General features: G+C 42.6%; 1 long non-coding RNA gene across 2 annotated transcripts; it reads left to right on the top strand.

Moving 5' to 3' along the window:
- Positions 1-42,467: 42,467 nt before the first annotated feature.
- On the top strand, positions 42,468-90,576 carry LOC137636586 (uncharacterized). 2 transcript variants are annotated; one of them, XR_011043159.1, is made up of 6 exons: positions 42,468-42,592; positions 51,757-51,857; positions 83,563-83,774; positions 86,461-86,675; positions 87,173-87,299; positions 89,602-90,576. It is a non-coding gene; the product is annotated as an uncharacterized lncRNA (long non-coding RNA). The 2 variants fall into 2 exon arrangements; XR_011043160.1 differs by lacking the exon at positions 83,563-83,774.
- The last annotated feature ends 31,924 nt before the right edge of the window (positions 90,577-122,500 follow it).

Here is a 122,500-nt window from a genome sequence, read left to right on the forward strand (position 1 = left end):
GATCAGAATATTACAGAATTAATGTAGATAGCTACAAAGGCTTCCAATTAAAATGAACTTCTCATTTATTTCTAAGGGGAAAATGTCTTAGAACAGACTGTCAAATGAAAGATTATCTCATTGGGAGCTTCCTACTATAATTTTCAAACGAATCTAGATTTGAATTCTTAAAATATAAATGGTTACAAAACTATACTCTTTCCTAAACGTTGCCTTCCTGATATTTTACAATATGAAAACTCTCAAGCTAAGATCCGTTGTTTACTGAAGCTGATTTCAAATACATTTGGTCCAAGGAGAGATTTTAAAAAGACTGTCTATGAGAGTTTACAGTATGTAAAAGGACAATACTAAATGCAGACTTGAATTATCCAAGTTTGTAAAATGCCATGTCAACTTGTGTAGTCTTTGCCTTCAAAGTCTAGATACGGCACAAGAATAAAATTCCTCGTAAAATGTTATTTTCATTAGTAAAATAAATTTTTGAATATACTTACCCGATAATCATGTAGCTGTCAACTCCGTTGCCCGACAGAATTCTACGGGAGGGATACGCCAGCTATCACTATACTAGAAGGGGGTGTTACTCACAAGCGCCACCTGTGGCCAGGTACTACAGTACTTGTTGTTGACAGCCACCTCTCACTTTTTTCCTCGGTCCCACTGGTTCTCTATGGGGAGGAAGGGGTGGTCAATTAAATCATGATTATCGGGTAAGTATATTCAAAAATTTATTTTACTAATGAAAATAACATTTTTCAATATTAAACTTACCCGATAATCATGTAGCTGATTCACACCCAGGGGGGTGGGTGAAAAACCAGTGTACAAGACTAAAGGATAGCTAAGTATCCCCGTATTTCATATAATCAGTTATCCACAATAACAATGAAATAATAAGTACCTGGTAAGGAAGTCGACTTGAACCGTTACTCTGCCTTTAATAAGATCGTCTTCCTTACTGAGCGCAGCGTTCCTCTTGGAAGGCTGAATCAACTCAAAGGTGCTAAAGTATCAAGGGCTGCAACCCATACTAAAGGACCTCATCACAATCCTTTAACCTCGGCGCTTCTCAAGAAAGAATTGACCACACCCGCCAAATCAACAAGGATGTGGAAGGCTTCTTAGCCGACCGTACAACCCATAAAAAGTATTCAAGAGAAAGGTTAAAAGGTTATGGGATTATGGGAATGTAGTGGCTGAGCCCTCGCCTACTACTGCATTCGTTGCTACGAATGGTCCCAGGGTGTAGCAGTACTCGTAAAGAGACTGGACATCTTTGAGATAGAATGATGCGAACACTGACTTGCTTCTCCAATAGGTTGCATCCATAACACTCTGCAGAGAATGGCTCTGTTTGAAGGCCACAGAAGTAGCCACAGCTCCCACTTCATGTGTCCTTACCCTTCAGCAAAGCAAGGTCTTCTTCCTTCAGATGAGAATGTGTTTCTCTAATCAGAAGCCTGAATAGTCAGAAACTGAGTTCTTAGAACTTGGAAAAAGAAGGTTTCTTGATAGCACACTATAAGGCTTCTGATTGTCCTCGTAAAGGTTAAGACCTTTTTAGATAGTACCTAAGAGCTCTAACTGGGCAAAGTACTCTCCAGTTCATTCTCCACCAAGTTGGACAGGCTTGGGATCTCGAACGACTTAGGCCAAGGACGTGAAGGAAGCTCGTTTAGCAAAAACCGAGCTGCAAGGAACATGTAGCCGTTTCAGATGTGAAAACAATGATCCTGCTGAAGGCGTGGATCTCACTTACTCTTTTAGCTGTTGTCAAGCACACGAGGAAAAGAGTTTTTAATGTGAGGTCCTAAAAAGAGGCTGATTGGAGAGGTTCAAATCTTGATGACATAAGGAACCCTTAGGACCACGTCTAGATTCCAGCCTGGAGTGGACAACCGACGTTCCTTTGAGGTCTCAAAAGACCTAGGGAGGTCCTGTAGATCTTTGTTGGTGGAAAGATCCAAGCCTCTGTGGCGGAAAAACCGCTGCCAACATACTTCTGTAACCCTTGATCGTAGGAGCTGAAAGGGATCTTACTTTCCTTAGATATAACAGGAAGTCAGCAATCTGGGTTACAGTGGTACTGGTTGAGGAAACTGCATTGGTCTTGTACCAGCTACGGAAGACTTCCCCTTGAGACTGATAGATTCCGAGAGTGGATGTTCTCCTTGCTTTGGCAATCGCTCTGGCTGCCTCCTTCGAAAAGCCCCTAGCTCTTGAGAGTCTTTCGAAAGTCTGAAGGCAGTCAGACGAAGAGCGTGGAGTATTGGGTGTACCTTCTTTACGTGAGGTAGACGTAGAAGGTTCACTCCTAGAGGAAGAGTCCTGGGAATGTCGACCAGCCATTGCAGTACCTCTAAGAACCATTCTCTCGCGGGCCAGAGCGGAGCCACACCAACGTCAGCCGTGTCCCTTGCGAGAGGAGAACTTCTGAAGTACCCTGTTGACAATCTTGAACGGCGGGAATGCATACAGGTCGAGATGGAACCAATCCAGCAGAAAAGCATCCACGTGAACTGCTGCTGGGTCTGGAAATCGGAGAATAATACAATAGGAGTCTCTAGGTTATCGAGGTAGCGAACAGATCTATGGTTGGCTGACCCCACAGGGCCCAAAGTCTGCTGCAAACATTCTTGTGAGGGGTCCACTCTGTGGGGATGACCTGACCCTTCCGGCTGAGGTGATCTGCCATGACATTCATACTGCCCTGAATGAACCTCGTTACCAGCGTGAGCTTTCGATCTTTAGACCAGATGAGGAGGTCCCTTGCGATCTAGAACAACTTCACGAAAGAGTCCCTCCCTGCTTGAAGATGTAAGCCAGGGCTGTGGTGTTGTCAGAGTCCACCTCCACCACTTTGTTAAGCTGGAGGGACTTGAAGTTTATCAAGGCCAAAAGAACCGCCAACAACTCCTGCAATTGATGTGAAGTGTCCTTTGCTCCTGATTCCATGTTCTCGATCATTCCTGTCCGTCCAAAGTCGCACCCCAGCCCGTGTCTGATGTGTCCGAGAGGAGACGGCGGTCGGGTTTCTGAACAGCCAAAGGTAGACTTCCTTGAGAAGAAAGCTGTTCTTACACCACGCGAGAGAAGACCTCCTCTCTTCGGAAACAGGAACTGAGACCGTCTCTAGCGTCATGTCCTTTATCCAGTGAGCAGCTAGATGATACTGAAGGGGGGGAGGAGGATTCTCCCTAACACGATGAACAGGGCCAGCGATGAAAGTGTCCCTGTTAGACTCATCCACTACCTGACTGAGCATCGGTTCCTTCTCAGCATGCTCTGGATGCATTCTAGGGCTTGGAAGATCCTTGGGGCCGACGGAAAAGCCCGAAAAGCTCGACTCTGAAGATCCATACCCAGGGAGACAATGGTCTGGGATGGGATGAGCTGAGACTCCTCAAAATTGACCAGGAGGCCCAGTTCCTTGGTCAAATCCATAGTCCATCTGAGAATCTCCAGACAGCGACGACTTGTGGGAGCTCTTAAAAGCCAGTCGTCTGACGGAGCCGGACACAAGATCATGGTACTGCTGCACAGTCTGTGAACTGTCAACCATGGGGAAGCGAGGAAGTACAGTGACAACCCGAAGCTATCTAGACTGTCTGGGTCGTACAGACAACTCCTTATCGGGTTGCTGAGGTTGCCGCACTGCGTCACAACAAGTCACTTCTGCTGGTTGTTGAACGTCTTCCCAGTGACACACTGACTCCGTAAACAAAAAATCCTTTAACAAGGACTAAGCTTGGACTGCATGTCTTGCAACACAGCTCAAGGTCTAAGGGAGCAGGTGTGGTAACAGACGGGGTTAGTGACTGAAGTGGAACCATTACCTTCCCTGGAAGCATGTTATGCTTAAATAAAAGTCCATAGGAGGCTACGCAGCTAAAGGCTCCTCTCCAAATGACAGAGTCCTCAAGGGAATATCAGAAGGAGGGAGAAAAGCACTTTCTCATCTACAGGGACCATATCCGAGAAAAGTTAAGTTCTCTCAGTGAGGGTTTCAATGGTGCAAAAGCAGCAGACTAGAAGGCAACGTTATGAAACTGCTTGACAGTCTAGTGAGTTGGCAACAACCAAAGATGTATGACTGAGAAGCATGCGGTAAGGTATGCAGAGCATGATGTATGCAGAGCATGCTGTATGCAGAGCATGCTGTATGTAGAGCATGTTGTATGCAGAGCATGCTGTATGCAGAGCATGTTGTATGCAGAGCATGCTGAATGGAGAGCATGCTGTATGCAGAGCATGTTGTATGCAGAGCATGCTGTATGCAGAGCATGCTGTATGTAGAGCATGTTGTATGCAGAGCATGCTGAATGCAGAGCATGCTGTATGCAGAGCATGTTGTATGCAGAGCATGCTGTATGCAGAGCATGCTGTATGCAGAGCATGCTGTATGTAGAGCATGCTGTAAGGTAAGCAGAGCGTGTTGCATGGCGTTTAACATTTCTCAGAAATTCCATGACCAGTGCTAGAGTGCTTCATGCATGCTTGCATGGGGTTTTAATATCAACATAATATTTACCTTACATTCATAACTCATGATTCATTTTTGTTTTGAAGATATTTTTGCCATATTTTGCGATATTGTTAAAAATATATTGCAAGGAATACATATATATTTTTATATAAGTAAGACAAATAACCTCCATTATCATAATGTTTGTGTAGGCATACATGTATATGATTACAAATGCAAGTTATGAAAGTAATGAGGTGTTATTATTGTCATTTGTAATTTCTCAAGTTGAGGAGAAAGTGGCAGATGCATGCGTTGAGTTGGCTGACTCATAGCATGAGGTTGCTGCCTCAAGAGTTGCGCTTGCTGTAAGGGTTGCGGATGCGCAGTAGCAGGTTCCTGAGGAACGAGTTAAGGTTCCTGAGGTGTGAGCTGCGAGAGTTGATGTAGCGGCTGCGCAGAACGCAGTTCTTGTCTCGCGAGTTGAGGTTCCTGAGGAGCTAGCCTAAGCTGCAGCGAGTGCTGAGGTGGCTGCCTCATTGATGGAAGAGGTAGTCGTACCTCAAGAGATGTTGCCTCTCTGGTGGAACCGCAAGCGGAAGCGGAGGAAGTAAGGCATAAGATTCCTGCTCCCATTGCTGAGGTTGCCTTAAGGAAGGCGGAGGTTGCTGCACACCGCTGGTAACTGGCAACTCAGTACGCGGTAAGGTATCCTGAGGAACCTCAACATCGTACGCCTGGCAGACTGGACTGCGGTGAGGCGGAGCGATCGCAGGAGGAGGTGTAACCTTCTCAGCCTGACACTCACGCATTAAGACCGCAAGCTGTGACTGCATGGACTGCAGCAAAGTCATCTTGGGGTCGGCAGACGCTAAGGTCTGCTGAGGCAAAGCCTTAACAGAAGATGAGGTCTGTTACGGCATCACCTTACCTCTCTTAGGAGGTGTGCAGTCACCTGATGACTGCGGAGAGTCAGAGCTAACCCAATGACTGCATCCGGGTTGTAGAACTCTAACTTCGTACGTCTGGCATAGGTCTGGACTTTACGTTTAAGAGGTCTTGAGACCTGAGACCAGCGTTTTCTCCCCGAAATTTCTTCTGCAGACGAGCAAAATAAGGGCTCAATCGTCTGCGGGTGGGAGTGACGGTCTCTGTAAGACACGCCCGCAACCACCGAGGATACTTCTGTGCGCCGATCAAGGCCTGCCGAATCCTTTTGCCCTTCGACATTGCTTCTCCCCTGGGCTTGGGAGCTTGCAAGAGGTCCCGGACTGGGAGGACGACTGGCACGCACAGAAGTACCCTCACGCACAACACTGACACTTTGCGCTAATCACTTATCACTTTTGATTTTCTGTTTGCACTTATTTCACTGAACTCGAAACTTTAAGTGGTTTGTACCTGAAACACGCAATTCTATCCTTTCTCAAAAGTTAGTAATTGCGAAAACAGAATTACAATGTAACAGAAAAATCTAATGAAAGATAAATAATTCAGTGGCTGGAAAGAGACTAAACACTAGATCAAATAAACTACGTTTAAATTCTCTAGAAACGTTTACCTTCTTCCCCTAAAGAGACTAGGGAGAAGAGCAAAAACGATAACAACGTTACTCGCTTGAACGAAACGTTTATCCTCCTCTTTCTCCCTCCGTCTCTATCTCTCTCTCTCTCTCTCTCTCTTGACTTAGAACCTGAGAGAAGAGCCCAATCATATATATCGTTAAAACATATTATTGTTAAAGGAAAATATTTCTCAGAATGAAAAGTTCCTTTATTAGAATTAAAACCATTAAGTTAAGAAAGAATGAACAAAACGCTAGACACGGTTACTCTTACTGCAACGTGACACCGTGAAAATTCTCTCTCTATCGTAACGATAGAACGCAAGTTGAACGTTCTGAACGTCAACAACTGCAGAGACAAAAACAAAACGTTAGTTCAACTTTGAAAACAGTACGAGACTATCAAAGAAATTCTTTCAAAAACATTAAAATAGCATAATATGTTAACAGGTAAAACCGAAATGACGGGCTCAATGTTAATTAACTTCGGTACCAAGAAAAGACCGCCTACTATTAGGAAAGGTCGAATATAAACAAATATAAAAATTAATTTTAATAAGTTTATAATAAAAGGAAGTTAATCGAAGAGGCCTATAAAAGGCGGAGAGATATAAAATAAATCTATAACAAAATTAAGAAAGAGAGTCTATACTCTCTTAGACACCAACACTTCCGTCTAAGGGAAGGGTCGGCCATTTAAAGGTGAAAGAGAGTTCATACTCTCTTCGTCACCATAATAATTAAATTAATTCCAAAAGCTAGCTAAGCTAACATAGAAGTTTCCAGTATAGCGAATAGCTGCAAATTTTAGAGAAATACTTCACCAAACCGTGAACAATACTCCAAAATCATAAGCGTATCCAAGAACGTCTTGCCGGAAGCACGACAGAGGAAAAAGTGAGGTGGCGTCAACAACAAGTACTGTAGTACCTGGCCACAGGTGGCGCTTGTGAGTACACCCCCTTCTAGTATAGTGATAGCTGGCGTATCCCTCCCGTAGAATTCTGTCGGGCAACGGAGTTGACAGCTACATGATTATCGGGTAAGTTTAATATTGAAAAATGTTATTTTTATAATAAAATAAATATTTTAATATACTTACCCGGTGATTATATAAGCTGCAACTCTGTTGCTCGACAGAAAACTCTACGTTAAAAATCCGCCAGCGATCGCTATACAGGTAGGGGGTGTACATCAACAGCGCCATCTGTCGGGCAGGTACTCAGTACTCAATGTAAACACAGAACTCAATTTTCTCCTCGGTCCACTGGGTCTCTATTGGGGAGGAAGGGAGGGTCCTTTAATATATAATCACCGGGTAAGTATATTCAAAAATTTATTTTATTATAAAAATAACATTTTTCAATATTAAACTTAGCCGGTGATTATATAAGCTGATTCACACCCAGGGGGGTGGGTAGAGACCAGCAATAATTGTTTACATTATTATGAGCTAAGGATTTTTTATTTCATTTTAGCAGTTATTCAAAATAACAAACATAAAATAAATAAGTACCTGGTAAGGAAGTCGACTTGAACAATTACTCTGCCTTTTTAAGTACGTCTTCCTTACTGAGCCTCGCGATCCTCTTAGGATGCTGAGCGACTCCTAGGAGCTGAAGTATCAAGGGTTGCAACCCATACTAAAGGACCTCATCAAAACCTCTAATCTAGGCGCTTCTCAAGAAAAGAATTTGACCACCCGCCAAATCAACCAGGATGCGAAAGGCTTCTTAGCCTTCCGGACAACCCAAAAAACAACAATAAAAAACATTTCAAGAGAAAGATTAAAAAGGTTATGGAATTAGGGGAATGTAGTGGTTGAGCCCTCACCCACTACTGCACTCGCTGCTACGAATGGTCCCAGGGTGTACAGTTCTCGTAAAGAGACTGGACATCTTTAAGATAAAAAGACGCGAACACTGACTTGCTTCTCCAATAGGTTGCGTCCATTATACTCTGCAGAGATCTATTTTGTTTAAAGGCCACTGAAGTTGCGACAGCTCTAACTTCATGTGTCCTTACCTTCAGCAAAGCATGGTCTTCCTCATTCAGATGGGAATGAGCTTCTCGTATCAACAGTCTGATATAATAAGAAACTGCATTCTTTGACATAGGTAAAGAAGGTTTCTTAATAGCACACCATAAAGCTTCTGACTGTCCTCGTAAAGGTTTAGTTCGTCTTAAATAGAACTTAAGAGCTCTAACAGGGCATAAGACTCTTTCTAGTTCATTTCCAACCAAATTAGAAAGGCTTGGAATATCGAACGATTTCGGCCAAGGACGAGAAGGTAGTTCGTTTTTGGCTAGAAAACCAAGCTGTAAAGAACATGTAGCCGTTTCAGATGAAAATCCGATGTTCCTGCTGAAGGCGTGTATCTCACTGACTCTTTTAGCTGTTGCTAAGCATACTAGGAAAAGAGTCTTTAAAGTGAGATCTTTAAAGGAGGCTGATTGTAGTGGCTCGAACCTTTCTGACATAAGGAATCTTAGTACCACGTCTAAATTCCAACCTGGTGTGGCCAAACGACGCTCCTTCGAGGTCTCAAAAGACTTAAGGAGGTCCTGTAGATCTTTGTTGTTAGAAAGATCTAAGCCTCTGTGACGGAAGACTGCTGCCAACATGCTTCTGTAACCTTTGATCGTGGGAGCTGAAAGAGATCTTTCCTTCCTCAGGTATAATAGGAAGTCAGATATTTGGGTTACAGAGGTACTGGTTGAGGATACTGATACCGACTTGCACCAGCTTCGGAAGACTTCCCACTTCGACTGGTAGACTCTAAGAGTGGATGTCCTCCTTGCTCTAGCAATCGCCCTGGCTACCTCCTTCGAAAAGCCTCTAGCTCTCGAGAGTCTTTCGATAGTCTGAAGGCAGTCAGACGAAGAGCGTGGAGGCTTGGGTGTACCTTCTTTACGTGTGCCTGACGTAGAAGGTCCACTCTTAGAGGAAGAGTTCTGGGAACGTCCACCAGCCATTGAAGTACCTCGGTGAACCATTCTCTCGCGGGCCAGAGGGGAGCAACTAACGTCAACCTTGTCCCTTCGTGAGAGGCGAACTTCTGCAGTACCTTGTTGACAATCTTGAACGGGGGGAATGCATAAAGGTCTAGATGGGACCAATCCAGTAGAAAAGCATCTATATGAACTGCTGCTGGGTCCGGGATTGGCGAGCAATAATTTGGGAGCCTCTTGGTCATCGAGGTTGCAAAGAGATCTATGGTAGGTTGGCCCCATGTGGCCCATAGTCTCTTGCACACATTCTTGTGTAGGGTCCATTCTGTTGGGATGATTTGACCCTTCCGACTGAGGCAGTCCGCCATGACATTCATGTTGCCTTGAATGAACCTCGTTACTAGAGACAGGTTTAGATCTCTTGACCAGGTGAGGAGGTCCCTTGCGATCTCGTACAACGTCATAGAATGGGTCCCTCCTTGCTTGGAGATGTACGCCAAGGCCGTGGTGTTGTCTGAGTTCACCTCCACCACCTTGCCTAGCAGGAGGGACTTGAAGCTTTTCAAGGCCAGATGAACTGCCAGTAGCTCCTTGCAGTTGATATGTAACGCTCTTTGATTCGAGTTCCAAGTTCCCGAGCATTCCCGACCGTCTAATGTCGCACCCCAGCCCGTGTCCGATGCGTCCGAGAAGAGAACGTGGTTGGGGGTCTGAACAGCCAGGGGCAGACCCTCTCTGAGGTAGATGTTGTCCTTCCACCAAGTCAGTGATGACTTCATCTTCTCGGAAATGGGGATCGAGACCGCTTCTAGCGTCTTGTCCTTTCTCCAGTGAACAGCTAGGTGAAATTGAAGGGGACGGAGGTGCAGTCTCCCTAACGCAATGAACTGGTCCAGGGATGAAAGCGTCCCTATCAGACTCATCCACTGTCTGACTGAACATCGGTCCTTCTTTAGCATGTTCTGGATGCATCCTTGGGCTTGACTTGTTCTGGGGGCCGACGGAAAAGCCCGAAAAGCTTGACTGTGAATCTCCATCCCTAAGTACACTATAGTTTGGGATGGGACCAGTTGGGACTTTTCCATATTGACCAGGAGACCCAATTCCTTGGTCAGATCTAGAGTCCACTTTAGATTCTCCAGACAGCGACGACTGGAAGAAGATCTTAGAAGCCAGTCGTCCAAATAGAGGGAGGCTCTGATGTCCGCTAAATGCAGGAATTTGGCAATATTCCTCATCAGTTTCGTAAAGACAAGAGGCGCCGTGCTTAGGCCAAAGCACAGGGCTTGAAATTGGTAGACAACCTTCCCGTAAACGAACCTTAGAAAAGGTTGGGAATCTGGGTGGATGGGGACGTGAAAGTAAGCGTCCTTTAGGTCTAAAGAGACCATCCAGTCTTCCTTCCTGACCGCTGCTAGCACAGACTTTGTCGTCTCCATGGCGAACGTCTGCTTTGTGACAAAGACATTCAGAGCACTGACGTCTAGCACCGGTCTCCACCCTCCTGTCTTCTTTACCACTAAGAAGAGACGGTTGTAGAAGCCCGGGGATTGATGGTCCCGGACTTTGACTACCGCTCCCTTTTCTAGTAAGAGAGACACCTCTTGCTTCAAAGCTAGTCTCTTGTCCTCCTCTCTGTACCTGGGAGAGAGGTCGATGGGAGACGTTGCTAGAGGGGGCTTGCGCATAAACGGGATCTTGTACCCTTCTCTGAGCAACTTCACAGATTGTGCATCTGCGCCCCTGTTCTCCCAGGACTGCCAGTAGTTCTTGAGTCTGGCTCCCACTGCTGTCTGAAGAAGGTGGCAGTCAGACTCTGCCTTTAAAGGACTTGGTACCTTTCTTCTTAATCCCACGTCTCCCTTCGGCACGAGCACCTCCTCTGCTGGAGGCTCTGCCACGAAATGGCGGAATAAATCTGGACGCTGGAGTGTCCATCCTGGGTCTAGACACGGTAGGCAAAGGGGTGGCTTTGCGGGCAGATGACGCAACCAGGTCATGCGTGTCTTTTTGAATCAAGGAGGCAGCAATCTCCTTGATCAACTCCTCTGGGAAAAGGCACTTTGAGAGAGGAGCAAACATAAGTTCCGATCTCTGACATTGTGTTACTCCAGCTGACAAGAAGGAGCAAAGGTTTTCCCGTTTCTTGAGGACCCCGGAAACGAACGAAGCCGCAAGCTCACTGGAACCGTCCCGTATGGCCTTGTCCATGCAGGACATAATGAGCATGGAAGTTTCCTTGTCAGAAGGGGAGGTCTTCCTGCTCAACGCTCCCAAACACCAATCCAAAAAGTTAAAAACCTCGAAGGCTCTGAACACTCCTTTCATCAGATGGTCTAAGTCTGAAGGAGTCCAACAAATCTTGGAGCGTCTCATGGCTAGCCTGCGGGGAGAGTCTACTAGACTTGAGAAGTCGCCCTGGGCAGAGGCAGGAACTCCCAAGCCGAGAACTTCTCCCGTGGCATACCAGACGCTCGATTTGGAAGCGAGTTTCGCAGGGGGAAACAAGAATGCTGTCTTCCCAAGGTGCTTTTTGGACTGCATCCAATCTCCCAACACTCTTAAAGCTCTCTTAGACGAGCGGGCGAGGACGAGCTTCGTAAAGGCAGGCGCGGATGACTGCGTGCCTAAAGCGAACTCAGATGGAGGAGAGCGTGGGGCTGCAGAAACAAACTGATCAGGATACATCTCCTTGAACAGTGCAAGAACTTTCCTAAAGTCCAAGGAGGGAGGCGTGGTCTTGGGTTCGTCGATGTCCGTATGCGGGTCGTCAAAGTGTACAGCGTCGTCATCATCAGAGAGTCCATCGTCTGAATACTGAGGAGGAAGCGGCAAAGGAGTAGGAATTGGCTGGTCAGCTGAGTCTGGCAGCACGGGTGCATGCGTGACTGCACTGGACGCAACGTCATGGAACTGTTGGCCAGTCTGTGAGCTGGCAACAACCATGGCAGCGCGGGGGCGCAAAGCGTCTACTCCTGACTGTCTAGTCTGCTGTGGGCGAGTAGCGGTAACCACACTGGGTTGCGGAGGTTGACGCACCGCGTCAAAACAAAACAACTTAGGTTGTTGTTGTAACTCGCGAACGTCAACGGAGGGTTCCGTGCGTCGCTGAACGTCAACATGCAGCTGGCAGGGTACACTGGGCATGGGTGGCGGGACTCTCACAGCTGGAGTGCGGGAGAAGGTAGCCTCAGCGTCCACTGGACGCACAACCGTGGTTGGTTGTAGGCTAACGGGTGGTGCAGCGTCAACCTTCTCCGCACGAAAGTCCTGCATTAATGACGTTAACTGCGTCTGCATGGTCTGCAGAAAAGACCACTTAGGGTCTACAGTAGCAGGTGCGGCAACAGACGGTGTTACTGCCTGTTGCGGTACCGCTTTGCCACTCTTAGGAGGTGTGCAGTCATCGGAAGACTGCAGCGAGTCCGAACTGACCCAGTGGCTACAACTGGGCCGTTGGACTTGCGCGGAAGGGACCAACTTGCGTTTAAGAGGCCGTGAGACCTTGGTCCATTGTTTCTTCCGAGAAACATCTTCCGCAGACGAGGAATAAATGGGCTCTCTCGTCTTCTTGTGGGTGGGGCGATCTTGGTAAGATACGTCCGAAACCACGGAGGGAACGTCTGTCCGCTGATTAAAGCCTGTCGAACCCTTTGGTCGTACGACATTGCTTCTCCCCTGGGCTTGGGAGCTTGCAAGAGGTCCCGGACTGGGAGGACGACAGGCACGAACAGACGCACCCTCAAGCGCAACACAAACACTTTCCACAACACTACCACTCACTTTGTCACTACCCACTGCACTCTTACCCTTCAACTCCTTGACGTCTGCCATGAGTTGGTTACGGTCACTCGCCAATGACTCGACTCTCTCACCCAGAGCCTGGATGGCACGCATCATATCTGCCATCGAAGGTTGTTGAGTGCTAGACGGGGGATCAGGAGCAACCACTACAGGGGAAGGAATAGGTTGTGGGGCATGAGGAGAGGAAATATCAACGGAGCGAGATGAACTTCTCCTGACTCTATCTCTCTCTAGCCTACGTGAATATTTTAGGAATTCAAGAAAATCGAATTCCGAAAGCCCAACGCATTCCTCACATCGATCTTCCAATTGACAGGTTTTATCCCGACAATTGGAACAAACGGTGTGCGGATCGATAGAGGCCTTCGGAAGACGCCTTGAACAGTCCCTAGCACTACACTTTCTGTATTTAGGGACTTGAGAAGGGTCAGCCATCTTGAATTAGTCAAAGGGGAATTCAAAATCTATCCAAGTCGTCAACAAATAATCCAAAAATCAATAAAAGAATGCAAGGATGTATTGAAGATAACCTCTGCAAAGCGAAAGCTAATAACTAGAAATGTGTACTTCACCAAAATCTGTGAAAACCAATCCAGTAAGCAACAGCGAATTTACTAGGTCTTGCCGGTGGCACGACAGAGAGAAAAATTTGTTCTTTGTTTACATGGAGTACTAAGTACCTGCTCGACAGATGGCGCTGTTGATGTACACCCCCTCCTGCATAGCGATCGCTGGCGTATTTTGACCGTAGAGTTTTTCTGTCGGGCAGCAGAGCTGCAGCTTATATAATCACCGGCTAAGTTTAATATTGAAAAATAGCCCAGTGAGGAAAGGGAATAAGTAAATAAATAAATGAAGAGAACAAATTAACAATAAATCATTCTAAAAAAAGTAACAACGTCAAAGCAGACATGTCATATATAAACTATTAACAACATCAAAAACAGATATGTCATATATATATAAACTATAAAAAGACTCATGTCCGCCTGGTCAACAAAAAAGCATTTGCTCCAACTTTGAACTTTTGAAGTTCTACTGATTCAACCACCCGATTAGTTTAGCAAGTAATAAAACTAATAATAATACACCATGAAGTAGAAGTTTTATGAACAAATATAGTGGGGGAAAAAACAGACTTAACTAATGTAGATTAATTGATTTGCCTAACCTAACTATAGCAAAGCATTTCTAAAACATTTAATCGCGTTAAAATTTACAAAAACGAGGCAGAAAATATCCTACAAGTTATAGAATGAACATTACTGTACAGTCGTCTAACAAATATGTTATTTTCATTAGTAAAATAAATTTTTTAATATACTTACCCGATGATCATATAGCTGTCAGCTCTGCTGCCCGACAGAAAAAACCTACGGGCGGAATACGCCAGCGATCGCTATACAGGTGGGGGTGTACATCAACAGCGCCATCTGTCGAGTAGGTACTCAAGTACTCTATGTCAACACAGAACCAATTTTCTCCTCGGTCCACTGGGTCTCTATTGGGGAGGAAGGGTGGGTCCTTTAATTTATGATCATCGGGTAAGTATATTCAAAAATTTATTTTACTAATGAAAATAACATTTTTCAATATTAAACTTACCCGATGATCATATAGCTGATTCACACCCAGGGGGGTGGGTAGAGACCAGCATATATGTTAACCTTAAGAGCTAAGTATTCCGTATTTCATTTTAGCAGTTATTCAAAATAACAAACATAAAATTAATAAGTACCTGGTAAGGAAGTCGACTTGAACAATTACTCTGCCTTTTTTAAGTACGTCTTCCTTACTGAGCCTCGCGATCCTCACAGGATGCTGAGCGACTCCTAGGAGCTGAAGTATGAAGGGCTGCAACCCCTACTAAAGGACCTCATCACCACCTCTAATCTAGGCGCTTCTCAAGAAAGAATTTGACCACCCGCCAAATCAACCAGGATGCGAAAGGCTTCTTAGCCTTCCGGACAACCCAAAAAACAACAATAAAAAGCATTTCAAGAGAAAGATTAAAAAAGGTTATGGGATTATGGGAATGTAGTGGCTGAGCCCTCACCCACTACTGCACTCGCTGCTACGAATGGTCCCAGGGTGTAGCAGTTCTCGTAAAGAGACTGGACATCTTTAAGGTAAAATGATGCGAACACTGACTTGCTTCTCCAATAGGTTGCATCCATTACACTCTGCAGAGATCTGTTTTGTTTGAAGGCCACTGAAGTTGCGACAGCTCTAACTTCATGTGTCCTTACCTTCAGCAAAGCATGGTCCTCCTCATTCAGATGGGAATGAGCTTCTCGAATTAAAAGCCTGATATAAGAAACTGCATTCTTCGACATTGGTAAAGAAGGTTTCTTAATGGCACACCATAAAGCTTCAGATTGTCCACGTAATGGCTTAGTCCGTTTCAAATAGTACTTAAGAGCTCTTACTGGGCATAGTACTCTTTCTAGTTCATTTCCAACCAAACTAGCAAGGCTTGGAATTTCGAACGATTTGGGCCAAGGACGAGAAGGAAGTTCGTTTTTGGCTAAAAAACCAAGCTGTAAGGAACATGTAGCCATTTCAGATGTAAATCCAATGTTCCTGCTGAAGGCGTGTATCTCACTGACTCTTTTAGCTGTTGCTAAGCAGACGAGGAAAAGAGTTTTCAAAGTGAGATCTTTAAAAGAGGCTGATTGAAGTGGCTCGAACCTTGCTGACATAAGGAATCTTAGTACCACGTCTAAGTTCCAACCTGGTGTGGCCAACCGACGCTCCTTCGTGGTCTCAAAAGACTTAAGGAGGTCCTGTAGATCTTTGTTGTTAGACAGATCTAAGCCTCTGTGACGGAAGACTGCTGCCAAAATGCTTCTGTAACCCTTGATCGTGGGGGCTGAAAGGGATCTTTCCTTCCTTAGGTATAACAGGAAGTCAGCTATCTGAGTTACAGAGGTACTGGTTGAGGATACTGAATTGGACTTGCACCAACTTCGGAAGACTTCCCACTTCGACTGGTAGACTTTGAGAGTGGATGTCCTCCTAGCTCTAGCAATCGCTCTGGCTGCCTCCTTCGAAAAGCCTCTAGCTCTCGAGAGTCTTTCGATAGTCTGAAGGCAGTCAGACGAAGAGCGTGGAGGCTTGGGTGTACCTTCTTTACATGCGGCTGACGCAGAAGGTCCACTCTTAGGGGAAGTGTTCTGGGAACGTCTACTAGCCATTGCAGTACCTCGGTGAACCATTCTCTCGCGGGCCAGAGGGGAGCAACCAACGTCAACCGTGTCCCTTCGTGAGAGGCGAACTTCTGCAGTACTCTGTTGACAATCTTGAACGGGGGGAACGCATAAAGGTCTAGATGGGACCAATCCAGAAGAAAGGCATCTATGTGAACTGCTGCTGGGTCCGGAATCAGTGAACAATAATTTGGGAGCCTCTTGGTCATCGAGGTTGCGAACAGATCTATGGTGGGTTGGCCCCACAATGCCCATAGTTTGTTGCATACATTCTTGTGAAGGGTCAACTCTGTTGGGATGATTTGACCCTTCCGGCTGAGGCGGTCTGCCATGACATTCATGTCGCCTTGAATGAACCTCGTTACAAGGGATATGTTTCGATCTCTTGACCAGGTGAGGAGGTCCCTTGCGATCTCGTACAACTTCATCGAATGAGTCCCTCCTTGCTTGGAGATGTACGCCAGTGCTGTGGTGTTGTCGGAGTTCACCTCCACCACCTTGCCTAGAAGGAGGGACTTGAAGCTTCTCAAGGCCAGATGAACTGCCAGTAGCTCCTTGCAGTTGATATGTAACTCGCTTTGAACCGCATTCCACGTGCCCGAGCATTCCCGACCGTCCAACGTCGCACCCCAGCCCGTGTCCGATGCGTCCGAGAAGAGAAGGTGGTCGGGGGTCTGAACAGCCAGTGGCAGACCCTCCCTGAGGAGAATGTTGTTCTTCCACCAAGTCAGTGACGACTTCATCTTCTCGGAACAGGAACTGAGACCGCTTCTAGCGTCTTGTCCTTTCTCCAGTGAGCAGTTAAGTGAAATTGAAGGGGGCGAAGGTGAAGTCTCCCTAACGCGATGAACTGGTCCAGTGATGAAAGCGTCCCTATCAGACACATCCACTGTCTGACAGAACACCGGTCCTTCTTTAGCATGGACTGGATGCATTCTTGGGATTGATTGATTCTGGGGGCCGACGGAAAAGCCCGAAAAGCTTGACTCTGAATCTCCATTCCTAGGTAAACTATAGTTTGGGATGGGACCAGTTGGGACTTTTCTATATTGACCAGGAGACCCAATTCCTTGGTCAGATCTAGAGTCCACTGTAGATTCTCCAGACAGCGACGACTTGACGCAGCTCTTAAAAGCCAGTCGTCCAAATAGAGGGAGGCTCTGATGTTTGCTAAATGCAGGAATTTGGCAATATTCCTCATCAGTTTGGTAAAAACTAGAGGTGCCGTGCTTAGGCCAAAGCACAGGGCTTGGAACTGGTAGACGACCTTCCCGAAAACGAACCTTAGAAAAGGTTGGGAATCTGGGTGGATGGGGACGTGAAAGTACGCGTCCTTTAGGTCTAACGAGACCATCCAGTCTTCCTTCCTGACCGATGCTAGAACCGACTTTGTCGTCTCCATGGTGAACGTCTGCTTTGTGACAAAGACATTCAGAGAACTGACGTCTAGCACCGGTCTCCACCCTCCTGTCTTCTTCGGCACTAAGAAGAGGCGGTTGTAGAAGCCCGGGGATTGATGGTCCCGGACTATGACTACCGCTCCCTTTTGTAGTAAGAGAGACACCTCTTGCTGTAAAGCTAGCCTCTTTTCCTCCTCTCTGTACCTGGGAGAGAGGTTGATGGGAGTTGTTGCTAGAGGGGGCTTGCGTAAGAATGGAATCTTGTACCCCTCTCTGAGTAACTTCACAGACTGGGCGTCTGCGCCCCTGTTCTCCCAGGCCTGCCAGTAGTTCTTGAGCCTGGCTCCCACTGCTGTCTGAAGAGGATGGCAGTCAGACTCTGCCTCTAGAGGACTTGGAACCCTTCTTCTTGCTCCCACGTTGACTTCCGGCACGAGCACCTCCTCTGCTGGAGGCTCTGCCACGAAAGGGCGGGATGAACCTTGAAGCTGGCGTGTCCATCCTAGGTCTAGGTACGGAGGGCAAAGGGGTGACTTTGCGTGCGGAAGACGCCACCAAGTCATGGGTGTCTTTCTGGATCAAGGAGGCAGCAATCTCCTTGATCAACTCTTCAGGGAAGAGACACTTAGAGAGTGGAGCAAACATCAGCTCCGACTTTTGACATGGGGTGACTCCAGCTGATAAGAAGGAGCAAAGGTGATCTCGCTTCTTGAGTACCCCAGACACGAAAGAAGCCGCAAGCTCACTAGAACCATACCGAATGGCTTTGTCCATGCAGGACATGATGAGCATGGAAGTTTCCTTATCCGAAGGGGAGGTCTTCCTGCTCAATGCTCCCAAACACCAGTCCAGGAAGTTAAAGACCTCGAAAGCGCGGAAAACTCCCTTCATAAGATGGTCCATGTCCGAAGGGGTCCAGCAAATCTTGGAGCGTCTCATAGCCAGCCTGCGGGGAGAGTCTACTAGACTTGAGAAGTCGCCCTGGGCAGAGGCAGGAACTCCCAAGCCGAGAACTTCTCCCGTGGCATACCAGACGCTAGATCTGGAAGCAAGCTTGACCGGGGGAAACATGAAGGATGTCTTTCCCAACTGCTTCTTAGACTGCAACCACTCTCCCAGTACCCTTAAAGCTCTCTTGGACGAGCGAGCGAGTACGAGCTTCGTAAAGGCAGGAGCTGCTGACTGCATGCCTAAAGCGAACTCAGAGGGAGGTGAGCGTGGTGCTGCAGACACAAACTGGTCTGGATACAAATCCTTAAAGAGCGCAAGCACTTTCCTAAAGTCTAAGGAGGGAGGCGTGGTCTTGGGTTCTTCGATGTCGGAGTGTTGGTCGTCAAGATGTGCAGCTTCGTCATCATCAGAGATACCATCGTCTGAATGTTGAGGAGGAAGAGGCAACGGAGTGGGCTGGACAGCTGAGTCCGGCAGCACGGGTGCATGCGTGGCTGCACTGGACCCAACATCATGCCACTGTTGGTCAGTCTGAGAACTGGCAACAACCAAAGCTGAGTGGGTGCGCAAAGAGTCTACACCCGACTGTGGAAGGATAGCGGAGACCACCGTGGGTTGCGGAGGCTGACGCACCGCGTCAAAACACGGCAGCCTAACTCCACCCTCCTGTTGTTGTGGTAGCTCACGCACGGCAACGGAGTGCTCCGTGCGTCTGTGGGAGTCAGCATGCGTCTGGCAGGGTCGACTGCGCATGGGTGGAGGAGCTCTCACAGCCGGAGTGTGGGAGCAGTCAGCCGCAGCATCTGCTGGGCGCACAACCGTGGCAGGTTGTAGGCAAACGGGTGCATCGTCAACCTTCTCCGCAGACGGAGTGTGGGAGTAGGCAGCCTCAGCGTGAGCTGGGCGCACAACCGTGGCAGGTTGTAGGCTAACGGGTGCAGCGTCAACCTTCTCCGCACGAAACTCCTGCATAACCGCAGCTAACTGAGTCTGCATAGACTGCAGTAAAGACCACTTAGGGTCTACAAAAGCGGCAACAGACGGAGCTACTGTCCGTTGTGACTGAGGGTCTAAAACAGCGGGAGCGGCAACAGACGGAGTTACTGCCTGTTGCGGTACCACCTTGCCTCTCTTGGGAGGTGTGCAGTCGTCGGATGACTGCAGCGAGTCCGAACTGACCCAGTGGCTACAACTGGGCCGTTGGACTAGCTCGGAAGGGACCTTACGTTTAAGAGGCCGTGAGACCTTGGTCCATCGTTTCTGTCTAGAAACCTCTTCCGCAGACGAGGAATAAATGGGCTCACTCGCCTTCTTGTGGGTGGGACGATCTCGGAAAGATACGTCCGAAACCACGGAGGGTACGTCTGTACGCTGATTAAAGCCTGTCGAACCCTTTGGTCGTACGACATTGCTTCTCCCCTGGGCTTGGGAGCTTGCAAGAGGTCCCGGACTGGGAGGACGACAGGCACGAACAGACGCACCCTCATGCGTAACACTGACACTTTTCACTGCACTGACACTCACTTCACTTCCCACTGCACTTTTACCTTTCAACTCTCTGACATCAGCCATGAGTTGATTGCAGTCATTAGCCAATGACTCGACTCTCTCACCTAGAGCCTGAATGGCACGCATCATATCCGCCATTGAAGGTTGATGAGAGCTAGCAGGGGGGTCGGGTGCAACCACTACAGGGGAAGGAATAGGTTGAGGGGCATGGGGAGAGGAAAAAACAATAGAGCGAGACGAACTCCTCCTGAGCCTATCCTTCCCTAGCCTACGTGCATATTTCAGGAATTCTTGAAACTCGAATTCCGAAAGCCCAGCGCATTCCTCACATCGATCTTCCAATTGACAGGCTTTACCCCTACAATTGGAACAAACGGTGTGCGGATCGATAGAGGCCTTGAACAGTCCCTAGCGCTACATTTCCTGTACTTGGGGACTTGAGAAGGGTCAGACATCTTGAATTAGTCAAAGGGGGGAATTCAAAATCTATCCAAGTCGTCAACAAATAATCCAAATCCAAAAAAAGAATGCAAGGAAGTATTGAAGATAACTTCTGCACAGCGATAGCTAATAACTAGAGATGAATACTTCACCAAATAACGTGAAATTCAATCCAGAAAACAAGAGCGTATTCAGTAGGTCTTGCCGGTGGCACGACAGAGAGAAAATTGGTTCTGTGTTGACATAGAGTACTTGAGTACCTACTCGACAGATGGCGCTGTTGATGTACACCCCCACCTGTATAGCGATCGCTGGCGTATTCCGCCCGTAGGTTTTTTCTGTCGGGCAGCAGAGCTGACAGCTATATGATCATCGGGTAAGTATATTCAAAAATTTATTTTACTAATGAAAATAACATATTTGTTAGACGACTGTACAGTAATGTTCATTCTATAACGTCAGCCGTGTCCCTTTGCGAGAGGAGAACTTCTGAAGTACCCTGTTGACAATCTTGAACGGCGGGAATGCATACAGGTCGAGATGGAACCAATCCAGCAGAAAAGCATCCACGTGAACTGCTGCTGGGTCTGGAATCGGAGAACAATACAACAGGAGTCTCTAGGTTATCGAGGTAGCGAACAGATCTATGGTTGGCTGACCCCACAGGGCCCAAAGTCTGCTGCAAACATTCTTGTGAAGGGTCCACTCTGTGGGGATGACCTGACCCTTCCGGCTGAGGTGATCTGCCATGACATTCATACCGCCCTGAATGAACCTCGTTACCAGCGTGAGCTTTCGATCTTTAGACCAGATGAGGAGGTCCCTTGCGATCTAGAACAACTTCACGAAAGAGTCCCTCCCTGCTTGAAGATGTAAGCCAGGGCTGTGGTGTTGTCAGAGTCCACCTCCACCACTTTGTTAAGCTGGAGGGACTTGAAGTTTATCAAGGCCAGAAGAACCGCCAACAACTCCTTGCAATTGATGTGAAGTGTCCTTTGTTCCTGATTCCATGTTCCCGAGCATTCCTGTCCGTCCAAAGTCGCACCCCAGCCCGTGTCTGATGCGTCCGAGAGGAGAAGGCGGTCGGGTTTCTGAACAGCCAAAGATAGACTTCCTTGCGAAGAAAGCTGTTCTTACACCACGCGAGAGAAGACCTCCTCTCTTCGGAAACAGGAACTGAGACCGTCTCTAGCGTCATGTCCTTTATCCAGTGAGCAGCTAGATGATACTGAAGGGGGGGAGGTGGAGTCTCCCTAACACGATGAACAGGGCCAGCGATGAAAGTGTCCCTGTTAGACTCATCCACTACCTGACTGAGCATCGGTTCCTTCTCAGCATGCTCTGGATGCATTCTAGGGCTTGGAAGATCCTTGGGGCCGACGGAAAAGCCCGAAAAGCTCGACTCTGAAGATCCATACCCAGGGAGACAATGGTCTGGGATGGGACGAGCTGAGACTCCTCAAAATTGACCAGGAGGCCCAGTTCCTTGGTCAGATCCATAGTCCATCTGAGAATCTCCAGACAGCGACGACTTGTGGGAGCTCTTAAAAGCCAGTCGTCTGACGGAGCCGGACACAAGATCATGGTACTGCTGCACAGTCTGTGAACTGTCAACCATGGGGAAGCGAGGAAGTACAGCGACAACCCGAAGCTGTCTAGACTGTCTGGGTCGTACAGACAACTCCTTATCGGGTTGCTGAGGTTGCCGCACTGCGTCACAACAAGTCACTTCTGCTGGTTGTTGAACGTCTTCCCAGTGACACACTGACTCCGTAAACAAAAAAAAAAATCCTCTAACAAGGACTAAGCTAGGACTGCATGTCTTGCAACACAGCTCAAGGTCTATGGGAGCAGGTGTGGTAACAGACGGGGTTAGCGACTGAAGTGGAACCATTACCTTCCCTGGGAGCATGTTATGCTTAAATAAAAGTCCATAGGAGGCTACGCAGCTAAAGGCTCCTCTCCAAATGACAGAGTCCTCAAGGGAATATCAGAAGGAGGGAGAAAAGCACTTTCTCATCTACAGGGACCATATCCGAGAAAAGCTAAGTTCTCTCAGTGAGGGTTTCACTGGTGCAAAAGCAGCAGACTAGAAGGCAACGTTATGAAACTGCTTGACAGTCTAGTGAGTTGGCAACAACCAAAGATGTGTGACTGAGAAGCATGCGGTAAGGTATGCAGAGCATGTTGTATGCAGAGCATGCTGTATGCAGAGCATGCTGTATGTAGAGCATGCTGTAAGGTAAGCAGAGCGTGTTGCATGGCGTGTAACATTTCTCAGAAATTCCATGACCAGTGCTAGAGTGAGTAATATCGCATTACCGTCCATTGAAAGTGCACGTGCCGAGGGAATTGATTTAGACTGTTTTGTTGATGAATTTGATAGCCTGCATGATAATCGTAGAATTAAGCTACACTAAATGTACTATAATCTACTTCACCTCAGGAAAGGGAAACTCGCCCTGTTGGCAACACTGCATTACTACATGCATGCTTGCATGGGGTTTAAAATCAACATAATATTACCTTACATTCATAACTCATGATTCATTTTTGTTTAGAAGATATTTTTGCCATATTTTGCGATTTGTTAAAAATATATTGCAAGGAATACATATATATTTTTATATAAGTAATACAAATAACCTCCATTATCATAATGTTTGTGTAGGCATACATGTATATGATTACAAATGCAAGTTATGAAAGTAATGAGGTGTTATTATTGTCATTTGTTATTCCCAAGTTGAATGGGAAGAAGCTCAAGTTGAGGAAAAAATGGCAGATGCATGCGTTGAGGTGGCTGACTCATAGCATGAGGTTGCTGCCTCAAGAGTTGCGCTTGCTGTAAGGATTGCGGATGCGCAGTAGCAGGTTCCTGAGGAACGAGTTAAGGTTCCTGAGGTGTGAGCTGCGAGAGTTGAGGTACTGCAGCGAGTACTGAGGTGGCTGCCTCATTGATGGAAGAGGTTGTCGTACCTCAAGAGATTGTTGCCTCGCTGGTGGAACCGCAAGCGGAAGCGGAGGAAGTAAGGCATAAGACTCCTGCTCCCATTGCTGAGGTTGCCTTAAGGAAGGTTAAGGTTGCTGCACAACGCTGGTAACTGGCAACTCAGAACGCGGTAAGGTAGCCTGAGGAACCTCAACTTCGTACGCCTGGCAGACTGGACTGCGGTGAGGTGGAGCTCTCGCAGGAGGAGGCGGAGGTTGCTGCACACCGCTGGTAACTGGCAACTCAGAACGCGGTAAGGTAGCCTGAGGAACCTCAACTTCGTACGCCTGGCAGACTGGACTGCGGAGAGGCGGAGCGTTCGCAGAAGGAGGTGTAACCTTCTCAGCCTGAAACTCACGCATTAAGACCGCAAGCTGCGACTGCATGGACTGCAGCAAAGTCGTCTTGGGATCAACAGACGATAAGGTCTGTTGAGGCAAAGCCTTAATAGAAGATGAGGTCTGTTGAGGCATCGCCTTACCTCTCTTAGGAGGTGTGCAGTCACCTGATGACTGAGGAGAGTCAGAGCTAACCCAATGACTGCATCCGGGTTGTTGAACTCTAACTTCGTACGTCTGGCATAGGTCTGGACTTTACGTTTAAGAGGTCTTGAGACCTGAGACCAGCGTTTTCTCCCCGAAATTTCCTCTGCAGACGAGCAAAATAAGGGCTCAATCGTCTGCGGGTGGGAGTGACGGTCTCTGTAAGACACGCCCACAACCACCGAGGATACTTCTGTGCGCCGATCAAGGCCTGCCGAACCCTTTTGCCCTTCGACATTGCTTCTCCCCTGGGCTTGGGAGCTTGCAAGAGGTCCCGGACTGGGAGGACGACTGGCACGCACAGAAGTACCCTCACGCACAACACTGACACACTTTGCGCTAATCACTTATCACTTTTGATTTTCTGTTTGCACTTATTTCACTGAACTCGAAACTTTAAGTGGTTTGTACCTGAAACACGCAATTCTATCCTTTCTCAAAAGTTAGTAATTGCGAAAACAGAATTACAATGTAACAGAAAAATCTAATGAAAGATAAATAATTCAGTGGCTGGAAAGAGACTAAACACTAGATCAAATAAACTACGTTTAAAATCTCTCACCGCATAAAGCTTGAGAACAAGAAAAAACTCTAGAAACGTTTACCTTCTTCCCCTAAAGAGACTAGGGAGAAGAGCAAAAACGATAACAACGTTACTCGCTTGAACGAAACGTTTATCCTCCTCTTTCTCCCTCCGTCTCTATCTCTCTCTCTCTCTCTCTCTCTTGACTTAGAACCTGAGAGAAGAGCCCAATCATATATATCGTTAAAACATATTATTGTTAAAGGAAAATATTTCCCAAAATGAAAAGTTCCTTTATTAGAATTAAAACCATTAAGTTAAGAAAGAATGAACAAAACGCTAGACACGGTTACTCTTACTGCAACGTGACACCGTGAAAATTCTCTCTCTATCGTAACGATAGAGCGCAAGTTGAACGTTCTGAACGTCAACAACTGCAGAGACAAAACAAAACGTTAGTTCAACTTTGAAAACAGTACGAGACTATCAAAGAAATTCTTTCAAAAACATTAAAATAGCATAATATGTTAACAGGTAAAACCGAAATGACGGGCTCAATGTTAATTAACTTCGGTACCAAGAAAAGACCGCCTACTATAAGGAAAGGTCGGATATAAACAAATATAAAAATTAATAAAAGGAAGTTAATCGAAGAGGCCTATAAAAGGCGGAGAGATATAAAATAAATCTATAACTTTTGTTATGCAAAATTAAGAAAGAGAGTCTATACTCTCTTAGACACCAACACTTCCGTCTAAGGGAAGGGTCGGCCATTTAAAGGTGAAAGAGAGTTCATACTCTCTTCGTCACCATAATTAATCAAATTAATTCCAAAAGTTAGCTAAGCTAATGATAAAACTTCCTGAATAGCGAAAGCTGAAATCTTAGAGCAATACTTCACCAAAAACCGTGAACAAGACTCCAAAATTATAAGCGTATCCATGAACGTCTTGCCGGAAGCACGACAGAGGAAAAATTGAAGTGGTGTCAACAAGAAGTACTGCAGTACCTGGCCACAGGTGGCGCTTGTGAGTACACCCCCCTCTTGTATAGCGATCGCTGGCGTATCCCTTCCGTAGAATTCTGTCGGGCAACGGAGTTGACAGCTACATGATTATCGGGTAAGTTTAATATTGAAAAATGACAAATTCGGAGATGATTTGTATTTTTCCCTATTACAATATTTGTGGGTTTTCTTTCAGCCGCAACTGGAGGTAGCCATTAGACTTTAGTTGCGTCGACCTAGAGCCCATGAGGTCAGGGGAATCAGTACTTCCCTGGCGTTCAAACGCAACTTTTCCGTGTTGCAGGTTCTCCAAATGGGTGTGTGGAAAAGACAAACCACATTCACAGCCCATTACCTCAAAGACGTGACCCACACGAGGCTCGATACGTTTACTATCGGTCCAGTGGTGGCTGCTCAACAAGGGGTTTTAGATACCTCAAGCTCCTTGATGGACAAGTAGCAAGTAGCAGTTAGTTTATAGCATTGGTTTCCCGGGTTAAGATTGGGATGACTGAGGAGAATATCTGGCTTTCCTTCCTTCATCTTCCCCTCTCTTGGGGTACAGCGTCATGGGTCCCTCTGCAAGCTGGCTTCAACCTCTTCCCTTCCCTTCCCTTGTGTAGCCTAGTTTAAGTCATAGAATTTTTATACTGTCCACATCCCCATTGCTTTGTGCGAGGGAGTGATATGATGCGTCTTGTTGTTTTTTCCTGTTTAAAACTCAAGATGTTCATACAAATACCAACCTCTTATTTTACTAAATTGTACATGCTGCGAATACACTCGCTTTTTATATTTCAGCGAGGTGTCAAAATTTTCCCTAGACCACAGTCATATACTGTACTAGGTAAAACCGGTTTAATGTCCATGACAGACCTACGACTTCCACCCACTTAAGAGTGAGTTATGCACCTAAATAATGGAAGGTTTGTTAGTATGGGAACAGATGACAAATTCGGAAATTAATTGTATTTTTCCCTAACTAACACAAACCAAAGTTATTTATATAAATTGGCCCACCATCACCTATCTTCCATAAGTCCTGCCTGCAATAAAAAGTGACGTCTCATAGATATGAGAGTATAAATAGAGGCGGCTGGGTACCCCTTAGCCACTCCCTGCCTAACCGGTTTTTATCTTTATGGTGTTCTAATTTGTTATTCTAAAACCTAAGAGCCCTATGACATCGGAATTCATCAAAATTAAGCTTATTACTCTAAAGTCAAATTAACTACAATATTGACCGGGTCAATAACCAAAATCCTATAGAACTGCATTTCACGAAGGGGTTCTTTCCAATATGCTAGTTAATAGGTATACAATAGGGTTAGGGAATGTTAGAGCGCCCCGCAGGAAGAAAGGGATTAAAACAAGGGTAAAATTATAGAATATGTCTTTTTATAGTTTATATATGACATATCTGTTTTGTGTTGTTACTGTTTTTAGAATGATTTATTGTTAATTTTTTCTGATCATTAATTTATTTCCTTATTTCCTTTCCTCACTGTGCTATCTTTTCCTATTGGAGCCCTTGGGCTTATAACATCTTGCTGTTCTAACTAAGGTTGTAGCTTGGCTAATAACAATAATAATAAAAGTTTTGTGAAAAATAAGACAATGTATTTTATGGTCTTTTGAATGGCTTTGATAATGATTTCTGGCAAAAAATCCAAGTTTTTCTGTAATGCTGGGTTGACCACCATAATTTTCTACCCTAACCTATCATTTATAACATGTTATTTTTATTACTAAAATAAATTTTTGAATATACTTACCCGATGATCATGTAGCTGTCAACTCTGTTGCCCGACAGAAATCTACGGTCGGGATACGCCAGCGATCGCTATACAGGTGGGGGTGTACACAACAGCGCCATCTGTGGTCAGGTACTCCAGTACTTCTTGTCAACAAGACCTCAATTTTCTCCTCGGTCCACTGGTTCTCTATGGGGAGGAAGGGCGGGTCATTTAAATCATGATCATCGGGTAAGTATATTCAAAAATTTATTTTAGTAATAAAAATAACATTTTTCAATATTAATCTTACCCGATGATCATGTAGCTGATTCACACCCAGGGTGGTGGGTGGAGACCAGTATACATGTTAACAAAGAAGCTAAGTATCCCGTATTTCATTTTTATTAGTTATTCAAAATAACAATAAAAAATAAATAAGTACCTGGTAAGGAAGTCGACTTGAACCATTACTCTGCCTTTAATAAGTACGTCTTCCTTACTGAGCGTAGCGGTCCTCTTAGGATGCTGAACGACTCTTAGGTGGCTGAAGTATAAAGGGCTGCAACCCATACTAAAGGACCTCATCACAACCTCTAACCTCGGCGCTTCTCAAGAAAGAATTGACCACCCGCCAAATCAACAAGGATGCGGAAGGCTTCTTAGCCGACCGTACAACCCATAAAAAGTATTCAAGAGAAAGGTTAAAAAGGTTATGGAATTATGGGAATGTAGTGGGTGAGCCCTCACCTACTACTGCACTCGCTGCTACGAATGGTCCCAGGGTGTAGCAGTTCTCGTAAAGAGACTGGACATCTTTGAGATAGAATGATGCGAACACTGACTTGCTTCTCCAATAGGTTGCATCCATAACACTCTGCAGAGAACGGTTCTGTTTGAAGGCCACTGAAGTAGCCACAGCTCTCACTTCATGTGTCCTTACCTTCAGCAAAGCAAGGTCTTCTTCCTTCAGATGAGAATGTGCTTCCCTAATCAGAAGCCTGATGTAGTAAGAAACTGAGTTCTTAGACATTGGAAGAGAAGGCTTCTTGATAGCACACCATAAGGCTTCTGATTGTCCTCGTAAAGGTTTTGACCTTTTTAGATAGTACCTAAGAGCTCTAACTGGGCAAAGTACTCTCTCCAGTTCGTTCCCCACCAAGTTGGACAGGCTTGGGATCTCGAACGACTTAGGCCAAGGACGTGAAGGAAGCTCGTTTTTAGCAAAAAACCGAGCTGCAAGGAACATGTAGCCGTTTCAGATGTGAAAACTATGTTCCTGCTGAAGGCGTGGATCTCACTTACTCTTTTACCTGTTGCCAAGCACACGAGGAAAAGAGTTTTTAATGTGAGGTCCTTAAAATAGGCTGATTGGAGAGGTTCAAATCTTGATGACATAAGGAACCTTAGGACCACGTCTAGATTCCAGCCTGGAGTGGACAACCGACGTTCCTTTGAGGTCTCAAAAGACCTAAGGAGGTCCTGTAGATCTTTGTTGGTGGAAAGATCCAAGCCTCTGTGGCGGAAAACCGCTGCCAACATACTTCTGTAACCCTTGATCGTAGGAGCTGAAAGGGATCTTACGTTCCTTAGATGTAACAGGAAGTCAGCAATCTGGGTTACAGTGGTACTGGTTGAGGAAACTGCATTGGCCTTGCACCAGCTTCGGAAGACTTCCCATTTAGACTGATAGACTCTGAGAGTGGATGTCCTCCTTGCTCTGGCAATTGCTCTGGCTGCCTCCTTCGAAAAGCCTCTAGCTCTTGAGAGTCTTTCGATAGTCTGAAGGCAGTCAGACGAAGAGCGTGGAGGTTTGGGTGTACCTTCTTTACGTGAGGTTGACGTAGAAGGTCCACTCTTAGAGGAAGAATCCTGGGAATGTCGACCAGCCATTGCAGTACCTCTGTGAACCATTCTCTCGCGGGCCAGAGGAGAGCAACCAACGTCAGCCGTGTCCCTTTGTGAGAGGCGAACTTCTGAAGTACCCTGTTGACAATCTTGAACAGCGGGAATGCATACAGGTCGAGATGGGACCAATCCAGCAGAAAAGCATCCACGTGAACTGCTGCTGGGTCTGGAATCGGAGAACAATACAACGGGAGCCTCTAGGTCATCGAGGAAGCGAACAGATCTATGGTTGGCTGACCCCACAGGGCCCAAAGTCTGCTGTAAACATTCTTGTGAAGGGTCCACTCTGTGGGGATGACCTGACCCTTCCGGCTGAGGCGATCTGCCATGACATTCATATCGCCCTGAATGAACCTCGTTCCCAGCGTGAGCTTTCGATCTTTTGACCAGATGAGGAGGTCCCTTGCGATCTAGAACAACTTCCTCGAATGAGTCCCTCCCTGCTTGGAGATGTAAGCCAAGGCTGTGGTGTTGTCGGAGTCCACCTCCACCACCTTGTTTAGCTGGAGGGACTTGATGTTTATCAAGGCCAGATGAACCGCCAACAACTCCTTGCAATTGATGTGAAGTGTCCTTTGCTCCTGATTCCATGTTCCCGAGCATTCCTGTCCGTCCAATGTCGCACCCCAGCCCGTGTCTGATGCGTCCGAGAAGAGACGGCGGTCGGGGTTCTGAACAGCCAAAGGTAGACCTTCCTTGAGAAGAAAGCTGTTCTTCCACCACGTTAGAGTAGACCTCATCTCTTCGGAAACAGGAACTGAGACCGTCTCTAGCGTCATGTCCTTTATCCAGTGAGCAGCTAGATGATACTGAAGGGGGCGGAGGTGGAGTCTCCCTAACTCGATGAACAGGGCCAGCGATGAAAGTGTCCCTGTTAGACTCATCCACTGCCTGACTGAGCATCGATTCCTTCTCAGCATGCTCTGGATGCATTCTAGGGCTTGGTTGATCCTTGGGGCCGACGGAAAAGCCCGAAAAAACTCGACTCTGAATCTCCATACCCAGGTAGACAAAGGTCTGGGATGGGACGAGCTGGGACTTCTCTAAATTGACCAGGAGGCCCAGTTCCTTGGTCAGATCCATAGTCCATCTGAGATTCTCCAGACAGCGACGACTTGTGGGAGCTCTTAAAAGCCAGTCGTCTGATGGAGCCGGACACAAGATCATGGTACTGCTGCACAGTCTGTGAACTGTCAACCATGGGGAAGCGAGGAAGTACAGCGACAACCCGAAACTGTCTAGACTGTCTGGGTAGTACAGACAACTCTTTATCGGGTTGCTGAGGTTGCCGCACCGCGTCACAACAAGTCACCTCTGCTGGTTGTTGAACGTCTTCCCAGTGACACACTGACTCCGTAAAAAGAAATCCTCTATCAAGGACTAAGCTTGGACTGCATGTCTTGCAACAAAGCTCAAGGTCTATGGGAGCAGGTGTGGCAACAGACGGGGTTAGCGACTGAAGCGGAACCATTTACCCTCCCTGGAAGCATGTTATGCTTAAATAAAAGTCCATAGGAGGCTAAGCAGCTTAAGGCTCCTCTCCAAATGACAGAGTCCTCAAGGGAATATCAGAAGGAGGGAGAACAGCACTTTCTCATCTACAGGAACCATATCCAAGAAAAGCTAAGTTCTCTCAGTGAGGGTAAGCCTCAACTCCTGCCTGACTAGTTTGCTGCTGGCGAGTGGCGGTAACCACAGTGTGTTGCGGAGTCTGACACACCGTGTCAAAACACGGCAGCTTGTGGTAGCTCCCGCACGGCAACGGAGTGCTCTGTGTGTGGGAGTCATCAAACATCTGGCAGGGTTGACTGTGCATGGGTGGAGGAGCTCTCACAACAAGAGTGTGAGAGCATGAAGCCATGCCGGGCGCACAACCGTAGGAGGTGTGGGAGGGGCTGCGGTGGGTTGAGGAGCATGCGGTATGGTATGCAGAGCATGCTGTAAGGTATGCAGAGCATGCTGTAAGGTATGCAGAGCATGCTGTAAGGTATGCAGAGCATGCTGTAAGGAATGCAGAGCATGCTGTAAGGTATGCAGAGCATGCTGTAAGGTATGCAGAGCATGCGGTATGGTATGCAGAGCATGAGGTAAGGCATGCGGCTCATGCTGCATGGTATGCGGCTCATGCTGCATGGCATGCGGCTCATGCTGCATGGGATGAGGCTCATGCTGCATGGAATGAGGCTCATGCTGCATGGAATGAGGCTCATGCTGCATGGGATGAGGCTCATGCTGCATGGTATGAGGCTCATGCTGCATGGAATGCGGCTCATGCTGCATGGTATGCGGAGCATGCTGTAAGGTCTGCAGAGCTGCATTGTCAACCTTCCAGCATGATACTCCTGTATGAAGGAGCAAGCTGAGACTGTAAAGTCTGCAGCATGGACCACTAGGGTCTATGAAAGACAACAACAAACGGAGCTACTGTCCGTTGTGACTGAGGGTCTAAAACAGCTGGTGCGGCAACAGACGGAGTTACTGCCTGTTGCGGTACCACCTAGCCTCTCTTAGGAGGTGTGCAGTTGTCGTACTGCAGCGAGTCCGAACTGACCCAGTGGCTACACCTAGGCCGTTGGACTTGCGCGGAAGGGACCGACTTGCACTTAAAAGCTGCAAGATTTGGTCCATGGTTTCTGCGAGAAACCTCTTCAGCAGACGAGGAATAAATGGGCTCTCTCGTCTTTGTGTGGGTGGGGTGATCACGTCGGCAACGTGTGTAGATACACCCGAAACCACAGAGGGAAACGTCAGTTCGTCGATCAAGGCCTGAGGAACCCATAAGTCCTTCGACATTACTTCTCCCCCGGGCTTGGGAGCTTGTAAGAGGTCCCAGACTAGGTGAACCACTGGCACGAACAGACGAACCCTCGAACGCAACACTGTAACTTTGCGCATATCACTTTATCACTTTTGATTTTCTGTTTGCACTTATTTCACTGAACTCGAAACTTTAAGTGGTTTGTACCTGAAACACGCAATCCTATCCTTCATTAAAAGGTAGTAATTGCGAAAACAGTATTACAATGTAACAGAAAAACATAATGAAAGATAAAGAATTCAGTGGCTGGAAAAGAGACTAAACACTAGATCAAATAAACTACGTTTAAAATCTCTCACCGCATAAAGCCTGGGAACAAGAATAAAACTCTAGAAACGTTTTACCTTCTTCCCCTCTATCGACTAGGGAGAAGAGCAAAAAACGAGAACAACGTTACCCGCTTGAACGAAACGTTTATCCTCCTCTCTCTCCCTCCGTCTCTATCTCTCTCTCTCTAGACTTAGAACCTGAGAGATGAGCCCAATTATATATATCGTTAACTGAAAGGTTTCCCAAATAAAAAGCTCCTTTATTAGAATTAAAACCATTTAAGCTAAGAAAGAATGAACGAAACGCTAGAATCGGTTTACTCTTATGCAACGTGAAACCGTGAATACTCTCTCTCTATCGTAACGATAGAGCACAAGTTGAACGTTCTGAACGTCAACAACTGCGGAGACTAAACAAAACGTTAGTTCAACTTTGAAAACAGTACGAGACTTATCAAAGAAATTCTTTCAAAAACATAAAATTAAAATAGCATAAATTCTTAACAGGAAAAACAATATGACGGGCTCAATGTTAATTAACTTCGGTTCCAAGTAAGGACCGCCTACTATTAGGAAAGGTCGCATATAAACAAACATAAAAATTAATTTTTATAAGTTTATAATAAATGGAAAGTTAATCGAAGAGGCCTATAAATGGCGGAGAGATATAAAATAAATCTATAACTTTGTTAAGCAAAATTACCAAAAACCTAAACACACTTTCGTCTAAGGGAAGGGTGGGTCATAAAAAGTGAAAGAGAGTCTATACTCTCTTCGACACCAACACTTCCGTCTAAGGGAAGGGTCGGCCATTTAAAAGTGAAAGAGAGTCCATACTCTCTTCGTCACCATAATTAAATCAAATTAATTCCAAAAGCTTGCTAAGCTAATGATAAAGCTTCCTGAATAGCGAAGGCTAAACTCTAGAGCAAATACATCACCAAATCGTGAACAATAACTCCAGAATCAACAGCGTATCCAAGTAGGTCTAGCCGGTGGCACGACAGAGGAAAAATTGAGGTCTTGTTGACAAGAAGTACTGGAGTACCTGACCACAGATGGCGCTGTTGTGTACACCCCCACCTGTATAGCGATCGCTGGCGTATCCCGACCGTAGATTTCTGTCGGGCAACAGAGTTGACAGCTACATGATCATCGGGTAAGATTAATATTGAAAAACCAAGAATAAAAGAGGAGCTTTAATTACACTGTAAAATGTGAGCCAATATTGAAAAAAAATAATTAAGATGTTTAGAATATAAAACGTTGGGCCATTTATTCTATCCATTCTATCTCTTGCTTGAGGGTACACTCGGGCACACTGTTCTATCTTATATCTTATTTCTCTTCCACTTGTTTTGTTAAAGTTTTTTATAGTTTATAAAGTGATATTGGAGCCTTTGTAGATCAGCGGCCAGGTCCTCCCGCGGACATAGAAAACGGGAATTTCTTCCCGTTTTCTAACCCTTCGTAAGACGTGGCCGTTGTTCTACAACAGAATGTTCTGCCAAAACTCTAGAATAGAACACTGCCTAACTTGAATGGGCCCACCTAACCTTACCTACAACACGTGTCTCTCCTTAACGGGGGGGCTAACGCCCCCCTGCGACCCCCCGTACATAGCCGTATAATTATTCTTAAACACCTAAACGGGGGGGCTACCGCCCCCCTGCGACCCCCCTTACACTTGCCTATTCTTAATCGGAAATCATCATACATACATGTGGCCGCTATCACTCATACACACAAGCATATTCTTAATCGGCCGACATCATGCATACATGTGGCCGCTATCACTCATACACACAAGCATATTCTTAATCGGCCGACATCATGCATACATGTGGCCGCGATCACACAAACCAGAAACGGAGAGGGTTGTACTTACATTATTTCCTGTTCAGCTTGCGGGTTTATTCGTAACCTCTACAACGGCCCCCTACTTATTCAAAGTCACTGAAGTCTGGTTCTGAGAAAAACCATAAATAAAACTTGCTAATGTAACAAACACATCTTCGTACGGTAGCTTTGATCGTGAAAAAAAGCTACCGTGGTTAGGGGCGATCTTCTTTCGGCAATAACTATATGAACAACGCCAAAAAAACTTAGATTTTCCACTATTCGCCGATTTTCCATCATACTTGTAGCGCATTTCACCGATATGACATTTTGCACAAATGCCGGAAAAGTCGCCTAAAAGTCCCATTTTATATAAATATTTTGTAAACTCAGCACTTGTAAAGTTCATAATCCTCAACATACTAGGATTGACTGAATTGAAAAAAGATTCACAAGTATCTACACACTGGTTAGCTGCCATCGCGCCGCGTGGGTAAAGAATGAGCATTTCCGACCCTCGATGGGTGCTCCCGTTTCCGTATTTGAATTTTTAGAAAAAATGAGTTATGATTGGGTGAAAAAGTTAATCCTAGTTAATCCCCAGGTCAAGTGGGGTCCCATTGGGTCGTTTCAAATTGCCGCGGCCGATTAATAATTCAGAATTCCGCCGCTATGGCGCTGTTGATTCGATCAGAACGTCATCTATAGGGAATTCTAGGAACTATGGGAGCGAGAAACTGCGTGGCAAGGTACAGAGCTCGTTCGACTTATAAATTTCACGTCGAATTAGATGGTTTTCAAAATCTTTGTATATCGGTATAGTAAGTACTTACCCTGGATATTTATAACATTCTGAACAGTTAATATTCTATACAAGTTTCCGATAAAGTTGAAAATAAGGCGGCCGCTATCATACATGCAGGTGGCCGCCATCCTACACACATCCCGTGATATTTATTTTAATATTGTTGCTCTTCTTAAAATATATTATTTTTCCTTGTTTCCTTTTCTCACTGAGCTATTTTCCCTGTTGGAGCCCCTGGGCTTATAGCATCCTGCTTTTCCAACTATGGTTGTGGCTTAGCAAGTAATAATAATCATAATAATAATACAAGTAACCTGGTGTATATAAGAAGACGGCCATACTACATAACTACTTTATTTTCAGCCTTATCGCTAAGATTACAGCCATCTAAGGGGAGTCACATAGTGGAATTAGACCCCATTAGGTATATAAATAATGGAACTACTTGTAGGTTAAATTAGGTACGGAAGTTTAGGTTAGGTGTTCTAGGTATGCGTTCCTGTCCATCATTATACAAAGACCCCCAAGTAACTTACAACTGAAGCACCACTTATCAGGTTATGTGTGTAGAACGTTGGAAAAGTTTAGGTTAGTTGTTGTCCATTTTTAAAGAACGCGTGAGGAACTGGCCGCTGATATACAAAGGCTCCAAACGTTGAGTCACTAGGCCTGCCACTCGCATGGATAATATGAATTCTTCCTATCCGTGTCTGTCATACCGACACTAATAAGTGTATTTACAAGTGTTCAATGAATTAACGCTAATTATTCACTTACTGGTCTTTGTTTCGCTCGCAAATAAAAATTATTTCATTGCTTTTCTGTCCTGGTGAGCGGTACACGTTGCGCTATGCAAGGTAACCGAGTGGGTGAGTATTTAGGTGGACAAAAATTTGGGGAGGGTGTATGTATGATATCAGCCACCTGTATGTTTGTTTACGGCTATGTAAGGGGGGTAGCAGTGGGGCATTAGCCCCCCTGTTAGTTAAGTAGGTAAGGACACAGCTTGTAGGTTAGGTTAAGGGGGAAAGTTTAGGTTAGTTGATGTTCATTTTGGTAAAGTTTTAGATTCAACCAAATTGGGAAATGTATTATATTAACATATTTTCCTAGTAAAGCACGTGATAACAAAAAACTTTCTCTCAATACATTATTGACGCTGATGTCTACTTACAGAGATAATTATTCAGTTATTGTAGGTCTGCATTTTATTTCTAAGTGTTCTGTATACCTTTACGCTGCCACGGGACCTAGCTCTTGTTCGTTTGTATGTCTGTTTTCATCTTACTTGGCTCCGCCCCATTGCGTAATGTGACAATATTTGCTTGAATGCGCATTTGCTCCTCCCACTAATGTCGCTCCTCCAATCTAAATACTACTGGGTTCTTTTCAAGGGTTATTATTGGACGATTCATTGGTCTCTCAGTCTTGTTTCAAGGATCTGTTTTTCGTGCAATATAACATTGTAAACGATAGTACTGTATTTTGTTTTTTTCCCTATTTCATTATGGGAGAAACCCGTGATTGTCGTTTGTTTTCGGTTTTCAAAAGTTCCGGTTTCTATATTTTCAGCACACGTCACTTAACTGTCATGGATCCTCCGGTACGGTTGTGTGAAATATGTCGTTATTCCTATTTTGATGTGATCGGCCGATTTCATGGGAATTATAATGGAACTCCTGAAGTAGTGAATCGTTTTCTAAGGGAGCATTCCGTATTACCTTTAAGTGTCCAGTGTGGTAAATGTGATTCGCCTTTACATTTTCGTGAGGATAGACATGTGTGGTATTGTACCAAATCTGAACGTATTCCAGTACTTGATGATTCAGAAGAGGGTCAACCACAACCTTCCACATCTTCATCGTCATCTTCCGTTTAAGGTAAGAAGTGATTTAACAAAATATATATATTCAAATTTACCCCTGGTTAAAGGGGGGGTCGCAGGGGGGGGCAAAGCCCCCCCCGGTAGGGGTACAGGGCCCCTAGGTTAGGTTAGGTGGGTTTGTTAGGTTCTGTGGTGCCCTGAAAATTACTGTGGCCTTAAGGGGGGGTCGCAGGGGGGGCGAAGCCCCCCCCCCCCCCCCGGTAGGGGTACAGGGCCCCTAGGTTAGGTTAGGTGGGTTTGTTAGGTTCTGTGGTGCCTTGAAAATTACTGTGGCCATAAGGGGGGGTCGCAGGGGGGGGCGAAGCCCCCCCCGGTAGGGGTACAGGGCCCCTAGGTTAGGTTAGGTTGGTTTGTTAGGTTCTGTGGTGCCCTGAAAATTACTGTGGCTTTAAGGGGGGGTCGCTGGGGGGCCCTACAAGCCTCCCCCCGGTAGGCCTAGTTAGGGGTATGGGGGAGGGGTGCTGGAACATTAATTATTCATTTATTGCAAATATCATTCAATGCCCCAACACCCTCCCCCCCCTTCCCCCACCCAAAACCCCGGTTCCCAAAGGGTGTCCCCCATAATTGGTGGGATGAACTAGGGTATACATAGTAAATCTCTAAATCGGTTGGTTTGCAGTCAAAATAAACGTTAAATTCATTGAAACCACACTATTTCTGATGCAACAAATATATTTTTATTGCATTTTTCCAAATTTGGCTGAAACTAAAAATTTACCTTCATTTTTAATCCACACATACTGCCGTATTCTAAGTTAGCCATATTACATACAGGTGGCCGCTATCATACATAAACCCCGACAAAACCCTACACCATAAATAGCATCACTAACTCCCTGTATGTCATTCATGCTTCACTGTAGGATGAAAAAGATCACAATTTTAACCTTTAATAGATTAATGGAGAGATTTAGAGGGCCTTGGGCAAATTCCATAAGCAAGGACGATGTCCTAGGTTGGGTCAATGTGAAAATTTTTGATTTACGAAATTGTATATAAAAAACGATATCAACCTTGAAATTATGAGCGTGCAAACTCCCAAATAGTTTAAATATAATTAAATACAATATTTAATCAGATATCAGTATTTATTTTACCCGTAAAGTGTAGAAATCTAACAACGATACCGTAAGCTACAGATGGCTGCACTTAAGTACATGAAATTAGTTATTTCCCGTATTAATTACACTTAAAACCCGATCTTAACACTGAAAGTAAGATTATACATTCTATTAATTACTATAAATCATAGTTAACTTACAGTAATATGTAGATATTATCCTATTTTTGAGTAATTTCCGTCACGACTCACTACCTTTCACAAAGACCGGGCGGGTAAACACAGTGTTGCCAGTTGGGTTAGTGTAAAATTCCCTAAAATTCTTGATAAAAAATCCCCATTTCCAGAAATATATTTTCTTCTAATACAGAAAATCCCAAAAAATACTCGCTACACTTCATGTAATTATAAATAAACTAATTGCAACAATATAAAGGTTTACTCATCTCTGTTTCTTCATAGATACATGAATAGAATATAGTCGTTAGTCATCCAAAATCCCCAAACCTAAGGATAAATTCCCAAATGTAGGGATAAATCTCCAGATCTAGGGTATAAATTCCCAAATCTGGCAACACTGGCTTGTAAACAACGTGGTGTTAGTAGTAGTGGCTGGAGGAGGTTCTTCTTATGTAACAGCTCTCCTTTAATAATCCAGTTCATAGAAAGACATGAATTAAATGTTTACAAAACTTTAAAATAGATGAAAAAGTTGATAAAAATGATAATTATTGTTCTATTCCTCTTATTTTATGTTTTACACGTATTTAATGTACCTATTTAATGCACTATTTCCAGGAGACAGAGTTCTCACCATTTATTTCCTTATTTCCTTTCCTCACTGGGCTATTTTTCCCCTATTGGAGCCCTTGGGCTTATAGCATCTTACTTTTCTAACTAGGGTTGTAGCTTGGATACTACTACTACTACTAATAATAATAATAATAATAATAATAATAATAATAATAATAATAACAATAATAATAATAATAGTCCTACATGTCAGTATATGCTGGGAAGCGTTTTCAATCTAAAAGCATATTATTATTATTATTATTATTATTATTATTATTATTACTATTATTATTATTATCATTATTATTATTATTATTATTATTATTATTATTATTATTATAAGGTACAACCGTAGTTGGAAAAGCAGGCTTTATAGGACCAGAAAAGCAGTCTTTAAAGTAAGTATATATATATATATATATATATATATATATATATATATATATATATATATATATATATATATATATATATATATATATATATATATATATATATATATATTTCCATGGTCTCTCTAATATTGTAATTGATCAGTGGCTACTTTCCACTTGGTAAGGGTAGAAGAGACTCTAGCTATAGCAAGTCTCCTAGGACACTCCAAAATCAAACTTTTGTTCTCTAGTCTCAGGTAGTGCCATAGCCTTTGCACCATGGTCTTCCACTGTCTTGGGTTGGAGTTCTCTTGCTTGAGGGTACAATCAAGCACACGAATCTATTATGTTTCCTTATTTTCTTTCCTCATTAGGCTATTTGCTTTAAAACCTCACAATCAAATTTCACATTTAAATTCCATTTTCAATTTTCACGTTTAAACTTTACTTTCAAACTTAACGTTCAAACTTCACTTTCATACCACTTCCAAACCTCACTATCAAACTTCACGTTCAAACTTCACTATCAAACTTTGCATTCAAACCTTGTTTTCAAACCTGATGTTCCAAACTTCACATTCAAATCTCACTTTCAGACTACTTCCAGAGTTCACATTCAAACCTCTCTTTCAACTTGCAAGTTCAAACCTCACTATCAAACTTCATTTCGAAAATTCATATTCAAACCTCACTTTCAAACTAGGCTACATTTCCAAGCCTATTCTAACCTCACCTTTAAACTTTGTGTTCAAACCTCACTTTCTAACTTCACGTTCAAACCTCACTTTTAAACTGCATTTCCAAACATCATGTTCTAAACTCACTTTTAAACTTTGTGTTCAAACCTCACTTTCTAACTTCACGTTCAAACCTCACTTTCAAACTTCGTGTTCAAACCACAATTAAACTTCACATTCAAATCTCACTTTCAAACTACACCTCACTTTCAAATATCATTTCCAACATTCACATTCAAAACTCACTTTCAAGCTTTATGTTCAAACCTCACTTTCAAACTTCATGTTCAAACCTCACATTCTAACTTCATGTTCAAACCTCACATTCAAACTTCATGTTCAAACTTTACATTCAATCCTCACTTTCAAACTTATGTTCAAACCTCACCTTCAAACTTCACATTCAAACCTCACTTTCAGACTTTGTGTTCAAACCACACTCAAACTTCACATTCAAATCTCACTTTCAAACTTCACATTCGAATCTCACTTTCAAACTTCGCATTCAAATTTCACTTACAGACTACTTCCAAAGTTTACATTCAAACCTCTCTTTCAACTTGCAAGTTCAAACCTCACTTTCAAACTTCATTCAAAAATTCATTTTCAAACCTCACTTTCAAACTACATTTCCAAACATCATGTTCTAACCTCACTTTTAAACTTTGGGTTCAAACCTCACTTTCTAACTTAACGTTCAAACTTCGTGTTCAAACCACACTCAAACTTCACATTTAAATCTCACTTTCAAACTTCACATTCAAACCTCACTTTCAAACTTCATTTCCAACATTCACGTTCAACACTCACTTTCAAGCTTCGTGTTTAAACCTTACTCTCAAACTTCATGTTCAAACCTCATCTTGAAACTTAATGTTCAAACCTCACATTCAAATTTCATGTTCAAACTTTACGATCAATCCTCACTTTCAAACTTATGTTCAAACCTCAATTTCAAACTTATGTTCAAACCTCAATTTCAAACTTATGTTCAAACCTCACTTTCAAACTTCACATTTAAACCTCGCATGCAAACCTCATTTTCAAATTTTTATTCAAACCTGTTTTAAACTTTGTGTTCAAACCTCACCTTCAAACTTCATGTTCAAACCACACTTTCAAACCTCACCAACTTCATATTCAAACGTTGTTTCAAAATTGTGTTCAAACCTCGCTTTCAAACTTCATTATCAAACTTCATATTCAAACCTCGTTTCAAAATTGTGTTCAAACCTTGCTTTTAAACTACATTACCAAACTTCATATTCAAACCTCACTCAAAGGGTTTCTAAACTTCATATTCAAACATCACTCTTAAACTTTATGTTCAAACCTCACTTTCAAATTTCATGTTCAAATCTCACTTTTAAGCTACCCAAACTTCTCATTTAAAGCTCACTTTCAAACTTCTAGTTCAAACCTCACTTTCAAACCTCACATTTACGTTCAAATCTCAAATTCACGTTCAAACCTCACATTCAAACTACCTAAACTTACCGATTAAAATCTACTTTCAAACTTCACATTCAAACCTCGCTTACAAACTTCAAACCTCACTTTCAAACTTCATGTTCAACCTTGCTCAAAATGCCCAAACTTCACATTTAAACCCCACTTTCTAACTTCACATTCAAACGTCACTTTCAAACTTTGCATTTAAACCTCATTTTTAAGCCTTACTTTTAAACCACAATTTTGAACTGTTCAAACCCACTCCAAACTTCATGTTTATATCTTTCAAACTTTATGTTCAAACCTCACTTTAAAAACTTCACTTCCAAAAGTTTATAATTAAACCTCTTTCAAACTTTACGTTCAAACCTTTTTCAAATTTACGTTCAAACTTCACTTTCAAGCGATACTTTCATACTTAAGGTTTAAACCTTTTTCCAAACTTTACTCTCAAACCTCATTATCAATCTTCATTTTCTTAATCCATGTTCAAACTTCACATTTAAACTTCCCTTTGAGATGACACATTTCAAACTTGAATGTGAAGTTTGATGATGGACTGCTCTTGTTGGATTCTGATAAACTGGGTTCCTTTCCTTGTCCTTCTCACTGCAACTACTGTATGGGGTTTTCCTCCTTTTACACATGTGCGTGTTTTAATTTACCTTATCGTCCAAAATTAAAACACAATTTCTTTATATTATACTCGTGACTTTAATTCTTAATCATACAAAATAACTGGTAAGTGATCAATATAAATTTTAATGTCTAACAACACAAAATTAAGTCGTTTTATGTATTAAAATCGTTATAAATTGGATAAGAAGTAAGAAATTGTTAATTTTTTTAGCTATATTGAGATTATGATATATGTACCCAAACAACATATATGGTTTTAGTTTATATAACTATAATATTATGTCATTTCATAGCTTAAAAACACTATAAGCTGCGTAAAAACATCTAAATCATTTAATTTTCGTTCTATTGAGAATATAATATATTCATAACAACATAACACGAATGTATTTACATAATCTAACAGGTATATATTTATCCTAAACAACATCAAACGAATGTATTTAGATAATTTAACAGGTATATATTTATCCTAAAAAACACCACGCGAATGTATTTAGTTAATTTAAAAGGTATATATTTATCCTAAACAACATCACACAAATGTATTTACATAATATAACAGGTATATATTTATCCTAAACAACATCACACGAATGTATTTACATAATATAAAAGGGATATATTTATCCTAGCAACTGGTAATGACATCGTTGAAGAAGCTTGAAGAAGAAGAATCAACTGCCGGTTTTGTTTACATGTATAGACGACTGAATCTTGAAGTATAATGGAGCATAAGTGTCACTTTATAAGGGATTCAACAACCTTCAACTTTTGATCCATTATATTTCAAGATTCAGTCGTCTATAGTCCTCCCATGAGTGACGAGTCCCAAGTTCTCCCGGTCGTCAAAAATTTTCATATTTTGAAGTGTAAAAAAGATGTCGAGTTCAGATTGCAAGAAACAGAAGACAGTAAGTGTTGCATATGGTTTATTTTGACGTTATTTAGCCGGGAATTATGTTATTTAACCGATAAAGAGGAATTTGTCGGTGTATCATTTGGGGGGGGGGGCGTTTGACTAGATGTCACGTACCATATTTATGTATCTAATTGATTTTATTTCTTATTTCATTGATTATTTTCACAATTTTCATTCATATTTTAAATGAAACCAGCTTTTTTGGCCTTTATTTCGGCACTGTTTGGCCGGTAAAATCGTAGGTTATCGGTGTTGCTTGGGGTTTCAAAACTTTGATTTTTCAGTTTGTAAATTTAATCCAATATTTGAAATAACTGTTTTGTTACGGAAATATGTCGTGTTTTGTTCCATTTCAGTCCCACTTTTGACAGGGTTGTAGGGTAGACCCTATCCCACCTATGGTGGATAGGTAAATCTTTGTTGCTTTCGTAGTTTGTTGGGAGAGGTTTGGGATAACTAGAAAATAGAGTAATAAACGTCAGAAATTGGCTGTTTTTTCACTGGAATTATAACCATATGAGGGGCCTTTGTATTTCAGGGGCCAGTTCCTCCCATGTGGAATAAGAATTTACATCAACTAACTAATCTTTCCCCCTTAACCTAACTTACAACCCCTGCCCTTACCTACTTACCTAATGAGGGGGGGGGATGCTGACGCCCCCCTGCGATCCCCCCTCACACTGTCGTATTCTAAGTTAGACATAATAATACACACAGGTGGCCGCTATCATACATACACCCCCACTGGAATTATAACCGAATGAGATATCGATGAATTCACTAGTTTTGTAAAGGCTTGTCCCAACAATCTACATACTAGGACCACTTTGCGCATGAATGTCGGAAACGTGAGAATAGCCAACAAGAAACGTGTTGGAACACCGAGAAAACCCTAATTTTCAATATTAAACTTACCCGATAATCATGTAGCTGTCAACTCCGTTGCCCGACAGAATTCTACGGGAGGGATACGCCAGCTATCACTATACTAGAAGGGGGTGTACTCACCAGCGCCACCTGTGGCCAGGTACTACAGTACTTCTTGTTGACACCTCCTCAATTTTTCCTCTGTCGTGCTTCCGGCAAGACGTTCTGGGATACGCTTATGATCTTGGAGTATTTTCACGGCTTTTGGTGAAGTATTTCTCTCAGATTTCGGCTGTCGCTTTACTGGAAAACTTCTATATTAGCTTAGATAGCTATTATTTAGTTCTGATTAATGGTTAACGATCTTTTTGCTTGATTTGGAATCCCCACTTGGCTAACTCTTTGATTCAAGATGTCTGACATTTCACAAGCCCCACCCCATAGACGATGTAGGTCTTGTAATAGGCGTATTCCGAAGGCCTCGGTAGATCCTCACACCGCTTGTTCTGACTGTAGGGAAAGACCCTGTCAGTTGGAAGATCGATGTGAGGAATGCGCCGGACTTTCGGAACTTGAATTTGTCCGATTTCTTAAATATTCAACCAAGTTAGAGAGAGAGAGAGTTAGGAGGAGTTCTTCTCGCTCTTCACTTTTTTCCTCACCTCATGATCCCCTACCTTTTCCTCCCCCTGTAGTGGCTACCCCCGAACCTACTATTTGCCCTCAACCTGATATGTCTGTTGTTTTGCGTGCCATTCAGGCTTTAGGTGACAAAGTGGAATCGGTGGTTAGTGATCATAAGTCTCATATGGCCGAAGTCAAGGAACTTAAGGTCAAGAGTGCAGTGGGTGGTAATAGTGCCAGTGCTGTGACAAGTGCTAGTGTCAGTGCAGTGCCAAGTGCTAGTGTCAGTGTCAGTGTGGTGCGTGAGGGTACTTCTGTGCGTGCCAGTCGTCCTCCCAGTCCGGGACCTCTTGCAAGCTCCCAAGCCCAGGGGAGAAGCAATGTCGAAGGGCAAAAGGGTTCGGCAGGCCTTGATCGGCGCACAGAAGTATCCTCGGTGGTTGCGGGCGTGTCTTCCAGAGACCGTCACTCCCACCCGCAGACGATTGAGCCCGTCTTTTACTCGTCTGCTGAAGAATTGTCAGGGAGAAAACGTTGGACTCAGGTCTCAAGACCTCTCAAACGCAAAGTCCAGACCTCAAGAGCTCTACAACCTGGCTGCAGTCATTGGATCAGCTCTGACTCGCCGCAGTCATCAGTTGACTGCACACCTCCTAAGAGGAGTAAGGTGCTGCCGCAACAGATCTCTTCTGTTAAGGCTTTGCCTCAGCAGACCTTAGTGTCTGCCGACCCCAAGTTGACTCTACTGCAGTCCATGCAGTCACAACTTGCGGTCTTAATGCGTGAGTGTCAGGCTGAGAAGGTTACACCTCCTCCTGCGATCGCTCCGCCTAACCGCAGTCCTGTCTGCCAGGCGTACGATGTTGAGGCTCCTCAGGATACCTTACCACGTACTGAGTTGCCAGTTTCCAGCGGTGTGCAGCTACCTCCGCCTTCCTTAAGGCAACCTCAGCAATGGGAACAGGAAGCTTATACCTTACTTCCTCCGCTTCCACTTGCGGTTCCACCAGTGAGGCAACACTCTCTTGAGGTACAACAACCTCTCCCATCCATGAGGCAGACACCTCAGCTCTCGCTGCAGCGACCTCAACCCTCCTCAAGGCGAGAGCCTCAACACCTTAGCCTTGCGCCTCAGGAACCTCAACTCGCGAGACAAGAACTGCGTTCTGCGCAGCCACTACCTCAACTCTCGCAGCTCACACCTCAGGAACCTCAACTCGTTCCTCAGGAACCGCTACTGCGCATCCGCTAACCTTACAGCAAGCGCAACTCTTGAGTCAAGACACTCATGCCAGGAGTCAGCCTCCTCAACCCATGCGCCTACCTTCTGCTACTCCTTTTGACCAGCCTTTGCAGCCTGAACCTCAGGTTTTGCCTCAGCAACAGAGACTTGAGGATGAAACCACAAGCGTTTTTGCTCCCGCTCGTGCAGATTCTGCTGTTCAGCATACCTTACCTCTCACTTCGCTACACTCTGGTGATGAGGTTTCTGATGATGAGGCTGCACACCTGGATCCCTCATCAGACGTGGAAGAATCCAAGTCTTCTCCTCCTCCTATTGACTTTCGTAAGGTCCTGGCTCTTTTCAGAGAGGTATACCCAGACCATTTTGTCTCTGCTACCCCCCGCTCTCCGCCATCTGAGTTTTCGCTGGGCATGCAGCCAGCCAAGTCAACTTATACTAAGCTCGTCTTTGCAAGGTCCTCTAAGAGAGCTCTAAGAATTTTAGGGGAGTGGTTGCAGTCTAAGCAGCAACTAGGAAAGACTTCCTTTATGTTCCCACCGACTAAGCTCACTTCTAAAGCGGGCGTTTGGTATGCCACAGGAGAGGAACCAGGCTTGGGAGTACCTGCCTCTGCCCAGGCTGACTTCTCAAGTTTGGTAGACTCTCCTCGTAGAACAGCAATGAGGCGCTCTAAGGTTTGCTGGACCTTCTCCGATCTAGATCACTTCCTAAAGGGTGTATTTCGAGCCTTTGAGATGTTCAATTTCCTAGACTGGTGCCTGGGGGCCCTTAGCAAGAAGACCTCCCCTGCGGACAAGGACTCAGCCATGCTCTTAATGTCCTGCATGGATAAAGCTATTAGGGATGGATCTGGCGAGCTTGCTTCAATGTTTGTGTCAGGAGTGCTTAAGAAAAGGGAGCAGCTTTGTACCTTCCTTTCTTCCAGCATCACACCTTGTCAAAGGTCTCAACTCCTTTTCGCTCCGCTCTCTAAGTTCTTGTTTCCCGAAGAGCTTGTTAAGGACTTGTCTGCGGCCCTGATTCAAAAGGACACCCATGATCTTGTGGCCTCTTCAGCTCGTAAGACTAAGGTTGCTCCCTCAGTCCCCAGGACTTATCGCACCCCAGTGGCTGATACTCCTGCTACGAGGTTTATTCCGCCCTTTCGTGGTAGAGCCCCCAGCCGAGGAAGCTCCCGTCCAGACTCTTCCAGGAGCAAGTCTAGGAAAGGTTCCAAGACTTCAAAAGGCAAACACTGACTCTCCTCCTCTCCAGACAGCAGTAGGAGCCAGACTCAAGATCTTCTGGCAAGCCTGGGAAAAGAGAGGTGCAGACGCCCAGTCTGTCAGTTGGCTGAGGGAGGGTTACAGGATACCATTCTGCCGCAAACCCCCTCTGACCACTTCTCCCATCAACCTCTCTCCCAACTACAAGGAAAAGGACAAGAGGCTAGCGTTGCACCAGGAGGTGTCGCTCCTGTTACAGAAGAAGGCAGTGGTTATAGTCCGGGACCATCAATCCCCGGGCTTCTACAACCGTCTCTTTCTGGTGGCCAAGAAGACAGGAGGTTGGAGACCGGTGCTGGACGTCAGCGCGCTCAATGCTTATGTCACCAAGCAGACGTTCACTATGGAGACGACGAAGTCGGTCCTAGCAGCGGTCAGGCAGGAGGACTGGATGGTCTCGTTGGATCTGAAAGATGCTTACTTTCACGTTCCTATTCATCCAGACTCCCAACCTTTCCTGAGATTCGTTTTTGGAAAGGTTGTCTACCAATTCCAAGCCCTGTGTTTTGGCCTAAGCACAGCTCCTATGGTGTTTACGCATCTGATGAGGAATATTGCAAAATTCCTCCACTTATCGGACATCAGAGCCTCCCTTTATTTAGACGACTGGCTGTTGAGAGCCTCCACGAGTCGTCGCTGTCTGGAGAGTCTCAACTGGACTTTGGACTTGATCAAAGAACTGGGTCTGTTAGTCAATTTAGAAAAGTCCCAGCTCATTCCCTCCCAATCCATTGTGTACCTGGGAATGGAGATTCGGAGTCAGGATTTTCGGGCTTTTCCATCGGCCCCAAGGATAAGCCAAGCCCTAGATTGCATCCTGAGCATGCTGAAGAGGAGCAGTTGCTCGGTGAGACAGTGGATGAGTCTCACAGGGACCCTTTCATCGTTGGCCCTGTTCGTCGAGCTAGGGAGACTCCACCTCCGCCCTCTCCAATTCCATCTAGCAGCTCATTGGGACAAGGGTTTGACGCTCGAAGCAGTCTCTATCCCGGTCACCAAAGAGATGAAGACCACTCTCTTGTGGTGGAAGACCAATCTCCTTCTCAGGGAGGGCCTATCGTTGGCGATTCAGACCCCCAATATTCATCTCTTCTCGGATGCATCGGACTCGGGCTGGGGCGCGACCTTGAACGGACAGGAGTGCTCGGGAACGTGGAACGAGGAACAGGAAACGCTCCACATCAACTGCAAGGAGCTACTAGCAGTTCATTTAGCCCTATTGAACTTCAAGTCCCTCCTGCTAGGCAAGGTGGTGGAGGTGAACTCCGACAACACCACAGCCTTGGCTTACATCTCCAAGCAAGGAGGGACCCATTCGAGGAGCCTATACGAGATAGCAAGGGACCTCCTCATTTGGTCAAGAAGTCTAAACCTCACCCTAGTTACGAGGTTCATTCAGGGCAACATGAACGTCTCAGCAGATCGCCTAAGCAGAAGGGATCAGGTCATCCCCACGGAATGGACCCTCCACAAGAGCGTGTGCAACAGACTTTGGACCTTGTGGGGTCAGCCGACAATAGATCTTTTTGCCACCTCCATGACCAAGAGACTTCCTTTGTACTGTTCCCCAGTTCCAGACCCAGCAGCAGTTCATGTGGATGCTTTTCTGCTGAATTGGTCCCATCTCGACCTTTACGCATTCCCACCGTTCAAGATCATAAACAAAGTCCTTCAGAAGTTCATCTCGCACGAAGGGACACGGCTGACGCTGGTTGCTCCCCTTAGGCCTGCAAGAGAATGGTTCACAGAGGTACTACAATGGCTGGTCGACGTCCCCAGGACTCTCCCTCTAAGAGTGGACCTTCTACGTCAAACTCACGTAGACAGGTTGCACCCAAACCTCCACGCTCTTCGGCTGACTGCCTTCAGACTGTCGAAAGATTCGCTAGAGCTAGAGGCTTTTCGAAGGAGGCAGCCAGTGCGATTGCCAGAGCAAGGAGGGTATCCACTCGTAGAGTCTACCAATCCAAGTGGGAAGTCTTCCGGAGCTGGTGTAGAGCCAATGCAGTTTCCTCTACCAATACCTCTGTAACCCAAATAGCTGACTTCCTATTACATCTAAGGAATGAGAGATCCCTTTCAGCTCCTACGATTAAAGGGTACAGGAGTATGTTGGCTTCAGTTCTCCGCCACAGAGGTTTGGACCTTTCTTCCAACAAGGACCTTCAAGACATCCTTAAGTCTTTTGAGACTTCTAAAGAACGTCGTCTACCCACTCCAGGCTGGAATCTAGACGTAGTCTTAAGGTTCCTTATGTCACCTAGGTTCGAACCTCTCCAGTCAGCTTCCTTCAAGGACCTTACCCTCAAGACACTTTTTCTCGTCTGCCTTGCAACAGCTAAAAGAGTCAGTGAGGTTCATGCCTTCAGCAAGAACATTGGGTTCACATCCGAATCTGCAACATGTTCTTTACAGCTCGGATTCTTAGCTAAGAATGAACTTCCTTCACGTCCTTGGCCTAGATCGTTTGAAATTCCTAGCCTCTCCAACATGGTAGGTAACGAGCTAGAAAGAGTTCTTTGCCCTGTCAGAGCTCTGAAATATTATCTTAATAGGTCAAAACCTATTCGAGGACAGTCAGAAGCCTTATGGTGTGCAATCAAGAAACCTTCGAGGCCCATGTCCAAAAACGGGGTTTCGTATTATATAAGGCTTCTGATTAGAGAAGCCCATTCTCACTTGAAGGAGGAAGACCTTGCTTTGCTGAAGGTAAGGACCCACGAAGTGAGAGCCGTAGCTACTTCGATGGCCTTTAATAAAAACCGTTCTCTGCAGAGCATAATGGATGCAACTTATTGGAGGAGCAAGTCAGTGTTTGCATCATTTTATCTTAAAGATGTCCAGTCTCTTTACGAGAACTGCTACACCCTGGGACCATTCGTAGCAGCGAGTGCAGTAGTAGGTGAGGGCTCAGCCACTACATTCCCTTAATCCCATAACCTTTTTTTTTTTAACCTTTCTCTTGAATGCTTTTATTGTTGTTTTTATGGTTGTTACGGTAGGCTAAGAAGCCTTCCGCATCCTTTTGATTTGGCGGGTGGTCAATTCATTCTTGAGAAGCGCCTGGGTTAGAGGTTGTGTAGAGGTCCTTTAGTAGGGGTTGCAGCCCTATATACTTTAGCACCTTAGAGTTGATTCAGCCTCCTAAGAGGAACGCTGCGCTCAGTAAGGAAGACGAACTTAATAAAGGCAGAGTAACGGTTCAAGTCGACTTCCTTACCAGGTACTTATTATTTCATTGTTATTTTGAGATAACTGATTATATGAAATACGGGATACTTAGCTATCCTTTAGTCTTGTACACTGGTTTTCACCCACCCCCCTGGGTGTGAATCAGCTACATGATTATCGGGTAAGTTTAATATTGAAAAATGTTATTTTTATTAGTAAAATAAATTTTTGAATATACTTACCCGATAATCATGATTTAATTGACCCTCCCTTCCTCCCCATAGAGAACCAGTGGACCGAGGAAAAATTGAGGAGGTGTCAACAAGAAGTACTGTAGTACCTGGCCACAGGTGGCGCTGGTGAGTACACCCCCTTCTAGTATAGTGATAGCTGGCGTATCCCTCCCGTAGAATTCTGTCGGGCAACGGAGTTGACAGCTACATGATTATTGGGTAAGTATATTCAAAAATTTATTTTACTAATAAAAATAACATTTTTGTGCTTGGCATTTCATACGATGTCAAATAACTGAAATTTCACTCGTTTGTCCTAACGTTTTACATACTGTACTAGGAACACTCGACTGACACAGGTGGGAACCTTGGGGTTTGGGTGTGGTTAAATAGGACTAAACGTGATTATTTAACCCTTGTGAGATTTGTAAAAGGCCACTGAACCTAACAAACCCACCTGACCTAACCGAATAGTTCCCAGGTTACAACCCCCTAGGCGGGGCAAGCCCCCCCCCCCGGATCCCCTTCCCAGGTCACAACCCCTTGCCAGATTTGTAAAAGGTTATAGAACCTCACAAACCCACCTAACCTAATAGTTCCCAGGGCATAACCCCTCGCCTGGGGCAAGCCCCAGACCCCCTCTAGGTCACAAACTAAAACGGAATAAAAAATAAATCCTTACATTATGTTAAAGTGAATCACAAATAAATCTCTCTCCTACACAATAAAATGGTGGGCAGCACTAAATTATATCTTAACCACACTGTAATAAAAATATTACTTGGGATTACCTTTATGTGCATTTTTTACGGCAATTGTGGTTCCTGCATCTCCTATTATACACGATCGTCCTCAAAGTATCAAGCTGACCGATATGAGTAATAAATTCAACCACATCGCGCAAAGGAAAACTACAGTATAGGATATACGTCTGTCCATCTTGGAGGTTAGCGCTGGGAAGGCCGACCTCGCTCAGATCAATCTTGGGTCGCGGGTGGGTTAAAAAGTTTGAAATCACACGGCCAACAAAAGCAGGCCTACAAGCGCACGGAAAAGAAAGGTTGGTTTGGTTGAGCTGATTGACACTGGCTTAATCCTCCTAAACATCTTAACTAGATGTTGCCTACCCTAACCTTTGGTTGTATATACAGGTATAACAAATTAGTTTGTTCCGTAACTGGAATACAAACCACACTACTTAATAGGGGTATTACTTTTGGCGTAGCTGAAATGACGAGCTATTAATTTTTAACGAAGGTTTACTACCCAGACTGCTAGTTAGCGGGGGTAGGGGAGGGTAGCTTGCTACCCCCCCCCACACACACCTGTGCTTGAGCTCACTTTGTTCTTGGCTCGGATGGTGGTCGGACGTGTCCGCTCTCATCCTCGCCGTCATATTGGCAGCCAATAAAATATATTGTTATTATATCTTAGTTAAGAAGCTGGAAGGATAGGGATAATCCCAAAAAACCATAATGGAGCTTCCTGACCAATACTACTGTATTTCAATCTTTTGTGATTCCATTAAATAGGAAGTACAGTAGAGCAATGGATTTTTGATAGTACAAATGAAGCATTAGTTTTTATCGGTTTTGAGTCTGCTTTTACGTGGATTGGGTTAGACATGAAATTAATTCTTATCTGGTATAGGTCTTCATCAGTAATTTTTTTCATGAAAGTTTTCCCAGAAGTAGAAATTACTGCAGGTCTTCGTAAGTTTATAATTTAATATGTAATTAATGCTTTTCAGTGTGAAGTTGACGTAGATCCAAAGGCACTCTTCACAGAGATGGTGTACTTGAAGACATGCTTACCTAGAATAAAGCTGGAACCTTTTGGAGAATTGTGCAGGTTGGTGAATTTCTATTGCGTCATTAGTAGTTGTTCCGTAACCGAAATACAAACCACGCTATTTACATTGGGTTTAGAAATGGCGAGCCATTAGAATTTAACGAGGGTGTATTACCCCCTGGCTAGTTAGCGGGGGGGGGGGGGGGTAGGGGAGTGGTAGCTAGCTACCCCTCACACACCGGTGAAGCTCACTTTCACTTTTAGCTCGGACTGGGATAGACGTCTCTGTCTTGGTCCTCGCTTGGCAGCCATTGTTTGTTTTGTCTTTACTTAATCACTTACTTTTCTTTTACTTCAATATATATGTAAACAGTTTTCATGTTTGTATATATATTTGAGTATAGAAATCAGTAAGTTTCCTTTTCAGAGTTGTGTGTGTAGTGTACGATATCTCCGTGGAGCCCTCGGCAGTTTAGGCCACCACGGTGTAATTTTCAATATTAATCTTACCCGATAATCATGTAGCTGTCAACTCTGTTGCCGACAGAAATCTACGGTCGGGATACGCCAGCGATCGCTATACAGGTGGGGGTGAACACCACAGCGCCATCTGTGGTCAGGTACTCCAGTACTTCTTGTCAACACCACCTCAATTTTTCCTCTGTCGTGCCTCCGGCTAGACCTACATGGATACGCTGTTGATTCTGGAGTTATTGCTCACGATTTGGTGATGTATTTGCTCTAGAGTTTAGCTTTCGCTATTCAGGAAGTTTTATCATTAGCTTAGCTAGCTTTTGGAATTAATTTGATTAATTATGGTGACGAAGAGAGTATGAACTCTCTTTCACTTTTAAATGGCCGACCCTTCCCTTAGACGGAAGTGTTGGTGTCGAAGAGAGTATAGACTCTCTTTCTTAATTTTGCTTAACAAAAGTTATAGTTTTCAATATTAAACTTACCCGATAATCATGTAGCTGTCAACTCCGTTGCCCGACAGAATTCTATGGAGGGATACGCCAGCTATCACAATACTAGAAGGGGGTGTACTTACCAGCGCCACCTGTGGCCAGGTACTCAAGTACTTCTTGTTGACACCTCCTCAATTATTCCTCTGTCGTGCTTCCGGCAAGACGTTCTGGGATACGCTTATGATCTTCGAGTATTTTCACGGCTAATTGGTGAAGTATTCTCTCAGATTTCGGCTGTCGCTTTACTGGAAACCTTCTTATATTAGCTAGATAGCTTTTATATAGTCCTGATTAACGGTTAACGATCTTTTGCTTGATTTTGGAACCCCCTTTGGCTAACTCTTTGGATTCAAGATGTCTGACATTTCGCAAGCCCCCTCCCATAGACGATGTAGGTCTTGCAATAGGCGTATTCCGAAGGCCTCGGTAGATCCTCACACCGCTTGTTCTGACTGTAGGGACAGGCCCTGTCAGTTAGAAAATCGATGTGAGGAATGCGCCGGACTTTCGGAACTGGAATTTGTCCGTCTTTTGAAATATTCAACTAAGTTAGAGAGAGGTAGAGTTAGGAGGAGTTCTTCTCACTCTTCACTTTTTTCCTCACCTCATGATCCCCTACCTTTTCCTACCCCTGTAGTGGCTACCCCCGAACCTACTGTTTGCCCTCCGCCTGATATGTCTGTTGTTTTGCGTGCTATTCAGGCCTTAGGCGATAAAGTAGAGTCAGTGGTAAGTGATCATAAGTCTCTGATGGCCGAAGTCAAGGAACTTAAGGTCAAGAGTGCAGTGGGTGGAATTAGTGCCAGTGCTGTGACGAGTGCTAGTGTCAGTGCAGTGCCAAGTGCTAGTGTCAGTGCCAGTGTGGTGCGTGAGGATACTTCTGTGCGAGCCAGTCGTCCTCCCAGTCCGGGACCTCTTGCAAGCTCCCAAGCCCAGGGGAGAAGCAATGTCGAAGGGCATAAGGGTTCGGCAGGCCTTGTTAGGCGCACAGAAGTATCCTCGGTGGTTGCGGGCGTGTCTTCCAAAGACCGTCACTCCCACCTGCAGACGATTGAGCCCGTCTTTTTCTCGTCCGCTGATCAACTGTCAGGGAAGAAACGTTGGTCTCAGGTCTCGAGACCACTTAAACGCAGAGTCCAGTCCGCGAGTGCTCAGCCAGGTTGCAGTCATTGGCTCAGCTCTGACTCACCGCAGTCATCTATCGACTGCACTCCGCCCAAGAGGAGTAAGTTTCTGCCACAACAGAGCTCGACTGTTAAGGCTTTACCTCAGTCTACTGTCGTTTCTGCCGATCCCAAGTGGACTCTACTTCAGTCCATGCAAGCACAGCTTTCGGACTTGATGCGTGAGTGTCGGGCTGAGAGTGTTGCGCCTCCGCCTCCGCCTACACTCCCTCCGCCTGCTCTCGCTCCGCCTGCGCTCGCTCCGCCTGATCGCAGTACCACCTGCCAGGCGTACGAGGTTGAGCCACGTTCTGAGTTTGCTGTTCCCAGTGGTGTTCAGCCTCCGCCTTCTTTAAGGCAACCTTTACAATGGGATCAGGAGGATTATACCTCTCTTCCTCCGCCTCCCCTTGCTGCTCCACCAGTGGTGCAACACTCGGTTGAGGTACAACAACCTCTCCCGTCCATGAGTCAGTCTCCTCAGCTATCGCTGCAGCGAGCTCAACCCTCCACAAGGCAAGCACCACTACACCTTGGCCTTGCGCCTCAGGAGCCTCAGCTTGCGAGACATTTACCTTGTTCTGCGCAGCCTCAACCTCATCACGCTCCGCTCACACCACAGGAACAGGAACTTGCTACTCCGCTTCCGCCAACCGCTCAGCAAGCGCAACCCTTGGGTTCAACCACTCATGCTAGGAGTCAGCCTCCTCCACCCATGCGCCTTCCTTCTGCTTCGTCTTTTATTCAGCCTTTGCAGTCTGAGCCTCAGGTTTTCCCTCAACAGTTACTTGAAGAGGAAAACACTAACATTGTTCCTACTCGTTCTGACTCTGCTGTTCAGCATTCTTGTCCGATCTCTTCGCTTCACTCTGGTGATGAGGCGTCTGATGATGAGGAGGCACACCTGGATCCCTCGTCAGACGTGGATGAATCCAAACCTTCTCCACAGTCTATTGACTTTCGTAAGGTCTTGGCTCTGCTTAGGGAGGTTTACCCAGACCACTTTGTCTCTGCTATTCCCCGCTCTCCGCCATCTGAGTTTTCGCTGGGCATACAACAAGCTAAGTCCACCTATACTAAGCTAGTCCTAGCAAGGTCCTCTAAGAGAGCGTTAAGGATCTTAGGGGAGTGGCTGCAGACTAAGCAACACCTTGGCAAAACTTCTTTCATGTTCCCGCCGACTAAGCTCACTTCGAAAGCGAGCGTTTGGTATGCCACAGGAAAAGCACCAGGCTTGGGAGTACCTGCCTCTGCCCAGGCTGACTTCTCAAGTCTGGTAGACTCGCCTCGGAGAACTGCAATGAGGCGCTCTAAGGTTTGCTGGACCTTCTCAGACCTTGATCACTTACTGAAAGGAGTATTTAGAGCATTTGAGATGTTCAACTTTCTAGACTGGTGCCTGGGGGCCCTCAGCAAGAAGACCTCTCCTGCGGACAAGGATTCTGCCATGCTATTAATGTCCTGCATGGATAAGGCCATTAGGGATGGATCTGGTGAGCTTGCGTCGATGTTTGTATCAGGGGTTTTGAAGAAAAGGGAACAGCTGTGTACCTTCCTTTCCTCCAGCATTACACCTTGCCAAAGGTCACAACTCCTTTTTGCTCCGCTCTCGAAGTTCCTCTTCCCCGAAGAGCTGGTTAAGGACTTGTCTGCTGCCCTGATACAAAAGGACACACACGATCTTGTAGCCTCATCGGCTCGTAAGTCTAAGGTTGCTACCTCAGTCCCCAAGACTTATCGCTCCCCAGTGGCTGATACCCCTGCTACGAGGTTCATACCGCCCTTTCGTGGTAGAGCCCCCAGCCGAGGAAGCTCCCGTCCAGACTCTTACAGGAGCAAGTCTAGAAAAGGCTCCAAGACATCTAAAGGAAAAAACTGACTCTCCGCATCTCCAGACAGCAGTAGGAGCCAGACTCAAGATCTTCTGGCGAGCCTGGGAGAAGAGAGGTGCAGACGCCCAGTCTGTCAGTTGGCTGAGGAACGGTTACAGGATTCCATTCTGCCTCAAACCACCTCTGACCACATCTCCCATCAACCTCTCTCCCAACTACAAAGAAGAGGACAAGAGGCTAGCATTGCACCAGGAGGTGTCGCTTCTTGTGCAGAAGAAGGCAGTGGTTATAGTCCGGGACCATCAATCCCCGGGCTTCTACAACCGTCTCTTTCTTGTGGCCAAGAAGACAGGAGGTTGGAGACCGGTGCTGGACGTCAGCGCGCTCAACGCGTATGTCACCAAGCAGACGTTCACGATGGAGACGACGAAGTCGGTCTTAGCAGCGGTCAGGCAGGAGGACTGGATGGTCTCGTTGGACTTGAAAGATGCCTACTTTCACGTTCCTATTCATCCAGACTCCCAACCTTTCCTGAGATTCGTTTTTGGAAAGGTTGTCTACCAATTCCAAGCCCTGTGTTTTGGCCTAAGCACAGCTCCTATGGTGTTCACTCATCTGATGAGGAATATAGCAAAATTCCTACACTTATTGGACATCAGAGCCTCCCTCTACTTAGACGACTGGCTGTTGAGAGCCTCCACGAGTCGTCGCTGTCTGGAGAATCTCAACTGGACTTTGGACTTAATCAGAGAACTGGGTCTGTTAGTCAACATAGAAAAGTCTCAGCTCATTCCCTCCCAATCCATTGTGTACCTGGGAATGGAGATTCGGAGTCAGGATTTTCGGGCTTTTCCATCGGCCCCCAGGATAAGCCAAGCCCTAGAGTGCATCATGAGCATGCTGAAGAGGAGCAGTTGCTCGGTGAGACAGTGGATGAGTCTCACAGGGACCCTTTCATCACTGGCCCTGTTCGTCGAGCTAGGGAGACTCCACCTCCGCCCTCTTCAATTCCATCTTGCAGCTCATTGGGACAAGGGTTCGACTCTCGAAGCAGTCTCTATCCCAATCACCCAAGAGATGAAGACCACTCTCCTGTGGTGGAAGCACAATCTCCTTCTCAGGGAGGGCCTATCGTTGGCTATTCAGACCCCCAATCTTCATCTCTTCTCAGATGCATCGGACTCGGGCTGGGGTGCGACCTTGAACGGACGGGAATGCTCGGGAACGTGGAACGAGGAACAGGGATTACTCCACATCAACTGCAAGGAGCTACTAGCAGTTCATTTAGCCCTGTTGAACTTCAAGTCCCTCCTGCTAGGCAAAGTGGTGGAGGTGAACTCAGACAATACCACAGCCTTGGCTTACATCTCCAAGCAAGGAGGGACCCATTCGAGGAGCCTATACGAGATCGCAAGGGACCTCCTCATTTGGTCAAGAGGTCTAAACCTCACTCTGGTCACGAGGTTCATTCAGGGCAATATGAACGTCTCAGCAGATCGCCTAAGCAGAAGGAATCAGGTCATTCCCACGGAATGGACCCTCCACAAGAGTGTGTGCAACAGACTTTGGACCTTGTGGGGTCAACCTACCATAGATCTGTTTGCCACCTCCATAACCAAGAGACTTCCGCTGTACTGTTCCCCTGTTCCAGACCCTGCAGCAGTTCATGTGGATGCTTTTCTACTGAACTGGTCCCATCTCGACCTGTACGCATTCCCACCGTTCAAGATAATAAACAAAGTTCTGCAGAAATTTATCTCGCACGAAGGGACACGGCTGACGCTGGTTGCTCCCCTTTGGCCTGCAAGAGAATGGTTCACAGAGGTACTTCAATGGCTAGTCGACATCCCCAGGACTCTACCTCTAAGAGTGGACCTTCTACGTCAACCTCACGTAGACAGGTTGCACCCAAACCTCCACGCTCTTCGGCTGACTGCCTTCAGACTGTCGAAAGATTCGCTAGAGCTAGAGGCTTTTCGAAGGAGGCAGCCAGTGCGATTGCCAGAGCAAGAAGGGTTTCCACTCGTAGAGTCTACCAGTCTAAGTGGGAGGTCTTCCGAAGCTGGTGTAGAGCCAATTCAATATCCTCTACCAATACCTCTGTGACCCAAATAGCTGACTTCCTTCTACATCTTAGGAATGAGAGATCCCTTTCAGCCCCTACGATTAAAGGGTATAGGAGTATGTTGGCTTCAGTTCTCCGCCACAGAGGTTTGGACCTTTCTTCCAACAAGGACCTTCAAGACATTCTTAAGTCTTTTGAGACGTCTAAAGAGCGTCGTCTATCCACTCCAGGCTGGAACCTAGACGTAGTCTTAAGGTTCCTTATGTCACCTAGGTTCGAACCTCTCCAGTCAGCTTCCTTCAAGGACCTTACCCTCAAGACTCTTTTTCTCGTCTGCCTTGCAACAGCTAAGAGAGTCAGTGAGGTTCATGCCTTCAGCAAGAACATTGGTTTCACGACCGAATCTGCAACATGTTCTTTTCAGCTCGGATTCCTAGCAAAGAACGAACTTCCTTCACGTCCTTGGCCTAGATCGTTTGAAATACCTAGCCTCTCCAACATGGTAGGTAACGAACTAGAGAGAGTTCTTTGCCCTGTCAGAGCTCTCAAATATTATCTTAAGAGGTCTAAACCTATTCGAGGACAGTCAGAAGCCTTATGGTGTGCCATCAAGAAACCTTCGAGGCCCATGTCCAAGAATGGGGTTTCGTATTATATAAGGCTTCTGATTAGAGAAGCCCACTCTCACTTAAAGGAGGAAGACCTTGCATTGCTGAAGGTAAGGACCCACGAAGTAAGAGCCGTAGCTACTTCGATGGCCTTTAATAAAAACCGTTCTCTGCAGAGCATAATGGATGCAACCTATTGGAGGAGCAAGTCAGTGTTTGCATCATTTTATCTTAAAGATGTCCAGTCTCTTTACGAGAACTGCTACACCCTGGGACCATTCGTAGCAGCGAGTGCAGTAGTAGGTGAGGGCTCAGCCACTACATTCCCTTAATCCCATAACCTTTTTTAACCTTTCTCTTGAATGCTTTTATTGTTGTTTTTATGGTTGTTACGGTAGGCTAAGAAGCCTTCCGCATCCTTTTGATTTGGCGGGTGGTCTATTCATTCTTGAGAAGCGCCTGGGTTAGAGGTTTTGTAGAGGTCCTTTAGTAGGGGTTGCAACCCCATATACTTTGGCACCTTTGGGTTGATTCAGCCTCCAAGAGGAACGCTGCGCTCAGTAAGGAAGACGAACTTAAAAAAGAGGCAGAGTAACGGTTCAATTCGACTTCCTTACCAGGTACTTATTATTTCATTGTTATTTGAGATAACTGTTATATGAAATATGGGATACTTAGCTATCCTTTAATCTTGTACACTGGTTTTCACCCACCCCCCTGGGTGTGAATCAGCTACATGATTATCGGGTAAGTTTGATATTGAAAAATGTTATTTTTATTAGTAAAATAAATTTTTGAATATACTTACCCGATAATCATGATTTAATCGACCCTCCCTTCCTCCCCATAGAGAACCAGTGGACCGAGGAATAATTGAGGAGGTGTCAACAAGAAGTACTATAGTACCTGGCCACAGGTGGCGCTGGTAAGTACACCCCCTTCTAGTATTGTGATAGCTGGCGTATCCCTCCATAGAATTCTGTCGGGCAACGGAGTTGACAGCTACATGATTATCGGGTAAGTATATTCAAAAATTTATTTTACTAATAAAAATAACATATTTATTTTATATCTCTCCGCCTTTTATAGGCCTCTTCGATTAACTTCCTTTTATTATAAACTTATTAAAATTAATTTTTATATTTGTTTATATTCGACCTTTCCTAATAGTAGGCGGTCTTTTCTTGCAACCGAAGTTAATTACATTGAGCCCGTCATTTCGTTTTTACCTGTTAACATATTATGCTATTTTAATGTTTTTGAAAGAATTTCTTTGATAGTCTCGTACTGTTTTCAAAGTTGAACTAACGTTTTGTTTTGTCTCTGCAGTTGTTGACGTTCAGAACGTTCAACTTGCGCTCTATCGTTACGATAGAGAGAGAATATTCACGGTGTCACATTGCAGTAAGAGTAAACCGATTCTAGCGTTTTGTTCATTCTTTCTTAGCTTAATGGTTTTAATTCTAATAAAGGAACTTTTTATTTGGGAAATCTTTCAGTTTTTTTCCTTTTACAATAATATGTTTTAACGATATATATAATTGGGCTCATCTCTCAGGTTCTAAGTCAAGAGAGAGAGAGAGAGAGATAGAGACGGAGGGAGAGAGAGGAGGATAAACGTTTCGTTCAAGCGAGTAACGTTGTTATCGTTTTTGCTCTTCTCCCTAGTCTCTTTAGGGGAAGAAGGTAAACGTTTCTAGAGTTTTATTCTTGTTCTCAAGCTTTATGCGGTGAGAGATTTTAAACGTAGTTTATTTGATCTAGTGTTTAGTCTCTTTCCAGCCACTGAATTATTTATCTTTCATTATATTTTTCTGTTACATTGTAATTCTGTTTTCGCAATTACTAACTTTTAATGAAGGATAGAATTGCGTGTTTCAGGTACAAACTTTTTATTTGGGAAATCTTTCAGTTTTTTTCCTTTTACAATAATATGTTTTAACGATATATATAATTGGGCTCATCTCTCAGGTTCTAAGTCAAGAGAGAGAGAGAGAGAGATAGAGACGGAGGGAGAGAGAGGAGGATAAACGTTTCGTTCAAGCGAGTAACGTTGTTATCGTTTTTGCTCTTCTCCCTAGTCTCTTTAGGGGAAGAAGGTAAACGTTTCTAGAGTTTTATTCTTGTTTTCAAGCTTTATGCGGTGAGAGATTTTAAACGTAGTTTATTTGATCTAGTGTTTAGTCTCTTTCCAGCCACTGAATTATTTATCTTTCATTATATTTTTCTGTTACATTGTAATTCTGTTTTCGCAATTACTAACTTTTAATGAAGGATAGAATTGCGTGTTTCAGGTACAAACCACTTAAAGTTTCGAGTTCAGTGAAATAAGTGCAAACAGAAAATCAAAAGTGATAAAGTGATAAGCGCAAAGTGTTACAGTGTTGCGTTCGAGGGTTCGTCTGTTCGTGCCAGTTGTTCGCCTAGTCTGGGACCTCTTACAAGCTCCCAAGCCCAGGGGAGAAGTAATGTCGAAGGACTTATGGGTTCAGCAGGCCTTGATCGACGAACAGACGTTTCCCTCCGTGGTTTCGGGTGTATCTACACACGTTGCCGACGTGATCACCCCACCCACACAAAGACGAGAGAGCCCTTTTATTCCTCGTCGGCGGAAGAGGTTTCTCGCAGAAACCATGGACCAAATCTTGCAGCTTTTAAGTGCAAGTCGGTCCCTTCCGCGCAAGTCCAACTCCTAGGTGATGCCATTAGCACTGGGTCAGTTCGGACTTGCTGCAGTACGACAACTGCACACCTCCCAGAGAGGCAAGGTGGTATCGCAACAGGCAGTAACTCCGTCTGTTGCCGCACCAGCTGTTTTTAGACCCTCAGTCTCAACGGACAGTAGCTCCGTTTGTTGTTGTCTTTCTTAAACTCTAGTGGTCTATGCTGCAGACAATGCAGTCTCAGCTTGCGGTGTTGATGCAGGAGTTTCAGGCAGAGAAGGTTAACACACCTCCTCCTGCGAGCGCTCCTCCACCTCTACGCAGTCCAGCCTGCCAGACGTATGATGTTGAGGTTCCTCAAGCTACCTCCATGCGTGAGCTGCCGCATTGGGAGTTGCCAGATACCAGCGCTGTGCAGCAACCTCCACTTTCCTTGAGGCAGGAGCCTCTTGCCACGCGGCAACCTCCTCAACACTTGAGGCAGGAGCCTTATGCTTTGCAGCAACCTCCTCTACCCTTGAGGCAGGAGCCTCATGCGTTGCGACAACCTCCTCCATCCTCGAGGCAGCAACCTCTTGCGGTGCGACAACCTCCACCATCCTCGAGGCAGCAACCTCAACTCCACCTCTGCGCAGTCCACCCTGCCAGACGTATGATGTTGAGGTTCCTCAACCTACCTCCACGCGTGAGCTGCCGCATTGGGAGTTGCCAGATACCAGCGCTATGCAGCAACCTCTTGCGTTGCGGCAACCTCCACCATCCTTGAGGCAGCAACCTCAACTCTTGCGGCAGCCACCTCCACTCTTGAGGCAAGAACCTCAACTCTTGAGGCAAGAGCCTCAACTCTTGAGGAACCTCATGCTATGAGGCAGCCGCCTCAACGCATGCAGCAACCGCATTCTTCACAGCATGAGCCTCTCTCTGCGCAGCTACCTCCTCAACCCTTGAAGCAGACGCAACTCTTGAGGCAGGAACCTCACAGGAGCCTCATGCTATGCGGCATCCTCCTCAAACCATGAGGCAGGAGCCTCATGCTATGCGGCATCCTCCTCAAACCTTGAGGCAGGAGCCTCATGCTATGCGACATCCTCCTCTACCCATGAGGCAGCCTCATGCTATGAGGCATCCTCCTCAACCCATGAGGCAGGAGCCTCATGCTATGCGGCATCCTCCTCAACCCATGAGGCAGGAGTCTCATGCTATGAGGAGCCTCATGCTATGCGGCATCCTCCTCAAACCATGAGGCAGGAGCCTCATGCTATGCGGCAACCGCCTCAACCCATGAGGCAGGAGCCTCATACTATGCGGCATCCTCCTCAACGCATGCGGCATAAGCCTCTTCCCTTGCAGCTTGAGCCTCATCCCATGCAGCATGAGCCTCATACCATGCAGCATGAGCCTCATCCCATGCAGCATGAGCCTCATCCCATGCAGCATAAGCCGCACGCCATGCAACATGCTCTGCTTACCTTACAGCATGCTCTACATACAGCATGCTCTGCATACAGCATGCTCTGCATACCTTACCGCATGCTTCTCAGTCACACATCTTTGGTTGTTGCCAACTCACTAGACTGTCAAGCAGTTTCATAACGTTGCCTTCTAGTCTGCTGCTTTTGCACCAGTGAAACCCTCACTGAGAGAACTTAGCTTTTCTCGGATATGGTTCCTGTAGATGAGAAAGTGCTATTCTCCCTCCTTCTGATATTCCCTTGAGGACTCTGTCATTTGGAGAGGAGCCTTTAGCTGCTTAGCCTCCTATGGACTTTTATTTAAGCATAACATGCTTCCAGGGAGGGTAATGGTTCCACTTCAGTCACTAACCCCGTCTGTTACCACACCTGCTCCCCTAGACCTTGAGCTGTGTTGCAAGACATGCAGTCCAAGCTTAGTCCTTGTTAGAGGATTTTTTGTTTACGGAGTCAGTGTGTCACTGGGAAGACGTTCAACAACCAGCAGAAGTGACTTGTTGTGACGCAGTGCGGCAACCTCAGCAACCCGATAAGGAGTTGTCTGTACGACCCAGACAGTCTAGACAGCTTCGGGTTGTCACTGTACTTCCTCGCTTCCCCATGGTTGACAGTTCACAGACTGTGCAGCAGTACCATGATCTTGTGTCCGGCTCCGTCAGACAACTAGCTTTAAGAGCTCCCACAAGTCGTCGCTGTCTGGAGATTCTCAGATGGACTATGGATCTGACCAAGGAACTGGGCCTCCTGGTCAATTTTGAGGAGTCCCAGCTCGTCCCATCCCAGACCATTGTCTACCTGGGTATGGAGCTTTTCGGGCTTTTCCGTCGGCCCCAAGGATCTACTAAGCCCTAGATTGCATCCAGAGCATGCTGAGAAGGAACCGATGCTCAGTCAGGTAGTGGATGAGTCTAACAGGGACACTTTCATCGCTGGCCCTGTTCATCGAGTTAGGGAGACCCCACCTCCGCCCCCTTCAGTATCATCTAGCGGCTCACTGGATAAAGGACATGACGCTAGAGACGATCTCAGTTCCTGTTTCCGAAGAGAGGAGGTCTACTTTCACGTGGTGAAAGAACAGCTTTCTTCTCAAGGAAGTCTACCTTTGGCTGTTCAGAAACCCGACCGCCGTCTCTTCTCTGACGCATCAGACACGGGCTGGGGTGCGACTTTGGACGGACAGGAATGCTCGGGAACATGGAATCAGGAGCTAAGGACACTTCACATCTATTGCAAGGAGCTGTTGGCGGTTCATCTGGCCTTGATAAACTTCAAGTCCCTCCAGCTTAACAAGGTGGTGGAGGTGGACTCTGACAACACCACAGCCTTGGCTTACATCTCCAAGCAGGGAGGGACTCATTCGTGGAAGTTGTTCTAGATCGCAAGGGACCTCCTCATCTGGTTAAAAGATCGAAAGCTCACGCTGGTAACGAGGTTCATTCAGGGCGATATGAATGTCATGGCAGATCGCCTTAGCCGGAAGGGTCAGGTCATCCCCACAGAGTGGACCCTTCACAAGAATGTTTGCAGCAGACTTTGGGCCCTGTGGGGTCAGCCAACCATAGATCTGTTCGCTACCTCGATAACCTAGAGGCTCCCGTTGTATTGTTCTCCGATTCCAGACCCAGCAGCAGTTCACGTGGATGCTTTTCTGCTGGATTGGTCCCATCTCGACCTGTATGCATTCCCGCTGTTCAAGATTGTCAACAGGGTACTTCAGAAGTTCGCCTCTCGCAAAGGGACACGGCTGACGTTGGTTGGCTCCGCTCTGGCCCGCGAGAGAATGGTTCATAGAGGTACTGCAATGGCTGGTCGACATTCCCAGGACTCTTCCTCTAGGAGTGGACCTTCTACGTCTACCTCACGTAAAGAAGGTACATCCAAACCTCCACGCTCTTCGTCTGACTGCCTTCAGACTTTCGAAAGACTCTCAAGAGCTAGGGGCTTTTCGAAGGAGGCAGCCAGAGCGATTGCCAGAGCAAGGAGGACATCCACTCTCAGAGTCTATCAGTCTAAAGGGGAAGTCTTCCGAAGCTGGTACAAGGCCAATGCAGTTTCCTCATCCAGTACCACTGTAACCCAGATTGCTGACTTCCTGTTACATCTAAGGAACGTAAGATCCCTTTCAGCTCCTACGATATAGGGTTACAGAAGTATGTTGGCAGCGGTTTTCCGCCACAGAGGCTTGGATCTTTCCACCAACAAAGATCTACAGGACCTCCTTAGGTCTTTTAAGACCTCAAAGGAACGTCGGTTGTCCACTCCAGGCTGGAATCTAGACGTGGTCCTAAGGTTCCTTATGTCATCAAGATTTGAACCTCTCCAATCAGCCTCTTTTAAGGACCTCACATTAAAACTCTTTTCCTCGTGTGCTTGACAACAGCTAAAAGAGTAAGTGAGATCCACGCCTTCAGCAGGAACATAGTTTTCACATCTGAAACGGCTACATGTTCCTTGCAGCTCGGTTTTTTGATAAAACGAGCTTCCTTCACGTCCTTGGCCTAAGTCGTTCGAGATCCCAAGCCTGTCCAACTTGGTGGGGGACGAACTGGAGAGAGTACTTTGCCCAGTTAGAGCTCTTAGGTACTATCTAAAAAGGTCATAACCTTTACGAGGACAATCAGAAGCCTTATGGTGTGCTATCAAGAAGCCTTCTCTTCCAAGGTCTAAGAACTCAGTTTCTTACCTATTCAGGCTCCTGATTAGGGAAGCACATTCTCATCTGAAGGAAGAAGACCTTGCTTTGCTGAAGGTAAGGACACATGAAGTGAGAGCTGTGGCTACTTCAGTGGCCCTCAAACAGAACCGTTCTCTGCAGAGTGTTATGGATGCAACCTATTGGAGAAGCAAGTCAGTGTTCGCATCATTCTATCTCAAAGATGTCCAGTCTCTTTACGAGAACTGCTACACCCTGGGACCATTCGTAGCAACGAATGCAGTAGTAGGCGGGGGCTCAGCCACTACATTCCCATAATCCCATAACCTTTTTAACCTTTCTCTTGAATACTTTTTATGGGTTGTACGGTCGGCTAAGAAGCCTTCCACATCCTTGTTGATTTGGCGGGTGGTCAATTCTTTCTTGAGAAGCGCCGAGGTTAAAGGTTGTGATGAGGTCCTTTAGTATGGGTTGCAGCCCTTTATACTTCAGCACCTAAGAGTCGTTCAGCATCCTAAGAGGACCGCTACGCTCAGTAAGGAAGACGTACTTAATAAAGGCAGAGTAGTGGTTCAAGTCGTCTTCCTTACCAGGTACTTATTTATTTTATGTTATTTTTGAATAACTAATAAAATAAAATACGGGATACTTAGCTTCTTTGTTAACATGTATGCTGGTCTCCACCCACCACCCTGGGTGTGAATCAGCTACATGATTATCGGGTAAGATTAATATTGAAAAATGTTATTTTCATTAGTAAAATAAATTTTTGAATATACTTACCCGATAATCATGATTTAATTGACCCACCCTTCCTCCCCATAGAGAACCAGTGGACCGAGGAAAAAATTGAGGTGGTGTTGACAAGAATTACTGGAGTACCTGACCACAGATGGCGCTGTGGTGTTCACCCCCACCTGTATAGCGATCGCTGGCGTATCCCGACCGTAGATTTCTGTCGGCAACAGAGTTGACAGCTACATGATTATCGGGTAAGTATATTCAAAAATTTATTTTACTAATGAAAATAACATTTTTATGGGTTGCGGTCGAGTTTGACTTCGGTCTTTCTCTCTCTCTCTCTTGAGGTCGTTCACCCTTTTACTACGTTTACTACGCCCCTTGTAGCTTCCTTCCCGTGTGGGGGAGTTGCTACGCCGTACGTTTTGTCTCAATTAGTTTATGAATCTAATTGTATTTGTTAATTTTTCAGCTTGTAGAAAGATTCCTTTTGGGGTTTTCGTTCTTTCTTTAGTGTTCATTCATTTTTAAATTACATAATTACATAGTTTCATAATTATAATTGTTATAATTCTGTTTTGGTTACAGCTCTCCTTCCGTGAGTGTAAGTGGTTGTGAGGGCACGTGCCTGTTGTGTAATTCTTGTTCCTTTCCCTCGGGATTCCTCTTCGGAGCCTTACCAGGGGAATGAATGTGTACTAATGATTTTTGTTTTATTTTTTTACAGTTACCGATCTACTTCGTTTCTGTGATATGGCAACGTTGTGAGCTGTCTTGTTGAGGCCTGGGGATTCGGCTTTTGCTGCCTCCCCTTTGGCTTTTCGTCAGGGGCGTGTCTCCTTCTACTGGAAGTACTCCCGTGACGTTTGACAGCTCTCCAGTTCATTTTAGAACTCTTGTGGGTAACTTTCCTTCCGAGGGAAGTTTTTTCCTGTCCAGGCTTGAGTTTTTCCCCTTTTTGGGGGGTTCTTCTCTTGCCTTTTTTTTGTGCGACTATGCTCTTGGTGCTGAGCGGTCGCACCTGCAGTTTCGCTCAAGGGGCTGGGCAACTGCAGGAGCCCCTCTTCGGAGGATTGCTCCTTTTAGGTCACTGGCTGACCAGTCTCTTCTACGAAGTGTTTCTCTTTCGTTCGCGAGAGAGTACACTCATAGAGACTCCTCTTCTGAGGATTCTTCTGCTGCTGTTGCTGTTGGCCTCCTTCGCCGTAAGGCTCACCGTCCGCCTCGTCGTAAGGGCCTCTCATCTCCCTATAAGGGTGCTAGGAGGCACCTTTTTGAATCTCCGTATGCAGCCTACAACTCCTTCTTCTTGATCTTCCGTGGACAGCAGTCTGACCTCGTCTTCCGACGGGCAACGGTCTTCCCTACGGACTACGGTCTTCCGACGGACATCAGTCTCCTGGCGGACAGACAACAGTCTTCCGACGGACATCAGTCTCCCGACGGATAACGATCCCTTCGGGGCAAAGGGTTGCCTCCCACGGGGGTTCTTCCCTTGCGTGTCAGGGTTCCCCTGCGCGCCCTTCTGGTCTCCTGCTCCTGCTCAGTGTTAGCGCACAGGCGCTCTCCTGCTCATCAGCGCTTTCCTGATCGCTAGCGCTCTCCTGTTAGCCAGCACTCTCCTGTTCGTCAGCGCTCTCATGATGATCATCTCTGCTGTTCCTGTTGGTTCCTGTTACGCGCCCACGTTCGCTCGCGATCTAGAACTTCGGTTCAGGTCTGGGTCAAGGACTCTTCTTCTACGCGCAGGCTTCCACGCGTTGCCTTCTGCTCGTCAGCGATCACCAGCTCACCAGCGACCTTAGACGCGTCAACGTTCACCTGCTCGTCAGCGATCTCCTACGCGTCAACGATCACCATCGATCTGCCACGCGTGTCAGTTCCCCGGAACACCATCAGTAGCGATCTAGCGCTCGCCTGCTGTGGACCACTATCTCCGGTAGCTGAGTCTTGCCGTAGATCTTCCTCCTGCTCGCCAGCGCTCACCTTTACTTCTGTCCTTCTGTGCGCCAGCTTTCTTCAATTGCCAGCGCACATCTGCACGCCCTTCTTTGCCACGCACCAATGGGCGCCAACGGTTTTCTGACCGTCTAGGATCGCCTGATTAACAGCTTGCCTCAGTGCTCACCTTCCTGATGCACCTGCGCACCTTCTGTTAGCGCGATGCGCGCTAACCATCACTAGTCTTTCTTGCGTTGGCAATCGCCTACGCGCCCGCGCGATTCTTCACCTGCGCGCTAGGGTTTTGTTAACGCACCACCATGTTGGGGAGTTCCTAGGGCGTTCATGCCACAGGAAGTGTTCCTCTATTTCGCAAGCCTATCAAGCGATCTCTCAAACGGCTGAACAGATGGCAGGTAAGGCATCCACCGTCAACTATCCTCTTCCATCCTAGTCCTGACCAAACAAGCATGAAATGGCATGACTTTCCTTTTGAAGAATAGAGGATATCCATCACATAGGTTCTTGAGTTTGGGTACAGGACCTAGAGCCCAACCTTTCACGAATTCAGATCCTTCCTCATCGATTTCCTACGAGAAGTGACCAGTAGGAACTGGAATGACTTGCCCCTGGGTTCTGGGAGGGCACTAAAATTCCTCCTACATCAGAAGGAGTGAGAGTTTTGAAAGACAATCAAACATCCTTCCTTACAGGTCAGGATACTTAGAGATTATCCCAAATTTGTGCTCATGAGATTGTTAAGAGGAGTCCTGGGTGGTCACCTGTCCCTATTACAGGTAAGACAAGCTTGTGGGAACTTCCCATCTTGTGGACTGGCCACACACAGAAAGAACGGGTGACAAGGGATCTCATTCCCTGAGCACGTGGGTGAGTTACCTGTGTCTTGGGGTCATAAGGAGAATGCCAGAGGTAATGTTTTGTAAGACAATGTTACCTTAAGGAAGGAAAACAAGATTCACCGTGGTTGTCCATTGGAAGGAAGTGTCTGCAGCTTTGGCTTCTTCATCAGTTGGTTCATTTCCTTCCATAACTTCACACAAAATGACTCAGCATATTTTGACATTTATACCTGCTTCATATAACTTGTGGAATGTGAATTTGAATTTGTTGAAATAGGCCCTAGGCCTTACAGCATTCTGCATTAGGGTTTTAGCTTAGCTAGTAATGATAATAATAATACATACAGTACATACATATACCAAGGCACTTCCCCCAATTTTGGGGGTTAGCCGACATCAAACAAATGAAACAAAAAGGGGACGTCTCCTCTCCATGTTCCTCCCAGCCTGACAAGGGACTCAACCGAGTTCGGCTGGTACTGCTAGGGTGGCACAGCCCACCCTCCCACATTATCCACCACAGATGAAGCTTCATAATGATGAATCCCCTACTGCTGCTACCTCCGCGGTCATCCAAGGCACTGGAGGAAGCAGCAGGACCTACTGGAACTGCGTCTCAATCGCTCGCCATTCATTCCTATTTCTAGCATGCTCTCTTACCTCTATGATAATGACTATAATAGAGGGCTAACTACCATGTTAGATTAGGTCTGTGTCTTTTTCAATTGCACAGAAAATTAGTTTATTGAGAAAGTCTTACAAGATTTTTGGTGATCAATCTATTCTGAAGAAGGGTTTTAATACTTTCATTCTACCTTGTTTTGAGTACTGTTCTCCTGTGTAATCTTCAGCTGCTGATTCTCCTCTTAATTTGTTGGACGGAAACTTACGGTCTATTAAATTTCTTATTCCTGATCTAGATATTAACCTTTGGCACAGTTGTTTAAGTAGTTCATTATGCATTTTGCATAAGATTTTTCATAATTCTGATCATCCTTTACATTTACATCTTCCTGGACTGTTCATAACACTAGGCATGAAGTTAATTCTAATAGTTTGGCCTTCTCCATCATGAAGCCCAATACTACACAGTATTCTAGTTTTATTCCAGTTGTGACCAAGTTGTGGAATGATCTTCCTAATCGGGTAGTTGAATTAGTAGAACTTCAAAAGTTGAAACTTGCAGCAAGTGATTTTATATTAAACAGGCTGATATAATTCTTTATAGTCTCTATATGAATTATCTGTTTTTAGTGTTGTTAATGTTTTTTAAAATATTTTAATTTTTCATTACTACTTATATCGTTTAGTTATTTCCTTGTTTCCTTTCCTCACTGGGCTATTTTTCTCTGTTGGAGCTCTTGGGCTTATAGCATCTTGCTTTTCCAACTAGGGTTGGAGCTTGGCCAATAACAATTATTATGATTATAATAGATATTAAACGATAACCCTAGCTCCACTGAATCACAATCCTATGTAAAGACCCAGGTTTGTATAATTAGGAAAAATACAAATTACTTTAAATATTTGTGATGTTTCCACTTGAGAGAAAGGAGGACAATTTTAATAGTATTTATAGTTATATAAAACCAAATAGAAAGGATTTAAAATTGTTATAATATTATGTAAGGATTTGAAAATTCACTTATATAAGAAAATCAGTCCCCTTGCTGTACAGTTTATGGTCTTAACTCCATAATGGTTAAGTAAATTTCAAGGTTATTATAGCATAACTCTCTCAGTAATTTATGCAATAGATCTCATCGTGTAAATTCTTTTGATTTCAAAATGGTTATGTAGCATTCAGTGGCTGGCAAGTTTGTTTTTTTCCTGCAGAAAAAGATCCATGAAAGATTTTCTTAGATAAATCTTGTTTATTTGATCAAAACTTTTCTTAGTGGAATTTTCTGTATCTTATTTCTGGGGCGGCCTGTGACGGCCGGTGAAAGTGGCAGGTCTTACTTTTCAAGCTATCAAAGAAGGTTCCGACCCCAATTAATGACTCATACACTAACGTAACCTATTGATAGTGCTAGCTCATGGAGGTGGGGTCCGTCTCTTTAAGAGCCGGCATGGCAGAACCTTCTTTGATAGCTTGAAAAGTAAGACCTACCACTTTCACTGGGCGTCACAGGCCTCTTCCCAGAAATAGATTTTTTCTTCGTCAAAATCCCTTATTTATGAATTATTTTAATGGATGTCAGAATTGTATTCAGTGTAAAAGGGTATACTGTACTACTCGATATTATCTTAATCCAGTGATTTTGAGGCCACTGAATGCAGACAGCAGTAGAATCCTCTCTAGTGCCTTTGAACCTTATCAATTGCCTCCTTCTTACTAAGCCGTTTGGTTTCTTTAACTTGATGTTGCTTTGATATTCAATTTCCATTCAAGGAAAATATTAATAGCTTGGAAGGAAAATTTTTCAGTCTTTCAAAGGCGATATCTAATAATTTAAATTGTTTAGAGTTCATTTGTTCCGTAACTGAAATACAAACCACGCTATTTACATAGGGTAATTACTTTCGGCGTAGCTGAATGACGAGCCATAAGAATTTTAACGAGGGTTTACTACCCCACCGCTACTTAGCGGGGGGTAGGGAAGGGTAGCTTGCTACCCCTCCCCCCTCACACACTCAGTGAGTGCTTCAGTTTACTTCTGGCTCGGATGGCGAGCGCATGTCTCCGCTCCCATCCTCGCTTGACGGCCATTAATGTTTTGTCTTTTACTTACTTTCTCTTATACTTATATATTTAAACATTATTGATGTTTATATATATATTTTTGTGTATAAGATATGGTAAGTTTCCTTTTCAGTGCCTGCGATGTGTGTAGTGATGACAACGAGAGTGATCACCGGCTTAGCGCTAGGCCACTACGATTCCATCTTCATGGCCGCGGCCTCTCACTCCTAGGCCACCAAAGTTGCCTTCATGGAGAGCGGTCTCTCTCTCGAGGTTGTTCACCTCTTACTACGTACTACTACTACTTCTACTACGATAGCTTCTTTCCCGTTGTGGGCTGAGTTGCTACTCCGTTTTATTTGTCTCAATTATTTTTATGAAATCTAATTGTATTTTCCACCACAGATGAAGCGTCATACTGCTGAGTCCCCTACTGCTGCTACCTCCGCGGTCATCTAAGGCACCAGAGGAAGCAGCAGGGCCTACCGGAACTGCGTCACAATCGCTCGCCATTCATTCCTATTTCTAGCACGCTCTCTTGCCTCTCTCACATCTATCCTCCTATCACCCAGAGCTTTCTTCACACCATTCATCCACCCAAACCTTGGCCTTCCTCTTGTACTTCTCCCATCAACTCTTGCATTCATCACCTTCTTTAGCAGACAGCCATTTTCCATTCTCTCAACATGGCCAAACCACCTCAACACATTCATATCCACTCTAGCCGCTAACTCATTTCTTACACCCGTTCTCACCCTCACCACTTCGTTCCTAACCCTATCTACTCGAGATACACCAGCCATACTCCTCAGACACTTCATCTCAAACACATTCAATTTCTGTCTCTCCATCACTTTCATTCCCCACAACTCCGATCCATACATCACAGTTGGTACAATCACTTTCTCATATAGAACTCTCTTTACATTCATGCCCAATCCTCTATTTTTTTACTACTCCCTTAACTGCCCCCAACACTTTGCAACCTTCATTCACTCTCTGACGTACATCTGCTTCCACTCCACCATTTGCTGCAACAACAGACCCCAAGTACTTAAACTGATCCACCTCCTCAAGTAACTCTCCATTCAACATGACATTCAACCTTGCACCACCTTCCCTTCTCGTACATCTCATAACCTTACTCTTACCCACATTAACTCTCAACTTCCTTCTCTCACACACCCTTCCAAATTCTGTCACTAGTCGGTCCAGCTTCTCTTCTGTGTCTGCTACCAGTACAGTATCATCCGCAAACAACAACTGATTTACCTCCCATTCATGATCATTCTCGCCTAACAGTTTTAATCCTCGTCCAAGCACTCTAGCATTCACCTCTCTCACCACTCCATCAACATACAAGTTAAACAACCAGGGCGACATCACACATCCCTGTCTCAGCCCCACTCTCACCGGAAACCAATCGCTCACCTCCTTTCCTATTCTAACACATGCTTTACTACCTTTGTAGAAACTTTTCACTGCTTGCAACAACCTTCCACCAACTCCATATAACCTCATCACATTCCACATTGCTTCCCTATCAACTCTATCATATGCTTTCTCCAGATCCATAAACGCAACATACACCTCCTTACCTTTAGCTAAATATTTCTCGCATATCTGCCTAACTGTAAAAATCTGATTCATACAACCCCTACCTCTTCTAAAACCACCCTGTACTTCCAAGATTGCATTCTCTGTTTTATCCTTAATCCTATTAATCAGTATTCTACCATACACTTTTCCAACTACACTCAACAAACTAATACCTCTTGAATTACAACACTCATGCACATCTCCCTTACCCTTATATAGTGGTACAATACATGTGGTGGAAATGTGGGAGGTTGGGCTGTGGCACCCTAGCAGTACCAGCTGAACTCGGCTGAGTCCCTGGTTAGGCTGGAGGAACGTAGAGAGTAGAGGTCCCCTTTTTGTTTTGTTTCTTGTTGTTGTCGGCCACCCCCCAAAATTGGGGGAAGTGCCTTTGGTATATGTATGTATGTAATTGTATTTTTAACTTTTCAGCTCTGGGAACACTTCCCTTCGGGGGTCTGTGATTCTTGGGAACATTCAAAATCAGTTACATAATGATAGTTATTATAATTCTGTTTTTTGTTAATGTTCTCCGCCCTCCCCCTTCTCTCGTGAATGTCAGTGGGGGAGGAGGGCGCATACCTAACTTTCGTTCTTATGTTTTTCTTTCCCTCGGGGTTACTCTTCGGAGTTTCACCAGGGGGAATTTCTGTTAAATAATTATTTTTATTTATTTCCCAGTTAACTATGCAGTTTCTTTGTTTGACGGAAGTGTGCCAACGAAGCAGAGCTGTCCGGTTTATGTCTGAGGAGTCTGCTGTTGCTGCCGTCTCTCTAGGACATCGTCATGGGCGTTATCCCTTCTCTGAGAAGTTCTCCCGTGACAACTGTCAGCTCTTCAGTGCATCCTAGAACGATTAGGAGGTTCGCCTCCAAGGGTAGTTAGTTAACTTCCCTTCTTCCCTTAATTTTCCTGGTCCTTAGGCGGTTATGCTCTTGGGGCGGAGCGACCGCCCTTTAACCATGCTCAAGGGGCTGAGCGGTTGCAAGGCCGGACCATGGAAACTGATGTGACTATGCTCTTGGGGCTGAGCAGTCGCTTCTGTAGCTATGCTCAAGGGGTTGAGCAGCTACAAGTGAGCCTTGTGACCTCTCTCGTTCGCGAGGGAGGCCACTCATAGAGACTCCTCTCCGGAGGATTGTTCCCGTTAAGGTCAGCTTGCTGATCCAACGGCCCTTAGGGGCACCATCACCAGTCTTTTATGAAGTGTTCACCTCTCTCGTTCGCGAGAGAGGCCACTCATAGAGACTCCTCTTCGGAGGATTGTTCCTGTTAGAACAACTTGCTGTTCAGTCACTAACGCTTCGGTGTTAGTGACAGGGAAACTTCGGTTTCTCGTTACACTGACCCTTCGAGGTCTCGTAACATTAGTTACGTAGATCCCTTGGGCTCTCGTAACTTTAGTCACTCCTACACTTCGGTGATTAGTGACAGGGAAACTTCGGTTTCTCGTTGCGCTGACCCTCACAGTCTCGCAACTCAAATCCTTCGGGGTCTCGCAACATACGTTCGCGATCCCCGTCGGGGGATGGTCGTCCTTCGGGACTTTGTATCCAGTCATCCTCCAGACATGCTGTCCTGCCATCTCCTTTCAAGGATGATGCGTGCTACGTACCATCTAAACCTGTCATTGCGCAGGCACAGGTCCCGTAAGGACCTAAGGGTAATGATCGCAAAACTGCGCATCAAACCCTTGCGCGCCAGGTTATACCTGTGCACCCTTCTGCTGTTGCTGCTGCTGATCCTGATTTAGCGCCACTGCGCTCACCTGCGCGCGTGCGCGCAAATGTTCCAGTTACGCGCCAGGGTTTCCCTGCGCGCCCACAACCTTCGGCTCGCCCGCGCCCATCAACAGTTCCTGAGTTAGCGCGCCCGCGCCCAACTGCGCACACGCACTCGCCTGCGCAAATGCGCACGGCAGTTCCTGTGGAACACGCGGTCCAAGAGGCACCTAAGTTAGTGCACAGGCGCTCACAGGTACCTCTAGACCCCCAACACTCTTATACTACCAAGAGTGATGCGCGCCAACCTCGCGCTGATTCCTGTTATAGCGCAAACGCGCTCGCCAATGCACCAGCGCTCTTCTACATCTCAGCTCTCAGTCCAGGAGGTTCCCAAGATAGCGCACGGGCGCTCACGGGTTCCCCTGGACTCTCCAACGCACCAGCGCGCTTCTACAACTCAGCGCGCAGTCCAGGAGGAACCTCACAGGTTCCCCTGGACTCTGTTCCAGCGGTGCGTATTAATTCAACGGCGCACAATGTTCCAGCTTCGTCTGCGCGCCCAGGTCCAGTTGCGCTAGATGCGCGCCAAGTTCCAGCTGCGCAAGTTGCGCGCCAAAATCAGCAGCGAACGCCCACGCGTTCGATTCCTGCTGCACGCCCTGCGCGCCCACCACAACTGCGCACACCTGTGCGCCCACATCCTGATGGGCGCCATGCACGCCCATGATCACCAAGGGCACCTGCGCAAATTGTTCGCCTGGCCATCTCACGATCGCCGAAGGCAACTGCGCAACTTGCGCGCCGTTCACCTGCGCGCCAACGCGCAATCTCACCAGCGCACCAATCCCTGAATGCGCTTTCACGCCCGTGCCCTGTCTTTACAGACACGCGCCAGCGCTCATCAGCAGCTCATCAACCCACTGACTCTCGCATCCATCCTTTAATCCCTTGTAAGCCAGCTCCTGCGCGCCACACGCCCTCGCCATCTCCTACGCGCGCCCGTGCCCAAGTGCCCGCGCCATCGGCTGCGCGCCCACGTGCCCACACCCTTAACCTCGCACTCCCACGCGCGTGCGCGTGAGCGCGAATACCCTGCTGCGCGCAAATTATTCACACGCGATCCAGAACAGGGATCTTCACGGCGCCCTGATCGCCAACACGATCATGTACTAGTCACAGGGCTACAGGGCATCATTGCGTTCCCCTCCCCGCAAGCGCACAACAGCACGCCTGTCGGAGGAGGGGAGGTTTCCAGACAGGTCTAAGGACTCTTCTGTTTCTTCTGCAGCTTTTCAACAGGCGAACCCTCGTTTGTCGACTCCTCCAAGGGATCGAACAATTCCTTTCCCTCTAGAGGGAGTGTCTGACAGTGCAACTGTCAGTCAGCAGCCCAGGTTTGGTGCCGTGTTCAGAGCCCTTATGCAGGCTATAAAGCCTGTGCTCTCTGACCTAGGCCACAAATCAGTGGCAGCTTCCACCCCCCTGAAGAGAAAGAGAGGAGTCCCCTCCGTGGTAACTTCTCCAAGGACTATCTTGTCTCCTCGAAAGCCCTTGCGTAAGGTTACTCCCCCTCCACAGACTTTCTCTCCCACCCCTGCGGATGAGTATTACCCATCCTCAGGAGAGTCGGAAGAGCCGGTGCGTTCCCCCATTGCACCAATGGGGGAAACTCCTCTTCCTGACAAGTCTTCTCTCGCGGAGGTAGGGAAAACCTTACACCCATCGTTGCTGGAGTCCTGTATCCCTCCTAGGAGGGAACCGAAGGACTCGAAGACTTTACCAAAGTCTTCCGCAAGGCCTAGACAAGAACCAGAAAGACCCTTGGAGAACGTCCGCGAATCTCCCAAGGAAGAGCCTCTGGGGACGGGAGACTTCGCTGCTAGTCCATCGGGAGGAAAGCATCAAGAGTCAGAACATGCGTTCTGGCAAGTCCTAACCCTCATGAGGAACCTCAATGGGATCCCAGACCCTGAGATTCCTCCTCGTGAAGGGAGGATACGGTCCTGGACCGAATCTACTGAACCCAGAAACTCTCTAGGGCCAGTGAAGCTTTGCCCTGGTCTCAGGGGATAAAGAACGCCAGAGACAAGGTCGAGGGCCAGCTCTCAGAGCTTGCCTCCTTCAATAGATCCAGTGCTTGTAACAAGCTTCTCCCTCCTCCCTGAGTAGGGATCGGTAAAGGGACAGGCCCTCCGGGCAGAAGTCCAGACCATGTTGAAGAAGGACTCTCTCCAAGAGGTTGTAGACCGGTCCCCAGGCTTCTCAATCGACTCCTTTCTGTGAGGAAGGCGTCTGGAGTTTGGAGACCAGTCACCGTCCTCTCGACACTGAACGAGTTTGTCAAACAGTCTCCATTCAGTATGGAGACGGCAGACACAGTCAGGCTTGCAGTGAGACCACAAGACTTCTTGTGTACCCTGGACCTGAAGGACGCGTACTTCCAAATCCCAGTCTACCCGTCTTCAAGGAAGTACTTTAGATTTTGCCTTGAATACAAGATATTCCAGTTCGAGGTGCTGTACTTCGGTCTCTCCACAGCACCTCAAGTGTTCACCAAGGTGTTCACTCTGATTTCATCAGGGGCTCACAGGATCGGCATCCGTCTCCTCCGTTATCTGGACGACTGGCTGATCCTAGCAGACTCGAAGGCAACCCTTCGTCACCATCGAGACAAGCTTCTCGAACTTTGCCAAGATCTAGGGATCATGGTAGACCTCGAGAAGTCCTCTCTACAGCCCTCTCAGAGAGTGGTATACCTAGGCATGGTCATAGACACCAATCTCCACAGAGCCTTCCCTTCAGACGACAGGATAGCAAGGATGCGGAAGGTCGCGAGACCTTTCCTCACACGAGAAGAACTTCCAGCCAACGTGGTTACGTCTCCTCGGCCATCTCTCCTCCCTGGCCCGTCTGGTCCCCAATAGTCGCCTCAGAATGAAATCTCTCCAGTGGCGACTCAAGTCGCGGTGGAATCAAGGACACGATTTCCCGGACACCTTGATCCCTATGGGACAACCAGAACAGACGGATCTCCAGTGATGGGTAGCAGACGAGAACCTACAAAAGGGAGTGGATCTTTGGCTGGGTCTTCCTGCCCCTCCCTTATCAAGGTGGTTCCCTTGGAGCAGCTACCGGTATCCAGTCCTTTACGGGAGGACGTCGCTCACTCAGCAAATGATGGACATAGGGAAGAGTATGCAAGACCTTCACTCCTGGAGAAATTCTTTCCATCCCGTAAGGGGTCTAGGATGCCAAGACTGTCATTGAGTCTTTGGCAAAGACTTCAAGGCCTTCACTAAAAGGATCCAAATGATCTTCTCCAGACCCTGCAGGGTCGTCAGCATTGTTTGAGGGACGACGTCGACTCACCTCGAAAGGAGATCTAGTGGGTGGATGACTTAACGACGATGACGACCATCTCCCAAGACCTGCTAGTCCAAAGCTATTGGAGGCAGAGCAGTAGGAGTCAGAGCACGCCTTCTAGCAGATCTTGGCCTGCATGAAGATCATTAAGGGGTTATCTGATCCAGCAGTGGCCCCTCAGCAGTGCCTGTCGGAAGGCGTTCTCACAGATCACTTGCTCCTCCTTTAAACATCTTCCGCCTCCTTTTGTGGAGCAGAGGAAGTATCATGAGGTCTCCGAGCCCCTTCCTCCCCTGCCTCTCGATCACTCCATAGAGGCTCTTACCAGAGGGATCTCCCTCGAGAGGCTATCAGGACTTCAAGTCTCGTTCTCGGCATTGAAGATTCTTAACCAGGAGAAAGTAGTGAAGTACGCCTTGCAGGCTACTTCGTGGCTGGACTTTTGGTTAGGATCAGTGGGACACCTCATAAGGACCGAGGACTGGTCCAAGGAGACGTCGAGGAAGGCGATGTAGACCTTTCTATTATCGGGAACTTGAACCATTGAGTTCCTTTCCCACCAAGTTGTGAACCTGTTGGCAAATACGATCCTTCGGCAAAGGGACTCCCATAGAATGAAGTAACGAGACTGAGAAACTCTACTTTGAATGGTTCCTCTGCTCAGGCATGAAAACGTCAAGCATGCTTCGGAGAGGTGAAGAAAGTCCAACCAGGACATCTCCTCCATAGGGCTTGAACATCTCGTGCTATAGACCACTTCCTTTGCAGAAGAAACAACAGCAACAGCTAAAACTGCCAACGAATAGTACAGCAGCTACAACAGCAACAAGGTGTAGAAGCCTTTTCCAGCCAAAGAGCGAAAGGGTTCAAAGTCCTCATGTGGAGGTAAGAGTTCTAGGGAAAGCGGCCAAGGCTGCACCCGCTAGGATGGGCAATCCTCCCACTTGTCCACCAGTGGTGGCTGCCTGCATTTCTGCTGGCAGAGGTGACTGTAGCTCAAGGGCAAATCCTGGACAGCCTCCGTGATTCATTTAGGGTATTGCGTCTCATTCACTCAATCTCTACCTACACTGACCAAGGATCCAGTTCCATCAAGCTTCTATGCGAAGGGATTCGCAAAAGAGCTGGCTCTCCGGGCCGAAGTCCAGACCATGTTGAAGAAGGCTGCTCTCCAAGAGGTCCTCGGCGACTCCCAGGCTTCTTCAGTCGACTCTTTCTTGTGAAAAAGGCATTATCGACCTCTCAGCTCTGAACAAGTTTGTCAAACAAACTCCGTTCAGCATGGAGACGGCAGACACAGTCAGACAAGCGGTAAGACCACAGGACTTCATGTGCAAACTCGACCTAAAAGACGCATACTTCCAGATCCTAATCCACCCGTCCTCAAGGAAGTATCTACGGATCATTCTAGACAACAAGATATACCAGTTTAAGGTGCTGTGCTTCGGTCTTTCCACAGCACCTCTGGTCTTCACGAGAATATTCGCCCTAGTGTCATTCTGGGCTCACAGAATTGGCATATGTATCCTGAGATATCTGGTGAACTGGCTGATTTTAGCAGACTCGGGGGCAACCCTTCTTTAACTCCGAGACAAACTTCTGGAGTTTTGATAAGATCTGGGAATCATGAAAAATCTCAAGAAGTCGTCACTACTTCCCTTTCAACGACTGGTATACTTAGATATAATCATCGACACTGATCAACAGAAAGTCTTCCCATTAGACGAGAGGGTAGTGAGGCTGACGAAGGTAGTAAGACCATTCCTCAGACGAGAAGAACTCCCAGCCCAGAGGTGGTTATGTCTCCTAGGGCTCATAGCAGCCTTGGTTTATCTAGTTCCGAATGGCTGTCTCAGTATCTGATCTCTCCAATGGAGGCTAAAGTTCAGCTGGAATCAGTCCAGCGATTCCCCGAACATTCAAGTTCCTATAGAACTAGAAGAGCAGACGAACCCCAGATGGTGGGTGAACGACGAGAATCTCCGCACGGGTGTCGACCTTCTCGTCCTCCCCTCTGACTTGCTGCTCTTTTCAGATGCATCAAAAGAAGGATGGGGGCCAACATGCTACACCACACAGCCTCAGGCCTATGGTCAGAGTCCAAAAAGTACCAGCACATAAATCTCTTAGAAATGAAGCCAGCCTTCTTAACCCTCCAACAGTTCCAGCAGTTCTCGGCAGGCCACTCGGTGGTGTTGATGAGCGACAACACATTGGTAGTGGCTTCAACAAACAAGCCGGTACCTTTTCGCAGGCCCTAGCATCTAGCATTAGAGATTCTGAGATGGTCAGAAGACAACTCGGTGACCCTATCAGCATGCTTCATTCCAGACAAAAGGAATGTGCTCGCAGACAACCTGAGCAGAGCGACTCAGATATTGGGCTCCGAGTGGTCTTTAAATCATCTAGCAGCTAACAAAGTCCTGACTTTGTGGGGTTCCCCGACTATGGACTTGTTCGCAACATCCCCGAATTTCAGGCTCCCGCTTTACTGCTACCCAGTCTCAGATCCCCAGGCTCTCTGGCAAGATGCATTCCAACAATGGTGGGACAACATCGACGTTTGGGTCTTTCCCCCGTTCTGTCTGATGAGAAGAGTTCTCAACAAGACCAGAGTATCCACCAATCTCTCGATAACCCTCATAGCTCCGCTATTGCATCACGCAGAATGGCTCCCGGACATTCTGCAGCTCCTAACAAAGCTCCCAAGAGAACTCCCTCCATGACATGATCTACTCAACCAGCCCCATGGGAACATCTTCCACAATGTCGTAGCCGACTTGACGCCTGGAGACTATCCAGAACCTCCTTACTCTGAGAGGATTTTTGCAACAAGTTGCGAACCTGATGGCTGGACACCTTCGACACTCATCAGCTTTAGTCTACCAGGCTAAGTGTACTGTCTTCTATGGTTGGTGTCGTGGAATGGGTATCTCTCCGCTCGATGCTACTATTCCAACAATAGCAGAATTCCTTTCACACCTTCGGGAGGTAATGCTCCTCTCGGTTTCGGCAGTAAAAGGTTACCACTCAGCCTTGAGTCTAGTATTTAAGCTGAAAGTTGTAGATATTTCTTCTTCGTTAGAACTTTCTCTCCTCATGTGAGGTTATGAGTTTACTGTCCCTAGTTGGAAGTTAGAACTGCTTGGAATGTGGTTTGGGTTCTTCAGTCTCTGAAGGGTGTCCTCTACAATCCATTATGCCAGGTAACAGATTGCCCTTTCACTCTGAAGATGGTGTTCCTACTCGGTTTGGCTTTGGCCGTAAGAGTTAGTGAACTTCATGGTCTTTCTTAAGACATTGCCCATGCAAAGGAATGGGAAGAGGTAATCCTCAGCTTTGTCCCTGAGTTCATTGCAGACTCAAAATCCAGGGGTAGCAGATCCTAGAATCGATTCCTTCCGGATTGAGAGTCTTCGTACCATAATCGATAACACAGATCAACTGTTACTATGCCCAGCAAGAAGTTTGAGGTATTACGTCAAAAGAACATCTGCAGCTGGCCCCCAAGTGTCAGCACTCTTCGTCAGCACAAGGAATGTCAAGAGGAGGATCACGAAGAACACCATCTGAGTTTGGATTCGTAAGGCCCTGAATCCCTATCCTCTTCCAACATGTCGACCCAGAGCTCATGACGTCAGGGGCATTGCAACATCCCTTTTGTTCAAATAAAACTACTCTGTGGCGCAGGTACTAGAAGCGGGCATGTGGAAGCATCAGACAACCTTCATTGCCCACTACCTGCAAGACGTAACCCATGGGAACATGGAAACTTTCTCCATTGGTCCTGTGGTGGCTGCCCAACAAGTTGTTTAACACCTCAAGCTCCTTGATGGACAAGTATCAGAGGATTGAGGGCATAAGTTATCCTGAATTAGTCTGGGGTGATTGTTCAAGAATGGCTGGCTCTTTCTTTTCTTCATCTTTCCCTTTCTTTGGAGGAATCAGCATTCAGAGTCCTCCGCAAAGCTGACCTCAACTATCTGCAGGTAAACCATTCCCCCTTGTGTAACCTCTTATTGTTTCAATACTTGTTGCGTCCCCTTACCCTAACGATAAGATATTAGGTAATATCTTTGTAACATCTGAAGATTCCTATGGCTTGGAAGAACTCTTAGCTAGACAGTCACATTTCTAGTATCACGAGCACACAGCTTTTGTAGGCCGCGGACCATGCATAGTACGGGTTTAGCGAGGTGTAGAGTTTCCGCCAATTATGGGCAGAACACATAAAGGGGAAAACTCGGGTCGAAGCCAAAAAGCCAATTGGCACAGACTTCCACCTTTCTGAGGGTAAGTCGTCCCATATAGATAGCTTTAGTTTGTTATTTAGTGAAGTAACAAATGACAAATTTGGAAGTAATTTGTGTTTTTCCTAACGACACAAACCTGTAGCTATTTATATAAATTGGCCCGCCAGTACCTGTCCCTCTTAAAGTCCTACTTCCTAGCAAATTAGGTTAACAGCCTAGGTGTGTGAGTGAGCGGGGTAGCTACTACTCCCACCCCCCACCCTGCTAATTAGCGGATGGGTGCTTAACCCTCGTTTAAAGTCTCCTCACCTATTCTTCTCAGATTCCTAAATGGGGTTAATTCTGTTAGGGGTACGATATCTATGGTTATCTACGCATACGTCCCTGATTATGCACGATATCTTAGGATAGTCGTTCCGGGGGTTAGAACCCTGTGATACCTGACGGTAATTCTCTTGTAATATCACTCGCAGAAATATTATACAGTAGGAAGCTGCCGGAAGAACCTTCCATCAGGACGACATGGCTATCTCACCCAAAAATAGATTTTTCTTACTTCAAAATCCGTTTTCTTTCAGCTTCGCATAAAGTAATATCCCTGTATAAATAGCTAAAGGTTTGTGTCGTTAGGAAAAATACAAAGTACTTTAAAATTTGACATGTTATGCCGATATACGTGACCTTGTGACGAGCTCTGCAACAAAAAAAGCAATTCTATTCATGAAATTAAAAAATACAGTACATACTTATCTCTGATAATGTATAATGGCATTATACGTAGCATAATGAGAAAATATAAGTACAGAAGTGTGATAAATGAAAACATAAGCTATGTTTTGATAACTGTGTTTTCATCTCAAAGCTGTTCAGTACTGTGTACAGGTTGAAGCCTGTAGCTCTATCCCGACTGAAGCTATGTCGGTTTCGTTAAGAATAGTTACTAAGGTCGTACAGATATTTTGTAAATGGATAACAGCGTGATAGCCTAATGCTTAATTTATAACATAATGTAATTATTTATATATTTTATGTACTATGTAAATTTTGAATAAAGTCTTGGTGCCTAGCAATGAATTTCTCTGAGGTTAGATCAAATTTTAGCATTTTTCAAGTAACGCTATTACGGAAAGGGCTTTTTTTATGAAGATTTATTTTAATTGAGCAATATTCCAGGTAAGGTTGCTGTCACCCCCAAGATGAAAGTGGCTTTTAATCATGACGCCGATGCGATGGAAATAGCCAGATCTTTTCTGGCTGCCCCAGTGGACTCTAAAGACTTGTCAAGAAAAGTATGTGTCTCGTGACTCACCGACCCTTTCTTTAAAGTTCCCTTAGGAACAAGTAAAACATCACAGCTGTTTGTACTGGATGGAAATCCTTTAAAAGTAAGTTGCTTTTAGTTTTTGATTATCTGGAAAGTGTTTTTTTTTTTTCACAAATTGAAGTGTGCTATTGGCTAGAAATACAGGGAACCTTATAGGTTACTTTGAGTGACTGTACTGTATAGGCTATTGTGTTGAGGGTAGGATCAAATCATCTTTGTTCCGACGCTAAATGCAAACCCTTTCGCTCTTTATTAGGGATATACTTCCAGCGATACTGGAAGACTAGACATAATACGTTTAGAGAGGGGTATCTCTCCCCTCGATGCTACTATTCTAACGATAGCAGAGTTCCTTGTACACCTTCGGGGGGAAAAGCTCCTCTCAGTTTCGACAGTAAAAGGTTACCACTCAGCCTTGAGTCTAGTCTTGAAGCTGAAAGTTGTAGATATTTCTTCTTCGTTGGAACTTTCTCTCCTCATGTGAAGTTATGAGTTTACTGTCCCTAGTTGGAAGATAGAACTACTCCTTGGAATGTGGTTTGGGTCCTTCAGTCTCTGAAGGGTCTCCTCTACATTCCATTACGCCAGGTAACAGATTGCCCTTTCACTCTGAAGACGGTGTTCCTACTCGCTTATGACATCGCCCATTCAAAGAGATGGGGAGAGGTAATCCTCAGCTTCAATTCTGATTTCATTGCAAAGACTCAAAATCCAGGGGTAGCAGATCCTAGATTCGATTCCTACCGGATTGAGAGTCTCCGTACCATAACCGATGACACAGATCAACTGTTACTATGCCCAGTAAGAAGTTTTGAGTTATTACATCAAAAGAACATCTGCAGCTTGCCCCCTAGTGTCAGCACTCTTCGTCAGCACGAGGAATGTCAAGAGGAGGATCACGAAGAACATCTGTGTTTGTATTCATAAGGCCCTGAATCCCTATCCTCTTCCAACACATTGACCGAGAGCTCATGACGTCAAGGGCAATGCAACATCCCTTTCGTTCAAATGAAACTACTCTGTGGCGCAGGTACTAGAAGCGGGCATGAGGAAGCATCAGACGACCTTCATTGCCCACTACCTGCAAGACGTAACCCACAGGAACATGGAAACTTTTTCCATTGGTCCTGTGGTGGCTGCACGAGTTGTTTAACACCTCAAGCTCCTTGATGCACAAGTAGCAGAGGGTTGAGGGCATAGGTTATCCGGGATTAGTCTGGGGTGATTGTTCAAGGATGGCTGGCTCTTTCTTTTCTTCATCTTTCCCTCTCTTGAGAAATCAGCACCCAGTATCCTCTGCAAAGCTGACCTCAACTATCTGCAGGTAAACCATTTTCCCTTGTGTAACCTAGCATTGTTTCAATACTTGTTGTGTCCCCATACCCTAACGATGGGGTATTAGGTAATGTCTTGGTAACCTCTGAAGATTCCTATGGCTTGGAAGAACTCTTAGCTAGATTGTCACATTGCTAGTGTCACGAGCACGCAGCTAGTGTAGGCCGCTGACCATGCATAGCACGGGTTTAGCGAGGTGTAGGGTTTCCACCAATTATGTGCAGAACACATAAAGGGGAAAACTCTCGGGTCGAAGCCAAAAAGCCAATTGGCACCGACTTCCACCTTCCTCAAGGGTAAGTCATCCCATATAGATAGCTTTGGTTTCTATTTAGTGATGGAACAAATGACAAATTTGGAAGTAATTTGTGTTTTTCCTAACGATACAAACCTTTAGTTATTTATATAGATTGGCCCGCCAGTACCTGTCCATCTTAAAGTCCTACTTCCTAGAAAATTAGGTTAATAGCTCAGGTGTGTGAGTGAGCGGGGTAGCTACTACTCCCACCCCCCACCCTGCTACTTAGCGGATGGGTGCTTAACCCTCGTTTAAAGTCTCCTCACCTATCCTTCTTAGATTCCTAAACTGGGTTAAGTCTGTTAGGGGTGCAGATATCTATGGTTATCTACGGATACGTCCCTGATTATACACGATATCTTAGGATAGTCGTTCCGGGGGTTAGAACCCCTTGATACCTGACGATAATTCTCTTGTAATATCACTCGCAGAAATATTATACAGTAGGAAGCTGCCGGAAGGATCTTCCATCAGGACGACATGGCTATCTCACCCAAAAATAGATTTTTCCTAAGTCAAAATCCGTTTTCTTTCAGCTTCGTATAAATAGCTAAATCTTTGTGTCGTTATAAAAAATACAAAATACTTTCAAATTTGACATGTTATGCCGATATACGTGATCTTGCGACGAGCTCTGCAACAAAAAGAGCAATTCTATTCATGAAATTAGAAAATACAGTACATACTTATCTCTGATAATGGTATAATGGTATTATACATAGCATAACGAGAAAATATAAGTACAGAAGTGTGATAAACGAAAACATAAGCTATGTTTTGATAACTGTGTTTTCATCTCAAAGCTGTTCAGTACTGTGTACAGGTTGAAGCCTGTAGCTCTATCCCGACTGAAGCTATGTCGGTTTTGTTAAGAATAGTCACTAAGGTTGTACAAATATTTTGTGAATGGATAACAGCGTGATAGCCTACTGCTTAATTTATAAAATAATGGAATTATTTATATATTTTATGTACTATGTAACTTTGGAATGAAGTCTTGGTGCCTAGCAATGAATTTCTCTGAAGTTAGATCAAATTTTAGCATTTTTCAAGTAACACTATTAGGGAAAGGGCTTTTTTTATGATGATTTATTTGAATTGAGCAATATTCCAGGTAAGGTTGCTGTCACCCCAAGATGAAAATGGCTTTTAATCATGACGCCGATGCGATGGAAATAGCCGTATCTTTTCTTTCCTGGCTGCCCCAGCACGCTATCAAGACTTGTCTAGAAGTAGCGTCTCGGGACTCTCACTGACCCTTTCTTTAAAGTTCCCTTAGGAACTCGTAAAACATCGCATCTGTTTGTACTGGATGGAAATCCTTATAAAGTAAGTTGCTTTTAGTTTTTGATTATCTGGAAAGTGTTTTCTTTTCACAAATGGAAATGTGTTATTGGCTAGAAAAACAAGTAACCTTATAGGTTACTTTGAGTGACTGTTCTGTATAGGCTATTGTGTTGAGGGTAGGATAAAATTTCAAGCTTGCAGCAAATGTTTTTATGTTGAACAGGCTGATATAAGTCTCTTTTTATAGTTTACATATGAAATTTGTTTTAATGTTACTGTTTTTAAAATATTTTTATTTAATTGTTCATTACTTCTCATATTTATTTATTTCCTTATATCCTTTCCTCACTGGGCTATTTTTCCCTGTTGGAGCCCTTGGGCTTATAGCATCTTGCTTCTCCAACTAGGTTTATAGCTTAGCTAGTAATAATAATAATAATAATAATAATAATAATAATAATAATAATAATAATAATAATAATAACCAGATAAAAATGATAATGCTTGGATAGCTTAATTCCTTTTCTATTGTATTACAGAATGGTGTGTAAGGGAAGAACAATAGTACAAGCCTATGTTAGAGGCCTTTGACTGCTCTGTTGCAGCTAACAACAAGGACAGAGCTCAAGAAGTGTATTTCTCACTACTGCCACTGACCCTGTATTGGTAAGCTCTCATCAACAGCCATTTTTACACTAAGTCCTCAACTTAAAACTTAATGGGTTCCTAAAAACTGTATGCGAGTCAAATTTTTAAATTTGGTCCTAGGGTAAGCATCATTTAACTTGCGTGCCTACAATTTTCAGCAGCAAAGGTCAACAAATAGTCACATTTCGTATTGTAAGTGTCGTCTTGCTTACTGTATTGAATTACATATTGTTTGATTACAGTACTTCATTATGAGGTTTTGATAGAATAACTGAGATTTTATGATTTCATTTTGGATTTGAGGATAGATGTGAGACAGGCAAGAGAGCGTGCTAGAAATAGGAATGAATGGCGAGCGATTGTGACGCAGTTCCGGTAGGCCCTGCTGCTTCCTCCGGTGCCTTAGATGACCGCGGAGGTAGCAGCAGTAGGGGATTCAGCATTATGAAGCTTCATCTGTGGTGGATAACGGGGGAGGTTGGGCTGTGACACCCTAGCAGTACCAGCTGAACTCGGTTGAGTCCCTTATCAGGCTGGGAGGAACGTAGAGAGTAGAGGTCCCCTTTTTGGTTTTTGTTTCATTTGTTGATGTCGGCTATCCCCCAAAATTGGGGGAAGTGCCTTGGTATATGTATGTATTTTGGATTTGTTTGTATCACCAGATGTCTTTGAGGACCTTCTGAAAGTCACTGTTCTTCAGTAGCTAATTTTTATAATTTTTATCAGGAAAGTTTTTTTTATTTTAAATTCAATCTTGGTAATAATTAGAACTAGTAATCAAGCCTTTAGGCATTCTAGAAATTTTTTAAACTATTCTTCTTTGCTCAATGGGTTAACTACTGCAGTGTAATTGTGCAGTGGCTACTCTCCTCTTGGTAAGGGTAGAAGAGACTCTTTAGCCATGGTAAGCTGCTCTTTTAGGAGGACACTCCGAAATCAAACCAATGTTCTCTAGTCTTGAGTAGTGCCATAGCCTCTGTACCAAGGCCTTCCACTATCCTAGGTTAGAGTTCTCTTGCTTGAGGGTACACTCGGGCACACTATTCTGTCTTATTTCTCTTCCCCATTTTTTTTTTCTTTTTTTTTTTAGTTTTTATAGTTTATATATGAAAGATTTATTTCAATGTTACTGTTCTTAAGATATTTTATTTCAATTGTTAATTACTTATCTTGTAGTTTATTTATTTCATTATTTCTTTTCTGCACTGGGCTATCTTCCCTATCGGAGGACTTGGGTTTATAAATTAGCATCTTGCTTATCCAACTAGGGTTGTAGCTTAGCCAGTAATAATAATAATAATAATAATAATAGGGTTCAGTAAGAGAGGAGTGAGATTACAGTTGTCCTATAGTCCATTTCTTTTAGCGAGGCAGATTTGCACCGACTCGCAGCGGTGCCCTTTTAGCTCGGAAAAGTTTCCTGATTGCTGATTGGTTAGAATTATCTCGTCCAACCAATCAGCGATCAGGAAACTTTTCCGAGCTAAAGGGGCGGTGCAAATCTGCCTCGCTCAAAGAAATTGACTATAGTTCGTTGATAAGATTTTCCTTCACCAAGAAGGAATTTGAAATGTGCCTGCAAAAATATTTGATTGTGTCGATATATTTTTATTTTCCTAGTCAATATATTTACTATTTCCGGACCTCCATGGATGATAAAATTGCTTAATTTCAGCCTATTGCTATTTTTTATATTATCCTAAATATCAATAATTTAATCAATAGATATTCTATACTTGGTAGTTCTGCTGCTCAGAATTTTCACACATAATTCAGTGAATTGGTTATTTCCAGAGTTCTAGTTTTATTTGCTTTTAGAATTACTCTGAGAAGTTTTTTTTATAAATTAAACTACAGTAGGTTAAAAAGAATAATTAGAGTTTGAAAAGTTTTTGGTAGCTTGGATCAATTCTGAATAAAAAGCAAAAAGTAGGAATTGAGAAAGCTTTATAAAATACTTTTAGATAAGATTTCCTAATAAAGTTTTAGAATTTCAATCAAAACAGGAGAGAAAGGACTACTTTGACACTTGCTTAAATAACTACCTCTTGTGATACATACATACATATACCAAGGCACTTCCCCCAATTTTGGGGGCTAGCCAACATCAACAAATGAAACAAAACAAAAAAGGGGACCTCTACTCTCTACGTTCCTCCCAGCCTGACAATGGACTCAACCGAGTTCAGCTGGTACTGCTAGGGTGCCAGAGCCTCTTGTGGTGGTATTTCATTAATGATTTTAAATTGGTTGAAGCGAGATTGATATTCAGTTTGTTTTCTTTTTAAATTCCATTGTCTAATATTGTTTATACTTTCAGATGTCAGACCTTGGTATCTGCCTCAAAACTAAAATCAACTTCCAAGCACACTGAAAAGAAAAAGCAAAACAAGATCAAGGCTGTCAGTAAGCGAGGGTGGGAGCAGACACGTTTGTTCATCACCCGAGCCAAAAGCAAAGTGAGCTAGTCACAGGTGTGAGGGGGGGAGGGGTAGCTAGCTACCCCTCCCTACCCTAGTAAACCCTCGTTAAAATTCTAATGGCTCGTCATTTCAGCTACGCCGAAAGTATTACCCATATTAAATAGCGTGGTTTGTATTTTGGTTACGGAACCACAAGAATTTTGGATATAAGGCTAAAGCAATGGGTCCTGGGAGTTCATTCATCACCCATATATAGGTGAAGATTAAAATGAAAAGGCAGCTAGTGGCCAAAAAGATACTGTACAACACCAAGTAATGCATTGATAGTGCTACTACTTCATTTATGAGAGATTCAATTATTTGGATGTCCTTTCATATGGAGTTTCAAATCCCAATTAAAGTCGAATGTATTCTTCAAGCATTTAAAAAAGAAACAAAAAGTTTACTTTTTACTTATTATAATTATTGCTTACCCATATTAAATGTTTTGAGTTTTTTATATATATATATTTATCAATCCTATTTGCATTTTAGGCTTATATGTACACTGATCAGCTATGCTCAAAATCTTGATAATAAAGCGATTGTTGACCATCTTGATTGGTATAATGACCTGAAGAGGGAGAATCTTTTAACTAAACAGCTCTTTTATAGTATTTAAAACAAGTATGGATGTTTTTCAACTTGAGGTAGAATGTATTATACAGTAATGAGACCTTTATAGAAGAATATTCATTAGTAAGAATGATTTTCTCTTGCCAGTCTTCTATTAAATGTAAAATTTCAGTTATTGTGTAATATGAGTGTCTCTTTCACTGGGGAATTTACCTTTGTGCTGAATTAATAACACTTCTTGAACAGATGTTTTATGCCTCAATCAACAGTATCAAATCTATATATAAATTTTGTTTAAATTGAATAAGTTAATTTTATTTATTTTCATCCTAAATTAATGTAAATTTTAAGCATTTTCTCTTTTTTTATTTTTCCAAACTTCACCTGATGTTCACATATACTTCAAAATCTTGTTTGCTTCCTTACGTTGATGCTTACCCCAAAAGCTAGAAAATTTCCCTGTTTTCTTTCCTTTTAATAGTCTTAATAGCTTCCTGGCTAGTACAGTGGTAGCGAGTTTACCTAGCATTCGCTTGGCGGCAGATGGATCCCCGCCCGGGACCGGGAGTTTAAGCTATTTACTTGAGAGGCCACTGCTGTGGTTGGGCACCATAGTTTGGGGGTTAGGGCTTGCCTGCCTGACGTTCAGGTGAGCATCTATTCTGATAAATCTGGAACTCAAACCAGAGACCTTTTAACCTTCAAGTGTCTAGTATAGTATTGAGACATTTAGACGGCGTGGGTTGGCCCACTGTCTTCTCTATCTGTGTGTCAATCTAAAGAAAACTACTGACATATTCTGTAGATGTTTTTTTTCTTGTTATTATCAATTGTCACATGAATCACAGTCAAAGCTCATGATTGTCATTTAATATTGTTTAATCTAATGCAGAGGGAAATAGATGTTTAAAAAACTTTAACTGGTTTTATGCAAAGCTTATTGTTTGTTCTGGGAATATTATATCTTTTATACAGGATTTGTCAGCCATTCTCAGAGCTTCTACCTGTTTGGAAAAGATGATCAAGTCCTGAATGCATTAATTTTTGTAACTGAAGAATCTGAACATAAGGAAAGGTCAGAGATGGCGATTGATAGACATGTTTGTAACTTGGTGGTAAAGAAAATACCATCTATTTCTCTAGCTCAAGATCCTCAAGTTAGGGCAGTGGATGGAATTTTTCAGTAATAGTGAAATATAGATATGTGATACACCTATTTGCCGAGATTTATTTTGTAAAATCAATTCTATCTACCATGGCATATTCCCCAATTTTGTGAGGTAGCCTTACAAGGGACTTAGCTGAGTTTGGTTGGTAGACTTGAGGTGCTACAGCCCACCCTTCCCCGTTTTCCACCGCAAATGTAGCTTCATATGCTGAGTCCCGTACTGCCGCTACCTCAACGCCCACCAAGTTGACCCAAGATAGCAACGGTGCCTATTGGAACTGCGGCATAATCACTCGTCATTCATTTCTATTTGGAAAATATTCCCCCTTAATTTGAACCTATAGAAAGAATCTCCTTTCAGACATTGACACACTTTATTTTGTTCTTAGCATCAGCTTAAAGAGTAGGCTAGTTTTACGTTGCCTCAGTCCAAGTGGTCTTCAATATAAGGGTATTATGATTCCACTGTTACTGGGTTTCAGAGCCAAAATTGCTCTCCAGTAATGTTGCCGTATTTCATATCTTCGTACTCCTGTGTCCCGAGATGCTATCAAGGAAGGGATGGGATATTTTCAGTTGACCTGCTTGATGCTTGTTCTCATGCTCCACTTCACTAAGGTTCATGGAAATACCTCAAGTTTCTATGGTTTCTTAAGACAAAAGTTATTATTCTTAATTGATAAACTTTGCGGTAAAGTTGTCCCTTTAGTTTATTGGTAAATTATGTAATGTTAAAGTAGCGTTAACTATTTTGTATTTTGTTTTGCAAGAAATGCTTTTTATGTTATAGATGTATTTAATGCAAAGGTCCAGGAGTTGATAAAAGGCTTTGTATATTTTGTTGGGACGTTTCTGTAAGGCCTAAACTAAGTGGGCATGGTCCTCTGCATTCTGATTTGACTACCAATCTTTGTTGTCTAATTCACGTTATAAATTTCATGACAACTAATTGCCAATAATTGGAAACATATGCATTACTATTATTACTAGCTGAGCTACAACTCAAGTTATAAAAGCAGGATGCTGTAGGTTCAAGGGCTCCAACAAGGAAAATATCCCAGTAAGGAAAGGAAATAAGGAAACAGAATAGTATGCCTGAGTGTACCCTCAAGCAAGAAAACAATAACCCAAGACCATAGAAAACCATGGTACAGAGGCTATGGTACTTCCCAAAACTAGAGTACAATACAGCGGTTTAGTTTTAGAGTATCCTTCTAAAGAGTCTTTTCTACCCTTACCAAAAGGAAAGTAGCTACTGAACAACTACAGTACAGTAGTTAACCCCTTGAGTGAAGAAGAATTATTTGGTTATCTTCATGTTTTCAGGTGTATGAGGAGAGAGGAGAATGTGTAAAGAATAGGCCAGACTATTCAGTGTATGTGTAGGCAAAGAAAATTGAGCCATAACCAGAAAGGAATCTATTTTAACACTATCTGGCCAGTCAAAGAACCCAATAACTCTCCAACGGTAGTTTCTCAGCGGGTGGCTGGTGCCTTGGCCAGCCTACTACCTTTAGGTACGCAATTCTTCTTGTGCAAATGAAGCCTAGAGCAAGTTGCAAAAAGGCACCATAAAATTTTTTGGTGTTACATTGCCATCCTTCTGTAGTGCCAGTCAAGGCTTGTATTTGTTAGCATGGCTATTTAATTTAAACTATGTCATCTTCCTACGTAAAGTAAAGCATAGCAGTTTTTCACGTCATTAGGCATTTTCTTCAATGGTACCTACTGAAAACAACCCTGTCTTCGTAATGTGTTGGACTGGGGCTTGAGACCAGCGCAACCTCGATAGTTTCTTGTAGTGTCTATAACCTCGCTACCCTTGTGAGGTAAGTATATATGGTTTGAGGGGAGCCTATAGGTCTACCTGCTGTGTTATCAGCAGCCATTGTCTGCCCCTCCCCTGTCCTTTGGGTGGAGAGGGGGCTTGGGTGCTGAGCATATGTATATAAGGTCAGTCTCCAGGGCATTGTCACTGTCCCTTGCTTCTTCCATTCATGTGCGACCTTTAAAGAACTGTAGCCTTCAAACCATCGCTCAATGCTGGTGTCTGCAACATTTTCTGTTATGATTCACACAAGCTTAGGTATAACGGTAAGTGGATTCATCAACAGATAGTGATCTCTTTTTCAATGTAAAGTACAGCTGTCAACCTTCCTAAATCATTCATTTTTAATCATACAGGTATTTAAAAATGTCTAGGCCTACTGATATACAGGAGGAGTTTGAAATTCTAAGTCTTTTGGGGGTGATATTTAATGTCCAGTAGTTCACCTCCTCATGACAATGGATGTCATTTGTTCTTAGAATTCATTTTAAATGACAAGAAAATACCAAAGTTAAGAGAGTTAGCAATGCGATTTACATGGTACCTTATGCATGTCCGTACCCTACGTATTTGGATGTCCTTTTTTTTTTAATTATTAAATCTATCATATTCAACCTTGTCTTACTGCTTCTTTGTGTTAAGTCCACCTATTAATAGTATCATTATTAGTTGCTGTGCTACAACTCCAGTTGGAAAAGGCAGGATTCTATAAGCCGAAGGGCTCCAACAGGGAAAAGGAGCCCAGTGAGGAAAGAAAACAAGAAAATAAACTACAAAAGAAGTAACTAACAATTAATGTAAAATATTTTAAGAACAGTAACAAAATTAAAAAAAATCTTTCATATATAAACTAGGAAAGCTAGAAAAAAAAAACTAGAAGAGAAAGATTATAGTTTGCCCGAGTGTATACTCAGGCAAGAGAACTTTGTAACCTCTTCTGCCATTAGGCTACTTAAGGCCTACTGTATTCTTAATGTTCAAAATTGAAATTAACTATTCTAATGAAGTTTGAGGTTCATCTTGTGTTTGCCAGCTATCATTATCAAATGCCATATTCACAATTATAGCAATACGTCTATCTATATTTGAGTGACAGTTTTTATATTGGCATCATCTTTATGCAGCTCTTCTAGGAGAAGAGCATTCTAAAATAAAACCATTGTTCTCTAGTCTTGGGTAGTGTCATAGCCTCTGTACCATGGTCTTCTTCCACTGTCTTGGTTTTGAGTTCTCTTGTTTGAGGGTACACCCTGGCGCATTATTCTATTTGTTTCCTTATTTCCTTTCCTCACTAGGCTATTGTCCCTGTTGGAGCCCTTGTGCTTATATTATATTGCTTTTCCAACTAGGGCTGTAGCTTAGTCATTAATGATAATACTCTAATAGCAATCTATTTACAGAAGTATACATTAGACCTATACCAAAACGCTCAACATGAATAAGTGTGTGCATAATTTTTAGATCTTTAAACTAATTTTAAAATGAAATTAAGCAGCTGCTTTTAATGTAAAATATTGTGTATTTCCAATTCCATTTGGTATTCAATAAAATGCATCAGACACCTCCAACCAAACTTAATTCCTTCATTTCAAAACTCCTCCATTCACCCAGTGTGAACTTGGCCACAAATACATCACAAAGGATATAGTTACATCGTTTAACTGCTTCTTTAATCCGTCAAAACTATTATAAGGGTATTTACATAACATCTCCCTTCATTTAAAAGATAAATGTTTGTAAAGATAGTTAAACAAACATAGGCTAATACTGGTTTACATGAAGTCTATAGGCTAACTATAAATGGAGCCTTTGTACATTAGCGGCCAGTTCCTCCCATGTGTATAAGAATGGATACCAGTTAACCTAAACTTCCTACCCCCTAACCTAACCTACATGCCATGACCTTACGTGCCTAATAGGGGTTACCCCCCCCCCACCCTGTGATCCCCCTTATACTGCTGTATTCTTAGCCATCATCCTACATACAGGTGGCCGCTATTATACATACACCCTCTATAAATCCTAGTTTGTGGTGATAGTTTAACTATTCTCAAGTGAATCTTACTAATTTTGTACCATACAACTATATAAGTTATGGAAGATAATATTCCTAAGGGCATTAACTCATAAATTTGCTAAGAGAACTTTATAACAAGAAAAAAAAAATTTCTTGCTGGTTAAATATATCATAGTTACCCTTAAATAAAGTTTTCTCTAAATAAAAAGTCGCACCGTTTTCTTTTCTTTAAGCCCGCTGATTCAGGGGTAACTTGATTGTATATTTCACTCGTATACTGTATATCTATTAAATATTAAATTATATTCATACTAATATCTTATGAACTCCTATTATAATTGAATTAATCTATTGGAAGAATTTTTAAATATATCCTAAGCAAAATACTATAATTTTAGCCGATGAAAAAGCTATAGAAAGCAGGCTATGGTGGAGGTCTCCGATTGAATAAAGCAATTCTTTAACCAGGGGGACAACTTGTTGAGTTGTCCCCAAATCTGTGAATTTCTAGAGGTTTTGGGGACATATCAAATGTGCAAATTCCCATACATCTGGTAACTGAAAAAACACTCTACTGTAAATACTCATGAATAATTCTGTCTTCAATAAGATTTATAATAACTTAATTACGTTTTATTGTTTTCCTGTGGTATGAAATTCATTACAATTATAATTTGATTAATATATCTTCCAGAGCACAACTGTAATCAGAACATTAGTTCAAGATTAAATAACCAAATTTTACTGTTTGTGGTTTCACAAACACCATAATTAAATAAATACAGAATGTATTATAATAATAGAAGATAGTGTATACACAATACACCATTTTATAAGCAACAGATTTAATTGCGTTGAAAAATGCCTGGAGAAACTACTTCTGGTCTGGGGAACTTTTAGAGACCTTCTAGGAATATCCCTAACAGTGTAGACTATAGAAGAAGATTCATTTCTGTCTGACACAGAGAGGAAGAAGGAAGTGTGTGTCTTGTCTTTGAACTTGTGATTCTGTGAAGAATGAAGGATTTAAGGGGTAAGGAGAGACACATTTTACAAGGTTTATTTCTTTTTATTATGTTCTTGATGTTGCTTTATTACTTACAATACTTTTGATTCTAATATATTATGTGTTGTAGGTTTCCATGATTGATAGTTAACCATCGAATTTTTTTTAGAGGTCTTTTATTGGCGAAGAATTTTTCATGAAAAGACATTTCTCGAAATGCTCTTTTTAGCATGTGGTGTTGATTCAATAGTCAGTGAAAATGTGAAAAGTTATTAGATGAGTTTTTTTCTAGATGTGACTTTTAACTTTTCGATTAACAATAGGATGGTGTATAACTATAGCTGTGTGATTTGAGTTCCAAATGGGGACACTGTAATCACCAATAATACAATTCTCTTGCTTTAGGGAACATCCATTGTCTCGCATCATTAGTTTAAAAGTCCTTGTCCAGCCACGCACACTAATTAGTCTCTCTCTCTCTCTCTCTCTCTCTCTCTCTCTCTCTCTCTCTCTCTCTCTCTCTCTCTCTCTCTCTCTCTCTCTCTCTCTCTCTCTCTCTCTCTCTCTCAAATCCATTGAAATACTAAATATTCGGAAGTGTATCCCTCAGCACATGTACTTACACAGAAGTGTTTGGTAGAATAAGAGGCTTAGTTTTGATCTAAAGGGACTATATACCACTAATAAATTGAAATAAAGTTTGAATTAAAACAGGAAATTATCGTGATAAAAGCACAAGTATAAGCATGGCTTTTTATTTAGATTTTTAGAGGATAAACTTGGGAAAACCTTTATATATATATATATATATAATATATATATATATATATATATATATATATATATATATATATATATATATATATATATATATATATATATATATATATGTATACACGCACATATATATATACAGTGGGAATCTTTATTTAAAGTTACAATTTACGTATCAAATTCCAAATGACTTAATTGTTACGTCATTTTTGCCTTTCTAGGTGACATAGACACTCTTGCATGAGTTGCTCATCTGGCAATAATCGTGACTTTTCTTAAATATTAATTGTTGTAAAAATAAAAAACCTGTCATAGGTTATAGGTTTCATTGCACACAAAAACTGGAGTCACCTCCTGAAACAATAGAAACAGCCACTATTACAACACGTACTACCTTACATGACAATAACAAACAAATGCATCAAAGTAAGGGCCAGACAACACAGGGACATCCACAAGCAATAATATGCGCGAAGACACAAGAATAGCAACATAATAAGCTGGTAAATGCAAGCAGAGAAACACAACGTACATGAGAGCATAAATGTAAAACTACATTGAACATATATTACCACAGTTTGATTTTGGAGTGTCCTTCTCCTAGAAGAGCTGCTTACCATAGCTAAAGAGTCTCTTCTACCCTTAACAAGAGAAAAGTAGCCACTGGGGGGCAAATGGGTTCAAATTATTGGAGCTAAGATACATATGTTTAATATAAATTACAGAGATTTCAAATATGCGACACCAATAGGCCTACTCAATGAGTCTTCACTGGACATACGAAAGACTAAATATATTATTAAGGCTTTCAAGTTCGACAATTTCACATTTTATATCTTAAAAAGTCTGTAATTGCTCGACAATTTGATAATACGTAAATATATTACGTGAATTTGCTTGTTGTTAACAGCAGCCCATAAACTAGAGGAACCTTCTCGCCTTATGCATTTATGCCGGGAAATATCTGCTGTCTCATTGGCTGATTGTCTGTGACGTCAGACCCTCGTATTTATGAATGAAGGTTATGTAGAAGGCCTAGGGGTGAAAAACCTATACGTATTTTAGATTAACCAGAGCTTGAAAAAATATATTTTACAAAAAATAGTCTTAATAATACTATTAATTATAAAATGAAATAAATAAAGAATCTTATTAAAGGCTGTAAATTAGATAAATAAGTTGTATTCGAAGGAATAATTGACTAACTTTCTGGCTACGATGATATATGTGTGTGTGTTCGTTTGTGCGTAAAGCCGTAGAAAAATCTATACGTATTTTAAATTAATTAGAGCTTGAAAAAATTATTTTACAGAAAATAATCTTAATAATACTATTAATTTCAAAATAAAATAAATAAGAAATCTTATTAAAGGCTGTAAGTTAGATAAATAAGTCATATTTGAAGGAACAATTGACTAACTTTATGGCTACGATGTTTCATGCGTGTGTTCGTTTGTGCGTGAACGAAGGCAACAACCAATCAAAGCTGAGGAAGATGTAGCCAATCAGAGGACTGGAATGTACCACCAAGAGTAACGGGAGCTTATGAGTTGCTGTTGGAGAAACCTGCCCAATTACCCGTAAATTTACATTAAAACGCTTACGAAAAACATTAATAGGATGAAAAAAAAAAACGTCAATAGCTACAGCGTTTGCGCGAAATGGCTCCCGTGAAGCTGATTTTTTTGTCAACAGCAGCTCATAAGTCGAAGGAACCCTCTCGTCTTATGCATTTTTAGCGCGAAATATCTGTCGACTCATTGGCTGAGACGTCCTCTGCTGTGATTGGTTGTAGTATGTGACGTCATGTATTTCCTCTGCTATGATTGGTTGTAATATGTGACGTCATGTACTCCCTCTGCTGTGATTGGTGGTTATATGTGACGTCAGGCAATAGTATTTATGAATGGATTCGTCTCGGTAGGAGTGAAGTATCTATACGTATTGCAGATAAAATTAGGTCTTATAAATTATATTTTTTCATAATACCAAACTTATGATAGAATTAATTTACTAATCAAATAGATAATGAATCTTGTTCAATTGCTTAAGCTGAATAAATACGTATTTTTGAAGGATTAAATTGTCTACGATTTGGCTACGATGTTAAACGATGTTACCTAGGGGTAAAAAAAACTATACGTATTTTAGATTAACTAGACTTTAAAAAATAAATTTCACAAAAAATAATCTTAGTCATATTATCTAATTTAAAATAAAATAACAAAGAATCTTATTGAAGGTTGTAAATTACATAAATAAGTCATATTTGAAGGAATAGTTGACTGGCTACGATGTTCTATGCATTTGTTCGTTTGTGCGTGAACGAAGGCAATAACCAATCACAGCTGAGAAGATACAGCCAATCAGAGCCCTGGAATATCCCGACAAGAGAGAGTTTCTGCGATTTATGAGCTGTTGCTCGAGAAATCAGTTACTTATTTATTACATTAATAGTTCAAAGGCTTTGGCATTATTTACTCGCTCGCCAACAGCAGCCACAATCCTGTGGAACCCTCTCGCCTTTATGTATATTTAGCGGGAAATATCTGTTGTCTCATCGGCTGCTTTGTCCTCTGCTGTGATTGGTGGTTACATGTGACGTCATAGAACTGTTCTTTTTGAATGAAATTACGTATCAGACCTGGAGGGGGAAATACCTATACGTATATCAGATGAATTAGGACTTAGATAATTAGATTTTATAAAAGTAACCTTATAAAAGTTAGTACTTCTTTAACCTATCAAATAAAGGCTCTTATTAAAGGCTGCAAATTAAATAAATACGCCAAATTTGAAAGAATAATAGTCTGAGAGCTTTGCCTTACAGTGGACTAGAAACGGTTACATTTGTTGTTGATATATATATATATATATATATATATATATATATATATATATATATATATATATATATATATGTGTGTGTGTGTGTGTGTGTGTATAAATCACTGACGTCCTATTGTCATATCATGCAACTTGGCGCCAAAATCTTTGCTAAAACCTCTAACTCATTCTAAAGGACGAAGCAATATGAAACTATCGCTCAATTCAGAAGAAAATTCCCAACTCGACCGGACGAAATAATATGAAAATATCGCTCAATTCAGAGGAAGAACAGAAAGGGTTCCAAGTCCGAGTGCTTTTAAAGTAACATCATCACCATAATAATAATAATAATAATAATAATAATAATAGTTTTTTTAATTAGATATACTTTTTGGCCTTTTCTTGTCAACATTGCTTATATATTTTTCATTGGCATTTTGTTTATTATAAAGCTTCATATATGGCAAAGGCATATAATAAGAATGGCAGACAATAGATGGACATTAAGAATAAATGGTAGTAGATTGGCCAGGGCACCAGCCAACCGTAGAGATACTACCGCTAGAGAGTCATGGGGTCTTTTGACTGGCCAGACAGTACTACATTAGATCCTTCTCTCTGGTTACAGTTCGTTTTCCCTTTGCCTACATATACACACCGTATAGTCTGGCCCATTCTTTACATATTCTCCTCTGTCCTCATACACCTGACAAAACAGATTACTAAACAATTCTTCTTCACTTTGGGTTACTGTACTTTAATTGTTCAGTGGCCATTTTTCTCTTGGTAAGGGTAGAAGAGACTCTTTAGCAATGGTAAGCAGCTCTTCTAGGAGAAGGACACTCCAAAATCAAACCATTGTTCTTTAGTCTTGGGTAGTGACATAGCATCTGTACCATGGTCTTCCACTGCCTTGGGTTAGAGTTCTCTTGCTTGAGGGTACACTCGGGCACACTATTCTATCGTATTTCTTTTCCTCTTGTTTTTTTAAAGTTTTCATAGTTTATATAGGAGATATTTGTTTTAATGTTACTCTTCTTAAAATATTTTATTCTCACTTTTTCCTTTCCTCACTGGGCTATTTTCCCTGTTGGAGCCCTTAGGCTTATAGCATCCTGCTTTTCCAATTAGGGTTATAGCTTAGCTTATAATAATAATAATAATAATAATAATAATAATAAATGAAAGAAAGATATATATATATATATATATATATATGTATATATATATATATATATATATATATGTATGTATTCAGAGAGAGAGAGAGAGAGAGAGAGAGAGAGAGAGAGAGACTAGCTGCTGACTGTATTATCCAAAGGTAAATAATTCCTTAAGACAAATTGAATACTGACATAACATGACTTGTCATTATTTAAATTGATCAATTGTAGCAGAGGCAAAAGTGAATAATGAGTGAATGAAAACTCAAGATGAATTTAGATAACCATCACAGACAGACAGACAGACACACATACACTATTATTCTTTGAAATTTCCAGACAAGGAGGTTTTCAATACGACGCAAATTACAAGACTACGAAGATCATTTTAATGTTTTTTTTTTTTTTTTAAATTAACCGATCTGACTTTTTCAATCTACTTTTTAATCCGCGAAAAGTAAGGTTTACATACCGAGATAGAGATATACGTAAAGGTAATTAATTCTTACTCATTTCCTCTCCCTTCGTTTAATATCTATCATTTCTTCTTATTCCCCTTCTTTCAACCCCCATCTTTTCCTGTATCCCAATTCTTTCGCAACAACAGTAATTTAATTAACGCCCAAACCAGCTGATTGACAGGAGGCCTTCTCCTCCCCCCCCTCAGACCGTGGGAAAAAGTGAGCCGATACTTACACGACCGAGCTCAAGCGAAAGAATTGAGATACGGGAAAAGATCTGGATTGAAAGATTGGGAATAAGAAGAAACAATGATAAATATTGGTCAAAGAGAGAGGAAAGAAGTAAGAACTGGTTGTCTTTACGTTCATCTCTATCTCGGCAAGTAAACCACATTTTTTTTTTTTGCACATGAAAAAGCTGATTGATAAAAAGTCATATCGGTCAATTTAGAAAGATATTAAAATGATCTTTGTAGTTTCGTAACTTGTGTCCAATTGGAGACCCCCTTGTCTGGATATTTCGAAGATGACAATGTGTGTATGTGTCTGTCTGTGATGGTTATTTAAATTCGTGTCCTCATTCCCTCATTATTCATTATCGTTTCTGGTACAACTGATCAATATAAGTAATGACAAGTCATGTTATGTCTGTATTTTAATTTGTTTTAAGGAATGATTTACCTTCAAATGATACAGTCAGCAACTAGATTCTCTCTCTCTCTCTCTCTCTCTCTCTCTCTCTCTATCTCTCTCTCTCTCTCTCTCTCTCTCTCTCTCTCTCTCTATATATATATATATATATATACATATATACATATATATATATATATATATATATATATATATATATATATATATATATATATATATAACGAAAATTGCATTTAATAGATAGTCTTAAAGAATAACAGAATACACACACACACACACACACACACACACACACATATATATATATATATATATGTGTGTGTGTGTGTGTGTGTGTGTATGTGTGCTTGTGTGCGCGCAGCATGATGGTTCTTGGGACAAGACTCATAATTAAGGAATTGCTGAAGTACTTTAGGGAAAACCGTATTCATTTAATAATGATATTGGTATTAATAATAATCAATTTTTGAAGAATTACGAGCAAAATATAACGTAATAAAGTTAATTTTTCTATTGAAATTAATTATACGATAAAACAACAATTTTGAAGGTCTTTATCCATTGTTTTAGAAAGGTTAATGTAACCATACTTAATTATATATATATATATATATATATGTATATATATATATATATATATATATATATATATATATATATGTGTGTGTGTGTGTGTGTGTGTATTGTTGTTGTGATACCTTAACGTGATTAAAGGGTTTGTGTATCACCATGACTAGCTATGCTAGTCAGGGCTACCCATACTAGGTTGGTTTACTGTGCGCAATCAGACTAAAGTATCCCACCATCACCAATCTGCATTGGCTAGCGTGGTTATGAAAATGGCTAAACCCCAGACATGAATAAAAGAATAACGACATGTCTGAGGCTTTTGTCCTGCAGTGGACTAGGAACAGCTGCATTTATTGTTGTTGTGTGTGTGTTTGTAAGTGCGTGTTTATTATTATAGATTCTATTTACTCGTATTGTGAGAATTTTTCTAAATGATAATGACTTGATCGAACACCATTCAATCTTTGGAAATTTATTTTAATATAAACGATATTATTATTGTCTTTGCTTAGGTCTAATGCCACTTGAATTACTCCATGGAGAATAGTGCATTCAGTACACCTCACGCAATGCACTGTAGGCATTACTTGACAGTCTTTCCAGTTTGCTGTTAAGGTTCTCTAACTATCTTATATATATATATATATATATATATATATATATATATATATATATATATATATATATATATATATATCCTTTCTGAGTGGTAACACCTTAACGTGGTGAAAGGGTTTGTGTATCGCCATGATCAGCAAAGCTGTACTAGTCAGGGACACCCATACTAGGTAGGTTTGCTCTGAGGGATCAGACAAAAATCTCCCACCATCACCAATCCACACTGGTCAGCGTGGTGATGAAAACTAGCCAAACCCCAGACATGAATAATAACATATCTGAGGCCTTTGTCCTGCAGTGAACTAAGAACAGCTGTTTCTAGTCTACTGCAGGACAAAAGCCTCAGACGTGTCTTCATTCGTGTCTGAGGTTTGGCTAGTTTTCATCACCAGGTTGGCCAGTGTGGTTTTTTGTCTGATCGCTCATAGCAAACCAACCTAGTATGGGTGTCCCTGACTAGTACAGCTTTGCTGATCATGGCTATACACAAACCCTTTCACCACGTTAAGGTTCTCCCACTCAATATATATATATATATATATATATATATATATATATATATATATATATATAGTATATATATATATATATATATATATATATATATATATAGTATATATATATATATATATATATATATATATATATAGTATATATATATATAGTATATATATATATATATATATATATACCTTAATTCAAATAGTTCATATTTTGGAAAATTATTTAAATAAAAATACTATTATTATTGTCTCCAGGAATTTTAGGCTCACCCTTCAATATGACGTGGGCATACCCATCGGTAAAATGTTTGCAAATAAAGATTGCAAATAAAGATTTTTAATCTTTTTATTATTATTATTATTATTATTATTATTATTATCCAAGCTTCAACCCTAGTTGGAAAAGCAAGATGCTATAACCCTAAGGGCTCCAACAGGGAAAAACAGCCCAGTGAGGAAAGGAAATAAGAAAATAAATAAATGATGAGAACAAGTTAACAATAAATCATTCTAAAACAGTTGCAACATCAAAACAGATATGTCCTATATAAACTATCAACAACATCAAAAACAAATATGTCATATATAAACTATAAAAAGACTCATGTCAGCCTGGTCAACATAAAAACATTAAAATACGCTTTTGCGTTTGTGCATATTTATATATGCGTAACCTTGTTTTGGGATACGGATGCTTTTTTTCAAATTTTCATTTCATAATATTCTTATCATTCATTATTCATGGATGCATTGATTTTTTCTATTAATTGATTTATAAACTTATATGTTTATTATTCACTTTTATTAGTTGTAGACACTAATGGAATAAATTATAGATGAAAACAAGTCCTGAAAATTGGTTTTAATCCCACCAGCCAATAGGACAAGGGCTTCCAAAGCCTTTTGCCAGATTACGAAGCTTTCAGCCAATAAGAAACGACAAAAGAAAAACCTGGCAAAGTGTAGGTCTCTGATTGGCCAAAGCACCAATTCCTACTTTTGAAGAAAGTCACTGTGATTCTGGTCCTCTGAAGCTGAAGACGTACGGTGGTCAAGGTGAGCTAGTGGTGAAAAATACAACGTATTTACTATTTTTATTTATATTAGGGCGATGTTTTTTATTTTTTATAAACGTTAGAGGTTCGATTATAGTCAAAAGAATACCGGAATAATAATTTTCGACAAATACTTTGAGCCGGTGACGTCTAGAAGGGTTTTGGTCGGCCATTACACCATAAAATTTTTTTTTAAAAAATGTCCTTTTCGAGTTTTGTGAATATACTGAGCTACCGAAGACAATGTTCATATTATTTTAATATAGGATCGTGAAACAAAATTGCAGTGTTAATACCACTAATAAGAATTTGGCAATTAAGAGAAAAGGCTCAACATGGTACTTTTTATGGGGATAAACACCAAGGAATTGTCCGGCCCTTTTGGACAAAATTTTTAATGTACTTTTTTTACGTTTATGTATTAAAGGTGACGTTCGAAATAGTGCAAACCAAATGACATAACTATCCAGTATAAATATATACATTAGCCTAATCTCTCATTCGACTAGGCTTCGTAAATCTTATAAAAAGGACTGTGTTTTATACATACACAGTATGAATACTAACACGTTAAACATACGCTTTAGAACCTATACAACTATTTATAGTTACCCTTAATATTATTGTATTTAGATTGTATTTTGATTGTATTTTCATTGGTTATTATAGAAAATACTGTAATATATTTGTATTGAGAAATATTATATAAAGCTTTTCACGTGAGATATAGGATGTTAAAAGAATCGGAAATGTCTTTTTATTCGGGATATTTGCTAATTTTCAATATATATGCGTTTCGTTATTTTCCCGAAGGTAATTTAAGTTTCCACGATCTACATTGGCGTGTAATGAACTGTTTCTGACTTGCGTATAGTGACCCTTTAGTTGGTGTCACTCGGACAATTTAGCGTAAACGGTTTTGTCCAGTTTTGTTGGACACAAATATGACGGACAAAAGTTGTCCGGTTGTGAACTGTGGAAGGGTTTGGCTCAGAAATTAATTACCTTTTATTTTATATATTCTTTTTTTTTTTTTTTTTTTTTTTTTTTTTTTTTGTGATTCACATATCTCAAAACTATTTGACCGAATCTCATGAAATTTTGTTGGATGATTGGCCATGATCCAAGGACAAATTGATTAGATTTTGGGAGTGATTAAGGTTAAAGGTCAAGGTCAGGAAAAAGGTAAAAAACGATCTTTTTGTTATATCGTGCACAATTTTTATCCGATTTGCCTAAAACTAGTGTCAAAATGTGCGTAATTCCATTGCCTATTTTGAGATGTTGGCGAAGGTATGCGCTCTACCGAGTGCTCTTTCTAGTCAATGATTTTATTTCCTTCATGACTCTTATATCCATAAGTGGAGATATTTATATTTGGTTGTATAAAGCGCTCCAAGTGCTTCGATAATGTGGATTTAACAAACACTCATTACTCTGTGTGATACGCCAAATACTTGAAGAGAGTATGCTGTACAATAAACTGATTTTGTAGGTCCTATAGTGAGTAGGATTCCCCTGTGATAGGACTTGGAGAGCAGTAACCCTAAAAGCAAGCAAGCAAAGGACTAAAGCTAATTGTTTACGCAATGGGAGAAGTGATATTAAATGTTCGAGCATCGATACGCAATTGTATACGCCTTACCTCCGGCTGCTATCATATAATTTTGCGTATAGTAACTGTGTTTTGGTGTGATCAGTAAGCCTACTCACTTTGTATTTTATGTGAAGTGAGCAGGAATTTCAGATTTGAGAGAAGAATATGTGGAAATTATGCTGGTGATTATAATAATACGAAAGAATGTACTTCGAATTTCTTTAAGTATATTTCTCTCTCTCTCTCTCTCTCTCTCTCTCTCTCTCTCTCTCTCTCTCTCTCTCTCTCTCTCTCTCTCTCCTCTCTCTCTCTCTCTGCTTCCCTAATCCTATCACTCAATGCAACCCTGCGCACTACGAACCTTTCAAGATCAGTTTGTCGTACTTATACGCTCTTAGGTATTTTGCGTATCAATGCGTAGTTTGTTAATTGTCAAATCCACATTATATTAACATTTCGGAAGCCCCCCCCCCCATAACTTGCCCTCTCTCGGAATATGGAAGAAATTATGCGTGTATGAATGGGTAATTTCAGTTATCTTAGCTTGGTCGAAGTCATTACCTCCGCCAACGAAGTTGGAAGGAGGCTATGTATTCCGTTGTTTGCGCGGTTGTGTTAGCGTGTTTGTTTGTGAACAGCTTCCTTGACACAATTTTAATCGTGGAGTTATGAAACTTGCAAGGATTAAATGTTATGTAAAAAAGCTGGAAATTATCAAATGCTGGTCAAGGTCACGGTCAAGCAAAATGTCCTATTCCCGTAATCAGCCATAAGTTTGGATATCGTTGTCACGGACTGAAAACTTAGTTCATATTTGAGTGTATGAAAATCCCCTCCAATTAATACATGTCAATTTAACCATGTTTCAGATAATATTATGTCGAAATATTTCTTATTTATCAATTCTTGAATTTCAATAGACCTATTACTAACAGATTGCAAAGGAACTGCAAATTTGTTTCCTTCGCCAAACCCAGAGGTTTTGCGAAGGGCGTGTGTTTAAGCTGTCATCGTTTGCTGGTTAGGGTAACTTAAAATTGATTGCCATAAGAATTAAATTCTTTTATTAGCATTTTTATCCTTTAATTGGTTTTGGCATTGAAATTATTTAAATATAAATCAGTAAACATCGTTTACAATTATATATTGTAAACAATAGCTTGGGTCCTTCAAGATAAAGAAAAACTATAATTATTAAGCTATTGTTTAACCATTAGGTGTGAGGGCCTTAAATATTTCACTTTCACTTTAAAGGATACTGCTTTTATGGTCCTATACAGAAGGAGATTCCTACTCTCTACTGAGACGAAAGGCAGAAAAGATAGGAAAAAGTGTGCCTCTATATATCTGGACTAATAAGATTACTACATTTCAACCACTTAATGTACAATGCTCTAATTCTCGGCTTTCCTATTAGCACAGATCTCATGGAATCTAAGTAATCACTGTTAAATATTTACCGCAAAAAAACTGTAAAAATTGGAATAAGTGTTGCCAGACATTTGCCGTTTTATAAACGGATATATTGACGTAAAGGAGTGATATTACGGTCACCAACCCGTAATAGATTACGACAAAGTAGGATAAAAATTACGGTCGCCTGTATTTTACTGAAATGAGGCTTAGAGCAATCTATTTTTACGGAGAATTTCCGAATAAACTTGCTGTTCTTTTTAAGCAATACTCTCTCTCTCTCTCTCTCTCTCTCTCTCTCTCTCTCTCTCTCTCTCTCACTCTCTCTCTCTCTCTCTCGGTCGCCTGTATTTTACCTAAACACGGCTGAGAACAGTATATTTTTACGGATAATTTCCAATTAAACTTACGGTTTTTTAAACAATCTCTCTCTCTCTCTCTCTCTCTCTCTCTCTCTCTCTCTCTCTCTCTCTCTCTCTCTCCTCTCTCTCTCTCTCTCTCTCTACTGAAACACGGCTGAGAACAGTAAATTTTCACGGAGATTTCCGATTAAAATCACGATTATTTTAACAGTATGCTTTTTATGTATTTTGCGTATCTTAACTGCGTAATTTGTGTTAATTGTCAAATCCACATTATCGAAGCACTTAAAAAGCATGCGTATATGAGGGAGGGGTCATTTCAGTAGTCTTAGCCTTGTCGAAGTCATTTAACCCTATTTCAGATAATGACGATAAAATCAAAATAATTCTCGTTTATCAAATCTCGATTTTGAATAGTTTTGTTAACCAATTGCGTAGGGGTTGTGGTGGCCGATGTGGTAACGTCCCTGACTGGCAGACTGGGGCTCGAGCCCCGCTCAAAATCGTTAGTTCCTTTGGTCGTTGCAACCTCACCATCCTTGTGAGCTAAGGATGGCGGGTTTGGGGGAGGCTATGGGTCTATCTGCTGAGTCATCAGTAGCCATTGCCTGGCCTTCCTCGGTCCTAGCTTGGGTGGAGAGGGGGCCTTTGGCGCTGATAAATGCATATATGGTCGGTCTCTAGGGCATTGTCCTGCTCGATAGGGTAATATCACTGTCCCTTGCCTCTGCCATTCGTGAGGAACCTTTAAACTACATATTTATTTTAAGTCTTTGTGAATCTTTGCAGGACTTGTCAGTTTTAAAAGTCCCATTTGACCAAGGTGTCACCTGCTCTGGACACTTCAGCCTCATTATATATGGCATAACGCTTAGCTGAAGGGCTATTGGTACCTTGTCAGTTTTTCGATCTGTCCAGCAAAGGTCGTTCACCCGAAGGGTGGGAGGACGGAGAATATACACTAGTCTTCAGTATTACATGAATTTAAAGGTTAATGTCAACTTAATTTTGCAATTTTATATTTAAGATATTAATAATAACGATAAATAATTTGGTGATCAAATTACACCAGCCTTTTTTTCTGTATTAAAATTGGTTATAACTCTGTTGAGTCTCTTGTCAGGCTGAGAGGAACATAGAGAAGAAAGCTCGCCTTTTTTTTTTTTTTTCATTTGTTTAATGTCGGCTATCCCACCAAAAATTAGGATAGTGCCTTGGTATACGTATGTAAAATTGGTTATAAGTGATCCAGTTGTCTTTATTACAATTAATTCTTCGTTGATGATCTGCGAGCTGTGAAATTTGTGTCGAAGATGTGATTAAAACTGTGGCTAAAGTTTTAATGGCTAGAGGACTTCTGTTTCACCCTGTGATAGTTAAATTGTGTATCAACTCGACAAGGAAATTGGGAGCCGAAACAAATGTCGGATTTATTATCGTAATGTATTAAGAATTGAATGTGTGAATGTAGTTCTCACTCAAATCAAGTTTTATACAGACAGGTAAAAGAAAGACACTTAAAATTTCTAGATAGATTTGTGAAAAGTTGGTTCTGAAATATTTGAATTGAAACATGCGAAGAACTAGAGGGGGCACTCAGTAGAGTGCAGACCTCCCGCCCCAGCAGCTTATTTCTCGACATTTTGTTCCACCTTGACCTTGATCTTTGACCTTAATATGTATTTAAATTGCGTAGATTTTCATACTCTCAGATATGAACTAAGGTTGAAGTCTGTGACAACGATGTCCAAAACTTATGGCTGATGACGTGAATTGGACATTTTGCTTATCTGTGACCCTTGACCTTCCAAAATTTAATCATTTCCAGCCCCTTTTACATAACAGTTAATCCCTGCAATTTTCATTACTGTACGATTAAAACCACACGACACACAAAACCAAACAACAGGGGGTAAAAACATAACCTACCTCCTCCTACTTCGTTGGCGGAGGGAACTATTGAATGCGAAACCTATAGTTTTGATGGGTCTATTTAGATTTGGTGAATTTCGTAGCAAAGATCTCTCTCTCTCTCTCTCTCTCTCTCTCTCTCTCTCTCTCTCTCCTCTCTCTCTCTCTCCTCGAAACATTTCCCTCTTGAATCTGACGGGTAGAATCTGGCCAATGGGTGAATATTATGTAAACTGTAATTAAAGATGAGTTCGTCAAATTAGCATTAAGTGGTGTGTATGCACGTAGTACATAATACACAATCAACCTTGATACATAGTACACGCTTATTCGTTTGTTAATTACTGTAATGGGTCGCTCAAATGTGCAATGAAGTGTAGACAGCTGTTACGTCGTAGAGGGCTGTGGGTGGTTCTTTTGATGGGGAGGGGGGGGGGGCTGTAACTCGGTGTGCGCGCGCGCACGTGTGTGTGTGTGTGTTTGGGAAGGGGGAAAAGCGGGGGAGGGGTGTTCTCAGTTTATTCATATATATATATATATATACACACATATATATATATATATATATATATATATATATATATATATATATATATATATATATATATACATTTATGTATAAGTATATATTTGTATATGTATGTATATGTGTATATATATGTATATGTATATATGTGTATATATATATACATATATATATATATACATACATATATATATATATGTATAAGTATATGTATGTATATATATATTATATGTATAAGTATATGTATGTATATATATATACATATATATATATATATATATATATATATATATATATATGTATATTATATATATATATATACATAACTTTGTCAGTAATTAATGGTCATGAAAGAAAAAAGTATTTGCTTGGTAAACCTAATTTTAGTTTGTGTAGTCCTTAATGAAATCCTACGTTTATTAAATTGTCCTATGACTCTTTTTATTCATAGTAATAGGAATATTAATAGTATTACCTATAAAATTCATAGATAAAAAGTAAACAAAACTACATAGATTTTGCTTAAATGAATGTTTGGTTCCAAGAAATAATTATGCATGAGGAAAATGACACTCCAACTCGTTAGGAATTACATTTTTTACAAGTGTAATTTATATACATAAACCGTTGGTGTATTGTGCAATTCGTTACTGAAGATTTAAGCCTTATTAATGTCTAGTTGTTAATTAAATATTTTTTAGGGATTTTTACGTCAGTGTTTTTATTGTAACAGAAATTTCTTAGTGATTTGAACATTCGGCTGTAGTTTGTATGTTGAATTTGGTACAAATTTAATTAAATGTTTTGATATTAGCCTTTCTTATAAACGAAGTTGAGTTTGATAATTTATGAGAAATTTGGAAGATATATACAAGGTCTTAGAGAGAGAGAGAGAGAGAGAGAGAGAGAGAGAGAGAGAGGAGAGAAGAGAGAGAGAGAGAGAGAGAGAGGTGGGGGGACTTTATTATCGACTTGGGCAAAGTCAGAAGGTGTTTTGGGAACAAAATCTGAAAGCTATCATGACGTTACACGACACTAGCACGATTCCTGGTTTAGAAATGCCGTGCAGTGCATCGTGTCAGTTATTAAAGTCTTCGTGTGAAGTGTGTGTGAGGGTGCAGGGGTACTGAGATTAACCATTTGAAATGTCAAAAATCTGGTACGTATAAATTCTCGTGCTATTTTGCCAATTTTTTCGTGCAATTTTACCAATTTTCGTGCAATTTTACCAATTTTTCGTGCAATTTTACCAATATTCGTGCAATTTTGCCAATTTTCGTGCAATTTTACCAATTTTCGTGCAATTTTACCAATATTCGTGCAATTTTACCAATTTTCGTGCAATTTTACCAATATTCGTGCAATTTTGACAATTTTCGGGCAATTTTACAAATTTTCGTGTAATTTTACCAATTGAAGTGCTATTTTGCCAATTTTCGTGCAATTTTAACCAATTTTCGTGCAGTTTTGCCAATTTTCGTATAATTATTACAAATTTTCGTGCAATTTTTACCAATTTTCCCTGCAATTTTACCAATTTTCGTGCAGTTTTGCCAATTTTCGTATAATTTTACCAATTTTCGTGCAATTTTACCAATTTTCGTGGTTTTTACCAATTTTCATGGATTTTTACCAATTTTCGTGCAATTTCACCAGCTTCCGTACATTACAAATGTTTGAACCATTTTGTCTTACCGGTTTTTCTAACGTTTCAAGTGTCACACAACGTTTTCTCTATGCATACATAAAGTGGAATCTTGTTTTCCCGAAATGTATAAGTCATAGATTTCAAGAATGGGGTTTTTAGTAAACAACCATTTAAAATGTTACCGGCATTTTTTACGAATATACGGCTAACACCGTCCAAAATATTATTTATACCTATATTTAAGTTCTATTTTAGTTTATTGTAATTATTTTTATTATATTCTGGCTCGTTGTCTGCGCATGTTTAACTAGTCGATTTATTAGAAACGTAAAGCAGGCTAACTACATCCTGTTGACACAAGTCAATTGGTTTAAAACTTACGTACGTTATTTAATAGACCAATGTTCTCTCTCTCTCTCTCTCTCTCTCTCTCTCTCTCTCTCTCTCTCTGAGAACCTTCCTGCCTTTCGGTCTCTCTCTCTCTCTCTCTCTCTCTCTGAGAACCTTCCTGCCTTTCGATCTCTCTCTCTCTCTCTCTCTCTCTCTCTCTCTCTCTCCTCTCTCTCTCTCTCTCTCTCTCTGCCTTTCAATCTGCTGAATTGGGATTCGAGATCCACTCAAGTACGATGATTTCCTCGTATTTATTGAATAGATAAATTTCCTAAATACGTACTAAATATCCTTGTTCATTCCCCCAGTACCAATTTCCTGTTGGAGTCTTTGGGCTTATAGAGTCCTGCTTTTTCAACCAGGGCAGTGACTTAGCTAATAATAATAATAATAATAATAATAATAATAATAATAATAATAATAATAATAATAATAATAATAATAATATGATTTATTGACTGTTTTGTTGACCCTCTGTTATACATCGCTTCAATTTTTCATTTTGTTAAATGATCTTGAAAAGTGAATGATCATTAGAAATCACATCTCGATGAACTGGCTGCCAAATTAGATCAATTTCTTAAGCGGTGTTGGCCCTTATTATTTTTGTATTTCTTACGATACTACAACAACAGCTTCATATTAACATGTCTTATTGCTAAATCGGGTTACTTATCTACTTAGTTCATTGGCTACATATATACTTACTTCCTTGGTTACTTATCTACTTACCTAATTACTTACAATGGTACTTGCGGAAAGTTTATGTGGTCTCATGCCACACTGAAATCTTGGACACAAAGTAGGATTCGCTAGATCTTATGTCACGTACAAAGTTAAAAGCTTCAATCTCAAATATTTGAAGAATTATATGCAGTAGTTAATATCAATTATCCAATCTACCTTAACGTAACTCAGAGAAAACAAGAAAATAATTAATTTTCCTTAAACACTTAAATCATTATTAGTGGTCATGTTGGAAATTATCCATTGAAAATTTGCTTATCATAATCAGCTTCATATTTGATACTAATAATGTATTTTTCTCTTTTTACAGATGGTGTGATTGACAGGAACAGGTAAGAGGGTATTACCGAGACTTTTAAAAGCTAGGAAATTTTGTTAATAAAAACCCAGTCGTTAATGATGGTCCCCCAGGAGACACGAAGTCGATTTAAGAACAAGTTTGCATCTCATTTATTAATACATCTTTTATTGTGTAAATCTAGATATCCTTCTGTGTGTCCTGGCTGGTGACGTCTGCATGTGGAAACCTGGCGGTGGTACATATTAAAGGATATCAGCTCCTTTAATGTAACGCAAGCATGTGGCATCAGTACTGACTGGTGGTTGCGTAGATTTCAATACTTCTCTTGTAACGTAAGAATTTAGATTCAGTTTATATTAGATCTTTGTATTTTAGTTACTTTGTTTCACTTGTATATTAGATGTGAAATTCTGTTTATACTGGGCACCGCGCTTGTGGGGTTGGGCCTTGTCCGGCTGACGTTCTGGCGAGTATCTATTCTCATGAATCTGAAACCACAAACCTTTAACCTTTTTAAATAATCTGTCAGTGAAATAAGTCAATATTTCCTTGCCAAAACACAAGAAAAATGATAGACATGCAGAGTATAGTGGAGTCTCTGATTGGCTAAAGTCAATCTTCGACTAAGGGCCCCACTTTTGGGGAATTTGTCACAAATCGGGGATTTCTGCTGTTCAGGGACATAAAACTTGGGTACATGATCAATATCTGTCTTGGTTTTGGGGGGAGGGAAAATGTATTTTTAGCACTCAAATATCCTTATGTCAATTAGAATTTAGCAATCATTTTCTCTCTATATTTAACAACTGAAATTTGGTTTTCGATATGTAAGGTTAGTTTATAGTAATATTTAATGATGACAATTAAAATTTGGCTTCAGTATGTAAGGTTAGTTCATAATAATATCTAGTTACTATGACGCTCAATATTGTTATAGGTTTACGAATATATCTTAATAGGACACATTGAAAAGACACAAATAGTTAATAGGACACATTGAAAAGACACAAATAGTTAATAGGACACATTGAAAAGACACAAATAGGCTCTGAATATTCTATTAGTGTTTGTGGTATCATAAAGAAATTTATGAAAAGTCAATACATTTTATATTAAGTTATAAGATGCAAGTTTGTCAAATGATTATTTCTGATAGAATTGTTAAATCTTATTCAGGGGAATTCTAAAGGCTTGTCGAGAGATGTATTTTTCGTCAGTAAAAGATTCATTCTAGTCATAGACTCGGAAAATAGAGTCCAGGTTTTTAAACAAGCGCTTTTAACTGGGGGGTGTGATTGGCCTATGTGGTGACGTCCCTGACTGGTGTTCCCCAGGACTAGGGTTCGAGTCCCGCTCAAACTAGTTAAAGCCAGCTTACACGAGGATAGTTTACTGGCGCCAATAACTAATAGCAATAACCTTTATAGGATAGTAAGCCTTTGCTTTGCTGAGTAAACTATCCCCGAGTAAACGAGCCTTTAGTCCCTTTGGTCGTTGCAACCTCACCATCCTTGTGAGCTACTGATTGGGGGTTTGGGGGAGCCTATAGGTCTATCTGCTGAGTCACCAGCAGCCATTGCCTGGCCTTCCTTGGTCCTAGTTTGGGTGGAGAGGTTGCTTGGGCGCTGATCTTGTGTATAAATTGTCAGTCTCTAGGGCATTGTTCCGCTTGGTAGGGGCAATATCACTGTCCCTTGCCTTTGCCATTCATAAGCAGCCTTTAAACCTTTAATGGGGCGGTAAGAGCATATACTTTTCAGGTTGATTTTTCAGACGCTTTCTCGAATTTTTATGGCTTTCAACTCATAAGAATTTGAATAAGCAGCGATTTTCTTACAAAAGACTTAAATTGGCGAAAAATTGTTTTTTATTTTGACGTTTGACAAAATAGTTTTTTTTTTTTTTTTTTTTTTTTTTTTTTTTTTTAAAGCGTGATAAGTTCCAAATCTGAGATTGCTCGAGACAGTCATTTTCTATTTTTTTGAGAGCATTTCAGTCTAGTTTTTAATCGTAGATGTTGGTAAAGAAAGAAACGGAGGCATTAGCCTACCAGTGCTGGTTTCTAGGCCTATATTCCTTTTTAAAGCCATTGATGAAATGAGAAGGCCGCATTTTCGTAGAATCTAATCAATATTTTACTGGAAAATTACGGTTCTGAGTTCTAGTTACATATTCTCTTTTGATTCGGGAGGAAAAATGCGAATTTTCTCATATTTTGAAGGTTGTGAAAACTGTTGGTGGCGATGAAATGTTGTAAAATACTGTTTAATTACCTCCGCCAACGAAGTTGGAAGGAGGTTAGGTTTTCACCCCTGTGTATGTGTTTTATTTTATTTTTTTAATTTTTTTAGTTTTAATATTTTTTTTTTTTTTGTGAACAGCTTCCTGGCCACAATTTCAATCATAGACTAATGAAACTTGCAGGGATTAACTGTTATGTAAAAAGCTGTAAATGAGTCAATTTTGGAAGGTCAAGGTCAAAGGTCAAGGCCACAGTCAAGCAAAATGTCAATTCACGTAATCAGCCATAAGTTTGGACATCATTATCACAGAGACTTCAAACTCGGTTCATATTTGAGTGCAGGAAAATCTACGCCAATTAATACAAGTCAAGGTCAAAGGTCAAGGTCAAAGGTCAAGATCAAGGTCGAGAAATAAGCTGCATTGGTGGGAGGTCTGCGCTCTACTGAGTACCCCTCTAGTTTTGGTGTATTTTGGCCTTCAAAAGCATAAGAAGGAACCGTGAATTTGATGTGATTGGTGTATGAGTTATTTTGACGTAGAGGTATACAAACATACATACATACATACATACATACATACATACAAATTAATTCATTTGTTGATATGCAAATACAGTCTGTGAGTTCTTCAACATACATATATAACATAAATACTTCCAAATACCTCAATATTTTATGAATAGACCCAAATTAAACCTTCTTCACTCACACATTTTTTAAGTTGTTATAGTTTATATATGAACGATCTTTAATGTTAATACTGTTATTCAAATGTTTTATTTTTAATTATTCATCACTTCTCTTGTAGTTTATTTCCTTGTTTTCCTTCCTCACTATGCTATTTTTCCCTGTTGGAGCCCTTGGGCTTATAGCATCCTGCTTTTCCTACTAGGGTTGTAGCTTGGATAATAATAATAATAATGATAATAATAATAATAATAATTATAATAATAATAACTAGGAGAAATAATAATAATAATAATAATAATAATAATAATAATAACGAGGGGTCTCTTAGTAGAACGCAGACCTCCGCTATGGCAGCTTATCTCTCCACCTTTTACTCGACTTTGACCTTGACCTTTGACTTAGGAGTTTCAAAATTGAATCACTTCCAAGTCTCAACATAATTAATCCCTGAAAGTGTAACTACTCTATGAGCTAAAACTGTGACCCGGAAGTTGTTCACAAACAAACAGACAAACAGGGGCGAAAACATAACCACCTCCCTACTTCGTTGCGGAGGTAATAATAGGAGTACATAGAAATGACTAATTCACTTTACTCCCTTGAAGGGCAGTTTTTCTGGTCCTATCACTAAGGGAAACCCTATGTTTTATAGAACCTACATCGTCAGTTTATCGTATACATTGTAATGTATTTAGTGTATACATACTGTCCCTGATAAGTGAGCTATACACAATTATTTGTTTGAATATTGTTTCCACAATCTCATTAAACGGTAGCCCTAAGAAATTCAGCCTTTGCATTCTAAATTCTTTCCTTGGTGTCTACAACCTAGTTTAGGCAGATGGCATTATCAGCCACGCCCACCAGTTACTCCCAAAACTCATGCTCTCTCTCTCTCTCTCTCTCTCTCTCTCTCTCTCTCTCTCTCTCTCTCTCTCTCTCTCTCTCTCTCTCTCTCTCTCAGCCAATGAAGGCAATCTAATTTATTAAATGAATAACAAATGCAGACAACAACCACCTCTTCACGCTTAGTCCAAATCAGTCCTGAAGTAACGGATTCAAAACTGGAATTGAAGAGATACACTACCACTCAATGTTATAATTTGTTTACATACAAAATAGAAAATGCTTGGAATAGACTTCCAGCGGATGTAGTAAACAGTAACACGGTAAACGAGTTCAAGAATAAGTTAGACAACATCATAAAAACTCAGAACTGTTTGATTTCGGTGTCCCTTCAATATTGTCAAAAACAACTTTGCAATATTCTTATTCTCAGAGTAAAGCAAACGCAACTAGAGGGGCACTCAGTAGAGCGCAGACCTTCCCCCGGCAGCTTATTTCTCGACCTTTTGCTAGACTTTGACCTTGACTTTTAACCTTAACATGTATCAATTGGCGTGGATTTTCATACTCAAATATGAACCAAGTTTGAAGTCTGTGACAACGATGTCAAACTTATGGCTGATTACGTGACTGTGGCCATGACCTCGACCTTTGGCCTTGACCTTCCAAAATGTAATCATCTCCAGCTTTTTACATAACAGTTAATCCCTGCAAGTTTCATTACTCTACGGTTAAAATTGTGTCCAGAGGGGTGTCACAAACAAAACACACAAACAAATTACACACATACACAAAGGTGGTAAAACATAACCTTCCATCATCGTTGGCGGAGGTAAATTATGTCAGGAGGTGGGAGTTCCTTAGTCTGTAAAATTAGAAGGTCTTTTTTTTTTTTTTTTTTTTTTTTTTTTTTCTTAAATTTATGAATTCAAGGCCATATTTTGACAAGGGCACTTCAGTCCTTCGACAAAGCCAACCCAGCGCAGGTTCTCGCTTGGTCCTATCTTTGTGAAGTAGTAGATTAAAAATATCCTTTTTACTCCCACCAACGAAGATGGGAGGAGGTTATGTTTTCGCCCCTATTTGTTCATTTGTCTGTTTGTGAACACCTTCCTGACTACAATTTTACTCATATGATAATAATACCTTCAGGGATTAATTGTTATGTTGAGTCGTGGAACGGATTTCATTTGAAAGTTCCAGGTCTAAGGTCAAGGTTGAGCAAAAAGGTCTACAGAAATAAGCTACCTTGGCGGAGGTCTGCACTCTATGCTTTTCTAGTTTAATTCGGTTTTGATTGGTACGTACCTTGACGTCTCTCTCTCTCCTCTCTCTCATCCTCTCTCTCTCTCTCTCTCTCTCTCTCTCTCTCTCTCTCTCTCTCTCCCTCTCCCTCTCTCTCTATCTCTCTCTCTCTCTCTCTCTCATATTATTTGAAGGTATTAGTCATAAAATCATTTGAAACATTATGACGTAGATTATATTCCCAGAAACAGATTATTTATAGGTTTAGATTAAGTCGTCCTTATGTCAGCTCATGCAATTAAACAAGTATTTGGTGGAATAAGGGACCCTATACTAACAAGACATCGAAATTCAGTTTAAAGTGAAGCAGGAAATTGCCGTGAAAAAAAGCATAAATCAAAACAAGGTGTTTTCTTAACTTATTTTTCTTAGAAAATATTCTTGGGGAAACTGAAAATTGAAATGATTTGTTTTGTATTAAACTGCAATATTTTTTCCTCATTATAATATTATCGGATAGGTATAAACAACCTCATTAGTTCATTAATGACTAAACTTTTACTGCAAGTGGGTGGGGGGGTGTCCCTTGTCCTTTTTTTCGACCTATATCTATCTAGTTACAGTATATCTCTATCTATCTATCTATCTGTCTATCTATCTAGGGGCCATGTCCTGGACGTAGACTGTCAATATCTATCTAGTTATATTATCTATCTATCTATCTATCTATCTATCCAGGTGCCATGTCCTGGACGTAGACTGTCAATTGCCTCCACCTGGTCCTCTCTCTCTAGCTCTCTGTACAAATTGTCCAGCTGTTACATTCTCATTTACATCCTCCAGTAAGCTGTACAGAAACTGTTTCCTTTGCGGCCTCTTGCTCTTCTCCTCTCTATCTTTCCCGTAAGGCACAAAGTTCTGATCTTTCCTTATGACATGTCCTAGAAATTCCATCTGCCTCCTCCTTATCCCTTTTAGAAGTGATCTTCCCGGATTCAGTCTTCTCAATACCTTCTCATCTCTCTCTCTCTCTCTCTCTCTCTCTCTCTCTTCCTCTCTCTCTCTCTCTCTCTCTCTCTCTCTCCGCCCCATGGAATCTTCAACATTTTTCTGTACAACCATAATTTAGCTGCATTTTATTTCATTTTTCGACCAGTCAAATCAAATGGTTTTCTCCATATTTGCTCTTCGTTACGAAGACGGCCTGACCCACTCGTAAGGTGAATTCTTACCTCCGCCAATGCAGATGGGAGGAGGTTAAGTTTTCACCCCTGTTTGTGTGTGTGTGTATGTATGTATGTTTATGAACAGCTTCTTGGCCACAGTTTTACTCACAGAGTATTGAAACTTTCAGGGATTAATTGTTATGTTGAGTCGTGGGGGTGATTGCATTTTGAAAGTCCTAGGTCAAAGGTCAAGGTCGATCAAAAGGTCAAGAAATAAGCTGCCTCGGACGTCTGCCCTCTACTGAGTGCCTCTTTAGTTTTTAAATAAGTTTTTAATCTAAAAATATGAATTCTTGTATAGTGATAAACGCACTTAACAGTTCGTTTAGTATAAAAAGTAAAAAGCTGAATTCGTTTTGCATGAATTAATGTTGTTACTAATGTTTCATGTGGACATTCCAGCGACAATATAATTTCGATGAAATAATAGTGGTTATTATTGATCCACATGGCTGCATAAGGCCTCAATATTGTCTTTAATATTTTGTGGACCAACTTGGATAGAGGCGTGACTATAGTTTTGTGTGTACTTCAATTACTTCTTAAACTATAGTCCATTTCTTTTAGCGATGCAGATTTGCACCGACTCGCAGCGGTGCCGTTTTAGCTCGGGAAAAGTTTCCTGATCGCTGATTGGTTGGACGAGAGGATTCTAACCAATCAGCGACCAGGAAACTTTTCCGAGCTAAAAGGGCACCGCTGCGAGTCGGTGCAAATCTGCATCGCTAAAAGAAATAGACTATAGTTTTAATTCTTTGGTCAATTTTGTGGCTGTGGTAAATGGTAGCGTTCATAAAAAATGTTTGTTACTTGATGTAAAGATGCTTTGTATGTAAGGAAATTTGTTGTTTTAATTGATTTACAACTAGAGGGGCACTCAGTTGATTGCAGACCTCCGTCCGGCAGGTTATTACTCGACCTTTTGTTCGACCTTGACCTTTGACCTTAACATGTATTAATTGGCATGGATTTTCATACAGTCAAATATGAACCAGTTTTGGTGCCTCTGTGACAACGATATCCAAACTTATGGCTGAAAACGTGAATTGAACATTTTGCTTGACCTTGAGCTTTGACCTTGACCTACCAAAATCTAATCGTTCCCAGCTTTTTACATAACAGTTAATCCCTGCAAGTTCATCATTACTCTACAATGAAAATTGTGGCCAGGAAGCTGTTCACAAACAAACACGCCACACAAGCAGGCATAAAAACATAACATCCTTTCAACCTCGTTGGCGAAGGTAATCATCAACAACATGAATAATTTGGACTTTATTAAGGGTGGTCGTAAAGGGACAGTGCTGCTGTTGAGGTTTAGCCCTGAAAGTCTTAGTTTAGATGTTATTACAATTAAAATTTTAATCTAACTTGAACAAATGAATTTAATATTCATGTTTGATGATGTAACATCCTTGCTTGGTGATTGCCAGACTGGTGTTCGAGTCCCATTCAAACTTTCTAACTCCTTTGGTAGCTGCAACCTCACCATCCATGTGAGCTAAGGAAGGGGGGTTTGGGGGAGCCTATAGGTCTGTCTGCTGAGTCATCAGCAGCCATTGCTTGGCCCTCCCTGGTCCCAGCTTGGAGGGAGAGAGGGGCTTGGGTGCTGATCATATGTGTATATGGTCAGTCTCTAGTGCATTGTCCTTGCCTCTGCCAGTCAAGAGCGACCTTTAAGCCTTTTAAACTGTTCGTACCCAAGCACTGGTTCCCACATCATCTATAGAATGTCGTCAGTGACACCAAGCACTAGTGTTAATCTTTATTTCAAATTACTCTTTAGGAACCAAATTCTAAAATACCTGTCCAAGTTAAATCATGTTTGTGTTTCCAGGTGACGTAGGTGATCTAAGATGTGTTTCATATTGCACTAATCGCAGCTTTTTATAAAATAGTCCATGGAGTGTCTTGTTACCTCTGCCAAGGTGGTTATACAGATCGAGTCGGTTTATTCATTTATTTGTCTGTGGAGAGGATTACGTCAAAACTACTCGACGGATTTTGACAAAAATTTTCTCCACAGATAGACCTTCGGTCATGGACGACTCGGTTAACCTTTGGCGGAGGACAGAAATATTTTTGCTCGTTTATAATAGTTTTTTTTTTTTTTTTTTTTTTTTCTTTTTTTGTGGTTCGGAGTCTGGTTAGAAGTCTAGCCCGTACTGGCGACTGTTAATGGCCTCTCGTATAGTTTACTTTTCTTCTTCTTCTTCTTCCTTCTTCTTCTTCTTCTTCTTCTTCTTTCTTCCATTTTAGTAGGAGATCTAGCCCACTTTTTGGAGCCAATGTACTTCCCTGTAAATACGATGCAAGATAAAATATCAGATCTGATCAATACAGTTGACAAACTTTAGTGTTAGTCTGTTAGTAAAAATTAAACTCCTTCACCG

This window comes from Palaemon carinicauda, unplaced genomic scaffold, assembly GCF_036898095.1.
Source record: "Palaemon carinicauda isolate YSFRI2023 unplaced genomic scaffold, ASM3689809v2 scaffold335, whole genome shotgun sequence".
Taxonomy (NCBI): Eukaryota; Metazoa; Arthropoda; class Malacostraca; order Decapoda; family Palaemonidae; genus Palaemon; species Palaemon carinicauda.